This window comes from Homalodisca vitripennis, chromosome 1, assembly GCF_021130785.1.
Source record: "Homalodisca vitripennis isolate AUS2020 chromosome 1, UT_GWSS_2.1, whole genome shotgun sequence".
NCBI classification, from domain to species: domain Eukaryota; kingdom Metazoa; phylum Arthropoda; class Insecta; order Hemiptera; family Cicadellidae; genus Homalodisca; species Homalodisca vitripennis.
Genome location: NC_060207.1, coordinates 34,801,409 through 34,945,587, shown reverse-complemented (window position 1 = coordinate 34,945,587; position 144,179 = coordinate 34,801,409). Strand labels below are relative to the sequence as shown.

The 144,179-nt window shown below is 35.9% G+C and overlaps 1 protein-coding gene across 2 annotated transcripts; it reads right to left on the bottom strand.

The window, feature by feature from the left end:
• Positions 1 to 24,008: 24,008 nt before the first annotated feature.
• On the bottom strand, positions 24,009 to 142,880 carry LOC124359633 (GATA-binding factor C-like). Of its 2 annotated transcripts, none has more exons than XM_046812540.1 (7): positions 142,611 to 142,880; positions 122,063 to 122,323; positions 98,784 to 99,521; positions 85,903 to 86,048; positions 45,319 to 45,453; positions 27,835 to 28,209; positions 24,009 to 25,655 (listed from the first exon to the last, which is right to left on the bottom strand). In XM_046812540.1, exons 2-7 carry the CDS (start codon positions 122,319 to 122,321, stop codon positions 25,632 to 25,634), a joined length of 1,677 nt encoding a protein of 558 aa, XP_046668496.1. In that variant the 5' UTR covers positions 122,322 to 122,323; positions 142,611 to 142,880; the 3' UTR covers positions 24,009 to 25,631. The 2 variants fall into 2 exon arrangements, with proteins under 2 accessions (XP_046668496.1, XP_046668505.1); XM_046812549.1 differs by having other exon boundaries at positions 99,078 to 99,521.
• Between the last annotated feature and the right edge of the window lie 1,299 nt (positions 142,881 to 144,179).

Below are 144,179 nucleotides of genomic sequence, written 5' to 3'. Positions count from 1 at the left end.
AAGTCGATATTGATCCTATGCTTTTACAGGTTAGCTTAAAAATATTTGTTATGAAACACAATTTTTGAAATAACTATCTTGCTATAAATAAAGTTAGAAGTATAAATTTAGCAATATAACTATAAAGCATTAATTGCTGGGTACTAGAATACGACTGTTTTTGTTTTGTTTTCATTTATATTACAATTTTTATCTCAGGAAAATCCTGGATAAACTTGGAATCTGCATTATTACAGTAACTTAAATCTTAATAATAGATGGTAACTATAACTAATAACAATAATAAATTAACAGTTAGGGTTTTATAAAATATCGCAGTAAGAAATAGACGAAGTTCTGAACAATTAAACTATTTAAACACGACATAGACGACCCGTTGATGGTATGGAAAGCTTCTTGTGTAAGTAATGCATCCGTTTTATGATTCGGAACAGTTTAGCCAACCTAGCGGGCAGTAATTATAAAGGCCGTAGTCGCATGACGGACTGCCACTCGCGCCACGGACGAGCTTAATTTATTATTGCTGATCGCTTATCTTCGTTATGTTAAACGAACCCATGAAAATGGAATGAATTTTTTCTTAACGCGATATTAAAACGTTAGGGTAAACGTAAGCCCAGCATACTAACGACCTGCTTACCGTGGGTTTAGGCGTAGCTACGCCCCATCAGTTAAGCCCGCTTTTATTTGGCGAACGTACCGGTCGGCATTCTTGCTACATGCGGCGGGAGGTTTATGACCTTACATATCGCGTATAAATTCTGTTCTACGTGCACTTTGGTGCTTTTCAACTGGATTTGTTGCTTATTCACCGTTGCACTTTGGTGAATGTCTACCTCTATAGATGCTATCGCAGTTGCATTACTCGAGAGTATGCGATTTTCTACATTTTACTCAGCGGGGTAAATAAGCCATGAAGGCGGAAATATTATGTCCTGCTTTAAAAGTTTATATTTCTCTATCTATGAAATCAAATACACAGCTATGTGGGTATCTTAGAGGAAAGTATCCTCACGTATAATATATTTTACATATAAAATGTGAAGTAGACACACAAGTATTGCAATTTGCTAATAATAGTAGGTGTATGTCTTAAGTTACATAAAACAATAATTGCTGTATGATATTTCGAAGAAACTTTACTTAATTGGCAATAAGTATTCTTTTATACTGCTTTCTGCTTTATAGTTCAGGAAACGAGAGTCCATTTGCAATGTTAAGCACACAACCTTGTTTTTCTTGAAATTTACCATAGAATAGAATATACCATAAAGAATAATTGATCAGCTACACCAGTTTTTATGGCAGTCATAATGGGGACATTTGGCACATAAATAATACTTGTATCGCTGTCAGACAACTGGGTAAAGAGGTAGAAATTCGCCATTTTCAGGGTATGCAAATAACGTAAAATAGATATTAATGTAATAATCAATTTGCTATTCATTTTTTAATTTATCATTTTAGAATAGTCCCTTACAAACTTTTTATATAAAATGTCCTCATCTAGAAAACATAAGATCAAACAGGAGAAAATACATTAATGTACTAAATGTCTACACCACCGAATTTGTAAACAACTAAAAATCAAATTTATGAAAAAGAAATTTGTGTTTTGTGAAAATATCGTAACTGTATTCATTCAATTGGTAAAACTTATATTTTAATACAAAATTTCAAGTTAGCCATTTGGTAGAGACTAAGCTTAAGTCTGATAATTAATATCTAAATAACTGACAACCTGTGAAATATCAATATATCGTTTTCTACCACAAACTAGAAATTTCTCAAAATACACCATTCTATTTATCACACTTTCTACAATATCCTGTCAATTCTAAATATATGGAATTCTATTCATCTGAGTTTCTATCGTACATTATAGAATACCAAAATTGGGTTTTTCACTTAATATCTACAATACACACTGAAATTCTCTCATTTGCAGTTCTCTTGATCTACACTCTACAACACTCGAATTATGGAATTATATTAATCTTTATTTCAAGTCTAAACTATGGTATTCTAATTTTCTTTGTTACTTTACCGTCAACTATAGCATTCTAAAAATCTAACATTTAATTTATCTTTTTATTTATTATAAATTATTGTGTTATATTTACCATATGTTATATTAACATCCTCAAAACGGAGTTGTTTTCAATGGACTCAATACAATGCGCTAAGGAATACCCTAAATATAGAATCATGTTTATCTGACTTTCTACAATCACTACGTATTTAAAAAAAAAAAAACATTTTCTTTATAAACTTTCTATCGTACTCTACGAAATTCTAAAAATGTCATCTTTTTTATCTTACATCTTACATTACGGTATAGCATATTCAATATATTATGTATATTTCATTTCTCACCAAACACAATAGAGCCCCAAAAATATACCACTCTTATTAACTCAATTATATAAAATAATCAAGTATGGCAAATATTTTGTTTGTGCATCAATCTCCTGACCTAAGTAAAAAAACACTTTGATGACGCAATAAACTACATAGCATAGAAGCCACTTATAAGGACGTTTTTCTCTACACACAAAAGTCTAGTGGCTTTAGTCATTATATGCTGTAATATTTGATCATCAAGAGTTTAAAACTCTTAACCAAACATATTGCGCTATAAATAAAGAGAGCGTGCTTCCTGAAAACTTTTATTCTTCTGCTTAAAAACTCTCTTTTTTATTTTGGTATTTCAAATATATTGTGATATATTATGATATCACAACGCTATATGATAATTATATCATAACATGATATAATTATAATATCACAAAATCAATGGATTTTCATGATTAGATTAAAACTATCTCTTTTTGGAAGAGCCTTCAACAGCCTTGAAGAGGCTTTATATTGGAGTTTTGTTTGCAAAGACAAATAAAAGTAATCTTAAGTCTAATACTTTTCATTTAGTGTATTGTGTTAATGTAGTGATATGACACTCAAATCAAATTTTCTGTAGTGTCTATAAATGTAATTTGTTCTGAACAATGACTGTGCTCGAGCGCGAGCAGAGCCTGCCTGAGCTGTAAGTGGAACATCTGCCCTGTACTCTCAATGCCCCGTGCCCCAGGGCCCAGTAACTCTCCGCGGCCTGTGTCTATATTAGATATGGCCAAAGTAGCCGACCGGCGGGGAGGAGCTGCCAATGCTTTATAGACCTACAGATTCGACACATACTCCAGTAATTATTGGGTTCATATGCAAATAAATTCTCACGACTGCTGCGCATGTATACATATTCATTATCGGGCGCGCTTTTTCACATCTGCTCGCTCCGGAATGTAAGGGTAATTTTTACCTTTGCATTTCTGAGACCTTCGACAGGTAGTGCTTAGGAGAAGAATGTTTTACTTATAAATAGAGACAGCCGAGATTCCAATACATTTTGTATGGTTGTTTCTTTTCACCAAAGTGACACTAACACATTTGCTTTGTATTCACTTGGATCACTCTAGCTCTCAAGTGCCAGGAAGCAGGTGGACGGACTGAAGTAAGTGTCCTTGGAGTTGAAAACAATGCGACTTCAGACAACCGCTCGTTTTATACGGTTACTTGTTTGATAGCCACTGTCAATTTTCTGCATCGAAGCCTATTGTAGATTTCAATAAAGAATACTGCAGTGACGAATGTTCTTATTGTTGATCAGAAGCTGGAACAAAGTACCGTATCTCTGAAGTTCATTTTCCTTATGATCATTTGATCACTATGAATTGAAAATCCTATGTTCATATTAAAGTGACACATTTTGTATCATATCCCGGAAGGACCGACTAAACCTTGAACCTGAGCAAGATGAAATTTGTATGTAAGATGATCAGTAACCTGCTATAATAGTTGCATTACTATACAGCATTGGAGTAACAATACAACAATAGAACAAACCCTATTTTATGCCATACAGGTAACGTTGATAAAAGCCGAATTGAAAATATACTTTTGTGCTTATTTTATTCTTCCTACTCTATACTCAGGTAAATTATGCGTGAGCTTTATGGATTGTAACATAGACCAAAAGCATTTTTGTTTCCCTCTTAGTATAGGGCATCAAGCAAGTCAATATAATAATCAGAGGTTAACACTTTTTTTATTATTAATTTTTAAATATTATTTAGCACTTACAGGTGTCTTTTAAGTACTCCAAAAGTTTAAGCCCGCTATGTGATTGTAAAATTCTTTACATATAATATGATCAAATGTACAAATACTGTTTTTATTTGCATTTCCTAATATACCAGGAGATAAGAGACAAATTGGTTTTTCTTGGACTCGGAAAAGAAATTTCAACTAAGAAAGAAATTCGTGTTAGTCGCCAGGTTGTATACTTTCATACTGGACATTGATGGCTCTCGGCTATTAAGCCATTAAAACCTTAAATGGTTAAAATAACATTAGCTTAAAACATTCACACTAATAATTAGACTAATTTTTACATCACTGTTACAATCACTGTATATTATAGCATGATAAATATATAATTAATAATATAAATACCTACATTTTAATTTGGTGCTAAGCCTTTATCATAGGTAGAGTTCATTGATTCATTAGTGTTCATAAACATTTGCATATCTCATATAATTTAATACGTTTAAGTGTACAAAGTTGTCATTATGTAAAAAAAAAATAGAACATAAAATAGTATATGTTATTTTATAATAAATTAATTCTTTGATAAATGGAAAATATAAAAAATTCTTCAATTTTCCATTGCAATGTTAATAACGAAAGTAGGAATTTTAACACCCGCACAATACTAAACGATTTTTTTCATTTCAAAGTTTATTGGTTGGTTTTTAACGAGTTTATTTTAATGTAAAGTTCCCAATGAATTTAGCACTTTCGATTTTACCTTCCAAATCTGGATTTTTATACTACTTATCTTTTGCCCATCACAAAATTATCTAACCTGTCTCCGATGTTTTTTATATGAAGTACTTAAATTTAGTCAATAGTGTGATTGTAAATATTGAATTTTCAACTGCATTTGAGTAAGTGTTGAAATGTTGTGTAATTAAATCAAATAGAGTAGCCCCAAACTGTTATGTATACCGTACATCGATTTTCTTATAAACTTGCCCTTCTCCTCGAAGGGATGAACAAAGAAAAGTCAATAGTACTTGACACATCAGATAAGGGCCAGCAATTCCAGGCCGAGTTCCCCGACATTAAGTCCGGTCCGGCGCCTTATCCTGTCCTAGGACGTCGTAAGCGAGTAGACCAAATCCAGCGCAATGACCCGGACAATGAGAGGGGTGGCATTCACTTCAGGCCTACTTCCTACATCCGCCTTTTTCATTTCAGTGATATTTTTTGTTTGGGATCGTTCAAAGTTAAAATTCAGTATAATAACATTACACCAGTATAATAACTGGTGTAGTACTTATGACATTTCTGAGAAGCTAGAATGTGTCAGAAGCTATTTCTGAAGATGTTAAGCACTCAGTTGTTAAGGGTGATTGATTTCAATGTAGACAGTGCTTGTAGTTCGAACCACTGCCATAATAGTTTCGTTGTGGAAAAAGCGTCAAAAATAATAAAACATTAGAATTATACCGAACTTGTTGTTTATTTAGTTTTAAGCTATGTGGAGAAGGAATTTGAGAGAACTCGATTGTTTTCCTTTACTTAAGCACTAACAATAAGTATCAGGGTAAATGGACTAGATTTTTTTTAAATTTTTAGGTGAGTTATAAGATTCACAGTTAGACATTTTGATAGTTTGCCCTAACGTTTGCTCTATCGGGTATTTTGTTTTTTTTTTAATTATTTATTATGAGATTATCTTTGGCCGAACAAAAGACTCATTTGTCACTATGTGTGTTATTCCCTCTCCTTAATGGCTAGTTATCCTAAAAGTCAAATTTTTCATCCAATACGGAGCTGTAAATTGTTTTGGGTTTTAAAAAGGCATTTTTGACCCATGTTTAGAAATGGAAGCAGTACATAACACTTCGTAATCTTCACATTGTTTATGCCTGTGTGTATTCATGCATGGTTTATATGAGTTACTTATTTTAAGGGGACATTTTTTGGATTACCTTATAACGTACCTTGTGTACTTTAGGCCACATATGTTTAAGTTTCCATCCCGTATAACCCAGTAGTTCTTAATTTTGCTTTACGATTATGCTGGATTGTACATTAAATAATCATTTTTTCCAAAGGCGCAGTGGAGCGGGTAAAACAGTTCGTAAGATAACCGAATCAAGTAACGTCGAGCGTGGCTGCTGCTTGGATGGGTGACCGCTGAGCGAGCCTGACCTTCCAAGCAGCCAGCTTCCCCCTGTTGCTGATATTGGAGCCCTAACTTCACTTGGTAAAATAAGATACCTTTACTTTTCAGTATGAAAATTAACTTTTTGAAAACGTTGCAACGATAGTTAACATCTTCATGTACAACTTGGCCCAGAATTTTAAATTGATTACTCTTTATAGATGCATTTGCGTGTACGGCTTATTGAAAGCATTTATTTCATTATTGTTATACTGTAAGGTTGTTAGCCGTAAAAGCATCCTGTAACATCGGTGAACAATATGTGATTACAGCTTTGAATACTTAAATTTAAATTTTATCATGTTGTTTGGAGCATTGTTTGAGTTCTAATTAAACTGTTAGCATTAGTCGATTAAAAATATTATTCGCGATAGTACATATTTGTCATAGTTTCAAGTACTGTTTCAAATTTTTATTGTTTCCAAATAGGGATTGTTAATATTTTGTTTTTGAGACATATTTTTGTTCGTTCATGTTTATGGTCCAAACTTACTTTTATAAACATAATTACTTGATTCTGGAGATTTAGTATTTATACTTTTTGTGTTTTAGATTCATTTCTGTAATACCTGTAATAAGATCATACCACTAGATTAATAAATATATTAATATAATAAATATCAGAAACTTGAACTAATAGAACTATGTCCTACCCTATAATCATTACATATTTAGAATGTAAACAGGAGCAACTGTTATTACTAAGAGAAATAAGGAACTACTGTTATTCTAGCATTACATTTTAATATTCTAACTCTTAAATAAAGGAAAAACAAGACAGTGTGTTTACTATGGCGAAGTGTTCAGCTTTAATGAAAATGTAATTAACATTCTCTTAACTAATTCGTGACATTTTTACATTTATTAGGAAACACGTTTTTGATCAAGATTAAAAATTCTTTCACCTTATCGGTCGTAATATTTTGTTGGATTTTTAATAATAAATGACAATCCATATTGTTTGTGTTGCTCTAAACCAACATAGCTATTCTAAATGTTTAATACAGTTATGAAAGAGCGTTTGATATATTGGTATACGTTGGTTCAAGATAATAAAACCTAATAAACTATAATAAAGATAATTAGATTAGTAACAATTAATTTTCAACATTGTAACTTATTGTCCTTTACGACGTTCTCTAATACGAAATTCTACATTAGATGTATTTATATCTTAATTGAATTTTTAGACCCTAAGAGTATGTATATAATGTGACTTTTGATATTGTGACAGTTTTCTAATAGATGTGGTTGTGTCCCTCAGTACGACGTGACTTGTTAAGACTTGTCAACGTGGCCATTGACGATGTCAAATTCTTGACCGGTTATTATACTCTTGAATTTTTATCCGACATGCTCGCAAAAATTACAATTGAATATATAAATTATTTTTATTCCTTAGCAAGGGAGTGATGTGATAAATATATTATATAAATATATTTTACAATTTTAGTTTTTTGATATGTGTTATTATGCGTCTGAGTTCTTAAATCTTTTTGAAGTCTAAACCAAATGGTCATATCCAAGGTCTCATGGAGATACATTATTGTAACATTATAATTTCTAATCTATCTGTAAAACCACAGAAGTCACGGTACGTTAGGCAGCTGAGCAAAACCTGCATTAATTACTTGTGTATAAATTGATTACTTGCATGCTCGCTATATTTTCCTAATTTGTATGTATTAACTAAGTTTCATTAATGAATAATATATTCAAACATTGCCCGTCGAGTGCTATGCAACATCAAAGCGTGTATGAAATAATCTACGTCCTCCAGATACAGCATATATGAGAATATCGGAGATATCGTATCCCATGTTAAACTACGGGTTTACGAACTTTCATCTGTGTGTCTCAATAAGCAAGATAAATATTTTGACTGTGTAGTTCGTAGATTGCTTCTAACTCAATACCATCGAAACTAACTCGAATATGTTATTGAGGAAGGATATTTTAGAGATCTCTCTAATTTAAAAATCTTGGCAATCAATAGAAGTAATAGTTCTTTCAAAAACGTTTCCATCAACATTCAAACTGTAAAAGTAATAGACTGTGCTTGCTCCACGCTTCAGCAATACATACTAATGCTGAAACCTTACGTAAATAACCGATCCAACAAATCGAAGGACTCATCAACGTAACGAAAGTCTTGGCCGAATTGACTTTTACTTTTCTGTCCTTTGACCTTCTTACTCCAAATCAGAAAAGTTCTTGCTTCAAGAAACATCTATGTACCAATTGTTGTTACTTTCTGTTAGCAGTTACCGTACAGACGGCTTGACTATCAAAGACACAATTAAAGAAGGACCTACTGGGTTCTTAATAACGAATATAAAGTAGCATTAGTGTCTTTAATTCGTGAATAAATACTCTAAGTTGAACTCTGTATTTTGATTATTTAATGTCATTCTCAAGGTGTGCCGTAAAGGTCAGTAGGGATGGTCCAAAAATGAAGACGTCAGAGATCACAATGGACGATTTGCCCTGTTTATCTTCACAATCAGATTATCAGTACATCCGGAGACATGAGGGGCCTTGAACCTTCCTGATGGCCTGAGAGGTGCGGAGGTGTCAGCGTCGTGCCAACCAGCGTTACACTCGGCCGGCTGAGCGGAAAATCTATGTACAGAACACGTCTGGAGCATTCCCTTCGTAGCGGTATGGGTGCATCCAGTGTGCACATCAGCTTACGTTTGTGATACCTCAGCAAAAATACACTCTTACTTGTTTTGTCTTCAAAGGTTCAGTGTCAGATTATTTTTTAGATAGTTGATAAAATTATTAGAGTGAGTGAAAATGGGAAAACTAGTAGTAATACAGAAATAAAGGGATGATGGAAAAACCGCAGTACTACCACTTGTAATTCACTCCAATCCCAAAGCGGTGGACATCTGACCCCCTAAAAATGCCTTCTGCTCTAAGGATCATCTTTTTCCACCTAGAAACTTCAGATAGCTGTCCTGGAGAGCCCTAATTGTGATTGACGCTCTGGGATGTCCAAATTTTAGGACAGTTAGTGCATTGCGAAAAGGTGATATTATTAGCGTCAGTGTTGTACTTTCGAGATAAAGCCTACCTTACAGAGTTCTTATGCCATAACTAAATAGAAGGACGTCTGGAGGACATCCACCTTCGTGGGGATCACACCACTCGACACAGGAACCCCTCAGGAACTACCTAAATGTCAATATCATACCGGTTTTTCTTATTTTTTCAGGCCATTTTTGATTTAACAACTCAATGCTGAATAACACCTTCTATTGGATTCCACTAAAAAGAGAAGACCAGCAGGTCAAGCCAAATAACTGACCTGCTGGTTCTAATCTCAGAGGCATCATCTCGTGGTATGGCCCTCGACCCAACATCCTCGACAAGGAAGAAGTGAATTGACAACCGATCGCTCTGCCTTACATTAGTAGTCTTTTCTCATGTATTTGTCCGTTTGGTTGTTATATGTTCTGTGCTGCTTAAGCTCTTATCAGTCTAAAAATATATGGACAATACCGTTCTTAAAAGAATTCATCAGGTTTCAATACACATACTGCTCGTGGTCACAGATTAACGCAATATTCCGTTATTACAAAGTTATAGAACAACAGTTTTGATTAAAATAGTAATAATACCACAGCAATAATAATAATAACAGATTAGAGTCTACATCATAATAACACTAATGGAAGTTGACTAACAAATTGTAAACCATCGTCAAATGAGCATAATATTTGTATGAATAAAATAATTCAAAAAAGTTAATGCAAAATTATCAGCAGGACAAAATATAATACACAGTAAAAAATAGTACAGACATATAACACAATAGTGGTAACAAACTGTGGAATGATGAATTATTAAGTTTTTAACACCAAAAAAATAGCAGCATGGGGAAATTCTTTCAGGACAGACGGACTGTCATAAAAGAAATTAAACTGTTCTCGTAGTCGGTTACCAAAGCTGATGTAGTCTCAGTAGAGGAGTATTGCGGTTGGAGGTTGGTAGGGGTGTGAATGACAGACGAAAAATTACTAAAAGGGTAGACCTTGAAACACGAATATCAATTGGGCAGTTGACAGTGCTATTAGGAATCCTCCAGAGAAGAGCAGCATCAACTTGTTCCCCTCTGGTACACAAGGGGATGAGACCGAGAAGCCTCAAACCAGATCGACGGGAATATCAAGATAGTTGTGTCCAACCTCTGAGCCAATCGGCTCCGACGATGCGCCTCTGGATGTTGTCAAGATGGCCAATGTGGTCAAGTTGATAAAAGTGTACCAGGTGGTACAGTATTCACGAGTAGACCTATTCAGGTAGTCTTAAATAGCATTCAAAGCCGCATTCTTTGTTATTTTCTTTCATTAATAAGTTATTCTTTAGGTTTTTGCTCAGCCCAGTCTTTTTAGTATAAGATCTTAGTCAATGTTCTCTCCTACAACTTTCCCTTACACGTTGGGACAAGTGTATCACATATCTGTGTTGACGTCTATACAACATTTCTCTCTTAGGGACGTTCTCATCTTTCAGTTGCCAGTAGGTGAGATAGTTTTGCTCTTAGAAAACACACAAATCACTTTCTTGAAGTATTTTTATATTTATCTCCCGTGAACATCATGCATAATGTCTACCGATTTTTGGTTAAAATAATGGATAATACACAACTGAACCATGTCAAGTTTTGCGCAATTACTCGAAAGATCATAATAGTGTTTATATTCTTCACCAAATCTCTTTTTTATTTCAGTAGAAAAAATATCCCAAAAAGTTTATTTATTATTAAAGTTAGTAAAAATGAGAGAAATTACTATAAATGTTTTTCAGTAGAACCTGTACCGTTATTTACTTTATTTTCGCAACGCAGTTACTGGTTAGTATAAGTTACATCTGATGTTGTTGGAACTAAATTCTTGGCGGATTGATAACCTAATTGGCACGCGTATAGGCTAATTATTTCTCTCGGGAACTTTGTAGCTGCCGAACCTCGCTGCCGAAGGAACACCTCGCGCGCCTTGTCCGTAAGTAAAAATGTATATTTTCGTATCATAAGTTAACCCTTTCATGCGAGACATCTAATTTGAATGTAATGTAAAATAAAATTATAACTTGTAATGTAACTTACCTTGAATGTGTTTTATTTTTACAGATCAACTTTTATACTATTTGTGGCGATGTCCTTCTGACGAGACTGCTCGTGATTATAAGTTGTCTCGATAAATGGCTAATACCGTCGCGATTTTGTTTTAGGCGATTTGCAGTTCGCTCTTCGAGCTCACTTCTTGAGTTGATGCCCAATTACTTCATGTTTTAGACTTCCAGTTTACTAATCTTCCCCTATTCCTACTACAGCTGCATTGTCGAGCCAAGAATGCTGACGCCCGCGTTTGTGAGACAAGTTCATCGTAAAGGGAAGTTATTTTAAATGTTTTAATAATTATTAATTTCGAAGGTACAATCCATAGAACATTGGAATATTTAGGCCCATCCCATGGTATCATATTTTAGTTCATTCATACTCTATTTGGCAGCAACGTGACAATACTTTATTTTATTTTACCAACTAGAAGTCGTGCTTTAATGTTTATTTGCCAATCTTAAATACATACGTAAACTTCGAATTTCGAGTATTCATTACTACGACCTCAGCGGTATCCCACCCCATGTGTATTGTCCATTCGGTACAAACCGTGTAGACAGATAACAGTAAAGGTCGTCTTGTACGGATCCAAAGAACAATTCTATAATGCAATACCAAAGTGCCGTAATAATATGTTTGTGTCGTCCCCAATCATATAAAATAGTCCCAGAATCATGTCAATATTGTATATTATTACATTTGAAAGAAAAATCAATTTGATATCTTATAATGCACACTAATAAAAAGAAATGGAATCTGAAATTGATTGGTTTTCTGCATGATTTATAGTGCGGGGACCTTAACCTAACACGTCCAGCGCGGGGTCCGACCACCTCACAGCCCGCCCACCAATCGCGGCTTGTTAGGCCCTAGAAAGTGTTAAATAATAGTGTTCGGCTCCAGACCTCCGTCTCTTGGATTTCAATCCTACCCAACAGTTATTTGGTCAATAATAATTTTGAAAAATATGTGAGAATAGGTAACGTGTTTATAGAAAGACTTATTTTGGAATAATGCAAATATTTGTTTGTTATATGTACGTAATATAGTTAGTCAATGGGTCTCATACATATGAGATATTTTGACAAAAACTAAGTGGGGAGGTTAAGTAGAAATGTAGTTATTCCTTTAGAGATGTATTACAATTGTTTTTCTTCTGTTTATAGTTATCACCCATTTCATGCCTGAAACTAAACGTTACTGATACTTTCGGTAATTAATAACTGAATTTTTTAATCTGCTACTAAATATTTTTATTATTTTAAAATTAGGTATTAGTATTTCCGGTGCAATTTTAAGTGTTCCATTCAGAAGATGAAAAACTTAGGTAAAATTAATTAAAAGTAAAATTGCATTGAATATGTAAAATTATTGGTGCCACATTAAATTCCACTCAAACGCTCTTACATGTTAAGAAACTTCTTGGTTATGTATCACATTTCCGCCGCCTCCTTCCATCCTAGCGCACAATTCCCAGAGAGCCGTGACCACACAACGATTCAATTTAAACTAAATTATAGTTCGAGTTGGAACGTATTTAAAACTAAATTATATCGAGGAATGCAAATACGTTGTGATGTAATTAGTGGCAAACGGCTAAGCGTAATGAATTTCGGGAACGATCGGAGAAGGCAGTGGCTCCTAATTGGGATAGGTGTGTAGGACGGCCGGGCCGGGGCCTCTCCGTCGCGCAACCGGGTCACCGTTTGGTCGTGATTAATCGATTTCGGATGACTATCGATTGTGGGCCGTATGATTGGTTGTTTATATTATTAGCTCCATAAAGGAAACTGCTGGCCCATGACTTTTGCGAGACCTTTGGAAGAGTTATGGTACAACGTGTGAAGCTCTTGGATTCGCGGTGGTCTGTTCTATATTATAAAAACAATCTGTTACACGTACCTCTGCTATGTCATCTCAGTGATTAATCACGAATATTATATTTAACTTTTTCAGTATCTTTTAGAGGTTGATTTATTAATTAAATAATACATTGGTGTTACTATCATGAAGGTATGTATGTTATTAATGATTTTATACCCTCCAACTGACTCTGCTTTAAAGTTAATTTTAATCACCGTGTGTGTCAGGTATATATAGAACGTTACCATGAATAATGTTTCTTAAATATTTTTATTTTTTATCATATATTAATACTACAAATTTAAATGTTCCAAACAATACGAGGAATAGGGTATATCTAAACTCTAACCTTACCTGCGTATTTGTAAATTACTAAAAGTAAATATGTCATATAAATTAAAAGTTTACTATTAATAATTTACTACTTTTTCCACTGTAGTAAATTATTAATAGTAAACTTAACATAACAAATAAAGCTCTATGGTAACTATCGATAAACAATTTACTCAATTGTTTACATTGCAAGTAATGAATTGAGCGTAAAGTGAATGAGTCCAATAGGATCGAAAACGTAAAAAATCAAGTTTAATTTTGTCATGTTCTTTCTTACCTGGTTAAAACCATGGATTGTATTGTCAAACTTTATACTTTATAACCTGTTACTGCAAAACCTAGAGCATTTGACTAAATACTAAAATATTTAATACATCTTTCAGATAATACTTCGAGCAATTCTTCTCTGAAAGACAGAACTAATGAAATTTATGTTGATTTTTCCCGCTAGAACTCAGGCTACAATGGTTTTGAAGTATGAGTAGAATTTTTAACATAATGTATTATTTCCGAAATGTACAACGCTTAACAGAAAGTCTTTTTGAGCTGTATTTACTGACAACGACTATCAAATTATATGATAAATTAAAACTTTCCAGATTTAATTTATCTTTAACCCTTTACGCAGCATACACTCATCCTGACTGTATGTTATCACAGTTGTGTGAAACGCTCACTAAATACTGCTAGGAAAAAAGTTATAATTATATCTTAAATACTTATATTACAGTTTTAATATTAAAGCAATTGTTTCTTCACAAAACACGTTACATTCACTGCATGGTTTTAAATTGATTTTTACTGTATTGTTGGTTAAAAAAAATGACTTAGGCCTAGTAAAGAGTGTGAAGACAGACTGTAGTGAAGCAACACGCCAGTAACTAATGAATTAAGTGCCTACTGTAAATGTTTTATAACAACTGGTATACTGAAATGGTATAAAAATTTAACGTTCATTCTTCATTTACTGAATGTAGCCTAAGTCATTTAAAAAGCCGAAGAGTGGAGTAGAGACATCCAACACTTTCATCAGCTGAGAGAGATGTTTGTTGCTCAACTGAAGATTATTTATTAAATATGATAATCCCCGGAGCCCGTCCCAGTGACGTCGGCACGGCACGGCACGCCAGAGTCTGGGGAGGAATGTCAGTCTGGGAGACGCGGGACACCCCACCGGCAGGCTAAGTAACTCCCAGTGACTCGGCTTTTCGGTGGATCTGCGGTGGATGGCTCAGCCTGATTATCGATCGGACGAGAGATGGACGATTGACCCGCTCTCTGACCCTATCTCTGCTTGACACCCGACAGTCACCTACTATAGTAGGAGTCACTTATGATTTCTCTATGAACTCCTTGACTCGCGTTAATGCCCCATATGTTGATGACTTTCTCTCGTTACATTAACCTATTCATTTATGCAGATTGCATATCACACCTTGTGAAAGGGGGAAATCGTACAACAGCGAATGTACATAGTGTTATTATTTATGACTCTTGAAGTTTGAAAAACTACGTCCACGCACGGAGTGACCGCAAAAACAATGTTTATCCTTTGGCGTTGTATATTACGCGATCAACGTTCTCTTACATATTTTGGAATGATAAACATAGATAGTGCCCAATGTTATTTATGGCTAGTGATCATCCTATAAGCACACTATATAAAAGAAGAAAGTATTGCTTTAAGTCTTTTCTTATCTTAGGTAAGGTTTTACATAAATAAAGAAACTAAATTCATCTAAATCAACAAGTTAAATCCTTCCTCATGTTTTACTGATAAAAAGTACTGTAATAATTTTTAAACTACTTAGGTAGAGCAATATATTACTTTTTAAAGAGTCCTAGTTGATTAGTTTTACCTATTGTGTATTGCAAAGTTGATATACCATTGAAATAACCAATTTTTTAATGGGGCAACAAATTAACAATACTACTGGGTAAATTATTACTTATTTCAATTTCTTATATTAAAATATTATTTAGTTTTAGTTGCAACTAGGAATAACAGGCAAATAACTGGAAACAACCTACAGAAAGAGACTTATTTAGTTATTTATTTATATAGAGATAGTTATTTATGTGAAATACAATATATATCATAATGATGAAATACGTTATTAATCAAGTCCCTAGACTCGGAGAATAAATCTATAACCTGGGAACTAATACAGAAGGGACCTGGAAGCCCAGTTGGCAATGGAAGTGAGAATTTTTGAGTCACGTTGTCAAACAACGTCGTTCATATCTTTGGTGTGAAATTACTGAAGAAGCCTCCAAAGTTTTGGAATCCTATTAGAAAACTCACTTATATCAGAACTCACAGATGTCTAAAAGCCTAAATAATGAAGAGCAATGGAAAACTCAAGTTTTTAAAGAGTAAAAAAACAGCCTTGGAAAACTTGTGCCGGGTATCCAAGAAACCATGGATATTAGAAGGCTTGCAATTTTATAAAATAATAAAAAATTCGAGAGGTCTATAAAAGTTCTTAGGTGTTAAGAACTGGTTGTTTGGGCATCCTTAACTTTTACCAGATGATAGTAACCTGGACGAACCAAATTTAATTTTGATTCTCGATTTTAGGGAAATAGAATAAAATTATATCGCTTAATGACCATATTTGGACATCCTTATCTTTGGACAAAGGATATGATCCTTGACGAACTCAACATAATCTCGAACCTTGATTCATAGGGAATCATAGACCACTTACGTTGTTTAGCACCCATATTTTACAATTGTTACCTACTTTTGGAGAGTTGATACAAAAATAGATTAACTGAATAGAACTCGATCCTCAAGTTCTAAGAGATCGAAATCAACCTCTCTGGTTGTTTGCACCCATGTTTTTGCATTTTTAGTCGATTGATATGAAACCTAAAAATGAAAATAACCTTGATACTCGATTCTCAGAGAACCAGAGACAACGTATGTGGTAGAGTTGCCATATTTGGACACACACTGAGCCTGTGCCAACCGTGAACTGTGAAGTGCTGTAACCCACCACCTTTCCTCCTGCAGTTACGCCACTCTATAAATAACTACTATCACCCGCCTCGAATAAAAAGACGCGGATCAAGTTGTTCTCAACCTCTCGGGGCTGGACACGGACGGGATATGACGACTTGTACAAGTTTTGCACGTGCCAAGCATCAAAAGAAAGGTGATTCAAGCCAAAAAGAACAAGGTTCACAATTGGACTCAGCGCGACCATTCTTGATTGCCTTGCTGCAATTTTTAATAGTAGGTACTGTAGGAAACTTGTTATAATCTTAAAATAATCCTCATTTACTGCTTTTTTGTATTTAAAATAGCCTAATTCTCATTTACTGCTTCTTGAGTATTAGTAACATTCTTTTGTTATATATATTTCTTTTTTATGCAGTAAGCTGTTTTTCACTTTCCTGGTGATATCGAATTAGAAAAACACTTTGTCACTCTTTGAAGTACACCATTTGGATACGGGTAGTGTCGTTAAATCTTTATTAAGTCTACCTCCGTCTAATACCACAGTACATTATTTAAACGCGATTTCCTGATATGTTGCTTAATTCATCCCATGGAAAGACATAATTTATGACGGAAAAAATAAAAATTAGTTTAATTATTCATCGCAGATCAAAAGTTATAACAATATTTCATCGCAGATCAAAAGTGACAACAATATTCTAGTTAATTCCCTAATGTAATCTATTATATTAATACTCCTTTAACGTGCTTTTTTTGCTTAAACATTTGTACACTAAATATTTGTCTTTTATGTTAAATGTAGTTATAAAATTTTACCCACTTTGATACAATTAATTGCTTTATATTTCGACTGTGGTGAGATATGCAGTTTCATTGAGTATTTTCTTTACAGGTTAATAATAATAAGTGTGTTTTTATCTTCACATAATATAATATATGCCAATATTAATAAATATTTTATTTAGAAAATGTGCTCTACAAAATTGGTTACAACTTCCCTTACTGCTAATATAACTGCAGAGCTATCTCCCCAACCATTCGCAATACCTGCATGTGGTATCACAACAGTTGAAGGAACTAAGTCAACACCAAAAGAACTCAATAGCGTAAAAACTAGAAGGTTATTAGTTTTCAACAAACTTAGCTTTTCTTTTTTTAGAATTAATAAGATAATAAACTTGAAATTTTATTTAAAGCCATTACATTTTTACACACATGGCAGTGTAAAGGTTTTACAAGTTTCTGTATATTAATGATATCCAAATGACCGAGAAGCAACAGGGGAACAGTAAAATATAACACATACTAAATTAATAGATATAAATGTAGTTTTATTTCTCCCCGCTCTCCTTTATAACGTTTTATTTACTTTAGTGAATTTTATAAGGCATTAAATTATGATTTTTTATTTGGAAGCATTTTGCTCTAACTTAACTTCCAGACAACAATATTTTTTGTATCCTGGCTTGAGGATGTATAAGAAAAAGATTTTTGAAACAACCCACAATGGCTTTTTATACAATGTTTCAATCCAGCCAAGCAGTGAGCTTCTTATACAATTTTTCAATTCAGACAAGTAGTAAACTTCTTATAGAATGTTTCCATCCTAACAAGCAGCAAACTACGTATACAATGTTTCCATTCTGCCAAGCAGCAAACTTGTTATACAATGTTTCCATCCAGACAAGCAGCGAACTCCTTATACAGTGTTCCAACTAGCTAAGCAGGAAACTTCCTATATAACTTTTTCTTCCAGTTAAGAAGCAAACATCTTATAAAATGTTTCCATCCAGCCAAGTAGGAAACTAATTAATCAGTGTTTCCAACTTGATAATCAGTAGAATGCTTATGCAATGTTTCCATCCAGCCAAACGGCAAACTTGTTATATAACATTTCCACCATTCCAATCAGCAAAACAGATATGGTTAAAGCCAGAGGAGGATTCTTATTGCCCATCATACAATTTATCGAGAAGGAAGCCAGTAAACACGTCCTTAGGCAGCTGTCATAGAACCGAATTATTTGTGTAACGATTAAGTGATAAATCGTATTAAAGATGAGAATTAAGAATTTAGCGCATGTACTGCAAAGGCTTTTATCATTTACTCATAATACAAGTAAATGTATCTTATCGATTTGCTTCAGAATTAACCTTCATGTATTCATCGTGGTAACGCCATTTCTAAAAGACGTAGTGCACATACTTACCAATTTTTAATAAAATGTAAAAACTTCCTGTTAAGTCTTCTTAACATAGGCTACCGGCTAGAGTAAGGAATAAAAGGTTGCATCTGCCCAGTGCCTGCTATTCTAAATACGATTTAATCTCATTCGTTTTCTGGTAACATTTCCTCTTTGTTCCTGATTATAAAAATTCTTTTAATTTGTAAGAAACATTTTTCTCATAGTCATTTAAAATGTTTTTTATAAATATACGAAAACTGAAAAATGGTTTGGTTGTTCCAAAATTATTTGTATAAATTTGAAAAACATGTATTGTTTTTAAATAAAAAATCAATTAAAAGATTTTATTCTATCATACATCTATAAAACGTGTAAAATATAAACATTTTTCTTCATATTCACCATGATAATTGGAATTTTGTTAAAAACTTTCTTAAACTTTCAACTTAAATAACTTGAAATGCTATTAGTACTTCGACCATTTGCTATTGTTATTTGTTACAAACTGTACAACGCAACGCTCTGAGGATTGAAGTCTATCCTCTGTTCAGGTGAGAAGACAATTAGTACATAATTGTCACTGAACAGGATGTAAGTCACGAGCACGAGAAGTAAAGAGCACAAACACGCGTCACACCACCACAGGCGAAAGTGGGACACTGACAAGAAAACTTTAATTGCTTGCAATTCCTCGTAGAGCGATAAGACAATGTTTCTGTCTAGTTTTTATTGATTCGGGGAAGTTATCTGAAAGGAATTTGAATTTAACATGACAAATTATCCAAACCATAACCCGATTATCTTTTCCAACACACGTACAGAAATAAAACGTTGAGCGAGTACTGCGTTTTTAATTATTTTTAAGATTATTGTGCAGATCTTAGTGATCAAAAATAAACAAGTATGCTACAACACGTGAGGTTCAATACAAAATGTCATTATAGTTCATTTCATTACTGACATATATAATCATATGGCAAAGACATGTTTACATCTCCTGGCAAATAAAAGAGGAATTGTTTCAGCCTACTAGGTGTAGGTTTGAACGACGCTCAGCGAAATCAAATGGAAAGACATGCACCATAATCGAACTCGGTCTTTCTCATACAGAAATTGAGTTTTATACACAATTTCACGTCTATAGGTCAGTTCGTTTTCGAGATATTGAACAGAAAGACAGACAGACTTTTGCAGCCCAACGAGTGATAGGCTTCTCTAACGCTCAGCCAATAAATAAATGTTTCTCGACAGGACTGGTAGTATAAACTACTTAGATAACGGAACTACTGGTAGTACTACTGTGAGCCGGGGGACAAGTGGCCGGGACAGTCGGAGTAGCCGAGGCCAGTAAGCCGCTGCCGGCCCGAGTGGGATCAGCGCCAGGCTATTTTCCATGTGACTGGGCCCGAATCGCTCCTCTCCATTGTCCACCTAACAAGAAGAAGAACTGTTGGGATCTACGGGATCAACGTGGAATTGCTTTTTGAACGCGTTTCAGAAGTCGATGTTGCGTAAAAGCAGATGAAACTTAAAAAGGAATTTGTTGGAGCGGTGTTTGTAGCAGAGCCGACCCTGGTGTTAGCCTGCAGATTGGATTTACAGGATATATTGTTTGTCTTGTCTCGGAGTTTTGTATACACAGTCGCATTGGCTTTAAAATCATAATTCGGATTTTTTTTGTGTTGCTAAAATATTGCTTGACCCGTGGTGGTTAAATTTTGCTGTAATAACTTACAATAATATTCTAACTAGTGCAATCTCTAACCTCTTATTATATAGAAATACTAAGTTATTCAAAATATCCAATTGATAAATTACGTTCTGAGCTTTCAAAATTTACAAAACTTTCACTTATTCTTTACTTGACTTGATTTCTGAAAAGTCCAGAAAATCATTGTGTGCTCAAAAAGGCTATTAGTTAACAAAATTGAAGGGCAAATTAGACAAAATCATATCTTATCAACATCATTGAAAGGCCTCAATCACATTGTATTCTGAAATACTCAACGCAAAAGTATAAAATTATTACAAAAATATGTCAATTAATTTCATCATAGATAATTTAGATAAGAAAATAACACAAAATAGTAAGCTAAAATTAAAAAAAAAAAATAACCGAAACGGTTAAAACTGCAATGTCAAATACATTCACTCAAAACATTGGTTTTAAACGCGTAATAATGCATTGAATTTGCGGAGTGACTCAAGCCGTCTAGCTATGAATGTCATATTGCTAACTCTTTAATCTTTCCAATTTTATGGCACTTTCGAAGAAATTTGCTTCTGCCATTACATGTTTGCCTATTTTAACAAAACAGGTGTTGACATTAAAATAATTTAAAGCACATAAAATATTTGTTTCCCATTTTATTTAGTTAAACGTTTACTTACGTTTGTCTGGTTTGATTCAGGATAAAATTATTATAATACAATATGATCCAAATTTACCCTGCATTGTAAATTATTAATCTTAGCCTATGTTTTTTAATCTTAGAATTAGAATTTTTCTAGTTTCCTTTCCAATACTTTTAGTATAAAATCTTTTAAATCCTGAAATTCCATGTAATGAAGATTAATCGTACTATTTGACTCAGTATTATCAAATAAATTATGTTTTAGTAATAGTCACAAACTCTCAATAAAAAGTCAATTAACTAATAATCTGAAGTCAATATTTTGCGGTGAAAACAAACTCATGCATTGCATTTCATAATTATTGCCGGTCATTTTTAATAGTAAGAGGAAATCATTAGACTGTTGTCCAAGGTTAGCGTGACAGTGACAGACGACTCTAGAGCTTCGTTGACAACAAACATCGTTAGTCTGGCATCGTTTTGTTAACGATTACGTTACATGTGTGCACGGAGGGATTGACAATATACACGATAAGAAGTATAAAGTCATGATAAACACGATTAACTTATACGCATAACACTACAATATCCTGGTCAACATAACCCCTTGGATGACTTTGGTTCCTTTTCAACTCCAGTAAATTACGTTCTAATACATAGAATAGTTTTTGTTACACTACTATCATAGGCTGTACATGTCATTTCCCCGATGACCACTGGGACATTTGGACTTGAATACTTTTTGTTACAAAGAACTTCTTCAGGGTTGCAACCAAATAAAGGCAGCACAAAAGAAGGGAGACACAATTACAAATTTCTATAGGATTTCGAGATCTAATTTCGGCACTACACTTTGTACAGCCATCTAATTTTGTACAGCTACAACATTAAATTCATATCCAACTCGGACAGTTATTTACAAAGCAAAACAACGGCCAGGACTAGTGCTATAATTGACGGGACCTAGCGCATTACAAGTAGATTGCTCCTTGTTAGTAACCAAGGGAACATGTAGATAATATTCTTTTTACGCAGCATAAAATAATTACAGACAATTCCAAATTTCTTTGTTTGATATAATATAAGTATAAAAGTATAATTTAACAGTATGACTATTCCATAAGGGAATTTTCCAATCAAAATTATTATTAAGAAATCTTTTTATTGCTTAGCACTTGATCTCTTTATGGTTCATTTATGCCTTAAAAAATTATTTATTTTATAAATATAATTTAAGAAAATGAAATAATTTTAAATATTTTGTCCTTAACGATATCAAGTTCTTATAATTAAAAGAAAATACTCGTATGTCACTCCTTACATATTACTCATGTAGGCCTACATGCTGAACTGATTTCACATTTTTGTCTCTACCTGTTTCTATTTGGACCTGATTAAAGACTGCCTAAATATCCTACTTATGATGCTTGTATATTTGCGTGATGATACAAAATTTCTACTTTTTAGGTGTTCAATGAAATTATCTCAAACAGCTATGAATTAACACAAAGAAATATTTTCTAAACCCAAAATCGATTTCACCCTTTTTAAATACTTAGCAGTCAGCTTAGAGTTTTTTTACAGAGAATTTCCAGAACGAGATATAAGCACCATAATGGACTGACCTTATAAATGATCATTTTTTAAACATTGTTTCAAAAAGCTTTGACTAATAGACCTCACAAATGTAAGCGCGTAAGAATCATCGTACTTGAAAGCATTGTATTAAATACGTTACTAATGCAAGAAAAGGACCAAGATTCAAGTGAGCAGCTGCTAGGAGATTAGAAATGTCCGAACCGCAAAAACTCACAGCAATGGGTGATGGGATTAAAGTTGAAGCTAGACTGCAGACTACTGGTTGGTTTATTGACCTTTCGTGACAGTCACCCTCACAAGTGAACGTTCACGAATGCATCATTTGGAACGTATTCTATTGATTTACTTATTTGCAGTGTAAGATATTTAGATTTTCTTTCAGTTAACGAGTGTGAGAATTGTTAACTGAGTGTGAGAGATCCTCTATTCTCTTTATATTTGCTCTAAGATTCTATTTGTAACCTTCATTTATAATACAGCACACAATTAAAATATGTAAACTTATTTCACAGCGTTTATCAAATGTTAAAATTTATTGTTATATTTTTCGTAAAAATAATTATTGAATAGTAGGGCTATTTTAGAAGGTTTTGTATTTGGCATTATAAACTAAAATGATTAATGTTTAAATCGCATTACTTTTGAGAATTTTGATCCGGAACACAAATTTGGTGGAAGTAACCAGATTTGAATTAGGCTAACAAAATAATTAATCATTAGACTTATAAGTTGGATTCGGTGGATATTATTTTGTTCTACAAAAATTCAGTTACATATTTAGGCTACAAGTTGCTTTTAATAATGTTTCAGTTAAAATGTTCCATAACAGTGTTAATTATTAAAATATTGTCTCTTCGTTACTTTTAAATACGTATTTTTAAAACATTATATGATAACATACTATGTGTATGCCACTTGAATATTTTCAGTTATTGTAATGGTTTAATAATTTGTTTAAACGCTTTATTTTATTCTACGATTATATTTATAGTATTCATAGAAAACAGAAAACTAACGAGTCTCAGTTGCACAGGTCTAGTTCTTCTAGAGCAACATCTTCGAATTCTATACACTAGTGAGCTGTCTAGTTTTTATTCTCACTGATTATACTCACTATTTAGATTATATAAAATCTGAAAAACATAACCTACTTAATGCTGACTTCTGAAGCATACATATGTCAGGATAACACACCACGTTATGCTGACAGAAATCAACCTGCTGAGTTGTAAACTCAGTTATTCACACATGCGCTTAGATGAAAGGAAAGTAAGAAAATAGACATATTATATTTTATAATATTTAATTGTTTTATTTAAATTAGGTACACGACAACGCACACGTAATTGTATACAAATAATAGATGTCACATGACATACATATGATACAGGTGGGTTGGTCCAGTTGAGCGCTCGAACTTCGCACTTTCTGAGCAGTGGCTGTTTCGGCTCTTGCGATTATCACGTTTTCAAAAAGTGTTATTTGGTTTTCAAAAAAAATCTCTGTCTTCATTTTTACTCCAAAATTGTATTGTTGGCAGATAATTAAAAATGTGTATGAACTGAACTGTATAGGACATTGAACTCCATATTAGTTATCACTGTAAACAAAGTCAAGGTCTTATAAATATTTTTAAGTATTACACATGTTTAATTTTTCTAACAACGAATTTTAAAAATATTAATCAATTTATATAGAAGGGCTTATCATGCAGATGATTGCTTTAATAAACAATTACATAAAAGTAAAATTACTTTTCATTATTAAATTGAATAAAGATAATATAACCATTATAAAATAAAAATATTGTAATTTTTATAATATAATAATGATCATAACATCTTAATAAAAACATTAAAATATTTTTAAAAAACCCCAATCTTTTACAATAGTGTTTAGTTTCATCAAATATTGGGTATTTTTTATGTTATACAGTATCCAAAGATCAATTAAAACTATTCTTACTTTGAATTTGATTATTTATTTACAAATATTTTTAAACAGTTCCAAAAAATTCAAATTTCCTATTTCAATATCCATAATCGACTCAGCTAACGCTCAGAAAGTGCGAAGTTAAGTGTAAGTACCCAATTCTAAGACATTATACATAAACGCAATGAGAAAAATTCAATAATTTACAATATTTTTTACAACTTTATTAAATAACACTTTAAATTATATTTCACGTTTGTACAACAACATAACAAAATTTAAAAAAAAAACATTGCACTCCTTACACAAAAGTGTATAGCCTAATGTAAACTCTGCTGGGGGCTCGGCGGGGTGCCGAAATCAAGACAAGCTTCAATAAATAAAAATCGCACTGTACAATTCAATAACGGACAAATGTCAATGTACACCTTATATACAAGTAGACAACAGTCTCAGAAAGCCGTCTTGATTCCGACCTGAATAATTAAAATTTGTACTAAACCGAAATCTATCACGAGTACGGCATATTTACAAAACTGTATAAATAAAAGAAGGGTCGAATATGTGGGTGGCACAGGAGGAGAGTGGTGTGGTGTGAGGGGGAGGGGGAGGGGAGTATGTACAGAGTAATGTACAGTGATCACACGTGACTCGAGAGTGGGGAAGCGTGGCCTCGAACAGCTCGGCGTCGACACTTCCTCTTCGCCGTACATTAAAGCTCGTGTCGGAGAAATAAATTAATCCGTATCGTTCGACTCTTACACATTAACAAAAATAACGGGACTCTAGCTAAAGGCAAGGATGACAGATACCACAGATACTGTATAGTCTAAGCCGGCTAGACCGTCTGTCTACAGCGCGGCGGCGGTGGCGGTGGCAGTACGGACAGCGGACACTCACAAAATAATATCTCTTAAACTAGGACTAGATTGAGGAGGAGTGCAGCAAGAGGCGGTGACAGTCTTCTGGCAGGGCTATCAGGTGTACTCGGTTCTCCAACTCTGCAACAACCAACAACTGGGTTAGTGCCAACTCTCACACACTATGTGTCGGTTTTGGGTTTTTGAAAATACTTTTTTGTGTGTTGAATTCAAAGACCTTTCAGATGACTTCCTTCAATACAGAAAAAGTAAAACATTTTTGATCACTCCTCGTAAATTTATAAGCATCTGAAGTAGGAAATACTATAATCAGAGCCAAATAAAAACGGCTGAAGAAAACAAATCTAGAAGCCTCTATGGATCAACATGTTCTAATTCAACTATGGTTTAGTTTTTAATGAAATATAATTTTTTAATTACATGTCTTGAAAATCTTTTTCTTGGAGCTATAAATTATGTAGGCTTACATGTTGTAACAATTCAACATGTTTATCTTCAGCTGGTTTTGCTTGGGTCTGATTACAAAGTACCTACATTACAAACTTTAAATGCCCGAAATTTCATGTAGAGTGATAAAAAATGTCTACTTTTCTGTATTCAGATAAGTTATCATAAAAAGCTATAAATTTTAAATTATAAAATGTATTTCGAACCCAGAATAAATTGCACCATCGTAATTGAAGCCGATCCACTGCTACTAAAGTAATGAGATTTGTTAACCTACAAACTATATTTTGTTACAAAATCCTAGAATAGGTGTCGATTATTTATTTCCAAACGTGTAGCATCTCTACTTGAAGAAAACCAAAGTTACTTATACATACAAACATAAATTCCAACAAATAATGATGTGGAAATTTATCTGCTAAAACTTTATTTTAAATTCTTTTGTACATTGATAGCTTGGAAAAAATATTGCCGGCGATGTTTTACGTATTATAACAAAACAGAGATTTATCTTTGTTGTTCTAAAGTTCAACTAATAAAATATTATCAAATTAAATATTGTACTTATAGTATACTGTGCTATCATTCATAGGTTGATTAAGTTTTGAATCAAGTGCATTAAAACACTTTTAAACACACAACACTGGATTAAAACAAATAATACACTTATAAATAATTTCTATAATCTGATAAGTAAATGCAAGATTGTGATGATTTTAAAATTTGGAATTACATAGCTGTAATTATTATTACTTTAAAAAAGTAATTTATGTTGTAAATATCATAATTTGAATTTTATTTTAGTTCTAAAAAATATGTTGTCCCTATTTCTTTGTAATCACGCAATTATGTATTCATACCTTAAATTTTCTTAGTGTTTAGTCACGCGGTTAAAGTTAATTCAAGAAATGGAGGCCGAAGGTTGGCTAGCCTGAGTCGGAAGTAACGGACAGCTGATTGATGACGACAATGTGTCCTGAACCATAGTCGTGGGCGTGTCAGGTTAACAAGGTTATGTCGACATAAATCCATTAGCAACTGTTATTAATTTTACGTTCGACACCATGTAGGCCCGTGAAGCGCCACGTCTTCGACGATGGGTCATTCTCCTTTATGACGTATTCCATTAATTATTTCCCGCTAAGTTAAGAAGTACGAAGACAAATCTTGTTTTGTTTACTTCATTAAAATCATATGTGTAAACATTTTCAAAATTACAGTGATAAAATTGTCTCTAAAATCTTTATCGTATAATACCGTATGGAACAAAAGCTCCATAAAACTGGAAGACCCATCAAAGCGAAACACGAGACGAGTTGTTTATGTGGGAACTGAACGGAAGAGAAGAGGATAGCGTCGTAGCAGTAACAGCGGTTCTGTCTACTTGACATCGAGATAAACGAGTTTCCAAACAAATGTCTCGGAAGTGCTCCCAATCCCAACATCGATTGATGGAGCGGGCGGCAGTCAGTGGGCGAGACGTTGTACGACAACGTGTAGGCCGTCCTCTCGCCACATAATAGTGATACTGCACGGAAATCGCCGTTTAGAGCTATAAACGCCTTGTATTCACTCGGGTTGCCTACGTTGCGCGGCAGAGTATTAAAATTGGATAGAAACAGTTATATTGTAAAGCGAATTAGTGTAGAAAAGTATGGCAACAACTTGAATCAGTATCAGAAAAGTACAATTGCAAGAGATGATACAATGATTTTGAACTATTTCCTTTCTAAATTTTCATCTATGAACAAATAAGAATACAATAAACTGTAAAAGCTTAAATCAAACATAAATAATGTTGCGACAATTTGTCGGGATCTGTAATTATCACACTCAGGTCTGCAATACTCACCATGCCGTTGGAGGTGCTGGGGAACCCGAAGCCGGTGAAGGTGGACATGTGGTGATGGTGGTGCATGGCGGGGGGCGGCGCCGTGGGGCCGGGAGGCGGTGGAGACCCGAAGTGTGCCTGGGGGTAGATGTTACTCTGGGGGTACATGTAGTGACTCATGGCGTGGTGACTGTTGAAGGCGTGAGGTGAGCTGAATCCTCCCCCCTTGGACCCCATGGAGTCACCCTGGAACGGCTTCATCATGTCGCCCATGACTCCGGTCAACGCGAGACAGGATCCTGGCAGACTGCCGCCTTTCTTCTTCTTCGACTTCGATGACAACTTTCTGTTTCTCGTCTGGATTCCTTCCTTCTTCATCGTCAACGGCCTGTTGACCTGCAACACAACCAGTGATGATAAATATAATGCAGATATATACACTTTCTTAAGTTAATTTTGCTTTTAACCATCTGTCGTAGAGACCTTACTCAAGGCTCAGAATATAAATCATAAGATATTACGCAATGACCAAAATATAGATAAGAATAAAAATTAATAATTACGTGCTGTATTCCAGATATTTACAAAATTACTAAACCCAGCAGTGTTGTGACATACTTGAAAAGGATAAATCGGGAAGCTATAAACTTTCAACAATATGCGAGTTTCAGATGGGGCAACTTTCTATGCGTTGCTGCATTCCTCCCCTGAAAGCTACGTTTTAAGGCCTCGCTTGCCCACACTGTTGGTTCTGGCACTGACATGATCGGTAATTATTAATTAAACAGCCGAGACGGGCCGGGTCAGGTGAGTTTCACGGCTCCACGGGTGATTCCACCCCAATCTGCGGCTATTGTCTGGGCTTGCGGGGGGCCTCACTCCACATCACAACACATTGTTTTTATTTTCAATTTAGTTTAAATGCTGGACGTGTATTGATGGTAAGAGGCTGGCGTGGGTGGCTCAGCTTACAACGTAGGTTTAGCTTAGCTACGCAACTACGCCCCGGCCTACGTTGCATCGACTCGTCTGATGAAGCTTTAGAGATAGAGTGCCTTCTATTCTAAATCCGCTTGGAAACCGTTAATTAATAGGGAAAATAATGTATGCACTAAATTACTTGGTCACACTTAATCATATATAAATATATTATAAATATATATTTGAAGAAAAAATGTTTATTTTTTTTGCATGGATTTTAAAGTTATCTAAAATTATTATCGAAAGTTATCCAAATCTTATTATTATCTGAAACTATTTCTTGCAAACACATGATTCTAGAACTTAACTTTGATATTAGAGACCGGGTTTATTATTTTCGACAGGATGGAACAGGGAAACCCCTCTAAGAAACGTTTATTTTTGAACTGTAACAAGTCAGAATTGGGCTTTTAGTAGGGCCTTGTGCCCTCACATTCTGAATCGCCGTACTATAGAGTGCCCTGAATGGATGTATTGTTTTAACTCATGCCTTTTGGCGGAATAGGAAAAAACAAAGGTGGAGACACAGACAGGACAGGGCGCACCTAGATGGGAGAGGAATGGGCACACCCACGACAGCAGACAGACAGACAGACGGACGGACAGACGGCGAGGGTGTCGTCTGGCACTATACAAAGTCTCTTCTGTTACAAATATCAACGGAAACATGAGTCGGTCCAGTCAGACAGTTGCTGGCCAGACGACTTATAACAGCCTATTTAATTTTTTTATGGAGTCACTCCCAAACATTCTCTGGGAGGTAATGAAATGACGTTTGAGTGGAAAAATAATACTTTCATGGGCTGCCCTGATTCCTAAAACTTACCGGTTAAAACTCTGAGGGGACAAAGAGAAGCAAATGATAGAAGACAATGTGTTTTATAACTCTGTAAGAAATAATTTTAAAAAATAAGTTGTTGCAGACTCTTTTTACGTGAAGAATATATTATATTATTATAAAGTTGTGAAAATAACTATTTATAAATACCGTACTACATATATAAGATAATAAAAAAATATAGTAGTGGTAGTGTACATTTATGCTTATACTACGTCACCTAATTAACTAAAATGTTTAATTGGAATGGCAAGGTTGAAAAGTGTTGGACCTAGGGTGGGTCTGGACTGTATTTATACACATATCAAAAACTCAACTCAGTATTTCAAAATTGAAATATTGTTAGTATTTGAAAGAAGGTCAGGTTTGAGACGTTGCAATGAGTTTTTTTAACACTAACCAATTACAATAGTATACATTATAATATCCATTGCTGTACAAACTCTGCACAAAAGTAGATCAGTTATGTTGTCAAGTCCTACTTCGTCAACAACGACTTAGAATTTAAAAAATCAAGCAATCAGACAATTTCAACATCGTTAGGGGGAATTAAAAAGCAACACTATTAATTTCATTCCAGTCATCGACCATTATTAATTGAAAATACCACTTCATCCTAAACAAATCAAGTTACGTCATAACATTTAGTAAGCATAGACTCGGATTAAATCACTTTAGGAAGTTAAAACTGCGGCTCCTTCCTAAGCCGACTGTCCCGGATCCTCGGCATCCACAAATCCTCGGCTCCTGTCGTGCCGACCGCGTGTTGACAGACGCGCAGATGGGGTGTAACGGTGTCTGAACAAATCGCCGTTTTTGTGGATGGCCAATTAAGTCGGTGCCGAGCTGAGCAAATATTGGCGTATCAACCCTTTGCCGCCTATCGAGTAGGGGAGACCCCCTCTTCATCTTCGGCACATTAACTCTCGCTACGCGGCTCACACACCGGATATGTCACCTCTTAGAGGATTTCACCATCATAAAATGGCCTTATTAAAAGTAATAAAGTCTCCTGCCTTTACTCCACAGTATATTAGAGATCACAAATGGAAAACCTAGGATTATCTGTTTACTTTAGTTACTGAAGAAAAGTTCGCGATTTACCTTATAATATTTTTTAATGGCCAATTTAACTTCCCACTATAAAATAATTCCTAGATTTGATTCCTTATTGCATTAATTGACAGATACATATCGTTAATTAGATGTACAACGTGAACATTTATATATAGTGAAATTCTCTTTCTTGAAACTTGTCTACTGTAGATATATTTGGTAATATAATGCCACTAAAATAACCTGCAACTAAGAGATAAAGGAATACAGTTGTAAAATTAATACAGGTTTGTACTAAATAATAATTTGGTAGTAACAAACATACGAGAATTTAGAATTAAATCCACAATGGACACCTTCGTTTATTATATAAACCACACTTAGCCAGTTATAGTGGTGACTATCTTGATTGTATCCGTATAAGAACAATAAGGTTCATGTGTAAAATGTCAAGCACTTTTACAACCTCATTTTTAATAGCAGAGTTATACAAATTTTCTCATTTTAACGATGTAATTAATACGCGTCTAAGCATTTTTTTTAATTTTCAATATTTTATTTGCAATTCAGGAAATATCTCGAACTTTTCTGTACTTCATTATTTAAAAATTAAAAGAGTATAAACTTTAAAAGAAAACTAAAAAGACTGGATGCGCTTTAAAAATACCTTTAAAATCAGACTTCTCCCATAAGTCTAGGGTCAAAAATAAGGACGCAAAAGTGCGTGAGGTTTAGCATTGTTCTTATGAGAATAAAATAAAGATCATTTTACTACCCTCATGTTTAAAACTCGTGGTTTTATTGCAGGCGAAACAAAGGAAGAACAACTCAGTGACATTTTACAAATCCCTTGACAAAACCACGAAAATAGCTGTGCAAGTTTCGCACCAGCTGCATCCCTTTCCCCAACTTGAGACAGATTTAAAGACGAGAATAGAGCAAAGGAAGGACACTGCCCGGTAGTGATTGTTTTGAAGGGCACGATGTTATCCTTAGTGAAGCGGAAGGCCTTTGTCGGTCCTGATCCTTGGTACTCATTAGTAGCCCTTCTCTCGCCCTTTACTTCAATATTTGTCAAGAATAATTTTAGTCTCACTCATTACGAAAATTCAAACAATCCAGATTTATTGGTTTAACTTTCAACTAATTAATAAAATTATATGACCAATTGGATTATCTGTAAATCTAATTTTGATGTACTTAATAGTTTAATAATTGCATGCGTTTGCATTTGCTGTATTCTCAATATTTCTCAAGTCATACAACCCTTATTATTTATTAACATACAAAACATAGTTAAAAAGTAAGAACAAAATTAAATAACTATTATTTAAGTTTTATATTTATTCAAATGGCTGTCACACCATGAAAGTTTAGGATGGCATGGTTCAACCCCAAAACTAGACATACAATTGATAAATGTTCCAACAAATGTGTGTCATTTATATACGCCACCTCATCTCCAAAATCAAGCAGCATCGTAGGCCTACGTGTAACAAATCTGTAGTGAAAGAATGAGTGAACATGTGTTTCCTGTAATGTTATTAAAAATACACAAAACTCCTTCCAAAGACTAAAACGTTCAAACATTTTAAAACAAATTATTATAATGCCAACTACTGATTAGTTTTTACTTTTTGAATTCATTATAAAAGAACGTTTTGTAATTTTGGGGATGAAAAATTTTAGTTGCTATGTTTTCCTTTAACTACCAAATCCTGCCAAAAGCTTGTGCATTTAAAAAATATTGTTAGAATAAAACCTATTTTAATAAACAAGCGGTACGTGAAATTTTATATTTTAGAATGTTTAAGATAAAAGTAGTTATTTTGGATACGAGTATGTGCAAAGAACTTTGTAAATGAATGAGTTTTATTATATTTTACTATAGAGGTGTTGAAAAGAGTATAGACGAATAAACAATAGCATGAATTTTTAGTTTTTATGTCTATTGAATCGATCTAACATGGGTCCTCACAATAATACCAGTCTGTGTGCTTTAAACGTTGTTATTCTTTAATTATGCAAAGAATAATACTGGGACGTGGGAGTTAATATCAAAATAAAAATGTAAACTTTCACTACTGATATAAAGAATGAGAAAGGAATTTTGATATTTTACAACATCTGCTCTGTTTTTCACATATAAATTCCTGGTGAATCATGCAAGAATCTGAGGACGAAATTGATGGCTTTACCAGTAGAGACCATTAATCAAGTGGACGCTGGAAGAACACTGGGGTCCACTGCTGACATCTACAATCGAATGGCAACTACTACACAACTTTGCTGAAAGATGGACCTCATATTCTGTGTTCCTCTGGTGAAAGATGTGACAACCTATTATGGTAGGTCTATAGTATTACAAAACGTACATTTATCGGCGTTATGCACTCAATTATCCAACAAATGTTTTAAAGTTATTCCAGTGAATTAGCCAGGTTGCCATACATGTGACAACTATCTGGTTTGATGTCAATAATTTTAACACCGCCAAAGCATTAACATAACTAAGCAAAATGTATTCGAGATTGAAGGGAAACCTAAGTATCCTTATCCATTGGCATGTGTAATTGAAGAATCAGTCCCTGTCTTAAATGAAGGAGTACTATTTTACAAGTCAAATGTAGAGCTAACATAGGGACCAACAGCGTAAAGGTGACTTCTGAACCACTAACACCACCACCGGTCTGGACAGAATCGCTCAGCGGTCCACAATCTTAGCAGCAGCCACGCTAGACGTTGCTTGACTTAGTTATCTTGTCATAATCTCTGTAACCACAAAACTCCGCCATTGGCAAGTTAAAAGTTTACACTAACTTATGTATAGATTGGGATTATCTCGACAAATGTGCGTGGGACCGTGGGTTACGTTTGAGATGATTACAGGGTTACAATAATAATTAATAAAAATTAAAAATAATTTCGAATTAATCTAAATATACCTAAATGTTAGATTAGAAAGAAGAAAAACAATTAAATAGGTAATCAAACTATGTATTCCGAAGGATGGAACGCATACAATACAAATATAAAATATTTAGTTTCGATTATGAAAATAAATAAAAAAGTACACTACTATTTTAGTACATAGATTTATTTTCTTTAGAATATTATTTAGCACTGGTTACATTAAGTTATTAGAATTATTATCATCAAGGAATGTAATTTTTTTTTAAATCATAATTCAGGAAGTCCTGTGGAAGAGCAAACAATTCGGCTGGTCTGACTCCATTAATAATAATCAGAATGGTCATTGTTTGAATATAAATAATTTTATGCAACTATCGAATCATTCAACAGTCAAAGGATCATATCGACATACTCATAGCTTGAAAGGGCGACTATCTTTGCTTATTCAGAACTGGAACATGACGACCGGGACGATTCCCAGCAGGTCCTTCGGGATCCTGGCCGGACGTCTCTGTAATTGTCACGGCGACATGGGATCGTGCGCCCGCGACCGCGGCTCCCAATTCAACCCCGTGCAGATCTGATCCCTATCTGGGCGATTTGATTTTCCATGGCGAGAGTTGGTCGCTGAGCTCAAGCTTTGTGGACCTCAAATTATTCCACGCTTCAACTAACCGACTGGGCCAGGACCCGCGAACACCCAGGGGATAATGGGACAGGAGGCTTAGGATCTGATACTGGATGTCGATTTGTTCAAAAGAATCAAACATGCTTACCGACTTGAGGCCTTTTATAAATTGGAAGACTACAGATTAACGTCAATTGGAGCATCAAAACATTGTTTATGAAAATATTTTAGAACAAAACATTGTTTTCTTGCTTATAAAGCTATGAAACATCACATTGTAAACAACTTTTTGTAGTGAGATGATCTTGAAAAGAGAGTTAGGGTCTTAGTCCATATGTGATAAATCCGGTTTAATGGTTACATCAGAAACTATAACCAAATAGTAGTATGTTGTTAACTAGTCTAACAAAATGAGACGTTCCTTAAAATTCGTGTTCGTTCCATCAACCTACCTACAAAATAAATAGTTTCAAATAGCGTTTTTGCAATATTTGATATACGTGTATTGCTATTGAAGTAACTGAATAATGTTTCAGTTAGTTTCAGTCGTAAAGTTTCAGTATTAACATTTCACAGTTCAGTTACTTTTATGTACCAAGTCCAATGATTTCGTATTGGGTTTAATGTTATTACGATATTTTAAATATATATTTGCACTACCAAGCTATTACTTCTAGTATACTGCAGAAAATTAAGCTTCAGTTCACTTTCCTCTTAGCGCAGATTTTTCACAAACTTGACTCATGGAATCTGGAGTTAGTTCTATCTATACTAAGGGGGTTTAAAGACAAATTTAAAAAAATGTTAGCTTAAGGAATATTGTTAAGTTATTTTTATTGTTTGGTTGTATATTGTATGTTTAGTTTATACATGACCTGAGTTATTTTGTAAAACAACATCAATGTTGAAAATCGCTCATGAATAAAGGCCTTTTTATTTATTTATTTATCTAAAAAAAAGTCGTCAACGGAGAAGCTCAAAATGAACTCTTTACGTCGTTTAGACATCACATACACCTAGACTACAAAATTTAGGTGAATCTAGGTGTAGAGGCTTTATCATTGCCTCATCAGGTGCATGATTGGAACGTGCAAACTAAGAGGAAGATGAACTGGAACTACGTACACTCAACAATCACATTTAATCAACTCTACCCACCACAGCTACGTTATGAGTAGGAAACTGCTTCTTATAATCTCAAGCATGCGTCTTCATAATTTTCATTTAATTCTATCCTTAGTGTTTTCAATTTATTTAACAGCGTATTCGATATTCCACTAAACACATCGAAAAAATATAAAAATGTGTTTGGCGCTGGACCGAAATCAATTCTAGCAACTATTCGATTGTAAAGTCCAGACGCAAATGTATTCCAAATGACAACTCACTGACAGCAAGTAAGTGCAAGCAAACAGCCGTAGCGCACACGGGGGGTGATAGTGGGGGGTGGCGAAGTGAAGTGCGGAACATGGTGGGCGCATGCCATCGTGCTCGCGTGGCCCACAATGTAGTCTACGGGTGTTAATAAACTATTTGGCGCTGCAGAAGACAGTAGGCGGAATGAATACATTACAGATAAATAATCGTTAGAAGCCACCCACATCGCTAGAGCCGAATATCGCCCCGACCCTCCCGCAGTGGCATCTAATAAACAATATATTTGGGGTCCTATTCAAGGAAAGAGAATAAACTTGACGTAATCGTACTAATTATTATTATTAACCTCGACTCTTTCAGTACACTAGTTTTCTTTAATCATATTTCACACTGACTTATTGGTAATTGCAATAGAACTGTACACCTGTGTGTGTCTTTTAATTAAACAATAAGTAAACAACTCTACTAAACAACGGTAAAATATACATTCACATTAAAACTGCAAGGACAACGTTTCCGCATTCTACAAGTATCACCAGATCGTACAATCAGTTATTCTTCGGGGTCTAGGAAACTGTTATTACAATAATATACACAAATAGATAACACGTACACCAGGTTCTCTATCAGAAACATGGTTATTATTAAACTGTCATCGCTGAAATTGTATTGAATTATTTATATGATCATTTATTATTACATTAAGTACACACAATAATAACTTAATGTAAAATAGCATATAACTTAATCGAGTGACGTGTTAATTTATGTATATAGTAATCAAAAACAATGGATTAATATTATAATAAATCATATCTAACATAGACACAATTTCGAATCATAATTAAATATGTATTTGACTTATCTTGACAGACAAATGGTTAATTCTGCCAAAAACTGCCACAATATTCAAATTATTTCCTTATTTTTTAATATATATTACAGTATTCTTCAGCATACAAACAGAAATTGGCTTGTAGACAAACATATCAGTAGACCCCGCGTCCAGAAGGACGGTCCTCCACAGGAAGGACCCCAGACTCCTGCCCTCCTCGCGGTTCAATGGGACACATGTATCTTATCGGAAGCGTCCCACTCGGGCGAGCTTTGTGCGATTGTCGGACCGATCCGATTGCGAGACACAAGCGGTTTTTGTCGCCCATAATCGATTCCAGCCTCCGCTTCTCAAGAGCTATTCAATGTTGCTTTATTCAAAGTCTTTTCTAAGGAAAATTGGCCTCCTGTAGAAGACCCCGGTGCGCCATACAGGGACACACCATTGTCCGGCCCCTCAGCAGCACAATTGTGGGCGTCCCCGTAAACAATATCAAAATAACGGATATTATACTACAAAACCGACTATTACTGTAATATAGCTTCTGAGCTATTGTAACTAGGAGTACAAGTTCTTGATGTATATGGCTGGCTACGTTCAGTACGTACAAGCTGCAAATGAATTCTACTTAAGTTGGAGATGCACGCATGTCCACGTTTTTGACAGATTTTATCTCGAACTTATTAGTATTCAGAGACATTTTATAACTGCCTTTTTTGTTTTCCAAAATCTTCTCGAAGTTCTTTCTCTTAGGGTACATGCTATTTTGTGGAGTTAGTTATAGCAAAATAATTAAGGGTGCCCTTTAATAATACTTGTTTTAATTGATTAAACTTAATTCATATTCTAAACTCGAAAGATTAATTTAATGTGTAGTTCACGCTCTTCCCTATTCATAAATAAATGTTTAGTTTAGTTAAATGTATTAAATTTGTCTTGGTAGTTAATTATCGAAACGGCTACCGAAGGGGAGTAACAAGGAGGTGTTAGCGTTTAAAATCAGAATACAAGTTTTACAACGCCGGAACCTCTTCCTCTTCACGCGCCCTCGACAAAAGCGTTTTCCGGAAGATGTTTTCTCAATGACAACACAATGTCAGGGCACAAGCCATTCCAGCGGCCCACCCCGGATACCGGGCCATCGCATCGACCGGCCGGCCCCGGCGTCTTATCAAAAAACGATGACGATACTGGCTGGCAGGCGGCCACGATGCCAACGAGATAGTGCTCGTTCACACCTTCTCCGGTGTCCCCCCCCCTCCTACACACATACCCAGCTCACCGCACGCCCCACATTGGACGGACGCTTCTGGGTTGTCATCTCAGAGGATGACTGTAGCTCTCCTGATTAATATTGTTGTCAATTTGATTTCGATCAAATTCTAACGATAAAAAGATATCTCTTGTAGTTTCTATTGCAGAGAAATAACTCATTTATGCAACCATCCAAACTAATTTTATCATTTAGTCTGATAATAATACGCTGTAACGCTGACACGTCAAAAAATAAATTTCGGATTACTTGTTTAATGTTGGTTATTTCCTAATTAATTCTTTAACAGTTTAACCCTTAAAATTTGTAGATTCAATTTAATTTAATAATAACTTTTGACTAAATGCAATTTTAACAGAACATTTGAAAATTGGATATGTAAAAATCTTGGACAGTCCAAACAAAATACACATATATTTTCGGACAATCGATCATGGAGTACCTCAGGGTTCTGTTAATGGTCCTGTCTTCTTTTTGATGGTAGAATAAACAACCACTAAGGTAATTTAATGTTTTTCATAAATTACCGACCGTCTTCTAACTGAAGGAGTGACAAACTCTGAGAATGACACGTATGAAGCAAGAAACACATTTCATAGAGTGAATAAATTTTCCACACTCAATAAAGTGAGTCTTAACGAAGAAAATAAAACACCGAATAAAGTTTATGGCACAAAACGCACTGGTATCGTATTTTAAATAGGAGCAATTAAACATCTGGGTTCTCGTATAGACAGACTCAGAACTGTTGTGAAGCATAAATATACGACTTGTTACTACGTAAACTGAAAATTCTACTCACAATGGAAAATCTCACTTCCATATATCATCAAGTTCACAGCCACTTACGTTACGGAAAAAGCATACTCACAATAGAAAATCCGTTTCAATAAAGCATCTGTTTTACGGTCACTCATATTATGATTCACAATAGTGGGGACGTGCTCCTGGCTGCAAAACTATCCTTCGTGTCTAAAGGATGGATTATTCGGATTATTTTCACTGCCGACTCACACGGCCACTGCAGGTCCTTTCTTTACACGGCCAAATGACCTTATTGTGTAGACAATAACGCTGCAGAGCCAGTATATCTTCTAGAGCCTCCTACGTGTGAAAAACAATGAAGAAATAGAAACCACTAGAGACACACGTACTGCATACAAACTAAGGAATGGAGGATTGATATTTCCTACTGAGACTTAAACAAGGTCTGTTTTACTCTGTTGGTTACGCAGATTTTGAATTCATCCTCCTACTGTTAATGTCTCAAGGTAAACCAGTTGAGGATTGGAGAGTGACAAGTAATATAAATTATAATATTGCAGTTTAATAAGTAACAATAATTCTAACTGGTCTGGTCAACGATGAAGACTTCAAGTACAGTAATAACAATAAAAAACGAGTTATGCAGGATGCATTTATTATGCATAATGGATTTTTAACTAGGGAATCACATACTTATATTTCTTAATTTCATAAAATTCGAATTCCGGCAAGATTTGTGTTCTTTGATATCTCTATAAGTAGAAAACACAATAAAAAATATGGGATAGCTTTTGATAGTAAATGGTCTTCTGAAGAAAAACTGGCGTATTTTTAATTTTTGGAAGCGGTTTGCAATTAGCACGAATAATTCTTATTCTATTACGTATAAATTTAATTATTACTCCATTTTAGTTATTAAAAATCCCCTTTCCACTATCCTCGTCAAATTCTATAATCTGTATGAATTGTTTTCGAGAAAATAATACTCCTAGGATATTTCTATAATTGGTCTACACACCACTACCAGACCGTATATGACATGTATCCTGACTAAAAATACAAGGTTTATCATCTTCCTATTGATAGACCACTTCCCTATTTTATTCGGTTGAATAAATAATAGAGATGTATTTACAAGAATGTATTCGTGAAGTCCAGAAAATATTATCACGTATCAGAATCTCTATGAATTCAGCATTAGATTATCAATCTTGGGAAGTAATGGTTGATACTTCTTCTTTTCTTCTATCACAAGCATTTTTACATTGTTTTCGAATTTATTACACCAAATTGATTGAGTCTGAATTCAGTCTGAAAAGGGGACATTATTAAGTTCTAATGATTTGTATTAATGGTTATTAATACTATTTGAATATTATTTAGCTGATAGTTTCACATGGGTCTCAGGAAGAAGATATAAAAAAATGTGGGACGAAAATACTAGTGACAAGTTCGAGTCCCACGCCCAAGTAGGACCATCAATCCTGCCAGGAACCGGGCGCGGGCGGCTGTAGGAATGAAAGACGCTCCTTAAACTGTCGCTATAAACCCCTTCATGAGAATTCGCTAAGATTTGACGATCCAGTCTGTGACTCAACGGTAAAAAACTGTCCGCACTAATTAAAACAAATGAGGGGTGGTAGAGGGGGAAATGGAGGGGAACGAGGGGAGGTAATGGGACGTACAGACGTGCAGCAGACAATGTCCCTCTTTGAGTCTGTGTGGTCGACAGATTAACTTGCCCGATTATCAGAGATTAGTTGCCAACTGCGATAAGAACTGATGTTATTTTGATCATCAGTTGCACACCTAGTCCTGTGAGATTATATTTGGATCACACTCACTCCGGTATTCCCCTTCCCCTTTCCCCTCACTTCGTCATTCCACATACCGACAAGACCGGCGAACAGATAGATCCCTTTAAACATTTCTCCAGGGAAGTGAGTCGTTTCTGTGACCGTCATAGTTTATAATATATTCTCTTTTAGGCTATTATTATTATTATAATAATGTTATACTCATATGATCATGTTCGTTATTAATAAGTTCTCAAATGATAACGATTAACTTACATACTGAATATAACTGTTTTAAATATTATATTTATTGGTGCTTGAGTAAAAGCTTATACATTGATCATTTATGATCAACATTGATTCAGAGAACACAACTTCATATTGTAATTACTAAAGCGTTGCCTGTGGTTCCCACAAGCCTACAAGATTGTGTCTTTAAGATGAAGCTTTCCGTGTGGAACCAACGAGTAAGTGATAAATCATTACAAGCCTCATTTAAAAACCCGGGTTTTAGCATTGTTTCTATAATGTTTTCCCCTTAAGATTTAAATAAAGTAGTATAAACTTTATGTACACGGAGGTCACCTAAAATTAAACTATGATGTAATATAATCCACAATTGATGTGATATGTATATTTGACACAAAAACGTTATTTTTGGAAGTTCCCACAGTTGTACGACACAATTTTCTCACTTAGCGGAAACCCATGCGACCCGAAATTTCATAAAATACTATTTAGTAATGCTGACTGAAATTTTAAGTAACAAAATATAATGTGAACCAAGGACTTTAAGACAAAACCCCGTCAAAATGGATTTACTTGATGTTCAAATAGAAAATAATTTCTAAAAATCATAAATTGTGTTAAAGATGTGGATGTTGGGGTTACATCCATTTCACCTTCTTTTTGTGCATTCTAAACTCAACATTCACATCGAATCAACAATGTACACCATACCTACGTTATATATGTAAAAGAACTAAAACATTTTTGAAGATGTTGCATGATTTGATCATGGTACGTGTTTGCATGATTTGACAAAATGTTTCACTACCTAACGTGTGTAATCCATTTTATAAAATAATGATATTCATAAAAATGTAACGTGTATCTAGGGATACAACTCTCTCAGTAGTGTATAGTGCCTGATGTTCTTTGTACACTAGGAGCTGTTTAAAGTTATGTTACCGTGAACAGTTTTTATAGAGGTTATCAGCCTTATAGTCTACACTGCAGGGATGTGCATCACTAGCAATGGACTCTATTGTTATTACCATACGACAAATATTGCTATACTTAAGTAATAAAATATTTAGTAATACTACTACTTGAATAGTTTTAGGTAATATTTATGACTATAAAAAATATATTTTTGATCTGTTGTAGTTTGGTTTCTTTAACTCAAACAAATTATTATATAAATGTAGATGAATCAAGTGAAAGAGAGATTGTGAACTGAGGCTTGACGTAAGTCGCATTGTAACCGTCAGTAAAGGCCGTTGAACAGGATTTCTTCACGTAAGTGGACATTGTGTGCAAGGAACGCGTAAAAACTGCACGCAAACTATTCATAAACCACATGTTATACACGATAAGATCGATGCTTGGCGTGGCTTATTTTTTATCATAATTTATATCTGACAAGCATGCTAGACTGTGAACGCGACTGTAACCAACGTTGGGCCGGAACGTACAGTGTTTTCTGCACCGGCATTTGCCAAATCATGGCGCGCAAATGAAGTAGATTCAGAGGATTTATCGGTAAATACTCAGAGTTCCTAAATATTTAGATTGAATTGTGATCTATAACGACATTAATAGCTGTTGGCGTCGAAAACGTGCCGTAAAGAAATGAGCTCTTGAGCTCATAACTTTTGTAATGTCATGAACAGAGTTTTATATATAGGTAGGTCTATTGACATTATCTCTCTGAAAAGCTGTTTTTTTATAGCAGAAGCATTTCAACTGTCTATTTAAAACTGTTAATAAGTGGAAGGCTGAGTAATAATGAATGAAAGCTACGATATACATGATCGAAATGATTAAGATAGTGTAAGCGCTACCCGGTTGATGAACTCTTAATGATAATACATCTGATGGCAGGGAAATTAGGAAACAGATATTTTCCCCGTAAGGATTAGAAGGAATATATGGCATAAAATTTTGGGTCATCTTACAATCAGACCCAAAGAAAACCCATTGAAGATAAAGATCGGAAGTTCAAACAGTATGTACATGAAAAATGACTGGACGGAGTTTGTATGTACAAACAAAACAAGTTTGAAAAATAAATTATTTAAAACGTATAATTTCTTAAATTATATCTAATAAAAAATGTAATAAATGAACCCAACGCATGAGACTCCATGAAGCTAACACTTATGTTGGCCTACATGCTGACGAAATTTCACATTTTTATCAAGCCCTTTTTTATTTGGGCATGATTACAAAATTTATCTAAGTTGTCTAATTTAACATAAATGCCAGACATTCTTGGCTGAGTGATCAAAACATTTTAAAGGAATATTTCAGGGATTATGAATAAAAAATTGAAATTTATGTTCCCAGCCAAAAATCTATTGCACAAGTGATGAATATTCCACAACATAATGAAACTGTAATGGCGTCAACAGCTTTAGATGTATTTAAACATAAATATTACAAATCACGAAAATATTACTACTTTCGATATACGAGTACCGTACCGATACCGTGGGGAACTAATGTATTATTTTCAAAGTAAATTATACGACTGTTCATAAATTTCATCAGCTGCCCTTATGTTGCATAAACTTGGTTATTACACAACTTGATTGTATAGCAACATATCTAATCACTTAAGTTTCGACCCTCACTTCCAACAGCCGTAAACTATTGACAGCGATCAAGGCACCATTTAATTGCTCAGTAGATTTTCACTGCCCAATGCGTTCAAACAGTAAATAATTATTGCCGTAAAATCAACGTAAAACTTGATCCGCAGCGTAAAATGCAGCAATAAAACGCTCCATGTAAAACATAAACGCTAGTCTCTTCACAAGAATATGACAAGGATTTTCTCCTTTTATATTTACTTATTCTATTGCACATCATAAAAACATACGAACGATTTGGTACTCGTTTTAATGCTTCTCAGAATTAATGTTGCCACCTCTTTAAACATTATGGACGTATGAATGGGATACGCATTCGAGTATACTACCAACCCTGGACAGTGTCAGTTCCATACTACCTTAAAACCATAGAGTTCCACACGTCTGTACCTGTGTCTTTGTGAATGTGAATTGATTATTCAATACCGGATTTAATTTAAAAAAAAAAACTATTCGTGGGCTCTTGTATTTATCATATTAAATGCTAGCTTTTGACAAGAAACTTTGAACTATTTTTCGAAATACCGCATAATTCAAATTTAAAATAGGTTCTAAAGATCACAACTAATAAAAAAAATGTCAAATTCATTAAAGAAATGCTTTGTTACACACGTCATGGAATAACTCAAATACATAGAAACACTAGAAACACAATTTGTTGTTAATTTATAAATTATAAAATATATTATTAATGTTTTACATAGACATTTCAATTTAAATGTTACGTTTGTATAAGTATATTCATTAATTTTAACATAATTCATATTAATGATTACCATTCCAATCTCATTCTAGCAAAGATATGCCATAATTTTCTACTGTCTCATATGGGGCTGTCTTACATGTAATTATTTAAAAGGTGGGTTTTAGATAATTAGTCCGTTTTTACGTAGCTTTCCATAGCTGTTTTGTTACCTTTTTAAAATGTTACATATATTTTTCTTGTTATGTGTTTACAATCAATATTATTATTATTACAATACGTTCATAATATATATTCAATTTATGAATTGAAAGCAATTTTGCGTTAATATCTAAGTATAAAGAAGTATACTCGTGGAAGTGGAGTATCTACATAAAGAGAATTTCGACATATAAAGTGGATGCGAAATATTTAATTTATTTCTTACCAAAATAAGTACTTTACCTAATTGTCCTGATGACAAAACATACAATAAACCTTTTAGGACAGTTCTGGTACGGTTATATGAAGTTATTAGTTCGTTGCTGGAGAAATGTTTACAAATATAAATATAATTCTGTACCCATTATAAACCTAAATTCTTTCAGAACTTAGTCAGTATTAATAACTGCTGCAAAATCCTATATACAACATAGTAACTGTTGTTAGAACACTGAGTCTGGCTTTCTAATAATCTTCTTGTGTATAATAATATACTGTTCTTTAGGGGCTTAAAACAGGTAGATTAAGATACAAGTTATTTCAGAACCTTCCCCTGAACTGCCCGTTTCTTTAAACCACTCGGGGCAATCATTGTTGTATGTTTTTGTAATGTCATAAATATTTATCATTTTGTCTGTCCTTGCTTTGGAATTGGGTAGTTTTTGGAAGATTGCGAAGATATTACTCAAAAAGTAAAAGTCTGTTCTAGAAAAATGGTTGAAATGTAGGCAACTTTTCATAGATTTGTCAATTAAAAATTAACGTTGCTCATATAAGTTATCTTATCCATGTGTCCAGCAATGGCATTTACTTCATTGTTTGGCACAGATTCCATTATTACAGCCCAAATAAGAATGCAAAGCTCAACCCACAACGCGAAAAATCTGCAAAGTTATTTCCAGGCGTCCATTTGCAGATCTTAAAAGACTAGAATTCAGGGTGATGATTCATGAAACGGAACAAGACAGTGCAATGTCTGAGGGAGCAAATGAGTGAATGGAACCTCATAATTATTTTCTTGGCATAGCTAGATTAAGAGCTAAATTTATATCATTGTGTTTTTCTATGTAGGCTACAGGGAATTAGAGTTAGCTTGAAGGAAATGCTAAAATGTTACATCTGTGGCAACTAAAGTTTTAAAATAATTGTGTAGTTTTGATGTTATCAACATGAGTGGTGTACTGATTGTGCCGGGTGGTCCAGATGCAGGCGGCAGTAATGAGGCCAATTAACCGACACAAGAGAGAGGGAGAGGGGACTTACGTTGTGCAGCTTGTAGTACAGGCCACAGGCGTTGCAGACGGGCTCGCCGTTCTGGTTGCGTCGCCAGAGGGTGGTGGTCGTCGTCTTGCAGTTGGCGCAGCTGGTGCCAGCGCGTCGGGCGGCGCTCTGGAGCGACTGTAACACATCCGACCCTTTCGTTAGTACAGGAACAGGGGCTGGCCGTCTAAAGGCCGATCGAATAAAGCACTGATCGCCGAAAGGAGAACGTTTAGAATCTCCATTAAAACGGCTATCAAGCACTGGCTGTAAAGGAGGTAATCGATAAACGGGTGGCTGTAAAAAGGGTAGTGAATAGAGGACTGACCTTTATAGGACTATTAAGTAAAGAAACGTTTTTAAAGAGATTCTCTTAACTACTGGCAAAAAACCTGTCAAATTAAGTAAAGATAGGCTAATAAACATAGTAAACACGATTAGGCCTTATACTAATAAAATAAAGCATACTTTAGAATACAATGGACTGGTTTAATAGATTTACTCTTAGTAGGCCAATGAATTACAGACCTATAAATATATTTATAAATAGGTATAATTACTATAGGTTGTAATGTACAAACATTGTTCTTGTTACACTCGCTGTCACAGATTGTAGAGTTTGAAGTGCTTACTTACCCAACAACGGTTGGATAGTAGTTCCAAGTCGTTTTGTGCCAAATGATTTATGGATCACCAAACAAAATGCTGGGACATTTAAAATCACTAAAATATAAATATTAACACTGTTCGCACAAAGAGAAACCCATTTCGTTAACATGGATATCCACAAGGGAACCAAATGAAACGGTAGACTTAATTTCAGATGCCAACAAGGAAGTTTGAACTGATCCGAGATTGAGATCGAAATCCCGGAGCGATACCTTAAAAGAGATCTACAGGAGCAGTAATTTCCCTTAATGACGGCCCAAATAAGGGCCATTTAGCAATCGTCGTGACTCACCGGTTAGATGCATTCCTAAACAATCACAGTAGCAGACAATCTTTCACATTACCTAATCTATCATTTAACCCTGCTTTATCGCGTCGATCTGTAATGACCGAGCGTTTAGCGTGCGGCTCGCGCGGACACAGGGTCGTTTATTGGAAATATAACGTCAGGGCGAACAAATTGGAAGGGATAACTATAGCCCTATCGAGTCGTCCTGGAAGGGTTAGAGTGTGCCATTATTAAATGGCGTGTTAATGGTGGCCGAGGGCCATTATAAGAGATGACTCCTAGGGGCGTGACGGCGCGGTGCGGCGGGAGAGTGCGAAGCATATGTTTAGAGAGGAAGACGTGATACTGGAGGTACCCTGTGATTAGGTCACGATTTTTCGAATCATCCTGTATAAGTAGTACAACAACACGATCATTGTGTACGCGTCAAATTAAACTGAGCCACACAAAGAATCGTTTTGTAATCAATAATTTTACTATTTCCTTTGTGCCGTGGGTGTGTTGTGACAACAATGTCCTGATTCAGTCCGCAGACAGACAGACGGTGGGACTAGAAAACGCCAACACGTCAAGGCTAGGGGACTGATGTGGTCGTAGCTCTCGCAACTGTGTTTTGGACAATAAACCGCGTTGTGTGGGAAATGTAAAAGTACGTCTGTAAGACACAGTGCACCTGTTGTGTTTTCCAACGAAGTTGTGCAAATTCCATAACGAACAGCTTTTTGTTTGAGACCCGAGCAAAACCTCTTCTTCATTGACGGTTCGGAGACAAATACGGCATTTATACTCTGCAGTGGTGCCGCATCAATGAGCGGGGCAGCTCCCACGGTCGACAAGGACATTTATAATCGCCCCACATAGCCCAATAAAGGTAATGGCCGTTATACGGATGATATGTCAGAAGCACTTTTATGATCCGGGTACCGCAGCTCGCCGAGCCGCGCGCCTCAGAGCCGTATTGGGCGAATACTGACAGCCCGTTCATAAATAACAGGTAACACGATATGCAGCCGAAAATCGTAAAGTCGGTGTTCTCTAGTGCTGGAGAATGCCAGGTATGTCCCGGTGACAAAAAGTAGCGAGCGTCTCGCAGCCCGAGACCGTCTAGCCGAGGAGCCGGTGACGGGGTGCTGTGGCGACGTGGACCTAGGTGAGGAGGGGTGCGGTCACATATTGCACACCTTTCCGGGTTTCGTGGTGCGAGGGTTGAAATGGTGAGGACAACATTTTCCCAATGCTGCTTCGTTAAACGTCCTCCATTCCTTCTTGGCTAACTATTGTAAGCCCAATATATTACAACTACATTTTCTTCAATGCAGAAAAATTATTAGTCTTTTTCTTTATTAAAGCTTATTACAATGAATTGTGTTTTTAACATTTATCCCTGTTAATTAAAGTGCTTTCCCTCGATTGATTATCCCATAATTCCCTACCGTTTCAGGAACGAGGTAAAATTTTACTAGCAAAAATAAGAAAATTTTCAAAGCTTTGTGATTTTTAAAATGAATTCGATAATATGAAACTATACTGATGTCGCGTCGGCGAGAAATGGTTAAATAATTTTAAATGGTTTAGCCTATAAATTTAAAACTACTTGTTTTATTACTCCATAACTCTCCTTAAGTTTTATGGTGAAGTAAATAGATTAATTATTATAGTCTGAAAGATCTTTTCCTTCAGATAAATCACAGATCCACCTCCACCCTGTTTTCTGAGGAGCTGGCGGGAGCTCCTTCAAATATTTTTGCATGATTGAACAAACATTGATTGAACATTGTAAAGTTCAAATATAATCTGAGATCAGCTGCATTTATATCAAAGAAACGCTATGCCAACCCTAACTTATCCTAAACCCTGAAAAATTGTTTAAAACCAACCTTGAGGAAAAGTTTTTATGTAACTAAGTACGAATTGGTACGAAAAAACTATATGAAAATTTAAAATGCTATAAATACAAATTGACATATTTCTTCACAAAAGCTAATGCGTTCCACAGCTATTAGTAAATAGTCTGTTTTTTAAACTTAGTATCATATATACTGTACTCTGTCATTTTTATACATATTAATGTGATGAACTTCCGATTCTAAAAAAGCCACTCAGAGTTTTTGTTATGAATACATTTGTGTTAGTATCAAAGTAAGAAATTCAAGAATGTACGTATTGATGATGAAGAGCAAAATTCTGAATCGTCAAAAAATTAAAAGCTTACAGCAAGAAGAACGCATAAAGAATGTAGAATAAATTCTGAATTTGGAATATTTTAATCAACAAATCTAAGAAAACCCGTCATGTCAGCATTAAACTTCAACTTCCCTATTGAAAATCAATCATTGTAATATTAAAAGCTCTAATCTTGTATAGAACATTAAGATGAATTGAGAGCCGAGTTAACTAACTAAAACTATTAGAGTAATGTTTATGGTAAAACCGCCATGAAAGAATGCACTAGTGCTTGTCATTTTAGTTTATCTTTCCAACTTTCTAGATCCACTAGGCCCTTTGACAGTAAAAGGGGAAGTATGAAACGCTCTACTTTAAGTCTTCTTTTTACACGTTTTGGCTTTCGCCTGTACTAATTTAAAAAAATCTCTGATTAACGAATCTTTAAAGGGTTTAGTCTTTTTATTGATTCACGTTTTATTTCAATGCATACTAATTATTATATTTTATTTGTAACAATCTTACACGGATTTACCCAAGATTAATGTCACAAGATGCTGTGCCTAGTCGTATACGTATACGTATAAACTTAAAAACTAAAAATTATATAATTTCCAAAATAAATCGTGATTTTTTTATAATCTTTGACAAAGGGTACACCACGATATCGCAATGAAACAATCCTCATCCCAGCTCCATGTAAATGTACATTGACTATTTTATAGGCTACCCTAGTGGTATCATCAATGTACATCCCAATACCATACACGAGGTCGCCTATTCGATCCTTAACTTGAAGAATTCACCGTGACTTTTAGAGTGTCAAGGCCAATGAATAGAGACGCCGAAAGGGACTTTTTATTTTCATGGCGCCACAGGCATTCTACTTCAAATAGTGGAGAAATGCCCTCACTGTCCTCCTTACCTGTTACTATGGCACTCAGCATTTGTTGTAAGCGTTTAACGAATTTAAAAGATGAAACTGGTTGAAATGGTGTTTATTAAGGTGAAATTGGTTGAGTTAGTTATTTTTGTACTTCTGAGTCAAAACAAGTAAACTTTCCTAACGACAGGAAAAATTTAAAAATGTTTGCTCCTCCATTAGGATGTATAAACATTTAGAGTAGGTCTGATTTAAAAATGCTCTCAAGTACTACTTTAAATGCATACAATTCCTTGAGGAATGTTGAAAAATATGTTTTATTACCTTGTCTTTTGGAATAGTGCCGTTAAAAGTCTTTAAAAACAAATTAAAAGACCGCAAACCGATTACTCCGCCTTAACGCACTTTGAACTGCTAGAATGTTCAGTATAAAAAGCACCCCAAAGTTGTGTAAGATTGGGACTAATCGAAAGGGACAACTGGACAAGGAAATAAGGACCGAGTGGCACTAGAGAGGAGACGACCAACTATCCGAACACAAGAATAACACGGTGGATGTGACAGAGAGCATAGAGAGTCGCAACAATGCAGATACAGAGGGCAAGGCAAGGTATTGATAGTGAAGTGGGAGCGTGTCGGCAAACAAACAGCGGTGAAGTGGCTTTATTGTAGCGGCTGAGGCTGACAAACACTTCACATGAGCGGCTTTGTCGTGCAGGAGCCCGGCCCGCGCTTGCGCTGCTAACGAGATTTAGCCTCTCTGCTGCTAATCTGGTCGAACCAATTAGTTTATAGTGATTATATTTCTTAGCGGAATGGTGCGAGTCATTTGCAACCGGCTCAGCGGATTTATGGTAAGTGAAGTGTCATTATTTCCAGTGTAATGTTGCAATTTTCGGAAAGTCACGAACCTATAGTCATGATGTTAGACTATTATTGAACAAAGGAACCCGATTGTCTACAAGTAGACTATTATGTCTTTCTCGCCCATTTGTCGCCTTTACTTCCTACACACCGTTTCAATATAGAAAGTTATAGGACAACGACATTAACAACGTAGAATAAGATCAAAGCAGACTTACACTGTGAATCGTAACTTATTAGCTCTCTGAAAGTACCAAAATAACACATCAGTTTTTAGATATGGCAGTATTCAAGAGGACGTAAACTGGAAAAAACAAAAACGTTTAGGGTCACAAATACCTACTGGCTCTGATAAAGCTGAGCCTCATCTTCAGCAGAAGGAAGGACATGCTACAAGAAGAATAAGAAAAGTCCGGAAGTCAAGGCCAATGAGAGGATCAAAAATGAGGTAAAAGACTTAATGAAATTCAGTAATACAATTTTGTAATAAAATCGCCAAGGAAGAAAATGCGCATGGTGACGAGTTCTTTATAAGGCCAATTGTCCATTTGGGTTTTGGGTGGAATAACAAAAAAATTAGGGTGAAGTGTCCAAATACAGGTTTTATTAGATCCGTAAGGTTTTTAGAAATATTTGTCGTCTTCTGAACGATTTCATTTAATACCAATGAAGAACACAATATAAGTGAAATGCCACACAAGTTGTGAAACAGATCTGAGGAGAAGACAGATAATTTGCAAAACGCCCTTAACAACTTTATTTCTACGAGGTTTAGTTGAGTTGACTTTATGTAAATAATTCCTGGACTGTCATGTATCGCAAAATAAGAAACCCACCAGAGCGTCGCGCCGGAGAACCTGTCAAACCGTCTCATTTGCCGTAGAAGGCAGCCCAACTATTGCTACGCTACTTGGACAAAATATTCCCGCCAATTAGAGAAATACGCGGGACGAGACGAGCCGGGCAGTGTAAGGATCTGATTGGTGGCCGAGGCGACATCCTACACGGGTAAAGAATGCCGGAGGGCCGTAAAGAAACGGGAGATGGATGGATGTGATCTGTCTAGCTAATTCTTCAAGACCTGCGGTGAATTGTAAACTTTGCGACGGCGGCCTACTTGCTTCAGAACATTTCATTTTATTAGCGTCGATAATAGACTACTGTATAAGAGAAGTGGGCTTCGCTTATTGCCTCAAATAACTCTTGTACTAATTTACCGCACAAGGTCGCAATGGCTTTTAAACATAATCGTATTGACGTGGATCGATGTTCTGTGGTACACGGTAATAACGAATTTGGTTTTTACTTATAAATAATCTTTCCAATATTACTTTGAAAGAACCTTTACTCATAAACTATAAATTTTAACCAAAAGGTCTAAATATTAATCCATTAAATGGCTTCGTTTATAATTTATTAATACGTTTTACATACACCATTTTCACGGTTATAAATGTACCTCAATACTTCCATCCAAAAAATAAAAAAATTGAGTACGATCAGAATTTTTAAATATCGATCACCCATGTTGGTCTCAAATTTAAAGCTACATGTAGTATTGAGTTCTAATGCGTCCCAGAAAGTAAAACAAGGCAAAGGTAACCTTTAGTGGTAAAGAAAGAGACCGAGATTAAATCTCTGTGTCTTTTAAGCATTTCCGAAACCGGTGTTTCTATTTTTTACATTCTTCATGTCCTTTTAGACTACTGCATAATAATAGAAGATTACCTAGCTTTTCAGCCTTATTTATCTGCGAACCTGATTTCCATACTTTGTGATAACCACGTCAATTTTCACGCGTTATTCTTGTCCATACTGCAAATTATTTTATTGATGAAACTACTATCCTCACTGAGATGGTTTTAAACACTACATTCGCTAAAACTTATTGTTAATATACATCAAAAAGTTTAAATGCGAAAACAAAACTAAATATGTGTACTGTATATTTTAGCTAATAGAAATAGTATTGGAAATACACAATAAACCCTACGAGTGAAATAAACATACGATTAAATGTATGATAGCTATCGTAAACTAATACCAATGATTTTGTGTAAAGGAAAATCATACTCTTATCAATTACTAGAATTACTTCTTAAGTTACATAATCATCTAATACGATGTATCTAATCGATACTTTATGAGGAATGCGATTAGAATAAATCGTTTTATGTTAACTTATTCAGGTTGAAAACTCAATTGTCGAGAGAAACTCCCAGTAGTACAGTGACGTAATTCTCCAGCCAACGCAACAAAAAAGCATTTGAGAAACTCCCGGGAGTAGTTTTACATCTATGATTCATCAGATGTAACTCGGAGTTAGAAGAAGTTGAAAACGTATTTGAGACGTGCAGCGCACCGCTAACAAGAGTACGGCAGCGGCCGCGGCATACACGCCGGCGTACTGGTGTGTGCCCGAGAGGATGATCCGTTTGGTTAATTGGGTTTGGCTGATGCGGCTGCAATCCTGCGCCATCCATCATACCGACACTTTACCGCAGCCAGGACACTGACGCGACCCGACACCGCCTAACTGAGCGGAACAGGACCAGGACCGGACTTCGGCTTTTTGTGGCTCCTAACTACATTATATCTACGTGGGACCCGACATTGTTATCATGTCACCACAGCCTCACTGGGAAACAGGGAAAAGCTGGACTCCTCACCTTGTTGTAGGGATCCTTTAAAAACCATTTAATACGAGGTATAATTTTGAGCCTCGCATTAAGTTACAATTAGGTACTTATAGTAATTATCAAAGTTCCAAAACGTGTGATAAAATGTAGTGGCATTGTAAATAATTTGTTACGGATTTCTTATACCAAACAATGTTTTGGAAACCACCCTCTCTTTTGTGAGCTTCTTATTGCTTTTCTCAGAAAATTTTTTAGAAACCTCCGAATTAATTCTTCAGATGATCAAGTTACTAAAGTAAATGTTAAAAATCAAATGAGTTTCTTAATTATATGAAATACTACAAATATTTCTTAAAGGTTGTACCGAATCACTTCCTTAAACCACCATTTCACCCAAACTGTCAATCCACATATATTCTTCCTCTAGGTAACTTAGCAATCTAATATTTCTTCAATGACAAAATTATGATGTTGATGAAATTACTAGTTAAATACAATATCATAGCCTTGTGTTTCAAACTGACTCTAAATCAAAATCAAATTAAGGCATATTGGTAGCGTAGGCTATCGAAACGTTTCACCATGCCATATTCATTCATATTCCAATTATATTAAAACTATCTATATTCTTAAAAAGTCAATAGTAGATTTACAACGGGTCAAAATCGTCAAAGAAAGATATAAAATAATAGTTAATAAAGCATGATGAAAAAATAAAACCAAATACCATGGCGTGTAACCAACCTAAAAATGAGGACCGTCTACAACAATATTTACGTAGACTTACTTGAATGTTTATATGAAGTAAACATCACTCAATCGAGTGTGGAACACTGATAAACTTCTGCTCTAAATGCTGAAGAATTTTAACAGATTGTCGGAAATAATAAAGTCGCTTTTTTGTTACAGGCTATATCAGTGGTAGATTTTTAATTTGTAACGGCTTTATCACTTAATTGTACACTGACTCATATTCTTCCTTCATAGGAGACAGAGGCGTTTGAAGGTTATATTTTTCTTTAAAAATCTTGCATTCTTTTTGGAATCAAATGTTCTAAATTCTACCAGGATTGCTTTGTATCTTTGATGTTATACGGTCTGTTGTTCTGGGAAAAGGCTTTAGTTGGAAACATACATCATTTTTATACTGCAAAAGAAAGCTGTGAGGTTGATATGTTGATTGTGGTACAGAGACAGTTGTTGGGAGGCGTTTCACAGAGAACATCTTTTAATTTTACCATCTGTTTATCTATCTTGTATTCTTGTATACCTTGACACTTCACCAACACTTGTATACTTTTTCAGTACATCATCAGTATCCAACCAGACATAAGGATCTTCTCATTATACCAAGTTATAATACTAACTTATTTAGAAAATTCAATGCTTTCCCCGATTAAAAATAGTTTAATAATTTTCCGGATTGGATCAAGAGCTGCTCCTCATTATTAATTACAGTAATTTTAAAATAATTTCAAAACCTTTTTTGATTACAAATATTTTTATACTGCCGATGAGTTTTTGACTAAACCTAATTTTACGTGATTATATTACTCCTATACTTGAAATAACAACCATGACTAAAGCTGTAAAATTACTATGGACAATCAAAATGTTTTATTATTGCAGGTCTACATTTGACAGTAAATATTTTACAATAAGCTTTTTGAACAATTTGTGTATAATATTTAATATAACGTTTTTATGCATAACTGATACGGTTCATTAAATACAAGATCAAGAATAATATTTTAAAAGAGAAAATTACCTAGTTTGTATTAAGTGTAGAGTGAGAGATTTGAAAGAATTAACAGCGACAAATTTTATCAATAAATGTTAAAAAATTAACTGAAGCACCGGTTTAAAAATTGTTCAGGTGGAAGCCTGACAGCAGAACTAAGGTGTTTAGACATTTACAAATCGATCATCGAACATGCCAAATTAAGCATCACAGCAAAATAACATCGAGCCTTTCTGCACAATGATGTGTGGATTCCATTCAGTACAAGACGTTATGCCCTGGTAGCACAACTGTTCCAGTAGATCCAGGATTCATACTCAACAAGGTCCAGAACACGCCGCGCCGCGCCGCGTCCAAGACCGTGTAATGATACGGACAGCGTGGCCCAGCAGAGGTCGCCCTCGATCCGATCCCCAGTTCCCTAGTCTATTATTATTTTTTATTTGATCACCTCTTTAAAAAATATATATTACCAATGGTTCAATTTCCCCAGTAATTTATTGCCGGATCGTGCTACGGCGAGGCCCAGCGCGGCCGAGGTGGGAGGGGCCGCTCCTAGAGGGGGAGGGGGCATGATAATCTTCGGTTTGCGCGCAATATTGCGACGTAATAGCGGTCGGTTCCCATCCCGGCATCCTCTGCGCGTCGTGACGACATACACTGACTGACTCAGTCACACACAGAAGTCCACGATCGCTACGCGTGCAAGGCCATCCGTGTGCACAGAATAGGAATCTGTCGGTAGGTCTTTCGACATGTACCAACTGTGCACCTCTAGAAATCTTGGCTTACCTTATAAGCAAATATTTTCTCTTAAGTATTGATATAATTTTTCTCTGCAGTACAAATAGTAGAAGAATACAAAAAGAGTCATCTCAGTACTTTTAGTAACAACTAATACATCACCATATTGAAACAAAAGAATTTTTCCATTAGCTGAAATATTCATAACTTCTTCATAAACTATAAAAGAGTCCTGAAGAAAATACTCCATGAAAGTGGACATTGCTCAAATTCTCCACAGAATATCCATAATGGGAATACTATTAAGCACCTCAGTTGGATAAACTGTAAAATATATGATCCAATAGTATTATTTTACTTAAGGAATTTTATTCTTACTTCATATCTACTCTGCAACTTTATCTGAAGATGCCTGGACTGAGGAAAAGATTATTTGTTTGGTGTGGGACGCTATAAACCCTGACGATATGCGAAATTAGCGAGGAACTGTGTTTTATTGATCCTTTGATAGTGAGTAGATAGTAGTCAGTAGTTCTTGACTCGAGTAGTGTACATTAATGTGGCAAAGTATGAATAAGTACAGTGTACACTTAACACTACCACTGTGTTACTGTGGTACAATGTTAACTGTACAATATTATTTTCGTTGTTCGTGATCATATCGTACAGAATTAGGCCGTCTTATGCCGCAGAGTTCTTAGTAAGTTGAAATCTAGAATAGGTTGTTACAGAGAATCGGTATTAAGTTCTATTTATCTTTATAACTCCCCAGGTTTGACAGGGATAACATATGTGACAACAGGGATCTATAACGGGCTGTGTTCGAGAGATTCGCCACTGGCTGGGTTCTTCGAGTTATCTCTGTAAACTGCTCTGTTTAGAACGAGATAACATTATGTGACAACAGAGATAGAGCAAAAGGAATCTATAACAGGATACGTTCCAGAGATTCGCCACTGGCTGGGTTCTCCGAGTGATCTCTATAAACTCATCTGTTTAGAACGAGATAACATTATGTGACAACAGAGATAGAGCAAAAGGGATCTATAACGGGCTGTGTTCGAGAGATTCACCACTGGCTGGGTTCTTCGAGTTATCTCTGTAAACTGCTCTGTTTAGGACGAGATAACATTATGTGACAACAGAGATAGAGCAAAAGGAATCTATAACAGGATACGTTCCAGAGATTCGCCACTGGCTGGGTTCTCCGAGTGATCTCTATAAACTCATCTGTTTAGAACGAGATAACATTATGTGACAACAGAGATAGAGCATAAGGGATCTATAACGGGCTGTGTTCGAGAGATTCACCACTGGCTGGGTTCTTCGAGTTATCTGTGTAAACTGCTCTGTTTAGAACGAGATAACATTATGTGACAACAGAGATAGAGCAAAAGGGATCTATAACGGGCTGTGTTCGAGAGCTTCACCACTGGCTGGGTTCTTCGAGTTATCTCTGTAAACTGCTCTGTTTAGAACGAGATAACATTATGTGACAACAGAGATAGAGCAAAAGGGATCTATAACGGGCTGTGTTCAAGAGATTCACCACTGGCTGGGTTCTTCGAGTTATCTCTGTAAACTGCTCTGTTTAGAACGAGATAACATTATGTGACAACAGAGATAGAGCAAAAGGGATCTATAACGGGCTGTGTTCGAGAGATTCACCACTGGCTGGGTTCTTCGAGTTATCTCTGTAAACTGCTCTGTTTAGAACGAGATAACATTATGTGACAACAGAGATAGAGCAAAAGGGATCTATAACGGGCTGTGTTCGAGAGATTCACCACTGGCTGGGTTCTTCGAGTTATCTCTGTAAACTGCTCTGTTTAGAACGAGATAACATTATGTGACAACAGAGATAGAGCAAAAGGGATCTATAACGGGCTGTGTTCGAGAGATTCACCACTGGCTGGGTTCTTCGAGTTATCTTTGTAAACTGCTCTGTTTAGAACGAGATAACATTATGTGACAACAGAGATAGAGCAAAAGGGATCTATAACGGGCTGTGTTCGAGAGATTCGCCACTGGCTGGGTTCTTCGAGTTATCTCTGTAAACTGCTCTGTTTAGAACGAGATAACATTAGGTGACAACAAAGATGCAGAAACTGGGCACGAACTACTCATCAACATGCGGTATTTGGCCGAATAAAAACCGTTGAGAATAAGTTATTTTAAGTCGACCATTTAACAGCCTGACGACTTATCTAGAAACGACTATCCACTAATCTAGGGATTAACTTTTTCTGTATAAAACAAGAGATAGAAAAAAGGTAAAGTGGATCGATCGTGGGAGAGAGGGCTGGGGGAGAATTGGTTTACAAAAACTAGCAATAACCGAGCAACGGCTATATAGAAGGTATACAGGACACGACGGCAATTTGAGACCCGGAGCGGCCGTGGCGGGCGGTGCGGTGTTCACACGGGCAACATGTTCGTCCAATCTCGGTCAGATAATTACCAACATGTGTACCCGATACCGGATTCGAAACTTATAATTAAGACAATATGTTAAGTTCCAGATTAATAACAACAAAAAAACATTAATTATAAATGACTCGCACGTAGAGGTGAGGAGTGTCCTCGCGCTATAGATCACCGCGGGTAACTAGCGCTGGAGCTGGAGGACCCGCTGCTGGAGAGCTGCCGGAGTCCGTAATTACCTCCACAAAATTGGAACGTCCGACCCGACCCTATATTGGATCGCTGTTTTTTTATAGACCGATCGATATTTGAAATTAAAAACTCGATTCTTTTCTATATTGTTTATATGATGTTTTGAAATAACGTTCTGTTGGGATTCATATTAAACGTCTTGTTAATTTCGATCCGAGCGAAGCGCGGCTCGGCGGGGAGGTGTGGAACCTCTTGTAATTACCCGGTCAATTCGCTCTCTGAATTATCGCACCGATGTTATTAAATAAGCGGCTCCGGCGCGTCGTGCAGCTTCCTCCCTCGCCCAGCGTTGTCATGGCGACGTGATGGTGTTGACGCTGCCAACCGGCAGGTTATTCTTTAACATTTTAAGCACTTTAAGAAGAATTTAAATCTACCTCAATATAGCCTGAACACATTTTAATACCGCTAGATTCTCATAATTAACCGTGAAACTGAAGCTAAGGTAATTTAATAATAATCAAAAAATTGCATTACACGCGTCAATACTATTATAAATATAAATATAATTACAACGCCAGTAATAAGGCTTTGTGAATTGCTTCCGATATCAGAAGTTGTTTTACCCTGAGTATCAATTATAATATTCAAATGTTTTCCTCCCATCGGCCCATCATGAACTCTTCAACGGAATAAAACATTTTTGACATCAAGAGATGTTTTAATCAAGATTTGAATTGTTTGGTATTATTTAATGTTTAATACTCTCTAGCTGTCGTTCTATGTTGTTCATTTCCGAAGTTGTTCCTGCTTCTCGTCTCGTATTAGTGGACGTCCCTTCCTTGGAGCAATTCACATTTAAAACGACAGTACAGGGAGACCTCGAGAATGCAGACACAGGGTAAAGCTAAACCTCAAGCTCCCTAAAGGCATTTATGCACAATTCTCTGAAATTCAATTTTAAAAGAATTCTGACAGTTTTTGTGCACTTAATAATCTTTCAAGTCAAACCTCGATCAAGGTAATAGACTAAGGAAATTGGTGGATTCAGCCTCTTCCGAGAAAACTTCATCCACAATCACCACGTGCAGATTGTTCCAGTTCTCTAAGGCAGAAATTCATCACGGTTGATATTGAACTGTTTTTATGTATTCAAGGTGCTATATATATATATATATATATATATATATATATATATATATATATATATATATATAAACTGGTTTTATGTTTATATACGTTCAATGCATGGATAGAGAGAGCACAATGAAAGACTTCACTTCAATCTTGTGTTTTGGTCTTAATGTAATACAGAGGGTCGTGTCATCAGCTTATTGAATCATCTTTCAATTCTAGATTGAAGAATTTAACCTGTTGGCATAAAATGAGCAATATTACTGGTCCCAATATTCATCCCTGAGGAACTCCGTTTCCGCTGTTCCTGACAGTGCATTCGCAATCTGCACGCATTGTTCCCTGATTTTAAGATAAGACGAGAGCCAATCATGCGGCAAACCCCGAACACCATTTGTCCCCAACTGGTGCAACCATGTCGTGATTCATACGGTCAAAAGCTTTGGAAAGGCCAAGAAAATCATGATCACTAGTTTTCTGTTGTAGTCTCCGTTCTCTGCTTTCCAGGCCATCGACAACATTGTGAATGAGATTTGATACAGATCGATAGTCGATTTGTGTTTGCTGAACCCAAACTTTCCAGAACAAAGAAAACTTCGAAACGGACAAGAAATCTTTCAAACTATGCGAAGAAGCTTTTATAAAATTTTTACTGAAAACAGGAAAAGTAGAAATCAGACGAAAGTTACTTGGAATGCAAGGATTGTCACTTATTGGTTAAATTGGTGTCACTTGGCAGCTTTAATTGATGATGGAAAGACACCTTGTGCAAAGGAGAGATTAATCAATTTTGTGAGTGGTGTCAAAATACGCTTGAAGCAATTAAAATTAATTGAATTAATTTTCCACGTTAAATTGATCTCTACAAAACATCTAGGTGCTACTGCTTTGTGATTTGATTAGTTACTATTGGAGATAACGGTCGAAATAAATGCCATTGCCAATAAACTGTGATTCCCTTTCTACTACATTTTTCGGCTCATGCATACTTTTCACTCTTGGTACTGTTTTCCCCCAGAACTAATATTATAGAGCTGGATAAAATTATTGACGAGAACAATCATAAATTATAGACAATTACATAATAAATTAATTATTTACTTTTTAAATATTCACAAATAGTATAATATTATAGAGAAAATGTTAAAACGGACAACTAAATTAATTTATATTTATTTTTATTCCTCAGTTGTAGACTATATATTCCTCAGTCTAGTTAAGGTTTACTACAAACAAAGGAACTTATCTGGAAATATAAATTCTAAAAATTTAAAACTTATTTCAACTGAAAGGATGCAACGGGGTTTTCTTCATTTTATCTTGCAATTCCCACATACTAAATCACTTGGAGATTTCACGATGGATAGTTTATAAATAAAACGCTGCCTGTAACTAGAATCTCGTTATCCATTCCACTGATACAACGATGTTGTCCAAGTGTCAGAGTGCTCCGAGTGAACTCGTTCCTAATTTGATCGGGAGGTATGACGGGGAGGGAGGGGGGGGGTCGTGGGAGGCACAGTACAGACAGGCTGCCCGGCTGCCGGCTCTCTCGACTCCGGTGATCGCATCAGAATTAATCAGGACCCAGTTGTTGCGGACACGACTGTACCTATCACGGTAACAGAGCTGGACACATTGACATCAGAATGGACCGGCCAGTGACTTGATTGACAATCGACTCTTCCTACAATCGAATTGACAATTTCGATACTTCGTGTCTAATTAAATGGATGTCTTAGGTGAAGAACTGACTGGAGCACTGGTGTTTCCTTCTTTTTATTGTTGTTTCCTAAGCAGGTGGAGGGAGCGGGATACATCAAGTCCTCGGACACTAATATGGTCTATTTATTGGAATGTCCTACGAGCCGTGCCTGCGACCTGCAGCGGAGGTGCGGTGGCAGGGTGTCCTTGTAGGGAGCGCTGTCGCAGGGTAGTCGGGGAGTTGCTGCCAGACACATGTCCGCTCGCTAGTAATGGGTTTAGGTCTTCAGAATGCCTCCGATATTATAAACATTTCAATTACAAGTACAGGGGTTTATGAAAAAAAATGCTAAGATGTTTAATCCTCTACTCTAAATATTGTTTTTAAGTTAAGCATTATTTTCCTAACAGACGCAAAGCCATAGTTTTAACGTTAGTAGTTTTATATTATAAAATAAAAAATAAATATTTCTGTAACTTACCAGCACGGATAGTACACTTTGGTACACGAATTGGGTCTCACATGAGCCACTGAGACTTGTGCGTGGTGACGAGTCTATTTCTTACCGATGTGCAAGTGGTGTTATAACAATTATCATATTGATCAGACTAAACAATTTTGTATAAAAATAATTACCGTTGTTAAAGATGTTGTAAATTAGAGATGTTAAAGCGATATAATATAAAATAACATTCATATTTGTGAAATGGAATTAGATTTTAATAATTCTACTCTTTTAACTCTTTGTCAGAAATAACCTAATGTTTGTGCTTATGATGCCAAAAAGTCAAGGGATGGCTCGTATGAAATTCCTGCACCTTTCTAAAAAATACATCCATTATTAAAAAGCGACCTTGTACGCGTTCTTGCGGCCCACAAAGCCTTACTTTTTTGTAAATTGTAAAAAGATACATTTCACTCAAAGAGGCCAACCGGCCAGCATTCATCACATATATCAACTGTTTTTCTCCCAAAACTGCACTTCTTAGCAGAGTAATGAATTGTAATTTAATTAAAAAGAGCGCGCGGAGCGAACGAACTATCCAATTAACGGACGGTAATCGACCGGTGATTTCCGAATAGCCTAAAATTAAGGGGAACATATTAATCAGGGGCCAGTATTTAGCGTGAGTCATAACTCTTGTTGGTACATAAATTAGCGGAGACAAGCACATTGTAGAGAGGCCAGCCGTCTTGTTCGTGGCCGCGCGGAGATACCTGTACACGTACCGCCGTCACACGGGCCGCGGAGTAAGCAATTATCGGATGCAACCCACTTATACGCTTGTGAAAATATACGCCTACGTCATGCGCCTCTCGAAACTCTCCCCTACACCTCCGCAGAGTTGGCAAACTCTAGCCGTTCATACTATTGTACTTGTGACCGCGCGGAGATACCTGTACACGTACCGCCGTCACAGGGGCCGCGGAGTAAGCAATTATCGGATGCAACCCACTTATACGCTTGTGAAAATATACGCCTACGTCATGCGCCTCTCGAAACTCTCCCCTACACCTCCGCAGAGTTGGCAAACTCTAGCCGTTCATACTATTGTACTTGTGACCGCGCGGAGATACCTGTACCGCTGTGGATTCATACAACTCTCTATGAGGACGATGCTATTGTACAGTAGTACTACAAGCAAGTTAACTAATATTCAAGGGATATAGTCTACTATACAAAGTATTAACATACTGCAAACCGTGATCAAGGGTAACTATTTCCAAACATAACGGTGTTGTGAAGGAAATAGAATTTTCCTGGTCATTTGCCATCGTTCAGTGAGATCAGTAACAATTACCTTTCGAGACTTTTGATCTGATCTATTCTTCAGATAAATAACTAATCTAGCACACGATTAAAATCTAGGTTAAAATAAACAAACAATACCAGAGCGTTGTGACATGCATAAGCCAGGGATCGCAGCCATCTTGTTGATGAACTTCAATAAATCTGTGAACCAGTCGTAGGTGAGCGGTCGGTGGTTGCAGATATATTGTTTATTTCAGGTTGAAAACAAAATATGTTGGTACGACTGGAGTATCCAAAAAGGCAGTGCACATTGTTCACGAACACCCTTGTTTTCGAAAAAGGTCACCAAAGAGGGTCTCACACGGGACGTTTTAAATTTACTAAGTTTGAAAAAGGAATGCTGTTCAACTACTGTGGAAGAATGTACAGTCGAGCCCAAAATGTGAGCCACAGTAACGATGTCGGCCCTGGTTTAACGGGGAGTAAACTATAAAAAGTCACAAACTCGGAGATATACGAGTTTGTCAAACTCGCGCAACGACAGTAAAACTCAACGGTCCAATTAGAGGGGAAATGAGGGAGTGTTAAGTTTTCGAGCGAAGCGACTGTACTTTTTAAGTGTTCTCTGTCTCTGTCGTGAGGACCGAGACACGGCGAGGAGCATATCTTTGCCTGTTTATTTTGCGCGTTGTAATACAACGAGTAGAATGTCGCCGGGGACAAAAACAGCGGATAATTGAGCCCAACGCTAGTGAAGTGGGCCGTTTAACATTATTGCCACATTTTTGTGTGGATTATCGACGGCGAGAAGATGCTCAGATCGCAGCCTAATTATTCTATTTGTCACACGCGCTGGAATCTTGATTGCCGCTCAGCTATCTCGCCTTTGGGATGGTGAACAAATTGTCGCAATTGTCGGTTTAACTAGGAGTCGCCGGACCTTCTACTCGACCGTGCAGTGAACTGATAAAAAACTGCAAGTTATGTTACTCATGGGACATTCTGCAAGAGTATCACGCTTCTGAGGCATTCGTTTTAATGAAAGAATGTCCTGCACCATTACTGACAACGTGAGGTTGCGTTTTAAACGTTTGTTAAAAGTTGGATAACGAAGTTACAATGGAAAATCAAATTTAATTGCTTTGCATAAAGCCGATAATGTCGATTTTTTAATCCAACTCGACTGGTTTTATTGTTATTCAGCAGGTTAGTGACAAGGCGCCAGTTCTGCTTGTTAGCGGACGAGGAATGTTACTCTCGATGAGAGAGATGGAACGGCCGGTTACATGTGGGCAGGCGATAGTGCAGGTGTATTGTCAGTCCGGCAACGGGTGCGGGGTGACATTGATCTATTATTGGAGAACCATTTGAATATAGGAGTGACACGAGCATCTATCAGACACAGTAACATGTGGGTCAGCGTAGTCCTCTAATAGGGGCGTGTCCACGCTGACGCCGAGTGGAGACGGTGACAATGGTGCGTAAACAGGCGTCAATAATTGACAGCACTCGCTGACCGATGGCGGTGTCAGCAGCGTCGTGGACAGTGAGCACTCAGCACCGTGGGCCCGTGCTGACGTCACTCGGCTATGGTCAGCACCGAGATCGGAACATAATTAAACAGTCTCCGCTCTGGAATGCTGGCCATCAATCTTAATGTGCACATTGATACCCAATGCTTTCTTTTGTCATGTTCAACATTTTTGCGTTCAAAGTCTACAAAACATTACATATCAATTCCATGAACACCGCATTTCTGTTCCTTTTCCACAATTATCTTTTAAACATAGGGGAAATAACTATAATTACAAAGGGACGGTATTATGTGTTAGTCAAATAAATTCTAAAAGTAACCAAATTGACAAGGTTCTACCTTAAACGAAAGAGTATTTTAAATCCTCAAAATTCCAAGTACCAAACTTTTTATAAAAATGTACAGAATTGTAATTAATTTTAATATGCACAATTAAATTATTACAATCGTTAAAAAATCAAAATTAATATCCAAGTAATAATACTCTGATTTTGCTTAACATATTCTTCATAACGGCATTTAATTTAGAGTCTTTACGTTTCCATGTGTTTCAATGATTAAGCTATTTCTAACCTTATGTTGTTAAATTATCCCACTGCACGAGTTAGAGTGTAAAGAAAACATAACTGTCAAGAAAGTTTGAATAAAAACTTGTTTTAAAGTTTGAAATTGAATATGACTTGTGGAAACCTAAAATCGATACTAGTCTATTATTTAGAGTTTTGAAAATGGGAATAAAGGTAATTTAATCGTTTCGTTGAATTTAAATATTCAACTGGTGACGTTTATTATGTTATCATTTGTATAATCCTTTCCTTACGTGTATTTATAATTTGTTTCCTTGTAATAAAATGTATTATCTATAACAATATAAGACATTTTCATATTAATTAGTGAAAATTAACAGCCTCATTCTTTTTGGAAATAAAGTGATTCTTGGTGTCACGAGATTGAAGAAGGTATGAATAAAAGATGTTATTCGATGATAAGCTTATTCTCGGGAATAGTTAGGGATTTTCCCGTTGGAGGGCTAGGAGCTCTTAAGAGGCCTAGATGTAACTGCAGATACTCCAAGACGGGTTTCCCAGCGACTTCGAGAATACATATTACATGCTATAGGTCCCAGAACTATAGCCCTTAGATGCTTGACGGAACTAGATGCAGAGCATATAAGCCATCTTTCGCAGACACAAAGGGCTTTTATACATCAATGACTTCTAAAGACCGTGTGATTCAAGTTACTGGACTTCGCAGTGTCTAGAGACTCCAAGAGTCCTAATGTAATCAGATACAAATAATCCAAACAGTTTTCTCAAAGGTAAAGGAAAAACTCTTATACATCAACAGCTTTCAAAGACAGGGTTAATTGGACATTTTAATACGAATTGCCCTAGAGGGTTGCGGTCTTAAAGACCAAACTTAATTAACTCTGTGCTCAAAGCTTTTAAGATGCTAAGTGAAGCTAGACATGAATAATCCTCGAAGCCAGTATGTTACATAGCCCAGAAGTTTCTAGAAGATCTAGAAGTGTGTAGACCCTAAAAGCGTTCAAGGGGCCAGTTGGTTGAGTAGCTGGAAGTACAAAATACCTAGTCCTCTAGTAAATACGACAGAAATCTATTTTATCGCTAATGAGATGAACTAAGAACATACAAGTAAATTTAATACGAATGGCTCCTACGTCACAAAATTACTGAGCAATGACGTTTGAAGAGAGAAATTAAAGGGTATTATTTGTATAAAATATTTATAGATCAATAAAGCACATACTACTCGTTATTGGAATTGAGACGGAGAAATTATTGCATTCCCAAAATGTGTCTGTCTTTGATAACCTTTATTATCTTCGCTTGAGCTTCAAGCGTTCAATATTTCAAATTAATTACATTTAAAACTCGTTACCTAACTTTACTTTAGAAAAGTGCATGGTTTTGAACATATATTTGAACATTTATTTGAATAGTTCAACATTTATAACTGAAACATATTCCACGTTTTACTGTGACAGAGCTTCACAATTAAAATACTGTACATAACATTTGATATGAATTCAATTGATAAGGGCGGAAAATGCTTAACGCTTCATTTTTGTGAACGAATATATTATTTTACATAAATGGACCTCCATTGTATAAATGAACTATTGTACGTATCCACTGTTTGTCAGAAAAATACAGTCAGCAACATGTGCTCAAACAAGAGATAAAACACAACAGAGTCGTTGATTTTATCGGCATTATCGACGTCGATACCGAACTCGTTCCGAGTTAAAATAGTAACATCGGTGTAAAATTTGGTGGAGCATATGTAAAGAGCGGTGGGAGGGGTGGTGGGGGTAGCAAGGTTACGACGATGATATCGACAGCCTTATCGTGCGTACGCAGATCCTATCTTGGGCACGCAGGCGTCGCCTTACCGATTCTACAGTGACGCGTGCGCCCTCGCTTCGCCCGGCGCCGCGGATCCATCATGGCCTCTCTTATCAGCGCCCGCGAGATATAGATTTTATGTCATCAATCTACCCCCTCACTCCCCCCCACATCCACCCTTTTGCCCCGCTGCTTTATGGCCGTTGTTTGTTTTCTTCCCCTTCGAGGCGATTTCCAGCGATGTAATTGCCACCAATGATGGCGGGATGGACTAATTTAGCGGTGCACACTAGTGTCTGGTCTTTGCGGCTTTGTTTTATAGCACAGGAGCTTATTCTGAGCCCGTGTTTATTGCACAGCACTACCAGATAAACTGCTCGCCCGAATGTTTCGCTTATTTGGATCTGGTAATTCTGATTTATCAACTGGAGTAGCTTACGTTATTATGAGAAACGAATTTTAGCTTCCTTTGTTTGAAGTCCTTGGGAAATGTTTTACGACCATTAGTTACTTAAATCCCAAACTTTTCTTTTATATCTCAATATGATATTAAAACAGCTTAGCGAGTGTTTCGATTAATGTATTCTGCGACGTACATACTTAGAAAAATATGAATCAGTTCTGGTTCTCTACGTGCAAAAATTATTCTCGATGGGTGAAAACGTCTTAACAAACTTAATACTTCACCGACACTGGATGAAATCTTATTTCAATACAAACGTAGCAACGATATAATAGCACACTTCAACATCTGACTCCCGCTCTGGAAGTAAGTCTTCTCGTAAGGTTTCCAAACAATTTTGTGACGAGAACTTAAAGGGAATAGCTATTTTTCTTGGATATTACAAATCCACACTTTATCGCTACCATCGATTACCGTGATCCAAGATTTCCAAGACACGATCGACCGAGTTCCCCATGAGGACCCTTCAGTACCGGAGGAAATCCCATTACGTACTCACTTCCTAGAGCGCAGCGAGCTTCTACTCGTGACCACCGCACCTGGAGTTATCTCCGCCTTTCCTCCTCGGTCACAGCATGAAGTGGCGGACTGCGGAGTTCTACTCGATCATTAGCGAGGCTGCCGTTATTGGAGTTATCTGATCTGTCTGGGCCAAGGTCTAGGCCAGTAATCCACACACATTCCGAGCCCACCGCACATTGACAGTAGGTCTACCGCTACCGCTACCGCTGTGCTGCTGAGCCAACTACCACGTGGCCGCCAGCCTTGGGCGGTGTTGCAACCTGGCTGTGCTCCATTTCCATCAGCCGGTCGGTGCCTTACTACATCATTAATATATCATATCGTATACAAACATTATTAGCCACTGCCGCAGGCACTGGTCCGCTGCACTTTGTCAACACCGGTAGGGAAATACTAGAGCAACTCTTTCAACACGACCAGGGCTAGCAACGTTCAACGTTCCCTTCAAATATTTCTCATAACGTACGATAAAAACTTAACTTATAACAACTTACTGCAGATTTTACATACTTGTAGTCGTACTTTGGTTAAAATATTCTATCGAGAATGAAATGAAACATATCTTTTTTCTCGCGGAGTTAGGGCTGTTGTAGTACCTCAAGTGGATGACGTTGAAAGGATAACGTGGATGACAATAAGGGTGGATGATTTGTAAATATTACAGGATCTTGGACATTTACTATTGTTGTATGCTAAAAAAATACAATACTACGTTTCAAGGATTGAAATCTATCCTTTTTCAGATGAGATGAACATAATACATAAAGTTGAGCAAGCTCAATTCAAGATATGGCGATGTTCTCGCTCAAGTACCATCGAACATGTTGGTCATGTTGGTTGGCATTAGAACAAATCGTAGTTTAATAAGTCAAGCATATATTTAGCCTTGAGATCCAAAACGTAAGACAGCACAATATAGGTACACTACACGAAACATGCTATACGCACCAGAGAACGTGAAGGACTGAGACGTAACCATGTAACTAACGTTATTGACACATGGAGATGATGATAGATTTCAATCACTGATAGTAGTTTTCCAGTCTTGTAACAAATAACAACAGTGGATATAATAACTGTCTTCCTATTTCCGAATAAAAAATACCAGAAAAAGTATCTGTTTTCTCAATTACGTAAAATCCATTGCATTAAATTCTATAATGAACAGAAATTTATAAATATTCTCAAATTATATCACCTGAGATGAACTAAGAAGATGACATATAAGACGGCTTAAACAAAAAGATGTTGCATATTCGACTTTATATTTTTGGGCAGTACTAGGCCACACTAGCGCAGATTTAAAATAATGCTACATGTGTGTGAAGCCTTTTTATCTATATCTTTAGATGGTTGGTGATTTTTTGTTGCTTCATTCATCTCATAACCTACGAATAATTAAAACGGCAATGTCTATTAATAACATCTTATTGATTATACATGCTTCTGAAGCATGTGTAGATTATTGCTGGCCAATGAAAAAGAGGAGATATAGGATTAGAACTTATTTTAGGACAAATTAGGACTACATGTTGTCACAGATATGGCGTTAGTAATTTTCGTGGTACTTGGATTTTGTTTTATTGTTGGGCATGTTTTTGGACTCAGTTCAAACGTTATGAAAATGACACGCAAATTGTTGACAGCGTGATAAGTCTAATTCATTTTGTCACATATACGACAGAGAATGCTGCAATCTTCTATTTTTTGTGGTTAAATAAGTTTTTCCACGATCAAATCTCAACGGCGGCCATTCACCACTTGAATTAATCCCTGCCACCCGGCCTGGGCCCCGGCCCGCAATGACAGGGTCATGTCTCCGGTAACAAAGGCTGATGAATATTCCCCGCTGCAGCAGCCCTTGTACAGCAGCCCTTACTGCTGCGTTTTGATTGGTACTGCGATAACAGGAGGAGGAGCCTCAGCCTTTCAAATCTCCCCCGGTACTGTGCGGTAATGTATGCACAAACAGCCCTCGGCTCCTGCGACCCTTCTGCGAGAATTGCTGCCAGCAAATCGGTAATAAGGCCACCTAGTGCGCTCTGCTCAGCCCGCGGCCCGCATAACTACGTCTCAATGAGCGTCAATTGCATTATCGGCTGGTACTCAATTTAACCGAGTCTTTGAGTGTTGAAAATGTTTACCCTTTCCTATCGAATAAATGTTGTGTTTCTTTTCATCGAGCTGAAACAAAAATTGTTTATTTCAATTGCGGCCTTGCAGTGCTTTAAGACACTGACATCCAAAACCAATCTGTTAAAATCAAAGCCGACCGATTTACTGGACTTCAAATCCTTCCAACTTTCCAATATTCATCGGTGTTACATCAGAAACATTGGCTACCTAATGTGGTAATCGATTAAGTAACCAATGTAGAAGCTATGCTGTGCTCTATATTTGAATTACAAGTTACTGGAACGAACTTCTACGGCATTTTTGCTACAGAGGGATCGTACGATTGCGTAGGAAAACGGACAGCTTTTTGAATTGCATCAATTTAACGGACTATTAAATTAAACAAGACATAAATTTCCATAAGCAATTTCCAAGCCCGCGCTCTACATCGAGAGAAGCCGCTGTCGAGTTAAGCGGTCGCACAGCAGAGTCCAGCGTACCGGGTAGTTTTATCACCTGCCTACATGGCCGAGAGTTTATGGTCTTCGTGATTACACAAGGATTTATTAATAGAGCAACGAGTCATTACATCCAATTTACATTTGGCGATGACGAATGAGCGGGAAAATTAAAATGCGCGCATAAATTCCGAATCGGCATAGATATGTCAACATCCAGTTTCGCTCTACAGCTCGTCCCTCGGAGGACGGGAGCCTCGCAGTTCGTCCGTGTGCTGTTATAATGAGTAAATTACAAGTGTTGCTCTGAAGGAGGAGCTGTTACAGTGGTTATAAGTGGATAATGGACGGCCGACAGCGATCCCTCGCCGAACTCGCTGTATCGGCCACTGGTCCTGGTCCAGATACGGCTCGCTATCTGTACCGGGATCGTGTCTCCTGTTCAGAAGTCGATATAAAATTATGGTAACCAGGTGGCTTGGCGCGCGCGGTACTGCACGGGTTGACACGGGCCTGCCGACACCCGGTCCTGATTGCGATACTGCTACTGTATCCATTACGGGTGATTTACCGACATCGAGCTCCGAGCACCGAGAACAAGGCAGAGCTCAGCACGTACTCGTGAGTATGCCTATCTGGTACTCGGCGTGTGTTGAGGTGTAAAATATACTGCTGGTGGACGACATGGTATGCGGCCCATGGCCAAACATATCGATGTCATGAAACTTCACTTTGATCACAGAACTGGAAAGCAAAGTGACCGCACCAGGAAGTACGACTCTACAAAGTACAAATTGAGTCAAGTATGTAATAAAACTTGTCTTCATTCGTGATCGTATATTGTACAAGCACTCGAGTACATTACGGAACTCAGTTTAAATCATGAATATGCCACCATTCCTTGAGTACATCAAAGAATGTTTAATCGTGAGTACAGCACAAGCTGCAAAAACTGTAAGAAAATAATTCCAACGCATTGTTTTTGTTTTATTTTAATTCCGAGTAGATTTATACGAAAACATCAACTACGTATCCATTAAAACAAAAACGTTATTTCCTATTTATTTGATAGTTCAGGTTTGGTTCGTTTGTGTTCCCTACAAAAGAATTAAAAAGAAATTAAGCATGTAATCATGTATTTACGAATAATAATACACTGCATGAATGAAGCCGAGTAAATGTTACTTTATTTTATTACACTCTTAATCCAACTCAATTTAGTACAATACAATTAATTATCAGGTCACAGCAATCATACTGAAACCCATATACAAACAAACAAGCTGGAGAGAAGGGAGATCGGCGTGCGTCTCTAATGTCGAGCTGAAAGGTCCTCGCCCTAGGCGGGTGGCTCCGGGCTGACTGGCATAACTCATCATAATAACCGGACTAATTGAAAAGAAATTTAATATTAAAAAGTGATATATACATGAATTATTTTAATGTGGGCCCGAACGGCAGGAGGTAGCGTGTGGAATCGTCGTGGTCAGAGAGATCGGCGGCGGCGCTTCTCCACGGGGGGCGCTACTGGGCAATCTGGCGGGTGTGTTGTCGGTCCTTGGCAAATTGCTCATTAAGTGATCGTCTGGTGTAAATGTAATGGGTGTGCAGGTAATGGTCGAAAAGGAAAATACAAATCTATGTGACTGATAACACTCGTTATGTGTTCAAATGTATGGTCATATAGTGTAGTAACATATTGCACAATATTGTGTTAGTTAACTTATGCTCACTGTTCAATTATGGAGCCAGGTTCTCTCCAACTAACAGCCTTGCTGTCATGTTAAGTTGTGAAACGTGTTTCAAGCGTGTTAACTTAAAACGTTCCATTTTTAACAGGGCAAAAACATTAAAATTGGGTGTTTTCTGTTTATGAGTCCAACTTCTTACTATGTAGTTACGTTACTGGAGAGCGTTGGCTAGACGAAATGAATGTTCTCTGATGCAGATACAAAAGGAGTTAAAATTGCTCAGTTCGGTTTAGGGATTGTGTACATGGAACAAACAGCTGTTGTTGTAATTTCCGACTTATGACCGTCACAAACATTTCTGAATTTTAACTTAGGTTATAGTTACATCTTAGTCCAGCTATCAACCTGAGGAAAAGATCAGATTGCAAATCTCGAAACGTAATGTTAATTTTTTATCACTCAACTATGTAAAATATTTCAAAGTCCTAATAATGTCACAAGGAATAGTGTTAAAACTACTCCAGTATATCTGTTGTGTTTAAAACTAAATCAAAATTAGTCATCAATAGAATCACGGTCTGAACAAGACAAAAAATCCATTTTAGGAACTTAAAATATAGTGTTGCAACGATAAGTTTAGTTTAAATTGAACGACTCTGACCTATAGAGAGGTGGTTAATTAAAGCTTTATAATACTGTATAACGATAGGTAATAATAATTTATTTTAAATTAAACCTTAGGGATTTTGAAAAATATAAAATTATTTGTGTACTGCATTTTTGGTAACAACACAGTTTTATTACGGATTAGTCGGGTTTTATACTAAATAAAAATATATTCTGACAACATCTAGGAATATCCCGAAACTGGACGTTTCCACTAAAAATTTTACAACAGTTTTCTTAAAATAGAAATGATATATTACGGCAATATTCAAATATTACTTTTGTGTTGATTGAAACTATGATCTCTTGCTCTTGTGTTGTACTCTAGAAGAGTGAGCATGCTGTATAGCACATCGTCTGTGTCGGAGAGACAGACTGCGGCTAGAGTAGGGGCACGACACGCTTGGCGAGCAGATGACACGTTGCGTCCCCCGATCAACTGATAAGCCTTATCGCATCTACATTGTCTCCCCCCTCCCCCTACCATCAGCACTTTTTGTCGCACATATTGCGCCCGCTCTCACGTCACAATTACTTTTTCATCCGCCGCTGCGCCGCGCTGCTCCAGTCCGGAAACACAAAACAATATTTCCTACCCACCTCTGCCACTCGATTTGATTTGGCTCTGGCGCAAAACCGATTGGCAACGTTCGTGTCTACATTTAGCTTTTTTAGAAGCTTTTGTTACTGTAAATCAAATTGTTTAATTGCAGTTAAAAATATACATTGCATAGCAAACATCAATGTTCATATCTAAAAAAAATTATTCATCCCACATCGAGGCTGCATTCAAACTTACAACATTCAAACATTCACACCGCATTCATTCCATGCCAATTAGGCCCACATCCGGCGCTGGAGTCAGTTTCCTCATCACGTTGTCCCCCAGTTGAATGCCAGAAACTCATCAATATTGTAAAGCGTTTGACGTCAGGCAGAGCTTGATACGAGTTTTTAACACCTTGGGCGTTGAAGCATTATTAATTTTATTTGAAAATATGTTTATAGAATGAACATCTGCCTGCGAAGGTAAATGTTCATAAACCGACGTTCGTGCATTCCCGAACGGTAATTATCTCTGCCTCTTGTCTCATATTCATGTATGTCTCGTCCTATGGTTAAGACACATTTAGACACACAATATAAGGTTGTTTCTAAGATGTAGAGACATGGCAAAATTCATGGCAAAATTCAAAAACAGTTGCAAATTTGTAAACTAAATTGGTTGTTGGAACAGGCTCCCCACAAAACGATTCCATACGAAAGGTGGGGATAAATTAAGCCGTAGTACGCCGTAATCAGTACCTGACTGGACTCCTGAGGATAATTTGGCACAAACATGATCAATGTGATTTTTCCATGTCAACCCTCGATCAAGGTGTATTCCAAGGAACTTTGAAGGATAGACTTCCTCCAATAATGTATCTGCAACTATAACAGCAGGACCTCTTTCCATGTGTGTAGAGCGCATTGAAAAGATTAGGAAATTTGATTTTGATGAGTTATTTGAAGATTGAGATTGACAATTGTTAAGGTCAACAAATGCCTGTATTTCTAATAAATCTCAACGTAAAACACGTGAAATTCTGTAACTCCACCCGTATCTCAAACTGGTTAACTCTCTCTTTCGTAAGCTTTTCTTATGAGAGACCGATGTCCTTTTTAGCCTTATTGTCCCCGTCCTCACGGGCTACTGACCTTTACGAAGTTCTTATCAAACAAGGAGAGTCGGTACAGTACAAGGTCAACAGTACTATAAGAAAAGCCACAAAAACTACGGTCACAGACAGGATTTGAACCTAAACCCAATCAAGCTGCTGGCTGCTTACTCGCGTTTGACTGTTTGCTTTCGTAAAGTGATTGCGTGGAAATTAATTGACGCTGTTAGTTAAAAGATTTCTGGAACTACTTAATCAATTCAAACATGTGTACTAAATAAGTATTTTAGTTCATGACTATTATAAAACCAATTTATAACTGAAATTTTAATGTTAACTGACATTTAAAACCCCGAAACCGTTACGTACGCGTCATATTTATTAATATTTAATTTACTTTCAAATATTCAATGTCACTTTCATCTTGAGATACAGATTATAATCGTCAAAACACTGATCATATGTTATTTTTTAAATACAACAATGTGTGATAAAATAAAAACGCTCGTTTTACAGGGTCTAATATAAAGTCTCTATTGTTCTTCTATCGTTTAGTATTGTGATAGAAAAGACTTCTTCAGTCAATTGCCTAGATAAAATTAAGACATTGTTCCAAATGAAACTTTACAAACTCATCAGTATCTAATTATTTATCTTTTTTATTTATCCATTCCCCACGCTAAGATATTTGGAACAAAAGCTTGACTTCGTGCTCCTTTGGCACATTTCTTTTAGCTTCGTTATTGGTTCCTCGTCAAATCACAATTACCAGTATCTGCTAATGGCGCAGTGTAGCGAGTACGGTGGTTCACGAAAGATTACCGAATCAAGCAACATCGAGAGTGGCTGGTGCTTGGATGGGTGACCTGAGTGATCCTTTCCTTGCAAGCAGCTAAAGATGGATGGTGGTGGCCGTTGGTGGTGGTTCGGAAGTCACCTTTAAGCCGTTGGTCCCCAGGTTAAGTGTTCTTAGCCATAACTCCTGGTTCATTCTTTACTTTACTCTACTTTAATTTTTAACTGGGCTGGAAGCTACATACTGTATAATGTAACTGGAACTGGAACACCTGCGGTTTGCTCCGGAATCGCGGCGGATCACTTAACACCGTGCAGCCCCTGCATCTCTGGTGTTCTGTTCTATTTCATAAAGCACGATTTGTTACCACGAATGTCGTTCAGACAGAGCTGTCAGAGAACCAATGGGTTGGAAGCTGGAGCTGGAAACTGCAGAAATTGGAGCACCTGCGGTTTGCTCTGGAGAGGTGGCGAACAAGCGTTAATGGCTGACGGAGGATAAAACAAAAAGTACAATGCGAGAGGGACTGGCTACTGCACACCTGGGCACCGCGGCTGTTGTACTGTACTGCCACTGCGCCAGGATATACGGCAGGACCGCTCCTCACCTCTCGCCATCGCCACTTTATTGTTAAGGATCAGGCTTCGTGGAACGCAAACATCCTCCGATACAATCTTATTGTACTTTATTTAGAAATAAGGATATCGTCGTTGAATAAAACTTTTTGGAATTATAAAATGACTACAGCGGAGGCTTAGTAAATAAATTTTCCAGCTCTATCGATTACGTTAATGCTTAACATTCTGACGGCAATTTTCAAACATGGGTTGATAATTCAAATTTCTGAATAAATTCAAAGTTATATTACACTCTTTGTTTCATTTGGATTAAGAGTTGGTAAACTTGTAAAAGCCTATATAAGAGTAATCATCTTAAATGTAAATGGTTTGCAGTACTTGGGTTATATGAATACTAACTCAAAATAAGTGTGAATACAACTTACAATATTATTTAACTGTGTGCTTATAATTTTCCTATTAACATCTAACTAATGTTTTATCTGCAAAGTTAATAGTTTTAAACATTAAAAAAACCTTATAATGTAACTTCGTTTTATCAATTTCACACACACACATTAATCGTGCTATTCCGATTTCAATGATAACCTTACTGAGAGTGGTTACTAATAGAAACTGAGTTGTAAGGCCAACCATAAAAGGCTCTGACTTTGAGACAGTGACAAATATTCCTTACAAGGTTAACACACAATTCTCTTGAAACAAGCAGCTGCATTTTAATCTAACTTACCAATAGACTTATGATTATCCTAACTTTTGTTCTCTTCTGAATTATTCATAACTTGTCAAAACGTACTTGGCAATATAGATAATTGAATGATATGATTAATGACTAACACATAAGTATGCAACCGAGTCAAACCGCTCTCTCCAATAAGTGCTGCATTACATAGAGATAATGTTCAATCGGCAACGTAACACAAGCGTAATAACATCTATCAAACACAAGAATCGCTGACAGTAATTTAAACACAACAGTTAACACGGCGATCTGAAAATAATTAAAACATTGATTGGAATAGCGACGCCAGGCCGAGCGCCGCGAGACCGCGCCACTAACCGCTTACAGTCAGACCTCGCTATCAATTACCGGGGTGATGTTCGTTACAAGTAAAGCGAATGAGCAACAAGGATTTAGTTAAAAAATATAAGAGCGATTCTGGGCCGAGCGCCGCGAGACCGTGCCACTAACCGCTTACAGTCAGACCTCGCTATCAATTAACGGGGTGATGTTCGTTACAAGTAAAGCGAATGAGCAACAAGGATTTAGTTAAAAATATAAGAGCGATTCTGGGCCGAGCGCCGCGAGACCGCGCCACTAACCGCTTACAGTCAGACCTCGCTATCAATTAACGGGGTGATGTTCGTTACAAGTAAAGCGAATGAGCAACAAGGATTTAGTTAAAAATATAAGAGCGATTCTGGGCCGAGCGCCGCGAGACCGTGCCACTAACCGCTTACAGTCAGACCTCGCTATCAATTAACGGGGTGATGTTCGTTACAAGTAAAGCGAATGAGCAACAAGGATTTAGTTAAAAATATAAGAGCGATTCTGGGCCGAGCGCCGCGAGACCGTGCCACTAACCGCTTACAGTCAGACCTCGCTATCAATTAACGGGGTGATGTTCGTTACAAGTAAAGCGAATGAGCAACAAGGATTTAGTTAAAAATATAAGAGCGATTCTGGGCCGAGCGCCGCGAGACCGTGCCACTAACCGCTTACAGTCAGACCTCGCTATCAATTAACGGGGTGATGTTCGTTACAAGTAAAGCGAATGAGCAACAAGGATTTAGTTAAAAATATAAGAGCGATTCTGGGCCGAGCGCCGCGAGACCGCGCCACTAACCGCTTACAGTCAGACCTCGCTATCAATTAACGGGGTGATGTTCGTTACAAGTAAAGCGAATGAGCAACAAGGATTTAGTTAAAAATATAAGAGCGATTCTGGGCCGAGCGCCGCGAGACCGCGCCACTAACCGCTTACAGTCAGACCTCGCTATCAATTAACGGGGTGATGTTCGTTACAAGTAAAGCGAATGAGCAACAAGGATTTAGTTAAAAATATAAGAGCGATTCTGGGCCGAGCGCCGCGAGACCGCGCCACTAACCGCTTACAGTCAGACCTCGCTATCAATTAACGGGGTGATGTTCGTTACAAGTAAAGCGAATGAGCAACAAGGATTTAGTTAAAAATATAAGAGCGATTCTGGGCCGAGCGCCGCGAGACCGCGCCACTAACCGCTTACAGTCAGACCTCGCTATCAATTAACGGGGTGATGTTCGTTACAAGTAAAGCGAATGAGCAACAAGGATTTAGTTAAAAATATAAGAGCGATTCTGGGCCGAGACGAACGGCGTCAATTAACGTTTGAATTGTAACATCTGTAGCGGCGCGGCGCGGCGGTCGCGGGCGCACACAATTAAGTTTGTCATCAATGTGAAATATTGTTTCATACATAATGTATTCTACTACCGCTACCGACTTAATTGGGCCAGTCGACTTTCTCGCGCGAGAGCAGCTGAGGGCGCACCGCACAACCACGCCTCGCCCTGGGCCCAGGAGTCCGGGACCTTTTTAAAACCGGGTCTAAATATTATTTCGAATGGTTCAAGACAAATTATTGCGCGTCGAGACTACAGCACCGAGCGGCGCGGCGGGAGGGACAAGTTATAGTAATTAATATTGGGCCAACTTAACAGTAGTTAATTTGGTGGCACGACAGTGTGAAGTATTGCGCAGCCTGACCGACCGACCAGCCACGCTGAAGGATTACCGACTGTCGACATTCTGGGTCAGACCTACATCTATTGTTGAGCTGGTTAGGTTAGGTTTCACGGTAAAATGTTGGTGACCGTGGACCAGACCCTGGATCTAATTTATTGACTCGGGTACCAGATTCCAAGATGAAATCGTTGTGTCCAATCATCACCTTTATCCTAGACGTGTGTTACTATTTCACAAGTTAAAATTTTAAATGATCGTAATCATTTTGTTATAAATGACACGTGCCATCATCAAACTCGAAGTTGAAATAAAGCTATATAGAAATAAAGCTTCATGCTAAAATTCGAGTCAATAGTTCAGTTTGTTCTTGAGCTATGTGGGTAGACAAGAAATGAAATATTTCTTGATTTTATAACCATCATGAATACAAAATATGTTCCAGCCCCTCTAGTGATAGCCACTAAAATTCCAGCTGCTCGGTCAATATATATGCAGCAATAAATGACACGCCCGATGACAATGTCGCGTCTTCATTATTTTATTTTTATTAGTCTTCGCATTTTCCTTTAAGACCTAGCAATCAGTTCTTAAAGGGGATATTTTCCAAACTGTAATAACTCAACTTATTGAACAATATCCAAGGAAAGTGAAATGCAAATATTAACGAAATTAAAGCATACCGTTAAAATACCCTGCGTAAACTAACTGTTTTCTTAGTTCAATAGTATTTTAAACAGTAAATTGAATAAAAATTCACTAAATCATTTTATATTCCTCAATCACTCGTTCTGCTCAAAACTAAACATTACTAATTTTTCATACCTCGTTACGGTTTACATTCGAAACTAGCAAATATCCACTTAGAAGGGAGGCGTTATTGTTATAACACATTAGCAACGGACTCAATAGGTTCCAAGAGCTACTATTTGACTAAAATGAAGAATAAAGAGCCTCATTACATTCAAATGATATTGTAATGGAAACGGAAATGAATAAGGAGTGAAGCCTTGGCTTTTTGTTGTGCAAACTGTGAATCACCTTGCGCCTGATGGCCACCCTACCATGTCGTCGCCACCACACGCTCTTCTGCGAGCTCATCCTAACTAAAACTATCATTTTGTCATTAGTTTTATTTCTTACAGGTGTTATAAAGGTTAGTTTTCCTCTAAACGTAACATGAATGTGTGTACTAAGTAGTCATTTGTATTGAACAAACACATTGGGCGATTATTGATTTACAATTTTCTTGTTCCTTATCTTCTATTTCTTTCAAGGTCGAAAGGCAAGTGAGTTTACATTTATTTGATTGTATTGTATAAATTATCACTCACCCTATGTGCAAATTGATATGTAACTATTTTTCTCATAATTTTCGGCATGGACTTGATACAACTCGCCTGGATTTCGGGACCTGACACACGAACACGCCTACCATCAGGGGAGACCCCTGCCCACGTACCCGCACGAGGATCGGTATGCAGGCATATATCCTTGTCGTGATGGAAAAAGAAAAACTCTCCCAATGGTAGCGAACGAGTGGTTTACACAAAGGTGTGACAAATAAACAAGGGATCTGCCAACAGGAGGAATAACTCTGTAGATCGAATGGAATTTTTGCAAAATTTGAGAAGGGACATCCGGCTGTCTGTCGTGCTGGTATACCACGGGTGCAGCGCATATATAAGTCTCCAGCGCGGGCGCAGCGGGGCAAACTGGTTCCGACTACCAGCGTCCAGCCGCGCTGCGCTCGCTCCAGCCCGGTAGCGACTGATCCCTGATAAACCATCCTCACATTATAACAATTTGATACGCCTTTTTAACCCCACCCGTTGAAAACTTCATGACTTTTATGGCAATTTAAGGTTATTAGCTTGGCACCGCTTTAACAGGCAGTAGTAAAACGAGCGTTTCGTGGTCGCGATTGGGCTGACAAAGAGAGACCCGTGCTCACCTACTGCCGGGGTCAGAGCTCACTTGCTGTGAACAGACAAAATCATAATGCAACCTTCTTACACCTCAAACATTAATTAAACCGTGTTTAAAAAAGCAATTTTTGGAAAATATTTCATTTTCAACTTCATTTCATACCAACATCAATATTTCAACTATTCCTGTCTTATTGTAATTTGTTATTTATGTCAAAGTGTTCCTACTACTTTCTAATAATAATGCCCTGAGTATAGAATAAAAAAGAAGCTATCAACGATATTTATAAATAAAATAACAATCACTGCCATTATTAAATTGCAAATCTTCAGAAGTCTTTGTTCTGCACCTAAGCGGATTTATTCGGTTGGAACGATTCCATAAAAGTTATTTATGGAATATTCAAGAAGTGTTTCACCTCGCGGCGGAGAAGTTCGGTGGTAATCTCCCTTCGGTTGAAGTAAAAGAAAAGTCGCCACAAATCAAACAATCCCTTACCCCAGTCGACAGACAATCCTCTCTACCGCAGACATTTGGAAACTTTGAGTCGACTCTTTCAGTAATAACTGGCAAAGTTTTTCAATTCAGGGTAAAGTTTTTATTGCCTTGACAAGGTGTTTTGACGCAGCGGTCGCGTAGCACGGCAACACACTGGCGCGAAGGCGGCTTCCATTTTAATGAAACAGTTATTGTTTATCTCACCATCAGAGAATACTGTTAAATTATGAAGTAGAATATTTCACACTGTAATTTATTTAATGCAATTTCTATTGTGTATTGTTTGTTTCAATTACATTTTGTTTGTCATTTTAATATGTTTCCATAGTGGAAACAATTCCACATTACTTAATGATTTCAAAATATAAAAACCTTCAAACTTGTTTTATAATTGGTATAACCGACACCCTTTTAGTGAGACAGTGTGACCAATCAGTCATATCCTAAATAACTTTGGTCAATTAAAACATAGTTTTAGTATTTAGTGTTATGGTAGTAGTAATTAATTACAGAATTAGTTCAACCGATCAAACTTATACACGACACGAAAACCAAACTACAGTACGAGAAACATGACACGATGACTACGTTCCGTTGTTTGTTACATTATTTATTAATTGACAAGATTTAATTCCAAATGCGGAGTGTATTGAGTTACATACCTTTGTGTTCAATTAGAGAAACAAAATTTTGAAAAATATATGGAGAAGAAAAAATTGTATTACGTGGTAACAAAATACATAGTGGCCTTCTTCTCGCCGACATCGCTTTTTTGAGTGGCAGAAAACAAGAACCGTTCGTCTTAATGACATGTAATTTTCATAGTAAGTCAAATCAAGTCTGTTCTTTCTAATAATATAGTTTATAGGTCCTCAGTAAGATAACCGTTCCATAGTGGTCTCCTGAAAATACCAAAGTACCAAGCAACCTTCCATCGATATTATTATTATATTTACTTACGGATGACTAGTCTTTAAACCGGTTAAACGTTATACAAATTAAAATTAAAATCATAACGTGTAGCATAACTATTCACTATAATTTCCTACATCAGTTACAATATACAATTATAACACTAAATTTGTTTCCTTGTATTGATAGAAATTGATCTGACCTTAGCAAATAATCAATCTAATCGCCATTTTATTTTCAATATGAAGTCACAGCTGATGGGACACATTGACAAGATCTGCCGAGAATCAAGGAAAAGCATGGTTGAGCCAGCGCATATTGACAAATAGCCAGGCGAGTGATGCCATTGTTGCTATAACGGCTGTATACCCCACAGTGCCCCCTCACCCCCCCCCCCCCCAAAGTAACCGAATACACGAGTAAATCTGGCGCCCGATTGGCCTGCACAATTACCCTGTGATTATGTCCTGTGGACCCCCCTGGCTCACCACCCCTGTCGCCGCTCAGCGGGAGCATAACGTCGCCCATTCTTGTATACAATATGCAATTCAAACCACCATTCCGATTGTGTTTAGAAAAGTGAAATATCAACATAAAAACAAACTATTTGTTTAAAATATGTCTAAAATATTTTTAGTGTTTTACTATATTTTATTCAATACTTTTTCAGAAATGATTCATCATTGAGTAAAGTTGTTTACTCAAATCTTTCCTGGTAGGTGCAGAAAAACCGTTACTTTTTTGAAATTTATTTATTTTGGTTTACAATGGATAGATAGATGCAAATGAATGTTGTTTTATATTTCGCATCACCCAATACGATATAAGCTATATTACTGTTTTCGTTACCTATAATATGATGTCCCAATATCATCTGAACAATTATTTGACCAAATAAGTGACAAATTTCACATAAAACATAGGAAAAAATTCGCAATTTATTGATGTTCAGAAACTAATTCGCTAAATAAAGGAAAACATACAAAAAGTTGAATAATTAAGTGTTATTTGTGCTTATTATGTAACGTAAGCCGCACTCTAAGGAGCAATGGCAACAAATGGCTAATGTAATACCCACCAATTGACACCGGAAACATAAGTAGACTACCACTAGACATAGAGTGCTAATGAAAGAGCTATCGAGCCCCCAATAAACAATTGTAACGGCGCAGTACTCACAGTAGTATTGTCGTATCACTTACAATGGCAGCCACTCACTCGAGTGATACAGTGCGAGTGAGAGAGCCTGTATCGATCACCTCCTCCCCTCCCTCCCCTCGCTCTGAGACAATCTTGCCGGGGATCTTTTCCAGTGGGCAACAAAAGGTCGCTACTGTCACTCCCTACGACACCACTTCAGTCCAACAAAGAAATCCATCAAAAAATGGACACAAAAACAGCTCGGTTTTCACTGTGCTTTTAGCCGGGGTGATTTTTAAAGAGCGGGATCGGGGGGCGGGGCGGGACTCGGATCTCGAGCTGAAAGGGCTGACGCTCGGCGACTTGGTGGATGAAAGCCCGTGAAATTTACTTTATGGTCTATTTGTCTCTTGCGATTACCCCCGCTCAGACACTCGCCTCGCCTTTATCACGAAGATTGGACTCCTTTACTGTCCCGGTCCCGGAGATTAGCCGTAGGAGATCTTCAAACTTCTTATCACGCAGCTCTCTTCGCTCGAGTGGTAACCCTTTACAGGAGAGTCTTTTACGAGCATATACTCTTAGTATCTAATTAAAAACATTTCTAATTCATGTATTTGCCAACGTTTCAGAAATAACGTTTAGGAAAGGAGAATGTCAAAATGAATTATTATAAAATATTCAATTACAAGTATTAAGGGTTGATCAACAACATACACAGAGATTATATATATTAATATTAAGAACATAAGACAAACTTTTGTTGATATCTGCGAGTTTAAACATAGTTAAAAGGTGACAACGCAAAGTGCAGTTCTTTCTATCAGACAAGAGAAAGTCAGATAGAAATTACAGTAATGTTCTATTAATATTAAGTTAAGTCTCAATCTCAGTGACTGTCCCTTTCATGTTCTAAAGATTAAAAGGGAAAGGTGAGGTTTATTGAAGAACATAGGGTCCAAGACCTATGTTAGATTCAAATACGTAGGCTTGCTGGCTTTTTTTGTGTGGGAGCTTAGACATCATAAGCAGTAAGCTAATTTTGCACGACAATTTTTATGGTTCACTGACATCGCAATGTTATCTTATTTTTGAGACTAGACCTCAACAAAGCTCTTATCAGGCAAGTAAAGAGCATGGATAAACGATAATACTGATATCAGTAATAAAAAGCACCAGACAAAAAATTACTTGAACTAACTCATCGTAAATATATACTGGGTCAGTTTCTTAGCATTACTAACTCTCACTCACAGTTATTCTACAAGTACTAAATGTCCCCTAAAGTCTTCATTCTAATTTACCACGACTGTTCATTATTAGGAAAGTCACCCCAAAACCTACAGTCTGTGGCGTCCTCGTCACCACAATATCAATTATAAACTTTCCTAATTATCATTCAAACCTCATCCAGACTTCCTAGTAATTTCCACCCCTTTAATGAAAGCGAGTTATGGTTCCGAGTTAATTCCTGGAGGAGCCCCGACCGCCGCCTGACCCCGGTTCTCACGCCAAAGTTAGAGTTTCCCACAAGTAACAGTTTACCCCACGCCTACCTCGTTTACTCCACGTGTTGGCCCTTGTTTTATTAATGCACCCTTACCGGGGTAAAAACAATGTCCGGTCGATCGCGACCCGCCCTCTTCCGCCTCGGGGTATTGACAGGTCGATCGTTGTTTCTCGCTTCCTCAACGGTACCGATCTGAGGACTGTCTGAACCTCCGCGGGTGAGTCATTTTATGATAGTAATGTAACTTGGGTGCCTGGATAATATTTATTACTCCATGAAACTGCCCAGATATGAGGCCCAACTTATTATATTTCTGCTTTGTGGCGACCTAATTCTGTATCAACTCTAGGAGAAACGACATAGCTAGAGTTGTAATTAATCTTTAAGATAGATTTATCTCCAACCCCGCTTTGGCCTTCGCAGAATTCGAACCACTAAACGGGACATTTCACATTTTTGTCCATGCAGAGATCTTGAATATTACAGAATCTCCCATACATACTATAATGTTGTAATGTTGGCTTTCTTCTAGTCTTGCGTATTCCCGCTACAGAAACTGCTCAAAAATACTAAGCGAGCAATTTCTGAAACTTTGTCCATATCACAAGACACTTAGGACACCATTAGAATCTAAAAAAATCGTAATGTCAAAGTGTTTTCTGTAAAGGAATTAATCTCACGACTTAATCAGTAAATATCCCGGATATTACACTGCATACTCGTTACAGTATTTAAATAACTACATTAACACACCACAACCAAAACCTGATCTTGCTCTTAAAGCGAGAAAGCTTGCAACCATTTTCAGCACAATATAGGCTATACAGTGAGTCCTACTGTTAAGCAAAGGCTTAAATCAAAATGTGAAATTTTCAAATACTGTTCATTTTATGATTACTGCGACTAAACACCGCCAAGCGAGATTTGTCGTACTAATTTTATACATCACTTATATTAATGATGTGCTAAATTTGCAGTAAATCCAGGAGTCGGATGAAAGAAACATTTGTTAACACTAACTTGTCAGTAACGGCGATGTGGAAATATTTGTGATTAGGCCAAAGGTATAATAGTCATATAGCTCTCTCCCCTTATTTGTATGATTTTATGACGATCTACATTAAACAAAATGTTTTTTAATCACACTCAGCTAAACAATTTACGGTATTTTCCCACACCAATTTCCTGCCATCAAATTCTCCAAATACAATCTGTAATCAATAGTGCAGTATATTTAAAACGCCACAAGTACGTTCGTATGCTGTGCAATAATTGCCGATAATAATCAATGAGATGTCATAATCTTTCAATGGAAGTCGTTAAGTTTGCCATAAAAAGCTAAGCGCTTGACAAGTCGGTGTGTACGATATTTGTGATGAGTTACGATCGCTCGCCAAGGCTCTGTTGTTGTCCGCGCGGAACTTACACTGTTTACGACTTTCGGCTCCTCTAATAGGCAAACATTGATATTTTATTGCCACTGCACCTACAGGCAGAAAGCCAACACGTGAGGGGCAGATTCGATATTGTTGGAATGGATTTAAAACGCATTCGCTGTATAAAGGATACAGCCATATTGGTTTTTAGAAATTAATTTGACAATTGTTAAAATAATTCTTTGGTGACAACACTACAGAAATATAATTCACAATCCACGACGAAACTGATTAACTAAAGAAAGACCATAACCGTTACGTTAATTATAACAAACGCACAGTGAGAAAAGACAAATATCCTCAACCGATCTGGTAGCCTCGATTCTAATTTACAATCACTACCAGATTGTACATTATAGCTGTAGTAAAGCAGTAGTAGCTAGACTTACCAGTCTCCTCTTCGGCTTGATGAGTGGTCTGTTCTGGCCATTCATCTTGTAGTAGAGGCCGCAGGCGTTACAGAGGTAGTGGCCGGTACCGTCTCTCCTCCACAGTGGCGTAGATGTGGCTCCACAGTTCACACATTCTCGACCCTCTGCGAACACAACCTAACTATAGTACAAAGAATGTAACGAAAATCTTATAATTGAGACCGCAACCTACAGAAGTAATGGAAAGTGCCGTCTCTCCTCCACATGCGTGGACTGGCTCAACAGTTCACACATTCTCGACCCTCTACCATCCACAGCCTAAGTACAGTAACAAGAAAGTACAACATTTTGAAACCGAGGTCACAGCCTACAGAAGCCATGGACAGTGCCGTCTCTCCTCCACAGTGCGTACTCTGGCTCAACAGTTCACACATTCTCGACCCTCTACCATCCACAGCCTAAGTACAGTAACAAGAAAGTACAACATTTTGAAACCGAGGTCACAGCCTACAGAAGCCATGGACAGTGCCGTCTCTCCTCCACAGTGCGTAGACTGGCTCAACAGTTCACACATTCTCGACCCTCTGCGATCACAGCCTAAGTACAGTAACAAGAAAGTACAACATTTTGAAACCGAGGTCACAGCCTACAGAAGCCATGGACAGTGCCGTCTCTCCTCCACAGTGCGTACTCTGGCTCAACAGTTCACACATTCTCGACCCTCTGCCATCACAGCCTAAGTACAGTAACAAGAAAGTATAACATTTTGAAACCGAGGTCACAACCTACAGAGGCCGTGGACATTGCCGTCTCTCCTCCACAGTGCGTGGACTGGCTCAACAGTTCACACATTCTCAACCGTGTGTGCATACGACCTAACTGTAGTAAAAACAATGTGTGCGGAAATATTCACACATAAATTTAATTGTACTTAGACAAAGGAATTAACAGATGCATAAAAATGGGAATCAGGATACACGATTTGTATCATAGGAATAAATAAATATTGTACATAACCGCTAAAGTTCTAAATCGTCTTCATAAAGTTCTAAATTTCATATTGTTGAGACATATCTGGAACACAACACAGGAATCCAGCTTAATGATTAGACACAGTAGGAATGTGACTATAAGTAAGACATGTGAGTGATATTCTAGACATTTTTAGCCTACAACATCATTAAACCTATTTACACTCAGTTAATGAGTGGTAAGTAATGCGACTCGAGCCAGGTGTAAATTACAAGCATAAAAACTGCAGTTAGCAACAGCACCTGCTTTATAGTGAATTAATACCAAATGAGGTTTCTTGCTCCAAATAAACCACTTTTACACGGCCGTATACTGCAGCACGTCTCCGCACTTGTATCATACGTGTTCTGGGAGACAATTGAATGCTGGATAATGAATGGGTGAGGGCCAGCAATCGAACCTATTGCAACAGTGATCATTCTATTAAAGACTGCCAGTTTAATGGTTGACAGAAGCAATTTCCCGGGTGACTGAATCACCAACACACACACACGCTAATCATATCTGGAGTGATTGAAACTGGGGCGGCTCTAGCCTAACTGGCGTGGCCCACACGCGTGGCCTTTCCCTTTACCGCGTCGTCTGGTAATCGTCTAGTGCCTAGATAACTCGCATGACTTGTCCAATGAGAGAGAATACCTTCGAAGATATCGCATACTAAATATTGTACTGTGATACTAACAATTCAAAATTGGAACATCTACTATGAAACTAAATATGACTGTTGCTCATCTAAAAGGATGGTGTGCATCCACTCTAAATCGAATTGAAATATCCTAAAATTAACAATGATTAAGTTTGAATTTGTCAAATATCTTCGAAAGCAGATTAGTTTAATTTGAACAGTATTTCTTAGCACGCCAATACGTTTTAAAACAGGAAAGCTGAGGTAGGTTAACTTACCCCACTGACGAAACATGGTCGCACAGAAGAACAATGTTACCTCCAAGGATCCGCTGATCTCGAAGGTTGTTTAAAGATCACTGGCACCGGGCACCGATTAATCTTGGGGACATTGGCCGTCACCAAGAACCGAGCGAGGACGCAAAAAAGGTCTAATCGGAAAACAAGAATGATACACGTCGGTAGTAAACGACCTTGCGCAGGATGGACAAATATTTATCGCGAGTGTGATAGAATCTCGAGGTGGGTTGTGAAACTGAAGCCAGGCAGTCTGTTGCAAAGCGGGCGGAGAAATCTGGTCCTGCATTCCGCAACGTCCTGAGGCCTAAATACTCAACAAGCCTACTTGACCGGTGACGAACCGCGGCATTAGTCGTTGCGGACACTCTTACACCCACGCGGACGTTGAGTAAGTACTTCACTTGCTCCGATAAACTTACTCCGTGTCAAGCAACGATGATTATTTAAATGCACGCAAACTGTTTTTACATCTTAACTAGACTTCTCGCCATCTCGTTTTTTATTTTGTAACATCTTCACTTAGCACTCAGAGAAATACTAAATGAACGCTATTTTTATGCCAATTTAATGTTTTTAAAAAGCTTTAGAATATTCTAGGAAGCGTAACTAAGTAAGATGAAATTAAATTATTATTGCCGACACTAGGCTATATGTCCGAAAGGAAATTCAATAACAGTTACGTTTTTGTTGAAATGTACGACACTAATTTGTGGAAATATCTGAGTAGCATACCCTTAGAATAATTTAATAAGAAAACAATTTTAGTAGTTACCTAAAAAAGTTGCTTTCATCCAGAATAAAATTACTGCACTTAAAAAAATTAAACAAGTAAACATAAATGGAAAGATTTTAAATTGTGATAAGAGGCGATAAATTCAACGAACTTGACAAAATTCGACTCAACCTTATTCCAGCATAATAACATGTACCAATACAATCATTTCGTGATGTGATAATTTTGAAAGCCACTAAAAGTGTATAGTGCGAATTCTGTCTTGAAAACACATGCATGTTAAGAAAAGTATCAAGATCTAAGTTGAAGGGCAAGATATATTATTAATGTACTACACACACATATCTAACATTTCTGTCAATATACTAAAGTACGCATGAGTTGTGGGACACATGCAACCGAAAACATAACTTGTAAATTAGACTGACAAGTTGTGCAGTTTAATTTAAGGCAAGTTATAGTTATCTTTACTATATTATTCATAAATACGGAGTTTCTTTACATGAAGATGTAATACAAAATTGATTGGTACATGCACTTAGTATTAGTAAACCACGCTAAAATGGATCTACGTAAAATTATCGAATTCGAATTAATCCTAAAATTGTTAATCGAATACTCGTTAAGAATTTCCATTACTATGTTTTAAGCAGAAAAAAAGAAAGTAATACAACAAAGGTTAGAGAAAGAGCACGACTATAGCCCTTCTTTCACGAAAGCGTCTAGAAATATCTATTTGTGCCAATTACTTGCTCATTAAATCAATTCAAATTCCTGGCGAATAGTGTACAAAAATTACACAGCAGAGGGGACAATTTTGAAGAGGATAATACGGTGTAATGATCGGTGGTGGACGGTGTTGGTTTAGCGTGGTATGGCTCACGTAATGCTAGAGGCAGGGACTGGTCACGTAGAGGCCGTGGTCGAGCCGCGCCGCGACGAGGAGTACCTCAGGGTTCACCACTGGGGCCCATCTTGTTAAATCTGCCCTACTCTCCTCTTGCTACAACATTCCTTCTCCGTCAAGCAATATACGTCTCTGATGTTACATATAAAGTTGCACCGTGTGTTTTACATATGTCTACCTAAACTGTTATAGCGTACTTTCTTCGGTATTTTATCAAAATTGTAGCTAGTGGTAGTTCAGGTAGTAACTGATCACTTTAACATGTGGTTTAAACATGTTTAGCAAAACGTACAAGAACTACAAATTTACTCTTTTGAAATGTTGACCAGTTGATAAGTTACAAAAGCTTTATTCAGTTTAATACAGGACCAAACATTCAATAATGTACTTCAATGCGAAATAACTAAAGCGCAATTCAAGGACATAAACACCAAAAATCAAACTCATGCCTTACCTATTGGTTGTTTGTTCATATAAAAGTTTTCAGTATAATTTTACATTATCTTGTTTATATTAGTTAAATATTGTTAACTTCGATTTTGCTTCGATATGTAAATAATTATAATTTTATGTTTATAGTCTAATTTATACTAAGTAAAACACCAAAATTATTTCTCTTACGAAATTTTGATTGAACATGTTTATTGTCTCTGTTGTTTATAGACGGAAATTAGTACGGGAATACCTTTGAACGATGATTCGTAATACATATAAACTTTTACTAACTGTAATATTATTTAAAGGATTGATCAACTTTGTATTTCATGAACAGTTTGTAACTTTCAGATCTCTGATAAACTACTTAATCTCTAATGTCTATATCTTATGTAAAGACATCCAGATTTCAAATTTCGACATCAGATGTGTTTTGTCGACATGGCAAGTCTCACAAATGCTAAACAAATTGTATTTGTTTCTTCACTGAAAGAAATTATTAGATAGGAAAATTCTTCAACAATATTTAAGAAATATTTTATGGTAAGGAACTATTCCCCCAGTCGTAGCAGCAGACGGCTCCCACATACCTCAGTCACTTCGGACGGGATTTTTTGCGGTATATTGTTGTGATTTTCACAAGGCAGAACCTTTATTACAAGTTGCAATTAACACGAGGCAGGCAGAGAGCGTGTACTTTAATTAGTTTAGTATCAGGAGAGGAGGAAATGTCAAGGCAGACCGAGACGAGGCTAGCGCACGCGTGCCCGGCTATCATGGCGGACAATAGTCTAGCTCCTGCTGCGACCTGGCGACAAATCCTCCAGTCACACCATTGTCACCAAACACACACAAAGCCATTCTTATTTATAAGGTTCTCCCTGTTTGAATAGAATTATGAAGTCATCATTTTTCACTTTAGACCCTTGTGGTTTTAAACGGAACCGTCTGAATAAGCTTATGGCCCGTCTAACAATAGTAACAAATTCGGCAATCCAGCTGTCGATTGTAGCTGTCAAAATACATGAGCAACATCGTGAAGTGATCCTAAACTACGCCTTTCTATTTTATTTTGAAAAACTTTGTAACTCTGAACTGAATTGCGTCAATAATTGAGTCGATAGATTGAAGTTTTGTACTTCGGGCACCAATGGATATTTTTATTGTAATTGTTTATAAAGTTGAAGATTCATAGACTTCCAGATCTGAGTCAACATTAACTGTAATGCCTCTATGATTGTACAATAAAATCCAAATCCACAATTGGATTGACCTTTGGGCCGCAAGTGGCCGGATCGCCTCCGGAATATTTGAGATGACTACATGACTCAGCGAGCTCGCTTAGCTCGCGGGACACGGACACGGTCGCTGTAATATCGACAAACATTAAACGCTCGTGCACATTGATCAACGCGTCGGGTATTTCTTTGCCATAAATCCGTTTAATTACTCATATTACCATAAATAGGAGATAATTGCGATGGGGGAGTGAAAGTGGATATGATGCAAGTCAAGGCAGGCAGACAGCTTCGCGCTGTGTTCATTGTTACTTGTGTATACAGAACCAGTGAGGCCGACTCAAGGTTACGTGGGTTCCTATGTCATATTATGTACACGTCATTGCGAATATACCGGAGCCTAAACCCCGTTACTAACTATTATAGAGCGAAATTAAAAATAAAATAAAGAATATCACATGAACACACAAATAAATTTGTTGCTACGTCCATGGTTGGTACTTTTGGTATATGCCGTCACTATAAATAGTATAACCTTGAAATTGGATAAAAGTTTAGATCTAGTTAGTGACCTAGAGTTTTCAATTTGTGTCCATTATCCAACTTATACTTAGCGATCAAGTTAGTGATTCGCTATTTACACTAGAATGAAAACTAATAAATATTAAGACAAAATATCTAACAACACAGAGCTCCTCAAAAATCCCGCGTCAAAGCTATAATAAAAACGCATACACTGACATAAGCCGACAACATAGAATCAGTGTATTCTGTCACGCCAAAAATAGACGAATTGCTTCAGATCAATGATATAAATCTATCAGTAAAAGATAGCAGCAGTGACAGTGACACCTTGCGGCTATTCCAGACTGCTGTTGGCAGATGCTGATTACCGAACAATATGGAAGCAGCGGCGGCAGCATCTACCAGCGTCTGGAAGATCTGATAAACAGAGTACACAATGCGGGGAAAGGATGCTCTACAAATTTGACGACATCCTCCCCACGATATGGTGAAATAACAGTAATTCCGATAATAACTGTAATTAAATAATCACGACGGACAAGAGGAGCTGGAAATCAGCGCCGATGACAAGCAAGTCACTCGCTCCGTCCGCTTCCCGGCTCCGGCCTCCTCTCTAAATTATTTTGCATCGATTTTCCCAGCTCATTTCGATTAAGGAGGAAATTATTTGTAAGAGGCGCCCTTTGGCCTTAATTATTATAATCGGTTATCGGTGTTTCCGAGCATCATGGAATTATCTGTGATTGGTTAGATTTACTCGATTTCTAATTTATTGCCTTGCCGTTTTCTTATTCACACATTTGTACCAGTTACCAAGAGTCTTAACCTTATTTTCTTATTGTTTTAATTCGTTTTCAATTTTACATCTTTTAAGCTTGATACAATGGTCAACATTAAACTGTTTTCAATAATGGCAAATAGGAAAGGACAACAAAATGTTTCCATTAATAAGAATAAACTATTATCTTTTCCAAATAGGAAAGGACAAGAAAATGTTTCCATAATAAGAATAAACCATTATTCTTCCAGGGTTATTAGGCATTAACAACAAATCCTAAACTACAACAGTGCGTACATTTTCAAGAATGCTTAGCCTACATACCATTCACTGCATTGGCTTTTGAGAGCTGATCTACCTCAGAGTAGAAGCTATTGGTTGAAAAATTCCCTGCACTAGTGTATTAAAGTATTCTATAGTGTTGATTACGTCGATGACTAATGTAGAATGATATTCTACAATCGAAATGCAGTACTTAACTTTTGGGGATTTCAGCGAGCTTGATAGTACGATGAACCAATTAACGGAGCGGATAGTGGAGGAGTGAATTCACTGAAGGCCGATTGAGACGAAACCGATTTGGTCTGATTGCGTGATAAGACAATAGTCACTAGTCCGTGAATATTTGATATGTGTGGTGGGTGGGAGGGGAGGGGGGTACACACCCCCGGGGGCACAACACGAGTCAATCGATGGCTGTTGGCTCGTTGGTCGTTGCCTAAAACACATTAAAACCTTGGCCGCGCTCGCCAACCTGTCCATACACGGCCTGCAGTCATCGCTCGTACACGGACACTCAACATATGCTCACTTTACTCCAAAAGTTCAAAAATGCAAACAAATGAATGTGTTATGAGATCTTGTATGCATATTGGGTAGAAGAATTTGTACTAATATCATGTTATTACATTGCTACATAACAAATTCTATCTATACGTTTTATGTAAATTCGTTGAGTATAATTAGTCTATATAAATCATCTTCAATTTCTGATTCTATTCATGTCGTTGTCTGTCAGTCTGACTCTTGATAGAAAGGTCCCACTGTTCCTAGACATTTGAAACTTGAGCCAAGGAAGAACTCTACTGTTTTTGGAGGTCAAGATTAAAGTTAAAGATAAAATCCTAACGTTTTTACATTGATCTTATATTAAGTACAGTAGCAACGAGGAAAAGCGTAAGAAACAAATTTGTAATTGGAACTGAGTCCTATTGTATGAGCTTTACATAATGTATAAAATAACGAACTTTAACAATTCACATAATTGTATGTTACGTATAATCGCAAAGTTTCGCATTTCGTAAAAATCGTTTAATTTCTCCATATTACCTGCTCTATAAGTATAGTGAATGCACTGGATGTTTATATTAAAATTCATAGTAAACTCGAGTATTGTAACTAAGAATATTTAATTAGTCAATTTACTACTTATGACTCGATAAATCTAGTTGTGCAATGGATGATTAAATTTAAACTTTACTCAAGCTCCATGTTTTAACCTTAATAAAAATATGTAATTAGCACTTTATAGAATTGTTATTAATTATACTTATTTTAAAGTATCAATTTACCTTCCGGCAAGATCATTTGTTGGCTTGAATATCAATTATTTATCTACTCGTACATATATTTAGAGTTAGAGTCCAACTCGTTGCGGTGTTTCACAATTGTCCCAGGTGTATAACGGCACTCCCAGTACACATCTCCATAGCCCCTCACCTTGTTGTTTTCCGTTAATGTGTTTGTTTGTCAGCGCCGACGCAGGCAGACCTACTGCGCAGGTCCCCGGGGTAAGTGAGGCAAGTCGGATTCCACGAAATCTACATCTTGGTGCGAATTGAGTTGTTGCTGCCAGACAGCCTGGTACCGACTTATCTATAAATATAGTACAGGGGAGAAAGTAGAATCCCCGATCCGCCACGGTATTACAGACCGTAAGAAACCTTCCTATACGTATATTGCTCAATGAGATTACTTACTGGGTGGTATACCTACAAATCATACAATTCTCCTAACTGTGTACTGTTTCAAAAAACTGTTTGTAATTCTTAATAGTGTTATAGTAGTCCGTCAAATGACTATTTTTCTGAATACTTAAAATATGCATGCAGGTACAGAAAATACACATCTCGAAGAAAAATTAACTATTCTGTCCAACGCATTACAATCAAGGAAGGCATGGTAAAATGTATGTGAGTGTATATGGAAACTAATAGCATTTTTCAATTGACTATCTAAAATTATTAAAAGCCTTCTTTCTCATTTATTTTCTATGAGTATGTCAACCAATGAAATCCGAGTTTGGGAGGAAGGGTGATTTGAGAATTTATATTTACACACGTCAGTAGTTAGGTATGTAATTTTTGTACGGTTGTCTCAAAATGTAGTTTTGTCCATTTCAATGTACAGCCCGTTTTGTTTCTAACTTCCTAAACACAACCTAATACAAACTAATGGAAACTAGTACATGTTTTTCGCAATTCCCATTAAACTCAACCATTTTTATAGTTTTTTTTGTCATGATAACAAAAACTAAACTTTTATATTTTTTGACGTGACGTCTTAAATTAGGTTGCGGCTCGGAGTCACTCATGAAAAAGTGTAACGCCCGGTAACGTTACGATGCCCGTCCAGTGGGTCCGCCGCACCGCACGGGATATAAAGCAGATAACTATGTTTATTCGTGAAAATGTGGAGTGCTTAGATTCGTCATTTACAACAACTACAACAATAAAGGTAAATAATTGTACACTGATATTTCATTATCGTAAACTATGATTGATTGATTAATTGTTAGATTGACACAAAAGTTGAGAAACTGAGTTTATAGGTTATGTCATGCTATTGACAAATGTTGATAGTGTTAAGTAAATTATTAGTTTAAATCACTCTGCAATCAATCGTAATTCAGTCGATTGAGAAGAAACAGCGCGTATTGCTAGTCAAACATTTAAAATAACAAATTATAACCTCTAACCTGTCATAACAGTGCGACCAAACAAACGAACTAAACCGACCAATCACCACGTGCGGAGTTAGAATTTAACTGTGTTTAGCAAGAATTTCAAATTCCAATTTTAGTAAATGTTTTATTCAACTTTACCATTTACAATAACAAATTTTAATTAATTTCAAATTATGTACAATGTTTTAGTAAACAAAATATATTTCTACAGTTAAAATTTGTGCAATTCTTAATTTCATTCAATTCCTTGTTCCTATTGTGCCATTTAATAATATTCATATTCTACCGAGAAAAAGACGTTGTCACGTAAAATCTTCGCCCGTAAAACCGACTTTACAGGCAACCATAATTTTTTTCTGGGGAGTTTAACTTTTACTCTACATACATTATACTATAGCCTATTTGTATCTAGGACCGCAAATTATAAAGATCCAACACGTTTCTAAACAGAATACAGAAACAAAAAAAAGTTTGGAATATATTAAAAGAAATGTTTGGTTACAGTTATTTAATGTTATGCTCACTTCGAAAGCAAAACACTTTGCGGTGTATTTCTGAAACTCTATACACAATCTCTTCCTTATCTCTTCCCCCTCACTATCACAACTGGCAACACATAGTTAAGCACTAACATTGGAAGACGTTATTCACAGGCATGGTATGACGTCACTCAGAGTATGCACTTTTGTACACTAGTAACAAAAATGAAGGAAATTTAAATTTACTAATGTGGTAACATTCATATTAATAACACACATCTTGGCATCTAGTAAAAACCGTATCTACAAGTTGTGTATACAAAACGCTATACTAAGACACCTAAAACTCTTTGAAACTGTGATGAACCTAAGAGGATATGGTCTACTCATATTCGGAAAAACAATTCAGTTTCACTCATTAAGCCGTCCCTGATTATTAATAGTTAAAAACGCCAAACGCTTGAACTCGACTTGAGAGCGAACCCACGATTTGGTCTCGTATATAACTTAGGCGAGCGCACTACAGTATACTAGAGGCGAGCGCAGTAGAAAGTAGCGACAGCAGCTGTTCACTATCGCCTGTCTGTCCGTATGTCTGTCGGCACTGGCAATGGTTCAAGTCCGGTCACGGTCTGCCACCTCACACATCCACAATATTATTATGTATCTGTGTGTATACATATACTTCAACAAGGCTCTCTACTATATAACCTCTTCACGTCAGAACACATCTCTACATGTTCCTATTCCTGTGTAAATTACGTTTTTGTCATCTATAAATATGTCTTATTTACTACTATGGAGAACTTGTGGTAGAAACAAGTATAAACCGTTGACCTTTAAAAGTGTACATTAAATGTTCTTAGTAGTGTAAATAATGTAGTGTAAATACTGTAATTTGACTTTTACATGCAATATTACTTTGCAAACAATCATCCTAAAATAGAGTAAATAAACTATATCAAAAAGATCAATACATAAAAGGTGAATACATAAAACTCTAAACATAGTGATTTTATATTTTGTTTAAATAATACTATTATATTTGATATGTAACTATAAAATATTTTATTTAACAGGAAATAGATTTTTAAAGTGTATACTTTACTCTTGAATCTGATTCAAAATGTTATACAACGTAGTCTATACATGTTAACAAGAGTAATACATGATTACATATTTATGTGTATTCTTTATTTGAATGGAAATGTTTGTTCAAACTTTGTAAACTATCGGCTTTGGCATAGCGATTAAGCCGGGAAATATTTAAAGGAAAAATAATTATTTTCAAAAATGGTATCAAGCCTGTGTCATCAAACTACTATATTACACGTAAATAGTTATCTGCTTATGGTAAAATTTTATTTTATTCGTTTAATAGTGGAATCATGACAAAACAGACATTTCAATGTTTAATCTGAGTTGACCACGGTCATGCTTCACACTGAGCCCAAACTCTGTGTCTTTGATCTGATCATAAATCTCGTTAAAAAGCAGCAATACGTTACAACCAATCTATTTTTAATACTAGTGGGTTAAGTTTTCTTATCTGTTCACATCTGCATGGTAGAGTATTGCTACCATGATGACTAGAGAGAGTCATAAACAGCAATGGCAAGGTATGTTAAATAGGTACCAGAAGGATAATATGGGTTGATAAAAACAGACGTACACTAACAAAACCAATGGTTATCCGTTTTGTTCTTGTATAATAACGGCTTACTCTGGAGACCTACATCGGGTAATACTACAGGCTTTGAGTTTTGAGATAGGAAAGATACTCAGGAACTGCCTGAGACTCGAAAGCAAAGTGAGAAAGTTGTAAACGCGCTATTGAACAATTGAACCGGTCAAAGGAACCACAGATGGCGGAGTCTCCATTGTGGTTCTGCGTGAACCGTGAGCCGCGTGTTCGTAGTTATGTTCCGACAGTATGGTTCAGTGTGTTTTCCGCTAGTTCCCCTAATGCACACCAGGAGCGGTGCATGTTAAATATTCATCACGGTTTCTTCACCTCCTAATTATCAGTATCCTGTTTTCCCTTTGTTTCGTCTTACGGCCATTTCCACGACCTTATTTAGTATTCCATAACGCGGTCTCTTCCGACATTTCCAAAAATAAACAATGGCTCGCCTTTCGAACAATGCGATTAGCCGTGTAATTGTGCCGTTCAATTGTTCAATGTAGTTTCCCCGCGTTGTGCTGTACGATCGGAGGCGATCATATCGAGTCCACAGAGCACTCCTCCGTGCCACAGGCTACAGTGGACGTGGGACATGACGAGTTACAGACAAGACAAACACCACAAGAACACTACTAGTAACAGTTACACATGTATCCAAACAAAGCACAGAGACAAGGTGCCGCTACTAGGGCTGGGCAGAGTGCTGCTGAGAAGCGGGAGGGAGTCGGAGCGGATAATAAAAGAGAAATTAAAACAACGCAAATTAACATAATGTTAGTGAGGAAATGGTGAAATCAAATTAAGTGTGTTTTCCAGTCCCAAGGAACAATTTATTTTGTAAAGCAAACTTTTGAATATTTAAAAGATTGAATGCTTAAACTTTGAAGCGCCTCTCGACAGTAACTTTAATACAAAATATACATTTTACAAAGAGGGAATACCAAACAAAACGTTCCTGTTCTTACTTTACTATTAGGTGATTCAGATGAATTTAAATTATGTAGTAATGTTTAACAATTTTAATTATAAGAACATTTATTTTTTATTCATTGTATTTACTAACATTATTTTAACACTTCTAAAAGGTTTAAAAGTTTTAGAGTATAAAGTGAGAACAATCATTATAAAGGGACTGGATTAACACAAAAACAACTTAAAATAATGTTAAACCAAAATAAAAGAACAGAACATAAACTCACCAGCGCTAGTTCGAGATTTACTCCTAGCGGCGGAGGAGGACTTGACAAGAGCAAGGGAATTGTTGGAGAGGGAGCCGGTGGGACTGTTCTGGTAGTAGCCCTGCTTGTAGAAGGAGCCGTGGGAGTAGGATTTTACAAGGGAGTTGTTGGAACCGGAGGGGCTGTTCTGCTTGTAAAAGGAGCCATGGGAGTAGGACGGGTAGTGGGGGTAGGACTCCTGCGAGTAGGGTTGGTAGCTCTGGCTAGCAGGAGGATAACCTGGAGAGGTAGTTCCGGAGGATGAAGTCGATGTACCTTCGCGCTGCTTGGACGATTGGGAGTTCAACATGGGTTTGATATCACAGGACGACGTCTGGTCGGGGTGGATAAAGACTCCCATGGAGGCGGCGTGAACGATGACGTTGGAGTATTCGTTACCGGATGATGTCGGCGTCGACAGGGCGTTGGAGGTGGAGGCCGTGGTGACGCTGTCGGGATCGGGAGTCGCGTCCTTGGGGGGCGTAGGGGGGAAGCTGAACATCGCGTGCGAGACGGAGGACAGCGACGGGTTCTGGGGTGACTTGACCGGCGCCTCCTCGGAGTTGGACTGGACGGCGTTGAACGGCGTACACCAGGACGAGCCCGAGGAGGAGGTTCCGTTCTGAGGGTACGTGAGCTGCTTGCTGTCTGAGCCACCTATCCAGGGGTGCAGTGGACTGTGGTGACTGAAGTGTGGCCTGCACACCTGGCGCGCGGCCGCTGCAACACACACACCGCATAGGTCAGACACACACCACTGACAACAATTGTGTGAATTTACAGGAGAGGAAGACTAAGACAACAAGCAGCTCTTAGGATCTGGTTCAGGAGTCATTGGGGAGGAAGAGGTACTTAGAGTGTGTTATGCTACACTAATGTTAAGCGAAAAGCTTAGCACGATATATGTAAGTAAGTACTCCTACCAGTTCTTCCCACATAGCCAGTCGTACAATATTTCCAGTTGAGTAGAAAACGCAACCTGACGGTCACAAGGTTATCATTCACTAATACTTTTAACTTGTCTATTAAACCACTTGCATATTTTAACACCTATCTAACGATCTCTCAGAATGGAAATAAATAAGCCCTTACCAAGATTGGTCGGATTAATTTATCGATATATGAATAAATAATTGTGAACTAATAATAACTAAATAGGTAGTGCACTAGAATTTCGGTAAAACTAATAAAAATTATATATCTTTGAAAAATAAAAATATGTCATGGCTTCTAGTGACTAAAGCCCCCATTCGTCTTGGTTTGGAGTTGGGTCCAATATCGTTGTGTAGTGGGGCAAGGCAACGTAGTGTACCATCATCCAGTCAGAATAAGCCGGTCTTCAGCAGAGCTATACAAATCTGTACAGCTACGCTCCTGAATGCGAAGTCCCTACCTTGAGATTCTTACTCCAGTGAAGGCAGTTTACACTGATTATAATGTTTACTGCCATGACTGTAACTAACCTTTGTTCAGGAACACACATTTTATGGCTATATAAATGACAATTTCAACGTGCTATGCATAGAAACAAAAAATTTATAAAACTTTAATTTCCACCCTCCTATGTCGCAGACGCTACTTTACATTTGCATACATTTTCTGCAAAAGATTACCGTTTCCATATATTTTAATATAATTATTTATATTAAAACATATTTGTTTAAGATATACAATTAGTAACATGAAAATTCTCATTTTAATTAGTGCTTTAGCGAAGAGGAATTTTTATTTTATTTATTTCTTTAAACGAGCACATACCTTCAGTTTACAGGACATTAAATAAAGCAGAGAACCGAACCAAAAAGAAATTATACTATCAAAATACAAATATATTATATGAAAATACAGCGTATTGATTACAACATAAGGGATTGGGTACGATAGATCGCGTACTTTAGTAATACAATATCAAAGTAGCATGCCAACTAAGCGAACATTTGCCCAAACAATATCAACTGTCGAGTAATTGACTCACTAGTGCACAAAATTAGTACAAGTTCCCTGTCTGGTGAAGATTAACACATTTCCTTTCACGTCCGAGTATTAATTTGGGACAGCGGTTACTCCTACCACGCGACTGGTGGTTGTAAAAACATTAAGGGACAATTGGGGAAACAAAGCACAGGTGGTATAATCAATTAGAGGGTCTGCACCTTGGGCAGGTGCCTGACTCCTGATTCATAACTTCCTCGAGACAGGTGATACTACGTGCCCGCAGTCTTCAGCCGAGCCTCGACACGGGGCCCGCTAGGCAGGGGTCGGGCTGCGGTGTTGTTCTGGTCAAGGTGCCGAGCATGTGATTCTATGCAGGTTAATAACCTACTCAGAAACATTCAGCAATATATCCAATCCTTTCGTCGATTAAATCATTTTGGTAACAGTCTAATCGATTGAGGAACCGAACTTTATTGCCAGTGTGGTTCCAAAAAGGATCAATTTGAGACCAGTTTCGTTGTTAGTGAGTATCATTATTGATCGATTAATAAGTGTTCTTAATTACAACTACATGACCTCTTCCTTTATTAAATACATATCAGTTGAATTTAATGCTTCACCTGGTTAACATTGCTGTAATATTAACTTGCATACTTGGTGTAAAACTGATCAACAGACTCCCGGATTGGAACAAACAATTGGCAACAAAGAAACGTTTTAAAGCTCGATTAAGAGATCTTTTAGTGTCGAATGCGTTTTATTTCCTTGATGAGTTCGTGAAAAACCGCTGGGAACGATAAAACTACTTTGTTAACTCTGTTGCCGAAATGAATAAAGTTTGTGTGTTGACGATTGTAAAAAATGTTTTAATTAATGTAACATTGGTCAAAATTGATGTTTTAAATGTCAACTTATAGAATAATTGTATTAGAATAAGTCAGACGCATGCAATAAAATTGTAAAAAGTTGTCTACTGCAATAAAGAAAATTTGAATTTGAATTTACTGAACAATATTTCTTGCTGTAATGTATCCATATGTGCATTATCTTGATAGACACAACAGTGAACAGCGAACGATGGACGTTTTATAATAGGTTAATAATACAAAGTAAATGTAACTTAACCTAGGGGTGTAAGGCGGAATGTATTTGAATACTGAAACAGGCTACAAATTATCTCACGCGTGGTGTGGAAGGATAACGATCCGATCAAAACAGACCCGAAAGTTAGATAAAGTTGGACAAGAAGGTCGGCCAGGTGGAGGTGGAGAGAGGAGGGCCACGCCAGCACCTACAGTCAACATACTTAATCCCGGCAATGCGCGCTCGGACGGAACGGCAAACTGCTCAACGACTTAATTTTACCATTAGATTATCAATTCAATATGTGGTGTGCGTGGTGTGCGCGGTGTGCGGTGTGCGTATCGATCTCGTTATCGGTGTGGGGATCGACGCCTAGGCACGCCATGTGATACAAATACACCCCCGCCCCACCACCCCGTCTGCCCCACCACCCACTACATTAACTGCCGGCAACATTACTACACCCTAACCGTCTATATATTGCCAGTTCAGTTCAAATGTTCTTTATTCTACATTTTGTAATCTGTTGGTTTGTTATTGTATGCCGTTGACAAAGCAATTCCAAGAGTTACGTAATTTCCCCCGAAATAGACAACGTAACATAAGTATACTGTGTTACAATATTTATAATCTAATTCGCTGCAAACATTTATGTCAATATACTTCTTGTAAATATCAAGAAGAATTAGTTGACATTTTACATACTTAAATAACTATTCAGTACGCTCAAAATGTTCAAGTATTCCAATGGAAATTAATCAAGCATAACAATAATAACAATGTATGCATTATTTACTCTGCATAAATTTAGTTTCTTTTCATTAAATAAACCATTCGTAATGTGTTGGCGGGACCATGATATCAGCATTTATTTACCATGAACAAACTGTTTCCAATTAATAATGGTTTTGTTATATTTTTTTTTATTTCAGTGTATTATTAAATAATCCCTCAACGTTTGTTAGTGTTGTCATCACAGTTACTTGTTATTGACAACCACGTAGACAGGTTAAGAAGTACACTGATAAGTGACATATTACTAATAAGAAATTACACAGTGCCTTAGCGAGAAGTGCATCGTTTAACTAACTACATGCAGCAGCAGTTTCCTAATTGTCCTTAATACTAATATATCATTTCATGATATTAGAATGTTATCTAGTTATACACAAGGTAGTTTCGGAAGAACTTGACTTTATCACAAAATGCTTATATACCCTCAAGAATACTTCGTAATTCTATATTCTAAAAATGTAATTGATATTTTTGCAGTAATTGTTTTGCAAGCATGCTTAAATGATTCAACTAAAATATCATTGTATCCATTATATAAAATGAAACTATTTGTTAATAGTATTGCCTCATCAAGTATAGAGTAAATATTATGACCGCTTGTTCTTTTGTTTTAAATGTTTTTATGATATGCGTGTCATACGCGATTGAGTTACTACATCAAAAAGCATATCACACTATCCGGATTGTAATATTATGCACTATGTAATTGTTATTCTACGTTGTAACAAATAACTAATTTTCCCAATAATCCATTTTCTTCTCTATTGATAGATTCAATTATTCTTAGTTATCAAAAATCTAACTTGTATTTAAACTAATTTGAACATTTGCATATTCCAAGTATTTATAATCCAACAGTTATAATCCAACATTGTTCCACAAACGAAACCTTATTATCGTATAAATTAATCGTTTATATACAAACTAGAAAGCATGTTAAGCAGGTTTCAATTATTTGTTAGCTATGTTAATAAACATTATCTATAATTATTCAACATTACCTACTCTTATCATTATTGATTTTAGGCCTTCCTAAGCAGTTTACTATTCATAAATATCAACAGTCGTTGTTGATATATTGTATTATAAACCTGATAATTTTAATGGACTATTATTAGTGTTTTCATAAAATATCGAAATAAATTTTACAAATAAAGCTTCTTGAATATTTAGTATTTAGTAAGTATTAGTTACTACAATTAATATTAGTAAGTATTAGTACTAACAGACATATTTTGGCTGTTTTTATTTAAACTTAAAAACTTGGCCATCAGAATATAGTATAAGTGTATTCGGTATTTATATTTATTGCATTATATTTTTGTATTATATTAGCCTAAGTATTTATTATGTATAGTAAAAGTATATCTAGTTTTTCATTTATTGTATGTATGTATGTTGTAAATTATTGCTTATGTCGTCGCACATAACGGAGTATTGTGTATAATAAATCAATAACTGCATTATGAACTGATGTGGTTTAAGTATCTATACTGTATAATTGCTAGGGGAAAAATACAGGTGACTGTGACTGATATATACTCCTCATCTATGAACACACACTATCATTACTGAACATAAAAACCCAGTAATGTACCGAAATAGAGTTATAATAGATTATTTCAAAAATATTTTAAAAGAAGCTGCAGGAACGAGATCGGCCGGCAGTTATGAGTGACTGACACAAACCCGCCGCAAGTGGACATCACCTGGTTACGTAATATCTCTGTTTACATTGGTCACCAACTCACGTCCCCGCGACCATAATGAAGAACACGTCGGCATTTGAAATTCGAACATCTCCGGTCAGCCAATGAGCGGCGCTCGCGGCCGATTGACGAATCACATTCGGTTTTACAGCGGTGACAAGTGTTTTTGTGTGTCGATGTGGTGGCAGCAATGTGTGGCTGTCAGTTCCCCTTAATTACTCATCCTGTCACGATTTATCGCCTGCCCAGCGCTCGCGGCTTGTCCGTCCACCTTTTTATTCCCCATACCGCTTCAAATATTATTTTCGTGCAAATCAGGTTTTTACCCCGACGAGGTTTATTAAATTCATTATGTATGGTGTTTTTGTCGGCCATTGTTTGATCCCCGCGCCATTGTCGCCGATCGTGATATCTGCCGATAACTTTTTACTTTACCCATTCTTGCTGGAACAGGGAGTGTTTCAACATTATGTCAGTTATTCCAGATGCGAACGCGTGATATGGTTTTGAGTGATGTATAGGCTAGAAACAGGCTCTCTATAAAACGAACACCAACATTCTTTCCGAGACGAAAATATTTAGTTGAGTGGACACTATCCGGAAGATTTGGTGACTGGTTTACGCGCTATAACTCCTCAGCATAAAACAACTACGATGTTGGTGGGAGTTACGTTACAAGGCCAAGTACAGACCGTGCAATATTGACTTGTAGGCAGTCATTGTGGTGTAGTGAAGCGGTGAGAAAATGTGGGAGACAAAGAGGGCCAGGAGCAAGGATGTTCGCGCACTGTACTACGTACTTGTAACCCAAGTATGAGGGCGCCTCCTTGAGGGAGGGAAGAGCCGTGAGACCTCTCCTCTCTGTAGCACATCGAGGGACAATTACGCCGTCTCAACAGTTTGTTAATTAGTTATACTACAACTCGAATTAATGTACGATTGGTGAAGTTTTTGCAAATACTAGGCTGTATTGTAGCCTGTACTTAAATTATACATTTGTTCGTTTTTGATTCTTAATATGTATTGAACGTCTAAAAAACTAAAATTATAAGTTAGGCATAGGATCATATTAAATATACTTTATTGCCTATTCAATATGTGTTCACAATTTCTTAGATTGAGAACTGAAATTACTCGCTTGAATGTAAATGAATAACAGAGTATACAACTACTCATATATGTAGACTATATGTTCAAATTTGAGAGCTGTGTTAAATACTACTATACCAAAACCATTTTCAATGTTACGTTTCATTTTAATGAACACAGATTCTAGATGCACTTCTAAACGCAATGAGTCTGTTTAACGTTATTTTGCAGAGGCTCAATGTTATGTTCCAGAGGGCACATCCAATTATAACACTGAAGATGCCTTAAAAAAACTGCAAGTAGATTTTTTTATGTGGCATATCGAAAAACATTAATCTTCAGATTAACTTGTAAGACCTCCTACTGTGACTACCATGTGTACCGAGGGCAGTTGTGCTGTGATTACCATGTGTACCGAGAGCAATGGTACTGTGACTACCATGTGCACCGAGGGCAGTGGTACTGTGACTACCATGTGCACCGAGGGCAGTGGTACTGTGACTACCATGTGTACCGAGGGCAGTGGTACTGTGACTACCATGTGTACCGAGGGCAGTGGTACTGTGACTACCATGTGTACCGAGGGCAGTGGTACTGTGACTACCATGTGTACCGAGGGCAGTGATACTGTGACTACCATGTGCACCGAGGGCAGTGGTACTGTGACTACCATGTGTACCGAGGGCAGTGGTACTGTGACTACCATGTGCACCGAGGGCAGCCACGCCGTACTGCGCTACAGAACGCAGTCGGATACGCACGCTTGAGCATTGCCACAGCCACAGCAACCGCAGCCGCCGCACAGCCAATCCCCGGCCTCCTCGCAGCAAATATGGCCGACTCTGCTTTCTAAACAAATGCTGGAAACATGAGTGCCGTAATGAGGTAGCTGGCTGCAGAAATAATTAGGCAAGGATGGCCGGCCGGGTCAGTACCTACATTACACGGTCAGGGCCGCCATCGCGGTCTGCTGCAGTGGTGCGGTCACGTATATCTCTGGGGTATCTAATGTGTGTTGACAGTACGGGATGATAAGACACGTGTGAAGAGTAAAGGGTCGAAGATTAATCCTTGAGTTTATTAACAACAACGCAACTGCAGTGACAGCAGAGACCACGTAATGCATGAGAATAAGAAAATCGCTGAACTAATTCCTAACCCCTAACTCCCTGAGAACACCACCTTTCGTAAGGTAACTTTTAGGATATATTAGTTAAAAAAATATATTTAAGTTATTATGTTGAGACCCTGAATACACTTTTACAGATAACTGAAGACATTTCTAAAACACGTTACTAAATTTTGTATTATTGATTAGTTTTTGTTCAGCATATTCTGTTGATTTTGATAAGTGATTCCACGGCATTATTTTATTCCTTCCGTGATACAAAAAAAAATCACTAAAAGAATCACTGAACGATGACAACTGTCCGAAAAATCCCGTTTCCTTCACAATCTTTCCATTATCATCAATAGACTTCAAACGAAGAATTATTCCTTCCGTTTTCCTTCACAGGACTAGTTGAATGTATTCTTCAATTGTATATGTTGCATATAAAATAAGATCAAACATTTGAATGTATAATATAGACCTAATAATAGTGGTCAAAATAGCTGGCTAAAGATGCCGTTGATACTGATAATTTATTAACAGTAATTTAGTATAAAAATAAATTCATATTATCATTGTGTAAAAATACGACGAACACAGTTAAATCTTCGTTTGTATGCCTAAATCTGAAGATAGATGAACTTTCTTTGTTGGAAAAACTATATTGATTAATGGTATGGAAGACATTGGATTGTTTTAGATTCAAAATCCTACAAAATTGACGACCGTATCGTCGAATATCCAAGATATGAAAATTAGACTGTACGGTATTCCATCCCTGTACATTGTCTGTATGAGAAGCAGACGGTACGCGAAGATCTACGATACCAGAGCAGCGGACCAGGCAGTCGCCCAGAGAGAAGGGAAAGGTGATTGTTTAGCGTGGTGCATTAGGGCATGAACTGAACCGAAGTCGGGGGCATTAGTCAAATTGCTTCCTGCCCTCCATTCTTGGCCGGATTCGCGATCTCGGATAAGCCTTGTGTGTGAAAGGCGCCTACATTAAGTGATGAACGTTGACCGATTGAATTGTGTCATTCCGGCTGATTATCTTACACCCCTAATGGTATTAAAGCTCTCAATGACCCGCCCTTATCAGTGACTCTGTGTCAAACGGCGCCTTATCACCTCCGCCTGTGTTATACATGTACAAGTGACAGGGTACATCTTTTAAATTAAGAGTACATCCATTTTCCACATCTAATTCAATTTGAATTTAGCGACACAGAAATATGGATGTTTTTGTATTTTCGTGTTTTATCCGATACATTTTTGAATTGCTCTTATTTTGTACTGAATTATATTTTACTTTATTTGTATATCACTTTGGTAAAAAAACTATGTTGCACTTAAAGAAGTTGCATTTCATAAAGATTACGAAAACCGTTTGTAAACATGTTTTCAGTGTAAACACTTTTTCAACTATATATATATATATATTCAAATAATATATGGTTAATGTACCATACTCAAAGTCATTAGAGCATGTTCTGTCTACTATCAACATTTTAACAACCAAAGTGTTCTAAAATAGTAATTATTTAAAAATAAGATACACAATGATTAAATAATGACGACTCCATTACTATTGTAACAATGAATAACCAGCAAAATCCTTGAATTCCTGGAGAGAAAGGAATCGCGTATCATTTAAGTCAATCTAAGTGGTGTCGTTCAGCACAAGCACAAGAGCATACATTACCCCATTGCACGTCCATCATCCAGACACATGACCGGTAACAAAGGTACCCAAGACAACTCGTGATTGGAAAGGGTTCGACTGCAATGAGTTGATCTGGCCTTCGAGAACTTACCACCTGGTGTAACCTCCTGTTCTATGAGTACTCACTACATGTTTTAATTGAGAAACCTTACTTAAGATAACGATTACTTGCTACATGTTGTAATGGAGGAATATTTAAAGGCACCTCACATCCTATAATGCACTGCGTTTTCATACTTTTCTACGTGCACTTACTAGTTGATTTTTATGAGTTCCCTACTGTGTTACGAGTACTTATTACATGTTGTGATTGAGAAACCTTACTTGAGATAACGATTACTTGCTACATGTTGTAATGGAGGTTCCTCACGTTGTATGAATATTTAAAGGCACCTCACATCCTATAATATACTGCGTTTTCATACGTTTTCTACGTGAAATTACTAGTTGATGTTTATGAGATCCCTACTGTTTTACGAGTACTACATGTTGTGATTGAGATACATACTTGAGATAACGATTACTTGCTACATGTTGTAATGGATGTTCCTCACGTTGTATGAATATTTACAGACACCTCATACCCTATAATACAACGTGTTTTCATACTTTTCTACGTGCAATTACTAGTTGATGTTTATGAGTTCCCTACTGTTTTACGAGTACTACTTGTTGTGATTGATATATATTCTACTTGAGATAACGATTACTTGCTACACGTTGAAATTAAGTTACATCACGTAAAAGGTGTAATATAGACGGGTATCATTCTTTCTATGGCTAGTTACTATCTGAGATAGAAAAGATTTGTTTTATTATACGAATACATTATATTTTAATTCAGATCCTTCACGTTCTGTGAGTAGGTACTTAATACCAGATGGTACTAAAGGTAGTCCATACTACGAGTACATACTACACGTCAGCATCATTCAGATATGTGATATAAATATTTCTCTTCTACGAGTTTTTACTACACGTCGTAATTGAGGAAACTAACGTTCTAAAAGTATTTCAAACACGTTCCAAAGATAACTCCCATTTTACGAGTAATCATTGCATGTAATTGAGATAGGTGCAATCTACGATACTAAACGTTCTTATTGAGATATATCAAATTAGACGAGTATTTGATATGTTATGTCATCTATGTCTCAACTTTCTATGAGGACTTATTACTTGGTACGACCCCTACCGTCCTGATACTGCGTTATGCCTTCTAGATCCTTAGCTTTTCCCAAACTTACCCGTTCTACGAGTACGTATTATCCGGTTAAATTGAAATCCTCAACATTTTAAAAGTATTTTACTAAGGTCTTATATATAAAAGGTGTATTTGATATATAATTAAAGTGGTTGATGAAATTCCTTCTCACTTGGGTACCTATTCCTTATTACACAATATTACCGAAATGTGTTCTAGCATTGTGTTGCTTAGACTAATAAAAATAAGACCCAAAGGCTTGAATAAAGACGAGCGCCATGTTTTAAGCAAAACACGACCAAGCGTAAGAATTTCCCTGGCAATAAACGGGCCAGCGACACGTTTTATATCGACGCGGGGACCAATTAAGCGCCCAAAAATCGTTAGACTCGGTTTAATGTTGGGACAGGAATCTAGCCTCGGAACAACTGAATTATGACCCCCTCAAATTTCTAAGGTCAAGGATGATACGCGAACCTGCCCGCTGTTGGGCGGGGGTGGGGGCGGGGGTAGACAAGCTGTGGCGTATGTTCACCTGCCGACCGCGCGTGCGTACTCTTGCAGGTGCCTTGGCTTTTTCTTCTGTCCTGCACTACAAAAACCGTTATAATTTAATAAATTAAAACTGACATAGTTATAGCTTTCAGTTTTTTTGGAACTACGATGAAGTTTGGATAAATCCCTTCAAGGGAGGAGTTGGTCGTATGTTAGTTTTGTTCTCAAATATGTTTCTGAATACGATTCGAAGTTAGGTTACATCGGTTTGTGAAGTGGCACTTGTCATTTGTTGCTTTCTTCTGCGGTTACATAAGATGACTCTATTGGTCTGTTACAACAGGCCAGACCTAATACAGTTTCCCCAATTTACATTTATACACATGTTTCTCGCTTGCAATCCATTATAATTTTTTCTCAATAAATTAAAATAAATGTTGATAAAATAAATATATAACAAAGAAAGTTATATAAGAAAGGTATTTGAATTAAAAAAAAAGAAAAGTGAATACCTTAAGAATTATTTATTCTTAAGCACACCAATACCTGTATTGGAATTATGGTGTGATTTCCAGTTTTATAGTCTTCAGTTATTGCCTACTAGCAGTACTAAAATGATGTGTACCCTATTACTAAGGTATATTTTGTATCATTCATAGACACAAAATTGTACCACAAAGATATCTTCTTCCGTAACAGATAAAGGAATTTCTATAGTTGAATCCAACATTTAATTATACATGACACATATGATACATCCATGATAACTTGTAACTCGAGATGAATAATCTGTCATCATAAAAGTAAAAGATATTTATGACATGTATATATAAATTAGAGAATGTCCAGAATGACACAGTACAAAATGAGCATTGTTTTATGTTTTACATGGACGTGAGAATACTAAGCTCAATGTAGTAAAAGACTTAAAGAAACTGGTTTTTTATAATCTACGCCCCTCAACAAAGGAGCTCGCCAAATTAAACTCTACTTACTGCCTTGTATTTTAAAGGAGCAGTTCAATATCAGAATGTTTTCAACACTAAACAATAGTTGAAAAAAAAAAAAAAAAAACAGCTGTTTGTTACAAATTGTGTGAATGTAATAAGTGGAATATTCCATTACGTCTTTGAGACCTACATGTCCATTATCTTAGTATGTACCTACATGATGTCCAACTTTTTATACATCGTCAAAGATATCTTTTCCCTCTATCACACAGTTCTATTGGAGACCGGTATCTTAGTCTGTACATGATGTCCAACTTTTTATACATCGTCAAAGATATCTTTTCCCTCTATCACACAGTTCAATTAGAGAGCGGTATTGACCACGACATGTGATAGTGTATACCGGTCCGGTGCTCGTTTGCAACTTTTATCGTTCGAAATCCATAACGGTCTTCGAGCAGAAAAGACCGGACACCGGAGAGCCCGGAGACTCGAACGCAGGGGAGTACCGAAGCGTGGCGGCCGCACATCCCCGTCTCCCACGGCCTCCGGACCCGGTCTCTGATACCGCGCGTATAATGAAAGGTAACAATTTTTTGTGCAATGATACTGCAGCGGCGAGGCAGTGGCGGTGGCTCCTGTGCTCCACGCACGCGCGCCTCGACATCCAATACTGTTGAGCGGCGCAATCCGACACCGGCCCACACAAAAAACTCGAAACAATCTTGGAATTTTCAAAAAGACCATTTGTTTGGCTCCATCCGGACTGAGCTGGCAGGTTGACACTGTTATTTTATTATGCTCGTTTGCGACTGTTTATGGAATGCGTTATGTTGCGCTCCTCCTGACAGGATAAATTTCACCAGGTTGCCTCGGCCCGGGGAAGTCTAATGATGAATAGAGTGTTCTGCTGGAAGTTATGTCCTGCATGTGGCGGGTCCAATTCCGATTTGTATACATGGCTCTCATTTATTATATATTCCATTTATTGTGCATTATGCTTAAACAACATCAATTTCGCTTCATATATTTATAGCATTTGTAGACTACAATTATTCTAAAAATCGCAAATAGGATAAACTAATCTTAAAACGATTAATACTTATACATAAAATTTTTCGAAATTTCTCTATTATCATTCGGAAATACGATAAAACTGCGCTTTTCCAATGCCTTTAATTTGCTACATCTCGTAATTTCATAGGATATGATGTTGGAGGTTGCTTAATTGTTTTAATAAAGATATACTACGCAATCGATTGAAACGCCTACAATTTCGACCGTGGTTAAGGTAAACGATTTCTAATACGAAGTATTTTGGATAATCATAGGGGATAACAGCAGCAAAGAATAGGGAAAATGTTTCTATCTTCACTGTGGGAACAAAAGAAGGAATGAAAATAAATTTTAAAACTCCATGGAGTCTGGTGAATATCGTCTAAAATGTTTGATTTTCTCTTCATTATAAAAAAGGTTTAACAGATAATTTAATTCCGCCATGTACTTCAAACGACAGATATTCACCATGTAATTTCATATCAAAGATTTACCAATTTTTACGGTAGATTTTACAATACTTTGTGTACAACTGCAAAGTTTAAAGGTGTAAATTTTCATTGTTGAGCTAAAATATGTTCCAAAAATTTCTTACTTTATTTCCACGTCTACATTTGAAATAATCACATTTCTCATTTGAAAAGTGCTGTACATGATCAGTGTTGCACGGTAATTCGGATGGTATTATGTCATTTGTTTCAAATACTATTACGTATTATTTTATATTAATTAAAAACATTTACAAGTATATAATTTTTTGAACTTGAATGGGATGATATTTTCACTAAGCGATGGTGAAACACGATACAGGTTGCGGTCCAAGATTATAACAAATTATCCTGACGAAACGAAAAACAAAACTTGAAGCAATCCATAATTGTTGAACTCGAAACCGACAATTAGATTAAAACGTAACAAATCAAGACTAACTAAACGACTCCAAGGATTGCATCTTCTCTCATGCACCAATTTGTAATGACACGGTCAGGGTCTCAAGAGAACATTACCTAGGCCAACACTCGCCGGACCGAGCGTGTTATTAAGTGAAGAGCGACTTCCTGAGGTGAGAAATAATAGTATTTCGGCAACCGAGATCACAATATATAGCATGAGTGACTTGTTGTTCGTCTAATGAGAGCAGATCTTCTATAATCGGTTTTGGGTTTGCTCGGAACCACCATTTAAAGGCAATACCCGGCCGTGGCAGTACAGTAAAACTACATATTATACCGGGAGTTGAATATATTTAAAATAATTCCGATGCCGGTAGGAGCGCAGAGCGCGGAGCTCGGGGTAGAACGTATCATTTGGCTTAGCTACAATTAGAAATAAACGGTGCCGGTAAATTATACAGTGGGGTTCAAACGGTATGCTAATCCGAGAGATGGAAGCCCATATTGAGAGGCTGAATGGTTCGACGGCGGTGTTTTGGGAAAATGGTTATGGTATGCCCCTGTGGAGGATGATCCGCATCAACGCCGTGACCGCGCGGACCTGGGAACCGGCGCGGTGAGGAGCGAACACCAGGGGAAACTTTCAACTCGCGTCTTCAGCGGAACTATACTTAGGCAGAAGATTTAAAAATTCTACTTGGAAAAAGAAAAGGAGAATGGCTCTGTAAATTTATTTGAAATCACAATCCAGTATAACGACAATGTAGGGGTACGTACGCCACACAACACAGGTCTCGCGCAACAACCTTCCTTCGCTGAGGTTGCATACAACATTCAAGTACTTGACTTCATTAGACTACATGTTCATATGTCGTATTAGTGTACTCAGTTTGTCGACAAACTATTTATTTTATTCTGTGAGTTTTTCGTTGCCATTAGATCCGTTATGGTTATCCATAAGACCAATTTTAAAATGTTCATTAACGGTCTGCCAAATCCAATGGAGTGACATGCACCATCTTGGAACTTGAGATTATCTAAATAGAAAAGAAGCAGATTATCAGTTCGTTGTCGAGATATTGTTCAGACAGACGTCAATGAGGTTTTCCAGCATTTTGAATAATTTAGTTGCTTAGCTAATCAGTCACTGGTTTATAACAGTCTTTAAAAATTCTCACATTTGGATCAAAATGGAAAGAAGAATGATAAAACATTTTGAAATGTTTTAGACTGTTTATCATACAAATTTAACTAAATTGAACTAAATACCAATGTTCAAATAAATTCAAATTAGTTTATGACACAAACTTAACGTGAGTGGCTTGTAACCACTGATCTAATGTATTACTGTAGACTAAATTAATACATGTTACTGTATTATATTGATTATTTATTTTGTCGAATTTAAAAACGAAACATCGAATGAAAATTAGACTGCTAACTTTTGCCAATCTTTTACATTCACAATGCAAAGTTCTGAATAGATATGGAAAAATACTTAGTAGTAAGACAAATACTGTACAGTGTGAGCACAGGGTTCACAATGCAGAATATATTCACGTTGAATTCATTAGAAAGTTCCAGTTGACATAGTAATACTTCACAAGCTTTCTTTTTTATGTAGAATTATCGAAAACTGTAAAAAGATGAAAATGTGTTCATATCTTTCGTAGAGGAGTGATTCCAAAATAAGATAAAGTACTAAAGTAAAAGTGCATGGTTAAAAAGATTTCAAATGTGTCTAGAAATTAATAATTAATATTTTAATATTGGACTTCTTGTTATGGTAAACAGTACCGACCAGATGGGTAACATTATTGTAATCGACAAAGCTTTAATACGCTTATCACACTTTACTGTAGCTGTAATATACTCGTTACAAATAACTGTATCTCATTAAGAGCGCTATAAGTTGTGACTGAATAATACTAAATGACAACAAAAGATGTCACTAATTGGCACGTCCTGAGCAGTGTACCAGACAATGATTAGTACAAATGCAACACTAACGAGTAGGCTACTCCCGACCACGGGTCGGAGCTCGTCTACAGAGAACGCTCCTCCTCGCACCGAATTCCTCGGAACACCTGTGGGGGAAGTAAGGCACAATCTGTATCATTACCAACATTATATTACTACCTTAATCTTGATAATTTTATTAGCCACTCGATTACAGGGCAGTGTGGTTCAGATTAAATAGCTCGCCGCTAGGGGCGCTGCGCGTCCGTGGTCCGTACTCGGTCATCTACCGCTTCTACGATATCCTTCGAAATTGAGGAGAGAATATCTCTACTTACCACTCATCCATTCTACAATCAGGAATTTCCGCAACTTTACAATTTTGGTTTAAAATAATACTATTATGAGTGTTTTTGTTCCGAAAGACACGTAACGTGATCATACACAATATCAAAAGATACCTTAAATGGAAGTACTATTCATGTATATACCTAGAGTACTTGTTCTGAACTTTGGTAGAATCTAGGTGCATTCTTAGTACTCAGTGCTTCATTCCATAATTAGAGGATCAATTAATTATGGTTCCCATTTATGTCAGTAGTATAGAACAAAAATAAGCCTAGGAATCATTTGAAAAAAATGACAATATCAATATTAGGTATTTAGTAAATTTTAAGATATAACCATAACATTCTAGTTTGCTTTGTATTGTATTTGATTACAGTAACAAAAAATGAGATAGCGAAAGAAACACGGTCTACTTTTTAGCTGATACTAAACAATAAATTATTTTCTATCAAGAAATGTAACTAATCAAGCAAAATTAAAACATTCAGATATTCATTGATAATAATAATAATAATATTAACGTATTAATCAATAATAATATAATAATGAATAACGTAATAATACTGATATATATCAATGGAGTCAATTAATAAGTGTCATGCCATAAGTGTAAAAACATGTAAAAAACGAGTGTTAGGAAATATAACAATACTGTTACGTCTTAACATAATCGCAGAAAAAAGCGTCAACTGAGGAGTTTCACGTCATAATCCAATATTATTGGAGGCATCAATTAATAAGTGCTATGTCTTAAAATATCGCAGAAGAAAGAGAATACTGATTAATTCAATGGAGGCGTCAATTAATTAATGCTATGTTTTAATATAATTTCAGAAGAAAGTGACAACTGAAGAGTGTCCCGTCATATACCAATATTAATGGAGGCGTCAATTAATTAGTGTTACGTCTTAATATAATCGCAGAAGAAAGCGACAAATGACAAGTGTCACTTCACAAACAGAAAATAACTGAAAGCGTTAAATAAAAATGTCCGGCAGAAAACTACTAAATAAGGAAGCGGAAATGAATGAGTGTTACGTCATAAAAACCGGAGAAGAAACGTTAAATAAGGACTATCACGTCATAAAATGATCACAGAATAAAGCTATAATTAACAAATATCCCGTCATAAAATGACTGCAGAAGAAAGCCACTATAGATCGCTGTATTAACAGTGTCCGCATTACTTATCATATCTGAATATTAAGCGGCTGTGAAGCGAGTTGAAAAACACGTCCAACAATTTGTAATTCATTATTTCATTTATAGTTTGGCGATGGGCCAAGCGTTCTGTCAGGCGTGGCGCTCATCGTCGTGGACAGATGTTATTGTTATTGTCCTACCTACCACCGTGTGTGTTATTGCCTCTCAGTTAGGTTCGTGATAATTGATGCTGAATTGATTCGCGCGCCAATAAAAGCAAGTATAAAATCACAACGTAATATTAACAGACTGCATAAAAATGTTTAAACAGTGTTTACTATTTTATTTAGTATTTAGCATTCAAATAAAATTATAATTTGTTAAGTATATACATATTCTACATCAACATCTCAGGAAATATAGAACAGATTTACATTAAAATATTATAAAAATATGAATTAATAAATTAATTGCTCAGCTTAATTCGAAAGCAATTAAGCTTTACTTTATTTTTAGAGGGGATGGGCATGTAATATTAATTGAACTAAAAAAATTTAAAATTTACTTTAAGTTATGCGTTAACACAGGATATACTGTATGCGGTTTCTGTATTAGATATTGCACTTGTATTAACAACGTTTAATTAAGGTTATATCTATGCTTTAACAACGTTAAATTCTGGTTACATATATGATGTAACAACGTTTAAATACTGGTTATATCTATGCTTTAACAAAGTTAAATTATTTTTATATCTATGCTTTAACAACGTTAAAATCTGGTTATATCTATGCTTTAACAAAGTTAAGCTCTTGTTACATGTATGCTTTAACAACGTTAAATTCTCATTATATATATGCTTTTACCAAGTTACATTCTTGTTATATATATATATATATATATATATATATATATACACACACACACACATACATACAACGTTAAATCCTGGTTATATGTTTTAGGGTATGAATTTTCAAGTCACAAATATACAGCATTCGAACGCAAATCGATTTGCAAGATGTGTTCTCAGTTACATAATCGGTTAAGGACATCGTTTTTGTATCCTGTAGAGTAAGAAAACTCTGAGTTTAACGTTAACGATTAAACGTTACCTATTTAAAGTATGTTTGGAAATTCTAGCAGTTTACTAGTGTATTGTCGTTATTGCGCAACTAATTATACTTTTCTATTCCCCCACATCAATGATTTTTTGTATAAATCTGTTTTCAAATTAAATATTTTTAATAATATAAGACGTAATAAATCAAGTGTTGAACTGTTCGATACTAACATGTACTCCACCAATTAACGCGATATATATTGTCAGTAGAAGTAGATGCCGGTTCAGCACAGGACTCTGCTCGATACCTTGACCTTTCTAGTACGAGTACACCCAATCGTTACAGGCCTACATAGCTCGTGCGCCGTGATCGTATTAAATACAAGTCGTTAATTATTTATAATTTATGTCCAGTAATCGATTACTCTAACTAATTACTGAGGGCAATATTTAAAGGAAACGAGATTTCCTCGGTCGCTCGCATCCCGGGGGAAGATCAGGAAACGCCCACTCTGATATAAATCCTGCAGAGAAGTTTCAGGGTAAATAGACTGATTACTGTTACGGAATTACGTTGGTTAAGGTTTAAAACGTACTCATTATGTATTTAAATATGCATACCGTTACATTAGATTGACTTTGTTCAGCCAGTATCGGTGAGATCAAGTTTATTCCGATTAACTTTGCTACGACACTGATAAAATATAGAGTGAACGAAATGGCTCAATTTGGGAATGTAATTTGTAATGAAGTTTCAAAATTCCGAGTATGGTAATGTCGTTGGTAATTCATAAATTACTGAAATGAAATGAAATGAAAAATGTCTTTATTAGAGGCAAAGTTATTTTTAATTTTAATAATTTATGAATTATCAATGACATCACCATACTTGAGATTTTAAACCAGCCACTGATACTGGCTGAACAAAGGGCTGCTTTAGTGTTAAGAAAATTACAATATGTAGGGAGTTGTATTGGTCGGTTGTATATAATACAATGGTCCTTATTTAATAGTAATATTGTGTATTTGTTTACATCTATAAAAAATTAAAGCTATTAATAAATAAATTTACACATTTAATTATATTTAAATAAATAATGACGTTTTAATGTGAAAAATTGTACTCTACAATAACGTTTTAAAACCGGTTGATTGAAGCAATTGTCGGCGTGAATTTTCCTTGGAACAAAACCTATGTATGTAATGGTTTGACAGCACTGTTCGGATCAAAACACCTCTATAACATATTCGAGTGAGGGAGCATATTTTAGAAAACTACTAGTTATCCACCCGAAACACAATGTAATTGTTAATTGCAGAGGTCGGAAGATGGCCTCAGGACTACAAGATCGAAAGTAAAAAGAGGTGCAAGTACCAGGTACCATACAGTCTGGACAGGACCTCCACATTCTTGCCCGTAGTTCCCACGCCGGCCGCCGCGGGCGCTGGAGACGCTTTGGTGTCGAATTTCACCAAATAATTGACATCAGACAGCGACTTTTTGGTGGACTGTCCTGTCCCCCAGGAACACGGCGGTGGAATGCGGCGTCAAATGATCCTGTGACATGGTCCTAGGTCCTGGCTCTCCACAGCATCCTCGGCCTACTAAAACATCGAGTTGATGACGGGTGGCGGACCCTACACAGATATTTACAGTCCTAACACTCCTCTGAGAGTAAGTTTGTTCTTTCATGTTACTCGGTCTTGAAGGGGGGGAGAGGGGAATAACCACCTTCGCGTTCTTTCTAGAATAGAAGTATCTGACAACATTGATCGAATTTGTTTTCGAATTTAAAATACATATATATCTACGCCTCCTGAACTTTTGTTCCTTGTTCTTGTTCCTAAGAAGTGTCGGTACGCGCTGTTAATGGTTTTTTGCAAAATCATATGAGACATGTTTCTTTTATGTATAAAACAGTTAATCATATTAAGGTAATTTAAAGTACCATAGTCAATGTGAATAAAAGTATGGCTAGACTACTCGCTCAGACTTATATTAACTTCAGTTATGTTAGTTAGGACATAGCTATTTTATAAAATTCCGAGCTTGTGTTTGATAAGTAGCAAAACATTTAATAGAATCTTGCAAATTTGAGTATCTGATTTGTTTGCTATGGAGTAAGGAAAAGCTAGAAATTCTAATGTATTTCCCATCAGAGTTTGAAGTACCAGAAGGAGGCCATTGCCGTTCCCCGAGATCCCGCTAGGCCGGACCTGGAGCCACCACCGTGACGGCAAATACAGCCTTGCCTTCTGAGGAAGCGAAATTACCGAGTAAATGCGGCAAATCAGGTTTCTATTAATGTAGACCTTGCTTGAACATAACAACATAATTCCGGCTCATAATTTACGATTCAGCACGCATAAGTCCGGTATAATTTGAGCAAAGCGAGAGTACCCCGGTCACGCCGCCTCGGTACGACCATGGGCGGTGGGAACCTCGGCTTCCGGTGCGTCTTATCGGCGTCATCGACATGAACAACAGGTACGGCAGAGGACATCACGTGAGACAAGAGTGTTAGCGTCGGAGCCACGTCACAGAGCACTGTAAACAGAAATCCATTATTAAAAAAGCCCCAGAGCACAGAGTGAAATGAACGTCCGTACGGGACCGACGAAACACGGAAACGGACAGGACAATTAATCAGCAATAAGGTCGAGGCGTGTGGGTGGGTGAACGGAGAAGCGGGCGATATTGAGCCTTACCGGTGGCGCGTGTTAGATCGTGGGATCAGATAGAGTATTACCATATCTCCAGTGGATTATCTACCCCCTCTCTCTGGAAGGGTGCAAACCGCGGTGATGCTCGGCGGACACGCTAGCGGCGGTACCGACAGTCCGCACATCAACGTCAGTGTTTACAGCTGGCGTCGACTTTGTCTTCTCGCGATGAAGATACTGTAACAAGTACCAGACGTCAAAACACATTCCGAAGCTCCACTTTCTTATATTTATTGCCAAGTGGAATTTATACTGCTTTCGTCCCTTCTTTGTATCGGTAGATCCCACTATCTTTATTAAATATCGTCATTCCTCATCGACTTAAAATGGAAGTAACTTAGCTGTTCGTGACATCTTCATTTTCTACTTATGCCAGGTGAACTGATCAAACGGTGTCACTTTATACTATTCCGGAGATATTATCAACACTAAAATGATAATCTGGCAATGAATATTACTGAAAAGGTACAAAGCCGAGTTACATCCAAAGTTGAACGCCTCGCAATCGAGAGCAGCGTGAGGGTCTAACTGAAACCTTTCCGCAAGTGGTGCGATGGAGCAGCTGCGAATATTCAAATAAGGGAGGGTTTTTGTGAGGATAAATCGCTCATGTCCGGCGTGCTAATTATGGAGAGTCTAATTGCAGAGCGAGTCTTACATTGTCCGCAAGTAAGAACCGCTGTAGAGCACCGCCGCCCGCCTGGCAATCTCTAGTCGGTTAGATACAGTTCACATAGCGCAAAGAACGCATTTGTCGCTGAAGAGATTTTTTATATTTCGTGAGAATTCTATATTCTCAATGGTTGGAAACGTCACATGGTGGGTAGGATGTGTAAGCATATAGTGTGTTCACACCTCATTCTAAAACCATTCACTTCACTGCCATTTGGACGAGGAAACAAAGAGCTTATCAAAAATAGAGATGCTATCTGATGGTGAAGTTCTTGTCTCCTTTCACACCGAACGTTTTAGCACATCATCACATCCCAAATGTGACTAAAAATAACTGTAATTGAGAAATTACAGTAAAATAGAATCATTGCAGTGTAACTATTTGAAGAACTTATACAGATTTAAGAAAAGGACGCAAATACTAAAGTCCTTATTAAAAAAGAGGAGATAATTTTGTTAAATACGTGTCTCTAATATCACCCCCAAATCTTGATAAATAGTTCATATTCAATATCATAATTTACAAAATAAAATGCTCATCGGTAGCCAAAAGAGGCCAGAATCCACTATATGATTGTTCAATGTTCGGACGACGCTTCTGAGAGAAACTTATCAATCCGGCGACTCGGCGGATATTTCAGATTTGATTTGAACACGTCGTAACGTCAACTAGTTTGTTCATCAAGTTGTACTTTAATTTATATTCATGTGACCGGTACCCTTGTTGAACGTTATCAGTGGTAAGGTATAACAATTTAAATTAGTATCTCTAAGTTGTTGTTAAATACCTTTTTGTTATTGTACTATCACAGCCCTTAAAATGTCTTCCACTAAAGAAATAAAAGTAGAAAATAATTCCTAACTCCAAGAGGAATTATAGGCAATAAAAGTAGCATATTTTTAGAAATTTTGTATAAAATCAAAGTAAGAATACACCGCAGTTTAAAAAAGAGTAAAGTTTTTATTATAGTATACGAGTTAAATTTAATGTACGAGTTAATTAAATATAACTTTTAAAAAGTTAGTCCACTAAAAAGTTATTACTAAACTTATTAGTTTAACTTATTATTAAACAGTTATCATCATAAGTTAAATGCAGTTTTAAAAGTTGTTTAAGAAAATTAAATGTTATGTACAAAAACAGCCCTTTATTCACATATCTTTCATACTTTCAGATCTAATCCCATGGGTCTGATATTAATATAACCCAAATTGCTATGTTTAACTGTATACAATTCCTCTCGGAATACAAAAATGTTTCTAGCTCCTTATCCCTCCCTCCACCCATAGGTTCTGTAGGTTCACTCACCGTGCTGAGCAGCGTAGGAGGAGGCGTGTTGGTGCAGCTGGCCGTGGTAGTAGCGGCTGGTCATGGTGACGGTAGCAGCGCGGTAACCGGGGTAGTCGCGGCTAGCTGCAGGCTCTAGGGAGGCTGCTGCGGCGTGGTGGTGAGCGAACAACGAAGACATGTGCTCTGCCACACTCAGCTGGGAGTCGCCCTCCTCGCGGGCAGTCACAGCGCTATCATACCAACTGCGGTGGGGAGACTCTGTCATCGTCATGTCCATATCTGCAAGGGAGGAACACCACAGTTATTCAAGAGGCCTTCAACTAGAACTATGAGTAAATTATTATAACCTCAAAGCATGAGATGAAAGATGAACTTTACATCGGAGTCCCTTGGCAGCCGAATACGATAGATAGATAGGCTTATAATTTTTTCTTTACCTAACCATCCCTATAGAAAAAGACTATAAATATGGCCACAAAATAAAAAATATATACTCATGAGTAAACCTTTAGCTGAGTGAATTACAGAACAGTCTATACCGCTACTTCCTTAGTAGAATTTTATATTCCGTGCATTACTGATATGTAGAATATTGAAAATTTAAGATTTATGACCCCATAATGAAGAACAATTACGATGATTTCGTGGTAAATATTGTTCTTAGATTTCTCTGCAGTTTAGCACAAATTATATATATATATATATATATATATATATATATATATTTATATATATATTTATCACTGTTTTTGGCAAGTATGGGTTTCACTAGCATACTTTTTAGATTGTATTGCACCCCTGTAAAACTTTTAATTACTTCTAGATCCGTTTGAATTATATAAATTATTATTTGAAAATTCATAAGTTTGTAAAGTTTTGTTTGATCGAATATACATCTGAAATTAAAATACAAAACTACTATTAAAAGCTAACAATCTGCAAGTGCTTATGTAGTTATTAAAAAAGAGGATGTAATTTTGTTAAATCCCTGTCTATATTATCCGTGTCTTTATGTCATTGACAATGTAAATTAAATGTTTTTTTTTTACAAAATATTGCAAAATGGTTTGCTAATTGCCAAAATATATAGACGTCAATCTGAACAAAAACTGGCTTCGGCAAAGATTATGTCCTTTAAATATGAAAAACGATTCAATTATGTATATTAAAGTTAGTTTGATGACAAAGGTGGTAAAGGTATAATCCCTTCAATTATAGATGTCATGTTAGCTTGGTGTTGTAAGTAGGACATGACATATTCCAAGAAATGTTCACTATCGTTTAAATTGCATAAATCTCGTTATCATTTACATTCCGGAAGAAATAATAAAAAACACATAACGTGCATTCAGTTGATCGTTTAGTTTTGTTCTAGATAAATGAAACAGAATATTCCTTTGTGTTTTATGTATGCAGTTATAAAAATTAAATCTCTACAAATAGATTTAAAAATCACATGAAGTAGTTATATGAATGTCTATTGAGACAATACAGTTCGGAAACGATAAGTTGTAACTTTTTCAAACAATGTTTTTCTAAAGATCAGATTATTGGCTGAGCGTTAGCAACCTTTCACTAGTGGGGTTGAAAACGTTTATTTTCTGTATATCCGTTGATCTGCGCGATATCTTAAGAACGAACTGACATATAGATTTGAAATTTTGCATAAAGCTTCAATTCTATATAAGCAACATCGAGGTCGATGGGATTTGGCTGAGCGTTAGCGAATATTTTTATTTTGGTTTCATGGGTAACCATAGTGGAAACAAGAAAATTCCAGAATAAATACATTTGTAAACATATTGAGTACAATAATATGACATTTTTTTAACGAAGGACATCAACACGTGCAACTGCAGACATGAAGTTTAGCATAAAACCCAAGCGAAACCTGTTAAGCGACACGTGTTGTGGCATACCCTCATGTTGTATTAGTAGTTACTTTGTCGAATTACGTACATTCCAAAACCGAGAAAATGTACTAGCAGAATGATTCCTCGTAATGGAACCGACTGGAAATTACAATTAAGTGATGAAGACTAGATAGTAGCGGTGTCAATGTTAATGTGCTGGAAGCACCGGTATGTTAATCTGTGTAAAATAACACTTAACACCAGTAGTTTGGCTCTGTTAAAACACTAGTTCACAACAGGTTAATGCGCGTTCCTTATTAGGAAGCGATGCACCATGAAGGTTGTGATTCATGAGGTAGTCCACAATCTGATCTGGTGGAATAAAATATACTAAACATATGTTCAGCTAGGTGTAAGCTAGACTGGCTGTGGCTGAGAACATAAACCGAGTACTCAACATACATGTAAGGTAGGTTATTGCGTGTATTCATTTTATAGGGTGGAACAGTTAGCGTTAGTTTAATGATTAGTAAGAAGCATAAAGATTTTATACTCAACTCGGTAGAAGCGGAAAACAAAACACTGGTTTAATATACTGTTTGATCTAGGGGGTTGAATACAAAATATAGACAAATTTCAGAAACATATTCTTCTGTGAATCTGAGTCAAGCACATTACTACCAATATCTTTCATTTTACTTAATGTTTACAATACAATACAATGTTACAATAAGTTTAATGTTGTCAATATTGTTACTAGAATTAAATAAATACTTGTAAAACGTCAAACATACTTTCCTAACATAAAACTTAAATTTACATAGTTCGATGGAAACATAACACGTTAGATTACAATAAAAACAGTTTTAATCAAATTTGAAAAAAAATAATTTCATTAGGATGATTACATCGAAGTTACTTGCACATGAACTCCAAAACAGAAAACAATTACAACTGATAGATGAAATTGTTTTGGCAGGAATGAAGTCGTTAAATTAGTTTAAATTTACAATGTTATCGTTATATATTTTAATCTATATAATCGTTCTAATTGTTGTTCTAAGGTTTTAACTTGAAACAAAGAAAATTTAACTTTAAAATGAAATTACATCATTTTTAGGATTCTGAAGACAAGTATTTTCAAATTCAATTGAAACCAAACAAATACGTAATAAGCAAATATGCTCATAATAGTAAACACAATTATAACTCGATAACCATTAATTACACTACATATTAAATAAATAGTCTGAAATAAATATTAAATCGAATGAAATGTTCTATATTGGATTAGAGCGACGCTGTGACCGTCGAGGACCAAACATTCCCCCCACAGGATCAAGGATGAGACCAGAGCGCCGTGGAAAGGATGGGCCTGCTCCTTCTGCCTTTGGGGGGAGAAATCATGCGACAACATACACAACCGCATCCTCGGAATAGTCTTCCGGCCTAATGTCTTCCTTGTACTTAATCTCATATAAGCCTCATACACATATCATTAGTTCAACGGTTCAACATTCGAAATATTACCAGGTAAATGGTATTTGCCTATTTAACAATAATAGTAAACATGCTACTGTCCTACAATTGGACAATATAATGAAAGATCACAACATATAATAATTATTTACGTGAACTAAATAAGTACTTAGTTGATCTTTGATGATTCCATGAAAATAGTCTCAACTTAAAAATCCTTTGCAAATTTGTTTATTGGAAGTACTAGACCATAATTATGAGAATATCTACTTAAGTTTTTACTGTAATTGCTGCTTAATGTAGACTTGAAATACCCCTATTACGAAGCAGTATTACATGCAGACTTATTCCGTTTAGCGCTGGTTTGCGGTTTTGAGTATAGAAAAGACGTTTATTGCAGTAACACTACATTATATATAGTGAGTATATGATGTGCCACTCAATGATACTCCTTCTGGCCAATGAGTATCAACAAATAATACAAAAAAACAGCAATGTTAAAATTCATCATGATTTTTCGAACGATATATTTTGCTTGTTGTTTAGACAACGTACAAAGAGTTACATACCAATAATTAATAAATGGTTGTGGTTCCCACAAGTTAGTATTATGACATGTATTTTATTTTTAGGAAGGAAGTGAGTCGGTTTTATTCTAAGTAGAGCCAAATTTGTGAGGATTAAACTCAATTTTCCTGTACCGAGTTCAATGATTCGAAGCACCGTTGGAAGGTACTTAGGTTAAGCTGCACCTCATACCGGGCCGTTCACTATTTATAGCGAGGTATTTAATATTCCATTATTATAGTATCGCTGGGATTTCCAACTATCCGGTCGGGGGAGAGGGACAGACGCCTTTCCCCACAGAAATATCCTCGCTGTGCGTCGTGGCATTAGCATACACCGATACTTCACACATGAATGCGCCCAAATTAGGGTTTGGATAAAATCGAAGCCGATTGAATCAGCCTCGCGGTGATCGACTCTGCTTAGCGAGATTTATTGGGCTCGTTGCTGCGATGTGAGTGAGTGGTGGACCGGTGGGCCGGTGGGTCACGGTGGTCTCGGTGGGCAATAGTAGCCTACACGTGTTTTGTCCCCGACGTTGATACGGGTATAACTCAGCTCAATCAAACCTCGGCTGCCTCGAGAACGCTTCTATCAGATAACGACAGGCGTTATCAGCTGACCACTGCTATCAATCACTGGAAGAACTGTCCCTGCCCCCTTCCCACCACCGCCATGCTATTCCTTTAGTCTTTGTTAGTCAGTTGGTTGTCCAGGTGACATATCAGTTTGTTACAGTAGTATTTGTGTGTAGAGAGGAAAGTGTCACGTTGCAACCACACCTAGGTGGAAATTCTTCCGAGGATGACAAAGAATTTAACTGTTGTGGCATATAAAGTTTAAGACATACCAAACAACATAAGGATATAATAAGTAATAATGATTCCAACTACAATGAATAATTTTTTTTTCTAAAATATTTGTATCTGTCAACAGTTTATTAATAACGTTCTTGTAACTGCAACAGCATTCAACAGCATGTAACAACGTTCGTTGTTGTAGTTGTAACAGTCCTTGACAGCAATTTTATGTTATTAATTGGATAGAAAAAGTTACTATATCCTATAGAAATAAAATAAGACTTTAATGGTCAAAGAAAATAAATAACTTCATGTATGATTTGTAGATAAATACCTAGGTAAAGGATATAATTTATAAATGAGATATTGAAACTATACACACTTCACTTTTAAAATATTGTTTTTACAATATTAATAATCTTTATATTTAACTTTGCATAATTGACGTAGATATCGAATTAATTAAATAAAATATAGAACAGTTTTCTAATGAGAACAATTTGTAATTTCAGCAAATAGCCTAATATTTATAAATTGGGATAACCAAAATTTTATAAATTGCTACAAAACACTCGGAGCATATATTTTTGATAATTCAAACAGAATATTGTTAACATTTTTATACTCTTTACTTACTTCTGTAATAAATTAAAGCGCAGGCATATTGAGATTTGTTAAGCCTATTAGAACAAATCGTGAAATACATAACCCTCATATTTCTTGTCATTTTCATGTGTTATGGCTGTAATTTTTGTCAAATATGCTCGGTAGTAAGTTACGTATGTAAGTAACACTGACATAAAAATATAATTAAAAATTCGTATTGCAGAAGTCGTTGGCAAATAAATACCATATCATCTAAAGGTAAATTTACTCTTAACGTATGTAAAATTTGCAATTTTATAAAAAACTATATTCTAAAAATAGTTATCAGGGTAAATCATAATAGAATAGTTTTAGTTCTTGAACTATGGCATTGTAAAATTTTAAAATTACGCTTTACTTTTTAAAATGTTCTGATATAAAATTTATTCTGGGGTCATAATTAACTTAATCAAAAAATTACACCTAGCCCAGCATTTTAGTTAATTTAAGAGCATTTTACAAACTTCTATAATTGCTCTTTCAGAGCTGGATCTTTTTCGACTGCCCTTACGTTTAATCTTTAATAAAATTAAAATTTTTGTTTAAAAAAAATTAAGAAAATGTTTAGTACTAGGAGGGTTAATAGCATCAACATAAATATACAGTTTGCATAGTGTAAAGCAATCAGATTGTGTGTTTTTTATTGTTATTATTTTATTCGTATATTTTATGCAAAATAATGAGTAGCGCGTGGTTGGTCTTAATGAGGGAAAGTCGACAGGCCATATCTTCCCTGTTGCAACCGCAATGTAAAATGTAGCTGTAGCTATGAACTATGTCTGATGATGAAACCGTTAATTATATGTACAGTAACACTAATTACAAGCGTAGTTAGTACGGTCTTCACAGCTGTTTGACAGGAGCAACGACGAGACGTAACGTGAGGACGTGCCGTCCCTGACTTCTGCCCCAGACTTTCATCCCTAAACAGTGTTTAAGAGGGTGCGCCAGTAAGCTGCCGTGCACAGATCTTTGCTTTAAACTGTGATGATGTAAAAAAACCTGCGTTAGGACCTCGTTTAAAATTTTTAAAAATTTACTTCAGAATCTTAAATTTTAGAGTCTCAGTGCTAATGTATTTTTGTAAAATGCAATCGTCTATTAGGAATAATTGTTTGAAATTTATATTCAAACTAGAATTTCTTATGATATAAAGGTATAAATGTAACAGTTTAAAAAAATAAAACTGCCTTTCTAGTGACTAGAATTGGTGCACATTTCTCATGTCTGGGTTGGTGTATTGTCACAACGTTGGCTGCAATACGAGTATTTGATAGTTTTTTGTAGGAATTCACTATCAAATGAAACTCCAAAATATTATTTTCTTGTTCCGTACCGTTGAGTTGGCACAAATATAAGTTTAGCTAAAAGTTAGATTTGTAAAAGTTTATTTTGCAAATGAATTGATTCAGCTTAGATTAGACGAATGCAAACTATTATATGTACTTGGTTGCATTATGAATTATTTCAAATCGCTGAAAAATTTCTATGATCTTTATACAGTAAAGCCCTTATTCGCTAACTTAGTGTGCAATCTGCCCAATCGCCATAGATGCACTGTATCGCTTGTATTCTTCAGCTATCTTGAAAGTTGAGAGATCTTCAGGCATTACTAAATCACTCAACTTTCACTCCATGTTTTCAAAAACAAAGCAGAGCAGTTTATGAAAACAAGCGATTTCGGAAACAGTCGCTGGATTACCAGCCGTGGCCGTTACTGTAATGGACAGCAAACAAACTAAATTGTCATAATAATGTACCGGGTTTCCCTAACTATTAAGGTGAGAGGTAAAAGGCAGAGGGAAACACGGTGTGAAACATACACTTGTGGTTTTCACACATTAGCCTTAGCTAAACCCACAAATATAAAGTTGAAACTGAATAACTGAATAACTTTGTGGAATCTCCATAATATAAACTGTATCGGCTACGTGCATACAAGCAGAGTAAGTCAGTCAAGTGAATCCAATATGTAAGAAATAAAGCTAAGGCATTAAGGACCACATCAGGAATAAAACACCAGCTACATACAAGCCACAGTTACAGCTTAGTAAATTCAAAATAGGGTTAAGGTGGAGGTACGCGGACTTAAAGTATAATAAATTAACCATTTACGACGTTGAGTCATTCATACAGAATTGGGGGTTTAGATAGAGATAACCAATTCAAGTTCTGAGGTTGCATCAGCGCGTAGAACTATTATTGTGATATAGTCCGAAATGAGGTTAGAACAGCTGAGTAGAACCAAACGCATTCAAATAATGCTGCGTTGTACGTTACGTAGTTATAGTAGATCAATAGAACGTAAATTGCTAAGAAATTAGCTGAAAAAATAATCAAGTAGTTGTTCCTTGGAACCAACCATACAGAAATGAGGATGTGCAAGTTACGTAGAGCCAATCAATTTCACCATTAAGTTTCACCACAAGATAATACTCTCTGAGATATATTGAAAAAAATCATAAATTGAACTATGTATACCATATGTCCACATTTAATACTGATAAAGAAACTTGCGCACTAGTCCGCAGTTATTCGCGTTTTTCGCTTATTCTGCTCTCTGTAAGGATAATGGCAGAGTCAGAACTGACTGTCAAATACATTAAATGAAAATTAATAAAGTAAAAAGTGTAACGATTGCCAGTCGTTTTATGGAATGTACCTGTTAATTTTACATTGAACCTTTTAATGGAACGAAACTATTTATATTTACATACTTCTAGGTGTAGAACAAGGCGACTCATGTCTTGTGAATTACATTACTGTATTCTTACCCCAAAATGTTGTTAATTAAAAGATTATGATTAATGATTATGATATAATGATGACATATTATATTACTGACATGAATGATTAATATTGGGGTTACAGAATCTCATATCATCAGGCATTACAGAAAAAGTTTCATCATTCACAAGACGAATACGTTTCTTTTACAAACATAGCAAAACGTTAATCATCAGTTAGTAACGAATGAACAAAGCACTAAATTTATAACCGTTGAACTCTTTTTGCCAAGCAGGAGTAATGTATTCGCATTTTAGCGATTTAATTATGATAAACTATTTTAAATATAAGGATTGCACCTTGGCATTCCAGAATTTTCCCACATCATCGTTTAGAGTTTCCCAGGGGATTTCAAGGCGCTACACAATAACGCAATTATAACATTTAGTAATTTACATTTCATAACAGAGAAGTGGTGGTACGCCTCTCCGAATCTCCTCCGCCAGCGTGGGTGCTCGCTGTATTAGCAGCAAACGCAACAATTTCTGCTGTAATGAAGTCGGTATATAATGTGCTGTGCTGTGTAGTGTGTAGTGTGTAGTGTGTACGCCTGTACCTCTCGGCCGACCGACTGCGAAGTCACGCGGACTCACTATTGATCGCTGCCGGTTCCCACATATTTAATGGGCTTTAGCATAAACTCCATTGCCACCTCGCGCTTCTTTCTTTGCTCCACCGAAAACCGCTGTTTTATTCTGCAGGGACTTGGGTTCTGCGCTCTGTAACCTTAGTGTCGTTCTGCAGTCGCTGAGAATGTACTGTTACATCCACGAACGTGAATTGTAATTTTTCACAAAATGATTTGAACTACGAGTAAATACTATTCTAATCCCTAATTCTGTGGGTATTGCTAATTTAATTGTATCCATTTAATTGTATTCCATTTCAGGTTACATTTTTGGGTTCCAAACTTGATTTGAGTTAAACAAATTAATATTATAACTTTATATAATAACTCCGTTTAGAGATTGTTTGTGTGTTTACTCAAAATTATAATTTTCATAATTGAATATTGTTTCAATAAATAATCAATTAAATAAAACATAGTTCAAACGATGCAATTGTAAGTTTGTGTGGATGTTGGTCGAGTTGATGAATAGTATAAGTAAAACTTGAAACTTGCGTATTTAATCCGGTCTTTAAATGAGGATTATTTGTTATCACAGATGACAAATCCAACAGAAGGTATCCCAAACAATACAAACACATTTATTTCTTGTTTATAAGATACGGATGAAAATTGTAAAAGTATTTGTCGTTACAAAAACTCAAGTCTTTTCCAATTATAAAAATACAAATACTATTTTATTAAACATATTTTTTGCTATTAAAATTTTATGAAAATTGTTAATTTTTCAGTATTTAACAATTAGTCTACTACCAGCACTATTAACATTTAGAATTAACATTTAGCGAAACATAAATGATATGGAAATCAATTTTCACGATTATTCCATAGTCTTTAATTTAAGTACTAAAGATATTTTAATACATAAATGAATTAGAAAATACTCATAGTTCATTTAATTTTCTTCAAGTAAAATGTAGAATTCAATAAAACATAAACATTGAGTGCTGCTTTTTTAATCGTCATGTATTAATATTATAAGTACAGAATCGTCACTCAACGCTAAAAAATGTATCATTGTAATATATTTACTTTTGTATAAATACCTTAAATTTGCCGTATTCACCTTATAGTTTGAAACTTTTTAACTATGCACGTTTTGCACCTAAATTGAACCACTCTGATGGATAGAATTTATGTGTCTTTCAGGGAAATATTATACGTATTGCTGTTCCGGTAGTAATTGAAAATAATTGAAGCAAACAATTATTTCAAAAATAGCCTTGATTATGTTTTTCTTATATTTTTATATCATAATATTTCATTATAAATACAACTTACCTAATGACCAAAGTAATTTATTTTAATGTCATTTAAAAAAATATATATACTTTTTGTGTAATACGAAGTAAACTACAAATATAGTTTGCATATGCTCTAAAACAATTTTTAAGATTGATATTACTCTTTAATTCTTGTTTAATCGTTGTTCCAAACGACCAATATTGAAATAAATCATCCGAAGAGGAACATTTAGCACATTTCTCATCCAATGAGAATTTGTTACACAAAATTTAGTTTGACCGTAAAGAATCATAATTAATGTTCTTTGACGACTAGTAGCTGGATTACATTTATAATAAAAATAACGTTTAAATAGCTCACATAACAGGTAATATACTTTAGTTTAAAAATACATTAGCTTCCACATATAAGTCCAGGGAGAGCTTTTAAGCGACCCATTAACCGAGCTGTTAGAGTATAACAACCCTCTACTGCGAAACCCTTAGACGGAAGGGAAACTATTAATTTTCCTGGAACTGAACGGTGTCGATGTTATCATGTACTTTAATTGTTCTGGGAATATTGTCTCGGCACTTTCTTACATTCTGACACTCCTCCTGGCTACCATCCACCGACCACTGAAGCAGCACGTCTTCGCGGCAGACGGCAAACAGTAACAAGGCTCGGGCCAGTTAGTTCTAGGTTCTGGCCATTTTGTCTGCACAATATTTATCCCGTGTCCTGTAGATCCTCGAAGGAGGCCGTTTGCTACATCAATCTCATCTCAGTTCCTTTTTTGCGGCAGACATTTCCATCTCGAGTGGAAATTGCCTTTCCGGGGAAATCACTCTGCTCGTTAAGAGCGGTTCGATGGAACGTTACCGTCTACGTCAAAGGGTCGACACCGCTTTTTTACATTAAATTCTCCCATGATACGAATAGGTGTTGTGTGGCCTTAAAAGTCAACAAATGTAATTAGCTATTTCTTTTTGGGTAAGGAATTTTTGGAAGTATACTGAGAGCAGCTTACGTGAAAGAGAGTTTGATTCTTTTATAGTCAAATGTACCGGGTTTTTAGGAAGGTAACAGGAGTTTTTCAGACGCTTGCCTTTGTCCAGCGATAAAAAACTACTGGATGTGTAGGTATTCTAAATTTAATCTCATAATAGCCCTAATTCTCATACGGTATTCCACAATGTTCTTTCATCGTACCATAATCTACAAATTTTACCATGGCCTCATTGTTTGAAATTTACGAGTTGTTAAATCAACTATCAGTATAAAAAAAACAACTGATTAAAAATTAAAATTGTTAAAACTGTTCCAATTTGTAAATAAGAGTTACACGTTTGATTAAAATATTTCCTACCCATTAAAAGATTTTGCAACATTAGAAGAAAAATGTGATGAATTTATTTACTATAGAAGAACACTAGTACTGTTCGCTGTATTGGTTCTTACTTCTTGCAGCTTAATCTTTCACTGATATGATTCGGAAGCCATGCGGTTTTAACTGACAGGAGTAACTAATTCCAAACTTCCCCTATACTTACACCAACAATACAAATAAAATTTCATCAACTGATTAATTGTTACTAATTTAATTAAAACTGAAATAATTAAAACCACTAATTGTACAATTTGTACTCTATTCCGTATTACATTCCGTAATAGAAGCTGGATTTAAAAATGTATGAATTTCCTACTCAAGGAACGTCATCTGCATAACCAATAAACATTTAATGTTTCCTAAAACAGGGTTTTATTGAATTCAAATATTTACCACATTCAAAATTGGTGATGTATTCAAGGAATCTTATTTCCCGAATTTTTATGAACAATCATAAATAAATAACACAAAACTGTTAACAAACTGTTCTGATGCAGACAAACAGGCTGATATTGAATACCATTATAATATTGTAGTCGCTTCAATATATTTAGTTAGGTAGAAGCATTGCTTTAATATCCGCAGACAGACTTCGGCTTTGAAGACGTAAAGTTAAAAAGTTAAAATTTTTTGTATATTTCTAAATATTATGTAGTTACCGTCTCCATTTCTGTAATCCATTCCTGATTTAAAAAAATAATTATAACCACGGCCGTGTCATGTGACAACTTCTTCGCCACATATTTATTTGTCACTATAAAAACTTCGATAGACAAAAATATTTACAGATAAGTAAATAAGTTTAATATAGAAGGTTATAAGATAAAAATAAATAATTATAAGGAAATATTTTTGAGAAGACGCGTACAAATTCACCTTAACCGTCAAAATGTCTTATTCTAATCTCATAAGAAAATTGTGAGCTTCAAACACAATTTCAGTTTTTATACAACTTCGAACACTTTACGCCTTTATATATAATTGTAGATTTATCAATGATGTCTCATTTTAAATACATTGTTAAGTAACATATAAGCGCTATTTATTTTCATATTAATTTATACTTTTTGAACATCTGAACGGCAAAATACACAAAGAACTTAAGTTTTTATGAAAAACTAATAAAACATTAAAAGCATTTGGAGCGTGTTATTCATATGTTTCAAACGAAAATTAGCTCACAAATAGTGCTAAAAAAACAGCGTAAAATTATTTGAGATTCCACATTGTTCTTATTGGGTTAGAATTGTAAGAAATATATAATTTTAAGATATCATTTACTTGCATCCAAACGCAGTTTGTGTTTCATCGTTTGAATATTTAAAAAAATAAGCTATTTTAAATACAAACCAAAATCGGTTGGATGCGAATTAATAAGAACTTGTATCAATACAAATTGTCAAAAATGAGTAGGTAATTTCAGCTGGTACTACCAAGAAACAGTTCTTCCTAAAAAAAAAAACACAGACACACATACAGAAAACAAGATACCATTATACTTTTTATGACATTTTTTACTTATTTCGATCTGACAAATAAAATGGTAAACTTTAATACAGTTATTTGTGGACCCCCTGTATATGACAGTAATATAAACTAAAATTTATTTTCCTGTACTTATTTTATACTTTAATAAAATAATCCGAATTTCATATTTTATTTTATAATCTTTAACTATAATTAGTTTTTAAATTCAAAGATTAAAAAAGTTAAAAACTCCAGAAAGGATCCGCTAAGTACAGCGAGTTTCGACTGCTATGTGACGACGTAAAAAATAACTCACTGCGTTTCTACAAACAAATTTTTGTCTTTTAAACTTTTCTAGATAGTTTCAAATACTCAAACCAAAAACATATTCCATTAAAAATAATTATTTTGAATTATCTTCCCAGAATACACAATTTGTGTTTCAACATTTTCAAACAAGTGAGTGTGTGTTTGTATCTGCTAGCAATAATTTTAAATAGTGATAATTGAAGAATGGTAGCCAATTCAGTATTGGTAACTAATTGAGTCGCATTGTTGTTTATTCTACTCACCCAAAATGTTATAACATTTATTAATTCCATTATTATTGTTTTTTTTTTCTTCTTTTTAATTTACACTGGAACGTTTTCAAAATATATGTTGTACAGTTATGAAAGTACAGTTTTAAGTAATAGAAGTCTCTCGGGGTATGTATGTTTCGCAGATAAGGTTATTTATTATTGGATATACGAGTGGACGTCTGGACGCGTATATGCGTTTCTCTTGTCGCCCTTAAAAGGTCTCTTAGTAACAATGGTTTTAAAACAACATCTAATTTACTCCAAGCTCTGTCATTATAAATCTATTAGTATACAACTAACATTTACGTTTGGTTTGGGAAACTTCCAGTTGATAACATAGTAACGTGCTTTCCTATGTTTTGTAAACTGTTTGAAAACAAGCCCGTTATTTTTAGTTACGTTTTAACGCAGACTTTATGGTGTTTTTGTAAACATAGATTTATATTTGGAAGGCCTTGTATTGTAAGTTCCTAGAGTTCCTAATATCGTGTGTAAAATTTAGTTTACAATTAAATGTATGTGCCTAATTAGACTTTTGGTATTTGTTTTATACTTTATTCAGTTTCTATTTTTCTTTTTTTGTAAACCTGCAATCTTAATGTAAATTTGTTTGTTCTCTTAGAACAAGAAACTTGAAATTGCACTTATTCATAAAAGGACTATTGCGCTAAAACACCATGCTTTTCAAATTGAAGTTTAATGCAATCATTTCTTTGACAACGTTCCATCCAAAACATCTTTCATCAAAAACGACAAAGGTTTGTTTGTAAGAATGTTTTAATTTTAAAATCGCTGAAATTTATTTAAATACAGAAATAAATTAAAATTAAAATTATTTGCCAGAAATGTTTTTTGTAATTGATTGTTATAAAAATATATTTATATTTTATAGTAGTAAATCTGATTAGTTGGCATAACAAAACTACAACTGCTACTAAATACATTTTATCAGCAAGGGACATTGTAATTGTCAAAATTACATAATTTAAATTTTAACACATTCAAAATCAAATAATCTACAGCCTACTTTCATTTATATTTTTTGCAAATTTCATTCAAAGTGTAAGGCTCAGTTGCGTACGACAATGTATTTACATATTTTGTAATAAAGACAAAACTGAATTTATATAATAATTTATATCTTCATGAGTGTTACTATGTTAGATGGAGTAATTAACATATTATTTAGTTGATATGTATATAATATCTTACTATGGCAGAAGGCGTTAAATATTAATGTCAAGGTATGTGTTGGTATTCTATCTTCAACTAAAACTCACAGTGAAATTGTGGCTATAAATTGAGGTTTAATGTAAAGTAGGTAATATGAAGGTAAAACTAATTTTAATTAGTATACTTAGATTATAAGATAAAAGTTACATTGGCTATATAATGACTTTTTAAATATAATACTATTAAAATTATTTAAAAAACGTAAATTTACTCTCTTGTCTTTCTACTAGTATACGTCGCTAGATATTAGTGTGATTAGGCAAATTTTTACCATAAAATGTATTCTTTTATTTTAAGATAGCAGATATCTTATTCTATTCGATTACTTCACTAAAAGTAATAACTAGTTTTAAGTATGTTATTGTTATGTTATGTATACACTTTCTATTTCTATTTAGACGAACCAACACAAACAATATCTTAGTAAAAAGTTATGTCAAAAATTAGAGATATTAAATTAGTTAATATTAGGAGTATTCTTCATGAAAATATAAAATTGTTTTATAGAAAATATAAAATAAGTATATTACGTCAAGGCGTAATTCACGGTTATAATGATATTTATAATGTCCGAAATTTTAGTGAAAGAGTACGTTGTAGTAGCAAATTTTATAAAATATTAAGAAGATATATAAGTGGTTGTATCACAAACGATTGTATCGTTATTTTTCCTTTTTTAAACTAATCATTTTTATAAAAACCTTTACGTTGTACTACTTTGACATTTGTAACATTTTACTACATCATAATATACCGAGAATGTGGTTGTTCATTTGAACTTCAACATACCTTTTTATAAAGTGGTTTCAATACTACTTTTATAGTGTCCAAGTATGGGTACGCAAGAACTTTTATGGGTATTACTTTAGTAACGTATTATACCGGTTTCCAATTATAGCTAAGCGTTAGACGACCAATTAACACTAGAAAATCTATGAAATAAATATCGTTTACTACAAAATTTCTACATTAGTACGTTGTAATATTTATAATTCATTCATCCAATCATACTTCTATTGTTTCTCAGAGCTACAGTATAATTATTTTGAAACTAAAATGTATAAGTGAACAATTGAAAAAATACAAATTCAATGAAAAGCCACAGAATGAGTAAAGAAAACTTGTTCTTTCACTGTTACACCGGTAGAACTAGATTGAACTAGTAATATCATTGCATGAATGATAGCATCACTTCTTATGTAACAGTAATGTAATAATCCCATTAAGTAATGCGTTCATGTAGACTCTATTTCATTAGAGTAGTCTAAATATATTACATTCGCCCATTACGAGTAATCAAAGCTGATCGTAATTCAATTTTAGTTTCCATTTTCCAATATCTCTAGGATGGACATATTACACAAGGTACACAATTTTATTCTTTTTAGACGATATAATACTGTTAGAGTACGGCAAAGTAAATATCATCCAACTAATTTGTGCAATACACATTTTAAACGCAAGTAAGTGACGTCAATTATAAACGATACTATGTGACGTTGTGTGTTCGAAGTTCTTCATAGTGAAATAAATTCTTTTGTATCTGTTCGATAGAGATCTTTTACAAAGAAATATTTAAAAATATTTATACAGATACTTACACACGTTCCGTGGTTTCATTTTAATACCATCGTTTGTAATATTTTAACTACTTATCGTTATTATAACAAATTATTTCCATTAAACACTAGCATCTACTGTGATTACTTCTACTTTTAACAGACTACACCATAATCTATATAAAATTTCATAAATAAGAAATTTGTAATTTATTTTTCTAAGACCTGATTCAGGTCTCTCCATATCCTTTACTAAATCAATTTTCAAAATCTAAGTTTAAATATTTTAAATACAATATTGTTCATTATTGCATTTAAATGAAAATATTGTGTATAATATCTTAACACTATGCTCAGCATTGAATTTCCAAAATGCGTCTTCTGCTAGTTTTCAAAATGTAAATATAAAACTTGTGATTGTACCGAGCTAATGCATATAACAAGTTATGTCACTTATAACAAGGTATGTTCTGCTATAAAGTGACAGCTTATAAAAGTTCTCGGTTTGTTACAGTTTACTAACGATGAGCATTACCATACGCTGTAACCACCACATTGCCATACGCGCTGCACACTGTTACAGCGTATTTGTTATGCAGCCCGTATGACAAGCGTATGGCCGTATAACTCAGCTACACATCGTATCTTGCATACGTTTCTCACTGCAGCTAAAGGCAAACGTTCATCTTAGAGTGGATACATATATTTTGTTGATTCTACATCTCAGGAATTTATAAATGAGTAAAAGTTGAGGTGAAACACGAGAGGTCATCTCTACAATTTAAAAATACTTTAATGTTAACTGTTCAACAGAGAAAAGCAGAACTTCATATATAGTTTATTTAAAATTATTACATCTACATTTTAAATTAAATATATAAAAATGGTTATATATATATTTAAATATCGAAATAAATTAAATAAATATATAAATTGAAATAAATCTAACGTATTTGTATATGCATACATCGATTTATATGAATTTCCAGCACATACAATTTTTTTATTTCAGGTTGTAAGTCCTACACCTTCTGAATTTAGTTTTTTCATGTTGTCAATACGTCATTGTTAAAAATATTCTTTGAGCTTTAATTTTAATTTTAGTATGAATATTGTATAGCCTAATCATACAAAAACCAATTATATAGGTGGAGAGGAAAGTAAAATATGAACTATAGGGGACACCCCTTCCTGATCTCGCTGTTTTATTACCATCACCTTTGTTCGTCTACATGAAGCCTGGTAAATTATGATTATTATAAAATGTCACAAACATTTGAAACAGTGAGATTACTTTTAAACCAAAAGAACCGCTCAGATAACATTTAATTGAATATGCCTATATAAAACACCAAGTGTTTATTTTTTTTAATATATTTATTGAACAATCGAATGATTGTTGGGATGTATGTCTTAAAATACGTTTTACAATTTTATCAACAACTTCACAATACGTTTCAATGTGTGTTTTCAGATTTCACCAGATTGTATCCATTGTATATCAGAGTGTGATAATATAAAACTGTATTTAATTACACAGAACATTTTCTTGTCTTGGGATGAAAACTATTTTGAAGACTGGATCAATAATATTTTCTCTTTTGAGTGAAATGTATGTAAAATGTTAATGTAATTCCCTCCCCCCCCCCCCGAAAAATTGCATATCTTAGATTTTCTTGTTGAAAATGATAAAACGTTAACTAACGTTAATTTCACAGCGTGTGAAAACATGGTTGTAACAACAGCTGTTCTGATTATTACAATATTAACTAAGGATAGTTTTCCAAAGCGAAGATGAAGCCGCTCGGCATTGTAATAAATTGTGTTTGTAGTTATGTTTTGTCACGGTGTCTACTGAAACACATATAACTTGGTTTTTAATGTGTTTACGCTTAGCATTAAATCGTGTAAACTGATTTCGAAATATTCTTAAAAACATAAACAGTAAACTTAAAGCAAGCTGGAATTTTGTTTAAGTGGCGTTTTTAAATCCTTTGTTAATGTTCTCTAAGAAGAAAAAGATTAAAATAATGTAGACTGTTGTTTAAATAACCAGACATTAACTTGTTAAAACTGTTTAATTATGTTTACATTTAATTTATTTATATTTCAACTGCAAAAATAAAATGAGTGTATTTACTTGGTAAGGAATTAGTGAGCACTAGGAATAGGTTTATTCTTTATTTGAAGTTTTTTACGATGGAATGACTATAAACGATACATGATTTTTTAGTGTTTTTTATCACTGAAAAATGGTAAATGTCTGGAAAAAATTTCTTTATTTTCTTATTGATTTCACACAAAAGCAATCCATTTCAATTACACTTTAGATTTTACGGATTCATAGAATTTGGCCTATGATAATGTGTGACCAAAACGTTATTTTAAACAGTTTCAAATGCTTAAACTAATAACCAAAGTTAGCCTATAAGATTTAAAAATAATGCAACTGTCAAAAATACACACGTCATAAAATTATTATATGTGTTGTAATAAATCTTTATTACTCCAAAAACACCTTTCTTGGGATGTTTTGAATCTTAGTGAAAACGTTTTAGATGTGACTCTATTGTTTTTAATCATGTTGTACTTATAATATTAAAATTACCTTAATACATGTTTGAACAGAGATAATTAGTTTTCATAAACATGCATTACAATTATTCCGTTAAAAAAATACATATCACAACCAACTAAGTAATCATTAATCGCTGGACCGATTGTAAGAATAGATTTAAACGACTGGTTTTACTGAAGTTGACACGGGAATGCGCTTGCGGTATAGATACCAAGTACTGGATCATTTACAGCCTTTTCAGTTAAGTGCACGCTTCCATTAAATAGTTTGTGTATTTATTTAGTACGCTGATTAAATATTGATTAAAGTTTTTATAAGAGTATAAATGTTCCGTTTCATAAGATTGTCAAAATAATGCTTGAATCAGTAGAATATCGTATTTAGCTAGCCTATCCTATTAAGTTATAGCCTATCATAACCAGCCTTTTAAAATTGTCGTACTAATAGCTATTGGCGCTACTGTTAGGCAGCTTAAAGATTTAATCTATTTTACAAGACTTTAACTAAAGTTGCAGCTGTGACATGTAGATTACAATTTATTACTAAATCACAAAAATAAGATACTTCATGATTTTATGTTTATAATTTAACAACAGTTTAGGTCTAGCCAGTTATAATTGTAAGGTGTTCTGTGCATGTTTTATATTAGAAATAGTATAGAAAATAGTTCAAATAGCCCAAAAGTAACTGCAGTAAATGTTTACTTTAACCACTTCACAATATCTCACGCTTTTACTGATTCTAACTGTTTTATTATGGTTATATTTAGTTTATTTTTACAGAAAATTATAAATCGTTTAAAAGGACTGCGGACATAAATGCCATAGTATACATGTAGTTAATTTATTAGTGTTAAATTATCGACTGATGTTAAATATATTTTATTTAATATTAGATAGCTAATTCTAAAACCTTCTACAAGACATTTTGGTTTATTTGGATATTTAGGGCTATTCTATCTGACAGAAGAAAGGTGACTAGCTTAGTAATAGTTTAAATACTGGAGATTTACTTTGGAAAAAGTCTCGTTATCAATTTATAAATAAGAAAATATAATATTCTAACCTAAATAATGTTCATAACAAGTTAATTGCCAGTTATATATAAGCAATTTTTACTTATTTAATCCTTCACACACGAATTAATCTAGGTTTTGTGACTAAATTAGACTGTAATTGACTTTTATTCAATCCCAAGACGCTTATTTCCCCCCTTTTTCCCCGCACCAACGTTTTATTAAGTTGTACTGTTACTTGGAAACACAGTACACAATTACTTTACTAGTTAAAAAGCAATATTTTCAAGTTTAATAATGTGGTATTCACTTAAAATTATTATTGTTCTATTAGCCAGGTTTGATATGGTAAAACTCTGTGTTAAACACATTTTATCTCGTGGACAATATCACATGATATACGCTGTTTGTTGCAACTTTGCTCTGATATAAATGATATTAATGTTACACAGATTTTCTCCCCTTTCAGGATAATTGTAAAAGTGCGAGGTTACACCGGTACCGCGTATCAGCCCAACAACGGGCCGCCATCATTCTGCATACATGACAGCTTGCGCCTGCGTCCGTGAGGTGATGTTTCACACCTTTTAGGTTATGCCACAACTTTGTCTTCACAGGTTCGTTTGTTAACAACTTCAAATTTTGAAAGCTCGACAAACCTTCGTGTATTATGAAAATCGAGCAGCCGTATTTTTTTTAACAAAACTGGTTATACGTACTCTACTAATTGAAAGTATTGTGAAATTGTTCCCTGATTTACCTTATATAGAGGGACAGTCTAGCAGGAACCGGTGGCGGTCATCACTAAAACTGAACCGTAGATCACAAATCACACCACATGTCTAACAACAAACTAAGATCACAGTCCAACAACACTCGGCCGTCCGGGGCGCGCGCGCGGGTATCACACTGTCACAGCCGCGAGCACATCGTCCGCATCGGCCGCCTACAGTCACACATCAACAGCTGTTTTAATTGATAAAACAAACAATCGGTGATATCGGTCGGACGATCTGCTCGGGCCGATCGGTTATAGAGGACTGAACCGATTTCTCCGCTCCCCGTCGTTCGCCCCCCCGCTCGGCAGTTTCCGCCACCACTCGTCGCTCGCCCCGCCCCCCCGCCCCGGCCACGCCCATTTCACAGCAAGAAGTGAAATCGATGGGAAAAAATAATTGGTAGGATTTCAGTGTCTGTTTTGTTAAGTTTAAGCAGGAATAAAACAAAACGGGCTCGCCCCGGAGATGTGCCATATTCCGGCCAGGTTTGTGCCGTAAACCCTGACTATGTACTCCGTGTTACAACCCCCAACCCCCCCCCCACCCACATCCACACCTACATTACCTCACACTGCCGGCACTGTTTAATAGGGTAACTTCGGTTTCATTGTATTGGGCTCTTTGTCATCTTTTGACGTTTTGTAGCTATACTATCAGTGTTCTTCACTGGCAAGTTTGTTACATAAACCCCTCGACGCGACTTGTACACTACTGTATGCTTCGTATTACTATCCTAATTTGAAACTAACACAGTACAATAAATTTTAGACATTTCAGACATTTAAATTTTATAACAAAATACCACTGTCTATAGAGCATGAATTAAATTACAACATTAAGTCTGATGGTGGTGATAACATGCTCTACACTTACCTCTTGCATTCTGTAAGTAGGCAATATAACAAACTTTAAATCAGATGTATTGAATTATAGTTGTCATGTTTCAATTACTTTTGCAATAATAAAAATATGTAGATAATAATTTAAAATAAATCAAACAAATCATCAAACAACTAAAAAAAATCTGTGTAATTACTTAATCAGATAAATATCTTGTTTTAATTTTTAAATTATTCCTGGTCTGCCGCATTATCGATTAAATTTTGTTTTAGGCTAATGTACGGTATTCATTGTTTAATTGTTTGTTGTATGTTTTTTTTTTAACTAGTAGTCTACTTAAGCAGTAAATTATGGAACACAACTACGTTCTTATTTTACAGCTCTTCGTAATTTATATATATATATATGCGATCTAGTGAAAAAAAACGTAAAAGCAATCTCATTCGGTGTATAAACATTACATTGAACAATAAATCATTTATAATAAATTTCAGTATTTAATTCTGCAATAAAATGAATACTACTACCGTGAATTTCGTTAGACAAGAGATAAAATAATATTTGAAGAGCAACATTAGCCACCACTATACACTTTTATAAAATGACTCTTGTTTTGTTTTACTATTAGGATACTACAAAAAAAGGAAGTTAATTTGTTAAACATTTTTTGTAACTATTAGACTACGTTAAGTACAACACTAAAATATACC

Coding starts and splice junctions, on each gene's coding strand:
- LOC124359633 (XM_046812540.1), bottom strand. CDS start 122,321: ATGGACATGACGATGACAGAGTCTCCCCACCGCAGTTGGTATGATAGC. Junction 45,454..85,902: donor TCAAGCCGAAGAGGAGACTG/GTAAGTCTAGCT, acceptor GATGTGTTACAG/TCGCTCCAGAGCGCCGCCCG. Junction 28,210..45,318: donor TGTACTACAAGCTGCACAAC/GTAAGTCCCCTC, acceptor GTTGTGTTGCAG/GTCAACAGGCCGTTGACGAT.